This window comes from Mercenaria mercenaria, chromosome 15 (assembly GCF_021730395.1).
Source record: "Mercenaria mercenaria strain notata chromosome 15, MADL_Memer_1, whole genome shotgun sequence".
Classification (NCBI taxonomy): domain Eukaryota; kingdom Metazoa; phylum Mollusca; class Bivalvia; order Venerida; family Veneridae; genus Mercenaria; species Mercenaria mercenaria.
In genome coordinates this window covers 73,599,487-73,743,665 of record NC_069375.1, presented here as the reverse complement: position 1 = coordinate 73,743,665, position 144,179 = coordinate 73,599,487, and the positions used below count along the sequence as shown (strand labels likewise).

The 144,179-nt window shown below is 35.3% G+C and overlaps 3 protein-coding genes and 1 long non-coding RNA gene across 4 annotated transcripts; 1 reads left to right on the top strand and 3 right to left on the bottom strand.

Moving 5' to 3' along the window:
• Positions 1 to 1,840: 1,840 nt before the first annotated feature.
• Positions 1,841 to 3,120, bottom strand: LOC128548830 (uncharacterized). The gene is made up of 2 exons (XM_053524337.1): positions 2,761 to 3,120; positions 1,841 to 2,584 (listed from the first exon to the last, which is right to left on the bottom strand). Exons 1-2 carry the CDS (start codon positions 3,118 to 3,120, stop codon positions 2,177 to 2,179), a joined length of 768 nt encoding a protein of 255 aa, XP_053380312.1. The 3' UTR covers positions 1,841 to 2,176.
• A 7,542-nt stretch (positions 3,121 to 10,662) lies between these two features.
• Positions 10,663 to 50,829, top strand: LOC123558653 (uncharacterized). The gene is made up of 7 exons (XR_006687762.2): positions 10,663 to 11,450; positions 17,736 to 17,910; positions 18,809 to 18,965; positions 39,768 to 39,904; positions 43,572 to 43,785; positions 47,058 to 47,194; positions 50,644 to 50,829. It is a non-coding gene; the product is annotated as an uncharacterized LOC123558653 (long non-coding RNA).
• Positions 50,830 to 74,171: 23,342 nt separating this feature from the next.
• Positions 74,172 to 98,490, bottom strand: LOC123543588 (THO complex subunit 1-like). The gene is made up of 5 exons (XM_053525694.1): positions 98,357 to 98,490; positions 96,594 to 96,900; positions 95,504 to 95,764; positions 95,144 to 95,188; positions 74,172 to 74,298 (listed from the first exon to the last, which is right to left on the bottom strand). The coding sequence occupies exons 2-5, from the start codon at positions 96,706 to 96,708 to the stop codon at positions 74,189 to 74,191; spliced, it is 531 nt and encodes a 176-aa protein (XP_053381669.1). The 5' UTR covers positions 96,709 to 96,900; positions 98,357 to 98,490; the 3' UTR covers positions 74,172 to 74,188.
• A 1,933-nt stretch (positions 98,491 to 100,423) lies between these two features.
• Positions 100,424 to 136,129, bottom strand: LOC123542285 (uncharacterized). Its single transcript, XM_053524336.1, has 3 exons — positions 136,114 to 136,129; positions 109,024 to 111,137; positions 100,424 to 102,891 (listed from the first exon to the last, which is right to left on the bottom strand). Exons 1-2 carry the CDS (start codon positions 136,127 to 136,129, stop codon positions 109,552 to 109,554), a joined length of 1,602 nt encoding a protein of 533 aa, XP_053380311.1. The 3' UTR covers positions 100,424 to 102,891; positions 109,024 to 109,551.
• Between the last annotated feature and the right edge of the window lie 8,050 nt (positions 136,130 to 144,179).

Below are 144,179 nucleotides of genomic sequence, written 5' to 3'. Positions count from 1 at the left end.
GGCCGCTGTAGGGTTGCCGCACGATGATTGCTTAATATCCGTGCGATTTCACGGGTACCGCACGGGCAGCAAGCGGCAACCCAGCGGTAGCAGTGCGAGCACTGTGCGAAAGTCCCACAAGTCTACAATCTCCGTACGATATCTTTAGGGCACCGTGTCCACGAAATATCGTGTGTTGGCTGCACGGTCAGCGCAAGGCCTCCGAAAGATACCCGTGTGGGATTGTGCGGTGCCATCTGCGACACATTTACGAGCTACGGGCTTCCGAATTTTCTCATTTGTACAACTTTTCTCTAGACAAAATCGTAGAGGCTGCAGTTCCCGTGAATCCGTGCAAACATCGCACTGCAGCCTTCTGCACGGGAAGGAGGATACGGGCATTCTATATAGATGGGCTCCGCAGACGGATCGCGGGCCAAATATGAACTTGGCTTTACTTGCCAAATATTCCCAGCTGTGTATATATACATATTATCATTCTTTGTGTAGCCTATCATACAATATGATTCTTTAGAAAGATCAGAGCATTACGTATATCGAAAGTGACTTTTTATGCATATCTCATCTGTCAAATATTTCTTCTTAAAAATGTTGTGTCTTTCTTACAGAATGTTCAAAATGAGCCACATAACTACCAATCAGCAAGCTTAATCGCACGAATCTTGATGTAAAAATGTTCTGGGGGAGGCCCCACATACCCCAACAGCGGGAGGGTGAAACCCCCTTCCCACACCTACCCCAAATAGTCTTTCACCGCTAGTACTCGCACCCCTCTCCAAGAAATTCTGGTTACGCCTATGATCTACCCTATCAAGATACAAGAAACTTTATACATAACAATACAGCTTAAAGCGATTATATGTGAAAAGAGGGGGATTTTTGATTACTAAAATAATGAATTAGCGGACCAGTGCCTGTGGTATTATACTCAGCTGGAGCCGCCCATGACTGAAACAACTGAAAAGAAAACGAACGACTAAAGTGGTAAACACGAGTTATCACCCGTCAAGACTGACAATAGCATAAGAGAGGGCGCTACCGTCACGTGTGTAATCTCTGTGTTGTAAAATTGTTGTAGAAATGGCAGTAGTGGTACTGTCGAGGTACATAACTTTGAAATAATCGTAGCCGCTGGCTTGGAATTAATTGAATTATTCTGCATTTAGAAATCTACTTAGATTATGGATGGCTCTCCAGTGGGAAACAGGCTGATTCGGACCATGGCTGATTCGGACCAGGCTGATTCGGACCAAATATTTGGCTGATTCGGACCAAATAATCTGGCTGATTCGGACCACATACTTTGAAATAATAGTACATAATTGTGCATATATTTTGGCTGATTCGGACCACGTATTTTAAAAATAACAGTAGATAATAAGCATATTTGTTGGCCGATTCGGACCACATACTTTGAAATAAAGTAAATAATGTGCATATATTTTGGCTGATTCGGACCACGTAATAAGAGTAGATAATAAGCATATTTGTTGGCCGATTCGGACCACATACTTTGAAATAAAGAGTAAGAAGAGTACATAATGTACATATATTTTGGCTGATTTGGACCACGTAATAAGAGTAGATAATAAGCATATTTGTTGGCCGATTCGGACCACATACTTTGAAATAAAGTTCATAATGTGCATATATTTTGGCTGTGTATGTATTTTAACTGATTCGGACCACGTACTTTGAAATAAGAGTAGATAATGAGCATATTTGGATTTTTTTTATCTTGGATCACAACTCACTAGATTGTTAAGCGAAGAAAAGAAAAAGGTTTATTTCAATCAATCTTATTTTTATTTATTATTATTTACATAACAATCATAACGGATCACATTTTAAACGATTCACGGAACTGTATAATATCAACATATGTACCATGGAACAAAATTTTAAAGAAATTAAATTTACATAAAAACATTAATGAATACATCTAAACAACGAAATCGAAACTTTTAGATATATCAAGTTATACGTAATTATGAAATCATGAAACAGCAATCATATTTACAAAGACTAAGACAAGATTTTTATCATTTATGAATATCTAAACAACGAAATCGAGTTTAGAAATGTCAATTAAATGCAACCATGAGATGATTACCTGAAACGGAACAATCATATATTATTTACAAACACATAGAACAAGAATATTTACACGAAACGTTTATGAAATGTAAGACAGACCTTTATTTTCTATCAATGGACACATAACATGATATACAAATACAAATTCATGATATAATATATACAAACTAAGTGGTTTGAGAATTATTATATTATAAACATATATACATAAACACTGCCTTTTCCTGATTCTATTGTGCCATCCTTCCACGTCATTGTTTGTCCGTATGCTGCGCCCGTAGACCGATATGGATGGAAATGGCCACATTGTGTTGGTGATCCAAGTTTCTCTGACATAATTAAAGTACGCTGTGAGACGGACGGCGGAAGCGTCGACCTTTTCGCTCAGTTTCTGGAAGGCATCGGCGATGTCGTCGGCTGGTAGGAACGGCAGCGCGAAGACTTTTCGTAGGAGATTATAAACGCTGCCATTCTGCTCGTACTCGTGCTGTAAATACAGAAAAAAATGATTATTTAAGAACAAACAAAGAAAAACGTTATAACTTGAATTTATTTAACAGGTACTATGTAATGAACATATTATTATTATTTGAATTATTTCAGAGCTTAGTAAAGACGGTATGACGGTAGTTTATGTATAATTATAACTAATAGTATTTTTACCTTTTTGTAGTCCTTGGACTTCTTGCCAGACATGAGGGCGAAGCAGAGAGGCAGTTGTTTCATGTTACCGTCGGATTTGATGAACGCGTGGATGGAGACTAGCTGGTAGAACGGCTTTGTCACGATCTTGAATGTTCCGTCTATGTACCACGTCTTGGCATTGGAGAGAAGTTGAAGTTGCTGGTCGGTGGCAAAGACGATGTGTCGTCCCGCCCCCGATTTCACGTCGGCTCTTGGGAATGTCTTTGGGATCTCACGCTCGATGAAATCTGTATCCAAGTCAAATTTCGTGTCCTTGGGTGTCTTTGGGCGTGTCGATTCCCTCTTACGGTTTTCAAACTTGGCACAAATGTATACCATATCGAGACGACATGCAGGGCACATCTTATGGATGGCTTGCTTCAAGGTCAAGGTCACTCTTAACGGCAGTGTTGGCAAAAAGCCAGTCAATATGAGTATTGACCAGGCTGGCGGTCAGTACTGGTTAAAACCGGTCAATACTGGTCAATACTGGTCGATTCAATACTTTGGTGCTAGTTACATGGTCAATACTTGTTTATTCAACACTTTTACATAATGCACATTCACAGATTAGAACAGGCTGTAACTGTAATGTAAAAACAGTAAAGCAATTTGAATAGTATAAAATTTTATTCATTAAAAAGTATAGTGGTCAATAGTGGTCGATTCAGTTTTGGTCTTTGGCAATGTGTCCTGGTCAGGCTCAGTTCTGGACAATATACTTGGACTGGTCAGTGGTCAATACTAGTTTATTCAATGCTTTTATTTTCTTACAATATCCTTAATTTTGAATTAATTAGAATAAGTCAATTCAAATTTTGGTCCTACACAGTATCCCTGATCAACACATATAGTGGTCAATACCGGTCATTTGAATACTTTGATTGCATAACTAATTTATTTTAGATAAGTTACCATGTTCAAGCACCTCATCAATTCACATGATAGCTAATTAGTGACTAGAAAGGGTCATAGACAGGCCTGAAACATATATAATCTATTGTATATTGTGAGACATGGTGTTGATCATTAGGCAATATGACACTTGATATCAAAACACAAATAAACCACTTCCATGAAAGGGTCCGGTTGCTTACAGCAATTTTTCATTATCATTATATACCAGTAAACATAATTAAATGTAGATTTATCACTTGCAAATCAAAAACTTAACTGCTACAGTCTATGAAACACTTTCTACAAAATAATGAAGTTCAGTTCAATTAGCAGTTTAATTACCAGTGTCAACCAGTATTGACAAAACGACCACTTCTGACTAGATTGGTAGTATTAATTTGGTTGCTTTAAGTAAATATAATTATAATAGAATTATCATTAAAAACTTCTTGCACACGACCCTTTTTGGAAAATCTTTATTATATAATAAGATGTCTTATATTTTAGGACAAAGGTTAGACAACTCTAGTGAATATTTTAGCTGGCAAAGAGACCAAAACTACCAAAGAAAGGCTATATAAATATTGTGAGAGAGGAGAAGAAGTTACGCAAGTCAAGAAAGGTTTCAGTGTAAGTAAAAACATATGAAATCAGTCTTTTCTAAATAGAGTTCGAAAATAGATATTGACAGTAAATGCTTGAATCAATCTGCTGGAAGCTGTATTTCCATCAGTTCAATATTCATCCAGTTATTAATTACACAGAATATTGCAAAGCATGAGATACAAAAAAAAAATTACAAATATTTAAAAAGACAGTTATGAAGTCAAGAGTTTAAAATTTTGAAGTTGAAATGAATAGGAATTATGTCTCCCTAATGTAGTACAGGAGGCATATTGATATCATGCTCCCGCCCGTCTTGTCACAAAGGTTGTCCATGGAACTCTTACAACAACACTGGATGGATTTACACCAAACTTCACAAGAGTCATCATTGCCAAGGTTTGTTGTGCATGTCATTGGTATTTTCTGGATCGATGATTTTCAGAAGGGTCGTGGCCCTTTATAGGTCAATTTCCTTTTTAGCTCACCTGAGCAATGCTCAGGTGAGTTTTTGTGATCGCTCGATATCCAGCGTCTGTCTGTCTGTCTGGCAACATTTAGCTTGTGTATGCGATAGAGGCTGTATATTTCAACAGATCTTCATGGAATTTGGTAAGAATGATTGCCTTAATGAAATCTAGGCCAAGTTCAAAAATGGGTCATCTGGGTCAAAAACTAGGTCACTAGGTCAGATCAAAGAAAACCTTGTGTATGCAATAGAGGCTGTATTTTTCAGTTAGTCTTCATGAATTTTGGTCAGAATGATAACCTTGATGAAATCTAGCCTAGGTCGAGTTCGAAAATGGGACATGTAGGGTAAAAAACTAGGTCACTAGGTCAAATCAAGTAAAAACCTTATGTATGCGATAGAGGCTGTATTTTTCAATTGATCTTCATGAATTTTGGTCAGAATATTTACTTTGATGAAATCTAGGCCGAGTTCGAAAACTAGATCACTAGGTCAAATCAAAGAAAAACTTTGTTTATGCGATAGAGGCTGTATTTTTCAAATGATCCTCATGAAATTTTGTCAGAATGATAACCTTGATGAAATTAGGGCGAAAGGACGGGATATGATAAGATATGCGAAATGGCCCCCTAAATAATTAGAATATGAAAACTCTATAATTGAAATTTTAACTGTCTAAATCAAAAAAGAAGATCATAATCGTTAAAACTATGACTTTTAAAAACTTCAAAACTAAGTTATTTGTACGACTCAGACCTTTAAAATACTCGAGGTCCGTGACTTTTACCGTTTTTACATGCGATTTACACACTACATGCTCGAATTTCATTGCGAGCCGGAGCTGGTGTCAAGCTGAAGTTTTGCTGAGAAAATAAGGTGACTAAAATATACATTTTCAGAAAAAATCAGCTTGACACTTGGTCCGGCTCATATTGAATTTCCATTTTTTTCGCAATTTTTAGCCTCATTTTTCTTTGCAGGAAACAGGATAACGTGCTCATCTCTAAGCAACCGAGCATCAAACAGATATGCGGGAGTTTTGTTCTAATTATGAAACTGATAACCAAGAGTTGTTTTTATAAGAAAATTAAATGTTTAGAGACGAGTTTTATGCAAAAGTGAAACTGAAAGTAGATCTAGACATTTTAATGATAAGTTACATGTTTTAGATCTACTTGAACTGTATTTCGGGATTATAGTCAAGTTGATTTTGTTTAAGCGACATTTTAAAAGAAAGAATAAAGTGTAATTAAAAAGAAAATTGTTATTGTTTACATAAATGTTATAGAGACAAGAAAGATAACTCATGCACACCGCAACTAGTAGACACATGAAGATAATTCTTTTATGTAAAAATTATGACGTAGTTTGTATACAAGACTCAGTGACGCAGTCGGTACGCACGACGGTTTATGCCTAGATCTAGTGTCAGTGGTATGCGAGTTCGATTCCCAACAAATCCTGTAAAACTTTTTTTCTGTCAAAAACGACAGATATTACTATTCTTTGATGGTGAGTTGCAAACCATATTTAGATTTTATATTTTTAGCCGCGAGTTAAAATATTTTAAACTATTTAACCGCATTATTTCTATAATTAATTTAGTCAATTATTCTTTTACTGTATGTCTATGATAAAGTTATAAACATGTGTTTCTATACTTCTTCTTTTATGACGTATGAAAAATAGTAACTCAACAACTCAGAATTGTTTCATCAATTTCAAAATATTCCGTTTCATCGCCGTACGAAGTTTCATAAATAAATGTATGTTGAGTCAATTAATGTCACTGACATGTCATTTCCGGTGTGAAATATTTATTTTATGAAGAAAAGATGAAATCCCTATATAACCATTTTTAAAACACAATAGCTAAGCTATATTTGTGTTTAAGAATATGTAAAATATCGAAAGACGCGTCATCTTAAAATTGTTTTTAATAATTCATTGTAGGTTGATTGTGATTTGTTTTGTTTTGCGTTTTAACGGCGTTTTCCAACAGTACTTAACGGACAATTAACTTAACCAGACTTCCTGGATTCCGTACCAGTAAAAACCTGTTCTCCGCAAGTAGTTGTCAACTTCCCCACATGATTATGAGATGAAGGACGAATGATTATAGTCACAATACCCACTATCAAATCGTCACGGAGAAGAAAAGCCTCGCCCGGGGATCACACTCGCGATCCTGCGATCCACAAATCCACGGTGTCCTTATTGAGCTTGCGAAGCAATTGAAGTTCTTCAACTTATATTTAGATCACATTCCTGATGAATCCATTCATCGGAGCGGGCTCGGACTAGCTAGGCTCTCTGCACTCTTAATGAATTAGCTTTTGAAATGAAGGCACATATACAGGTGTTGTGTTTTTTCTCTTTCTTTTCTAGAATAACAGTAATGATTTTTATAAAAACGAGGAATGTATATACATGTAGTTAAGGTATCACACATGGATGTTTTTGTCATGCTAAAACGTGCGCACGTATTAGTTACGTCGTGCTCACGTAATATCTATTACTTGCGCGCGTAATAAGAATTACATTACGTGTTACGTGCGCACGTAAATGTATTAAACAATCTGCGCACGTATTATTATAAAAAATACCTCTGCGCACATATCACTCGGCATGATGGAAAGCTTACTATAGACTTATTAGCTTATACGTGGGCACGTGCGCAGATGTTTCTTAGACTAACACGTGCGTACGTGCAACTATGCCGGTTCTTTATCGCGGCAGCCGTTTCGTCTCGAATCTGTCTGTCTTTCTATTCGAGGAAAAGAAAAGCGGTAATCCAGAGGAAAGCCGGGTCATCTCCTTCTCACTGTGTAACCATAACCTATTGTTATTTTGTAAACAATTTATACCTACCGCTCTAACAATACCATTAGAATAAAATCAAATGTCTTCATGCGCGCATACAAATGTTACTACTTGGGTATCCCAGGTCGTCTTGTAAACTGATTTTAATATGAACGCAATATATAATATAAATGCAACAATTGTAATTGGAATATAACAAAATGGACTAAATCAAATAATTTTCTTTCATCTATAATCCAAAATTTTTTGCAGGAAATCGTAAGCATTTTACGTTACATATATAAGGGCATTTTGGCGGGAAACTGCACGTGCCTTTCATGTCACTCATTCATAATGATCTTACATACGCTAATGTATATTTTGTGCATGACATATCGATATTATAGTTTCGTTTCAAAGGAAACGTTTTTGACTTAATCCAAGAAATTAATTTGAATGAACTACATAGATATGCTTCCATAGTTGTAATACCGATCTAACTCGTTTCCGGCGACATTTCTACGGGTACGGGTTTAAATTATATGGTAAGGATTTAATAATATTTAACTCGTATATTATTTATTCAAGTAAAATGAACACTGTCATTTTTTCAACTTACTTGATGAAAATACTTCATTACATATTTAAATAAAAAATCACCGAAAATATGAAAAATGTAAACTTGTAAGACAAAGTCCTGCCTCCTGATTTATTCGACGAAGGTTTTGTTTTATACGAATGTCACACAAGAAGAACATTCCGTATACGAAACAAAAAAAAAACAACACTAAATATGTAAGGAGATATAGAAGCAAAAATGTTTCTAAAAGTTAATATTTCATCAAGTATGTGAAATAACTCGCTAAATTACTATAAATAAAAAAAATTGCAAAACAGTTTTTATGTTGATTTGGTAACGCATATGAAATGAAAGTTTTGGATTTTAGTTTTAGAAATTTTCTTGATACGAAATAAAACGAAACAGACATAATAAGTAGAGAATACGCCTATGTAGATGTATAAAATACAAAAAAACCTTATTTCTTAAATGAGTTTTCGGTCGTCCTTACATGAAAGAGTTATCTCCCTTGTTTTCCTTGTTTTTGCACGATCATTCTGTCTTAGAATACAAAATAAAAGTTCGTTTCAAGAAGTTGGATCACTGTGTATTGTGACGACATACAATTTATAGGATTCAGCGATATAAAATAGAATATATTGCAAAATAGTTTTCTATACCCCCATTCTAAATGATCAAATATTTTTTCAGCGTAAGTCTTAGATAGGTGTAATAATCAATTATTTTTGGTTCATTACCGACGTCTGGTCATTATATCTTAGTGGGTTTTGAAAAATATAGTTAATTACCAATGGAATGGTGTTGTTTTAAATGCATATTTGGTGGGGGCCATTTTTGGTCCTTATCATATCCCGTCCTTTGAAAAAAGTTTATTTGGGGTTTAAAAACTAGGCCACTAGGTCAAATCAAAGAAAAATTTTGTGTATGTGATAGAGGCTGTATTTTTCAATTTGTCTTCATGAAATTTGGTCAGAATGATTGCTTTGAAAAAATCTAGGTTGAGTTTGAAAATGGGTCATCTGAGGTCAAAAACTAGGTCACTAGGTCAAATTATAAAAAAATCTTACGTATGCGATAGAGACTGTATTTTTCAACTGATTTTCATGAAATTTGGTCAGAATGATTGCCCCGATGAAATCTATATCTAGTTTGAATATTGGTTATCTGGGGTCAAAAACTAGGTCACTAGTTCAAATCAGAGAAAAACCTTGTGTATGCGATAGAGGCTGTATTTTTCAATTTGTCTTCCTGAAATTTGGTCAGAATGATTGCCTTGGTAAAATCTAGGTCAAGTTTAAATATGGGTCATCTTGGGTCAAAAAGTAGGTCACTTGGTCAAATCAAAGAAAAACCTTGTGTATTTGATAGAGTTTATATTTTTCAATTGATCTTCATGAAATTTTGTCAGAATGATTGTCTTGATAAAATCTAGGTCAGGTTCGAATATGGGTCATCTTGGGTCAGAAACTAGGTCACTAGGTTATATCTAAGAAAATACTTGTGTAAACTCAAGAGACCACATTTTTAGTCCAATCTTAATGAAAATTGGCCAAAATATTTGTTTTCATGAAATCACTAGGTTAAACATGATTACACTATTATAGTTTGTTTCTCAGTTGAACGACCTATAGCCATCTTGGCCCTCTTGTATTATGATAGAACTTGTATATTTATCATCTTGTAAATATTTCTATACATCTATATCTTTACTAAAATATATTTTGCAAGGAATTTTCTATTATTTATAATTCATATTATTTCGCTTTTCGAGTGTAGTTCCGTAGCAGTGAAAAATAAAAATGATATTTTCACTGTTTCGACCAGTGAAAATATCAATTTTATTTCGCTGATAAATTTCAGTATTTCACTGAAGAGCATAAAATGAAATAGTTTAATGAGCATGTTGAAATGAAAATAAACAATGCCTTCTTGTGGTTTATTTTCTGATTTGCAACAAATCATCGTTCTAATTGGATATTTAATCACTCTGGCGTTCAGTTTCAGTTAGACAATAAACAAGAATAAGTCAAAAATCATCGCTACCAGGGGGCGTGGTCAACATGGCCACCAGGGGGCGTGGCCATTTTTCCTGATATGTATATAGAAATCTTCTTGCTTGAAACTGCTGGTCCAATTTTCAAATAATTTCTCTCAAATGTTCCTTGGGCGACCCTCTACAAAGATTGTGAGTATTCTGATTCATCAGAAAAACTATAACCGTCAGAGGGTGTGGTCACTTTTGCATGTACTGCATTGTGTAGTGGTACCTCAGCGATCAAATTTGGCACTGACTTGGACAATTTTTGTATAAGAAAAAACTTGAAAGATTTTTGTAGTAACTCTCATATAGTTTAATTAGCTATGATGCTTGTTACTCACTTTCCCTGCAATTCCTAGCTGTAAAATACTTGTTCCTGTTTTTCAATCATATATTGTATTTTAACATTTGTACACTATGTTGATAATGAAAATATGATCATATGTTGCAAACTGTTACACCATGGATTCCATAAAGTCATGAATGTTTGCCTTTCATATGTTCTATGTTAAATTTGTTACCACACGTTGGAATGTAAGTAAACCATTTCAGAGCACGATAAAATACACAGAATAACAACTGGAGATAATCTTGCGTCAGTTCGTGTAAGCACGTTATCTTATTTCAAAGCGTTTGCGGACTTGATCATTGTGGTCAAATCAACGCTAACTGAAGTAAAAACAGGAGGTACAGCCGGTGCATAATAAACTGAATCAAGTCCATTTTTCAAATAACAACTGTTGATTTCTCAGACTTCCAGTCATAAATTCAATCCTTCCCTGAGTAGAAAATAGTAATAACATTAAAAAAATACCATTATCATTATAAATAAAGGATCTGATAGAAAGTTATCCTATTTCAAAGCGTTTGCCGACTTGATAAATCATGATCAAATCAACAGATGCTTACTTCAACGAGATCTCATTCAGTTGCCACGTGATGTTGGCGAAATTTGCTCTATATAATTATGCCTTTCAAGTTGCAGACCTATTTATTTTTATAGCTCTTTGCCCATTTTGAGTGAAGTGAGTGATATAGGGTCATCGTGGCGCTTTAATTGATAGATGTCTCACTGTTTTATAAATTGTACAATGTTAAAGATACTCTCACACAAATAGAATTGTAATTCCAGTGGTATATTGTTCTCGATGATCTGACAGATCTCATTCATTTCTAGGAAGCCATGGTACAAATGGATGAATATGTAAACTTGCCAGCTCAGCGGCTAGCCCAACTGGTCAGAAAATATGTCCACCATTGTCGTATGTAGGAAATTGAAGGTAAGTGTAATCTTTTGTCAGTTATTTCGGTCGTGACATTACATTGCAAGTACAGTGAAGCCAGTCTTAGAGTCCACACTGGAAAAATGACATTTGGGGCTTTGATGGTAGGTGGTCTCTGAACATAGGTAGTGTGACAGTTTTTATGAGAGACCAAGTTTTTTAAAGTAAGTAGCAATGAATGTTTTAGGTCTGCATCCATATACATATACAGTTTGCCAGAGACTCAAACTAATAAAGGATAAGCATCACTGAGGATATAGCGTCGTACTTAAAATTGAATTCAGAAAGTTAGATGACCGGCTGCTTAATGTAGGTGGCAGTTGAGGCAGGCTAATTCTAATATTAAAACACTCTTATGCTAGAATGACATCACGTTAACGTCAATGTTTTTGTTGCGACCAAGAAAGAACACTTCTATATTTTATCCAGTGTTTGAGATTAAGGCCATATTAGAATCGACATAATTTATAGCCAAAGCGTGATTTAACACTATTTCAACACTCGGGTGGTAATACGTCATTCAAATAATTTCACTTGGGTTGCGCCCTCATGAAATTATTACGCCCAAGGTATAACCACCCATCGTAAATAGTGTTAAAGCACTCTTTTGCTATAAATTATTTCTTAATTCTACTGGTTAGGAAAATATTTAAGTATTTAAAAATTGTTCAGTTTTTCAATTGATTAATATATTTATACCATATATTTCTGTAATTTACACCCACCTACCACTAAACGCTCCTCCTATATTAAAAAAAAATCAAGTCATAAGTAAATACTATCATGATAGTGTTATAATTGTTAAAATTCATTCAACAGAATTTCAATTCCTAGTTTTTAATTACATAAATAATGTGAAAAAAAATTTTGACCTTGATAAAGGTTCCCCCACCACTTTTGCAACACTGAATGCCTCCCCCCCCAAGGACCTTAATAAGGGAATATATGGTACTTAATAGTATATATATATATATATATATGGTACTTTCATCAAATGTTTGATAGTTTTAAACCCCTGCCGTGGCGGAGGGATTATAGGAATGGTCTGCGTCCGTCCTTCCGTCCGTAACACTTTCGTGTCCGCTCCATATCTCCTAAACCCCTTGAAGGATTTTCATCAAACTTGGGTCAAATGATCACCTCATCAAAATGATTTGCAGAACCCATGAGTCAGCCTTGTCGGTTCAAGGTCAAGGTCACAACTCAAGGTCAAAGGTTTGAGCCTGCCATTTTGTGTCCACTCTATATCTCCTAAACCCCTTGAAGGAATTTTATAAAGCTTGGGTCAAATGATCACCTCACCAAGACGATGTGCAGAACCCATAAGTCAGCCATGCCAGCTCAAGGTCAAGGTCACAACTTAGGGTCAAAAGTTTGAGCCTTCCATTTTGTGTCCGCTCTATATCTCCTAAACCCGTTGAAGGATTTTCATCAAACTTGGGTCAAACGATCACCTCATCAAGGCGATGTGCAGAACTTATGAGTCAGCCATGTCAGCTCAAGGTCAAGGTCACAACTGAAGGTCAAATGTTTGAGCCTTCCATTTCGTGTCCGCTCTATATCTCCTTAACCCCTTGAAGGAATTTTATAAAACTTGGGTCAAATGATTACCTCATCAGAACGATGTGCAAAAATTATGAGTGAACCATGCCAGCTCAAGGTCAAGGTCACAACTAAGGGTTGAAGGTTTGAGCCTTCCATTTGGTGTCCACTCTGTATCTCCTAAACCCCTTGAAGGATTTTCATCAAACTTGGGTCAAATGATCACCTCATCAAGAACTCATGAGTCAGCCATGTCAACTCAAGGTCAAGGTCACAACTGAAGGTCAAAGGTTTCAGCTCTGTATCTCCTAAACCCCTTGAAGGATTTTGATGAAACTTGGGTCAAATGATCACCTCATCAAGACGTTGTGCAGAATGCATGAGTCAGCCATGTCAGTTCAAGGTCAAGGTCACAGCTAAAATCAAAGGTTTACCCTTTCACTATCCATAGCAGTGGCGGGGGATTTAGCTGTCTTTCAGACTGCCTTGTTTATATTAAAACAGGTCAAAATGCTGTGTTCAGAAAAGCCAAAGTTTGAAGGAAAATGTGTTCGAATAGATGGAAGCTTTACAAAACCAGGAAAATATTGTCCCCTTAAACCGTTGGCGATGGCCTACGTCCATCTGAGAAGACCTTAAATACTTAACAAGTAAAAGGATAAAAATCAACAGATTTATGGCTTGAAACAAATACACAAAATTATATAGATAGACAGTATAAGGAACGACGGTCTTGTGGTTAGAATGTTATTAATAACCATTAAGTAAAGATGTGCTGGGTTACAATCTTATTGGAACCGAGACCACATATCACATAGCGCCAGAGATGGATTTTCCAGATTAATATCTTTATGCCATATATTCTGTAATTTACACCCACCTACCACTAAACGCTCCTCCGGATTCATATTATAAACTTACAGCTTTCCTCACAATAAATAAAAATAAATAAGTTTAAGATTTAAGGAAATGATTTTAAAGTAAGAAAATGTGCAGATATATGAGTCATGGCCCATAAACTGTTACAAGAAATAGGTATGTCAGCAAAATTTGTTTTCTTAGTTTTTTTTAGCTCACCTGTCACAAAGTGACAAGGTGAGCTTTTGTGATCGCGCGGTGTCCGTCGTCCGTCCGTGCGTCCGTCCGTGCGTGCGTCCGTAAACTTTTGCTTGTGACCACTCTAGAGGTCACATTTTTCATGGGATCTTTATGAAAGTTGGTCAGAATGTTCATCTTGATGATATCTAGGTCAAGTTCGAAACTGGGTCACGTGCCTTCAAAAACTAGGTCAGTAGGTCTAAAAATAGAAAAACCTTGTGACCTCTCTAGAGGCCATATATTTCAAAAGATTTTCATGAAAATTGGTCAGAATGTTCACCTTGATGATATCTAGGTCAAGTTCGAAACTGGGTCATGTGCCGTCAAAAACTAGGTCAGTAGGTCTAAAAATAGAGAAACCTTGTGACCTCTCTAGAGGCCATATATTTCACAAGATCTTCATGAAAATTGGTCAGAACGTTCATCTTGATGATATCTAGGTCAAGTTCGAAACTGGGTCACGTGCCGTCAAAAACTAGGTCAGTAGGTCAAATAATAGAAAAACCTTGTGACCTCTTTAAAGGCCGTATTTTTCATGGGATCTGTATGAAAGTTGGTCTGAATGTTCATCTTGATGATATCTAGGTCAAGTTTTAAACTGGGTCACGTGCAGTCAAAAACTAGGTCAGTAGATCTAAAAATAGAAAAACCTTGTGACCTCTCTAGAGGCCATATATTTCATGAGATCTTCATGAAAATTGGTCAGAATGTTCACCTTGATGATATCTAGGTCAAGTTCGAAAGTGGGTCACGTGCCATCAAAAACTAGGTCAGTAGGTCAAATAATAGAAAAACCTTGTGACCTCTCTAGAGGCAATATTTTTCATGGGATCTGTATGAAAGTTGGTCTGAATGTTCATCTTGATGATAGCTAGGTCAAGTTCGAAACAGGGTCATGTGCGGTCAAAAACTAGGTCAGTAGGTCTAAAAATAGAAAAACCTTGTGACCTCTCTAGAGGCCATACTTGTGAATGGATCTCCATAAAAATTGGTCAGAATGTTCACCTTGATGATATCTAGGTCAAATTTGAAACTGGGTCACGTGCCTTAAAAAACTAGGTCAGTAGATCAAATAATAAAAAAACCTTGTGACCTCTCTAGAGGCCATATTTTTCATGGGATCTGTATGAAAGTTGGTCTGAATGTTCATCTTGATGTTATCTAGGTCAAGTTCGAAACAGGGTCATGTGCGGTCAAAAACTAGGTCAGTAGGTCTAAAAATAGAAAAACCTTGTGACCTCTCTAGAGGCCATACTTGTGAATGGATCTCCATAAAAATTGGTGAGAATGTTCACCTTGATAATATCTAGGTCAAGTTTGAAACTGGGTCACGTGCCTTAAAAAACTAGGCCAGTAGGTATAAAAATAGAAAAACCTTGTGACCTCTCTAGAGGCCATATTTTTCATGAGATCTTCATGAAAATTAGTGAGAATGTTCACATTGATGATATCTAGGTAAAATTCAAAACAGGGTCACCTACCTTCGAAAACTAGGTCAATAGGTCAAATAATAGAAAAACCTTGTGACCTCTCTAGAGACCATATTTTTCAATGGATCTTCTTGAAAATTGGTCAGAATTTTTATCTTGATAATATCTAGGTCAAGTTCAAAACTGGGTCATATGAGCTCAAAAACTAGGTCACTATTTCAAATAATAGAAAAAACGACATCATACTCAAAACTGGGTCATGTGGGAAGAGGTGAGCGATTCAGGACCATCTTGGTCCTCTTGTTTTAATAGGGAAGGTGTAAAATAAAATAAAACTTTGATTACTCAAAATCATAAGTAAGGAACCATATGTAAAATTGCCAAGGACCACATAAATTGCTTGAGTGCCACCGGACACTCGAGATACTGTAAAATCTGGTAAATAAGCGTATACGCTTATAATAATTTTAGTGACACTTTTATGTGCCTATTTTTGATATGCGCTTATACTTAAGCCAAAACTATGAGCTTATATTTGATATGCGCTTATAGTAAAGCCGTGTGCGCGTATTTTTGATACTAGTATTAGGAATATTGACAGTGCTTACCTTGGTTGAGAAAACAAAAGTAAAACATGGCCATGGACGTGCGCAGTGAACTATTTCCTTTTATTGCATACGCTTACAGTATTTATACATAATGGAAGCATAATGAACTGCATAATTTGCAAATAATGTTCAATCTCTCGGACCATTCAGTAATTGTTTAACACTTAGATTGTAGCATTTTATCCATATCCTTTTCATAGATTTAGAAAAGAATAACAATCTGTTATGACAATGCAAACAACTTTTCTGGTATTCAAACTTTTACTTCCATTTACTGAAAACATTTTCTATTAAAACAGCATGATTATCGTAAACAATTATCGTTTTATCAGACAATAGATGTTAAAATCTTTTAACACCCATCGGCTATTCAACAGGTAAGAACAATTGTCGCCTGTATATATGATAAACAATTATCACGATATAATACCGTTTATTACGTCATTTTGCTGCATCTGTTTTTTGTTTACCAGTAATCGGATATGCGCCTACTTTCGAGACAAAATTATGGTAAGGGCATGACATGTGCTTATTATCCCATACAGAATAACAGTAAGGCCGTATGCGCTTACTTTTGATATGCGCTTATATTCGAATATGCGCTTATTTACCAGACTCTACAGTAAACCTTGTGCTTGAGATAAACAAGGTGCTTGAGATAAACCAGGTGCTTGAGATCAACTGGATGTTTGAGATAAACCAGATGCTTGAGATAAACCAGATGCTTGAGATAAACCTGGTGTTCAAGATAAAGTGGGTGATCAAGATAAAACGGGTACTCGGGATAAATCAGGTGCTGAAGGTAAACAGGTACTAAAGATAAATGCCCAAAGAAAATGGGTGCTTGAGATAAACTTGGTGCTCCAGGTAAACTGGATGCTTGAGATAAAATGGGTGCTTGAGATAAATAGCATGCTCCAGATAAACAATGTGCTTGAGATAAACTGGATGCTCAGATAAACTGGATGCTCTAGATAAACTGGGTACTCAAGATAAAGTGGGTGCTCCAGGTAAACTGGATGCTTGAGATAAAATGGGTGCTTGAGATAAATGGCATGCACCAGATAAACAGGGTGCTTGAGATAAACCGAATGCTCAAGATAAACTGGATGCTCAGAAAAACCGGATGCTCCAGATAAACTGGGTACTCAAGATAAAGTGGGTGCTCCTGATAAACTAGGTGCACGAGAAAAACTGAGTGCTCCAGATATTGATGCTCATGTTTCACAATATGCTTTGAATTGTTTGATTGTTTTAGAACAGATAGATAAAATGTTTACAAAATCTAGGGATCAAGAGTGTCAAAAGGAATGTTATGTAGCATTTCAGTCTTTATTTTAATAAGTGTTGGAGGTGTCAAAGTCATTTCAGTAAGTGGCAGAGATGTCAGAATCAACAATAGTACAATTTTCTCTACTTTGTGCTGTTGTGGCCCATCACTATGTACATATGTTGGCTATTCATGTGCTTTTCTTCAAATGTATATCTACCAATATAAGTGGCAGAGGCGTCACAATCAAGACTAGTACAATTTTCTCTACTTTGTATCTACCAGTCTTGTTTTCCTAGACAAGTTTCAAAATAAATGTTTATTTCTTTCACAGAGAGCCAAAAGATGGACAGATAGGATGGATGAGATGGGTAAAGAGAGGTACAGACTGGCGTTGATGGAGACATTAGACAGTATTGAACAAGAGTCGGGGCTTTTACTCATCAAACCTATGTACTCGTACAGAGGAAAGTGTGTATATATAGGCAGGAGGTGGAGTGAATTGATAGGTATAGGTGAAATAATATTACGGATGAAATGAGCTAGCATGGCAAGAGTAGGCGTGGGGGGAAGGGATTTCGTGCAGCATTCAGCTGGCCAAAAAAAGGGAGATAAGGAAGGGAGGTTGTGTTTATTTTGATAAAAGAATGAATGAGAGAAGTACTGACTGACTGGGTGAAGATATGCGTAAACTTGCCTTAGAGCAAGAGTTTGAGTATTAGGGAGTCAAGAAGGTAGTGGTAGGGACGGGACAGGGGCTAAGAACATGAGTTACGTTGCCCAAGATTGAGACTCTGAGTTTTAAGAGAGGGAGTAGGGAGGGGCTGGCGGGGTTGAGACCATAAGCTAGGTGGCTATCAAATGACATTTTATGAGGGAGAATGTTAATAGAGGGAGGATGACATCATGGTGGGAAGTGGGGTTTGAGTTAATGAGTTAGTTATCCATAAAGAGAGATTGTATGAAGGGTGTGTTATTGTTAGGGAGGATCACTTAGTAGTAGGGTAGATATCTTGATTTGAGAAAAAATGGGTAAGCTGGCTAACTACAAAGATCCTGATCATTTAGGGGGGAGAAGTCAAGTGTTAGTAGAGGGGAGTGTTAAGGGGGTGATGATTCAGTTCATGAGCTAGATGGCTATAAACACAAATCGTGAGAGTTGAGAAAGTTAAGGGTTTGAAGTAGATAGGCTTTAACTGGAGTCGGAACTTCATTAAAGAACAGATATTTAGTTTTGTAGATTGAAATCTCACTAATAAGTTATTATGTTTGCTAGATACTATAAACGCTAGATTTTATAGATGTACATTAATGAGCACAAGTAGTGCTAAAAACATTGTGCTAAAAATTCTTTTATTTTTCTTAAAAAAATTTATTCGTGCATGTCATGTTTATTTTTTCTCTCAGAGAGTCAAAGGAACAACCGTACTCTGAGAAAGTAACGAGACCATTCCGGCCACACAGAACACTCACGCCCTTACGGGATAATAACAGTGCTCATGCCCCAGCCCCAACACCTGCATCCAGTGTCCGGCCTTGAAACTTTACTAGGAGAGACAAACAGGTATGATTTTTAGCTCACCTGTCACAAAGTGACAAGGTGAGCTTTTGTGATCGCACAGCGTCTGTCGTCCGTCCGTGCGTAAACTTTTGCTTGTGACCACTCTAGAGGTCACATTTTTCATGGGATCTTTATGAAAATTGGTCAGAATGTTCCCCTTGATGATGTCTAGGTCAAGTTCGAAACTGGGTCACGTGCGGTCAAAAACTAGGTCAGTAGGTCTAAAAATAGAAAAACCTTGTGACCTCTATAGAGGCCATATATTTCACAAGATCTTCATGAAAATTGGTCAGAATGTTCACCTTGATAATATGTAGGTCAAGTTCGAAACTGGGTCACGTGGCTTTAAAAACTAGGTCAGTAGGCCAAATAATAGAAAAACCTTGTGACCTCTCTAAAGGCCATATTTTTCATGGGATCTGTATGAAAGTTGGTCTGAATGTTCATCTTGATGATATCTAGGTCAAGTTCGAAACTGGGTCACGTGCGCTCAAAAACTAGGTCAGTAGGTCTAAAAATAGAAAAACCTTGTGACCTCTCTAGAGGCCATACTTATGAATGGATCTTCATAAAAATTGGTCAGAATGTTCACCTTGAAGATATCTAGGTCAGGTTCGAAACTGGGTCATGTGCAATCAAAAACTAGGTCAGTAGGTCTAAAAATAGAAAAACCTTATGACCTCTCTAGAGACCATATATTTCATGAGATCTTCATGAAAATTGGTCAGAATGTTCACCTTGATGATATCTAGGTCAAGTTTGAAAGTGGGTCACGTGCCATCAAAAACTAGGTCAGTAAGTTAAATTATAGAAAAACCTTGTGACCTCTCTAGAGGCCATGTTTTTCATGGGATCTGTATGAAAGTTGGTCTGAATGTTCATCTTGATGATATCTAGGTCAAGTTCGAAACAGGGTCATGTGCGGTCAAAAACTAGGTCAGTAGGTCTAAAAATAGAAAAACCTTGTGACCTCTCTAGTGGCCATTCTTGTGAATGGATCTCCATAAAAATTGGTCAGAATGTTCATCTTGATGATATCTAGGTCAAGTTCGAAAGTGGGTCACGTGCCATCAAAAAATAGGTCAGTAAGTCAAATAATGAAAAAACGTTGTGACCTCTCTAGAGGCCATATTTTTCATGGGATCTGTATGAAAGTTGGTCTGAATGTTTATCTTGATGATATATAGGTCAGATTTGAAACTGGGTCAACTGTGATCAAAAACTAGGTCGGTAGGTCTTAAAATAGAAAAACCTTGTGACCTCTCTAGAGGCCATACCCTTGAATGGATCTTCATGAAAATTGGTCAGAATGTTCACCTTGATGATATCTAGGTCAAATTTGAAACTGGGTCACGTGCCTTAAAAAACTAGGTCAGTAGGTCAAATAATAAAAAAACCTTGTGACCTCTCTAGAGGCCATACTTTTCATGGGATCTGTATGAAAATTGGTCAGAATGTTCACCTTTATGATATCTAGGTCAATTTGAAACTGGGTCACGTGCCTTAAAAAACTAGGTCAGTAGGTCAAATAATAAAAAAACCTTGTGACCTCTCTAGAGGCCATATTTATGTCTCCCCCAGGAGACATATTGTTTTTGCCCTGTCCATCCGTCCGTCCGTACGTCACACTTCATTTCCGAGCAATAACTGGAGAACCATTTGACCTAGAACCTTCAAACTTCATAGGGTTGTAGGGCTGCTGGAGTAGACGACCCCTATTGTTTTTGGGGTCACTCCGTCAAAGGTCAAGGTCACAGGGGCCTGAACATTGAAAACCATTTCCGATCAATAACTAGAGAACCACTTGACCCAGAATGTTGAAACTTCATAGGATGATTTGTCATGAAGAGTAGATGACCCCTATTGATTTTGGGGTCACTCCGTCAAAGGTCAAGGTCACAGGGGCCTGAACATTGAAAACCATTTCCGATCAATAACTAGAGAACCACTTGACCCAGAATGTTGAATCTTCATAGGATGATTGGTCATGAAGAGTAGATGACCCCTATTGATTTTGGGGTCACTCCGTCAAAGGTCAAGGTCACAGGGACCTGAACATTGAAAACCATTTCCGATCAATAACTAGAGAACCACTTGACCCAGAATGTTGAAACTTCATAGGATGATTGGTCATGAAGAGTAGATGACCCCTATTGATTTTGGGGTCACTCCGTCAAAGGTCAAGGTCACAGGGACCTGAACATTGAAAACCATTTCCGATCAATAACTAGAGAACCACTTGACCCAGAATGTTGAAACTTCATAGGATGATTGGTCATAAAGAGTAATTGACCCCTATTGATTTTGGGGTCACTCCATCAAAGGTGAAGGTCACAGGGGCCTGAACATGGAAAACCATTTCCGATCAATAACTAGAGAACCACTTGACCCAGAATGTTGAAACTTCATAGGATGATTGTACATGCAAAGTAGATGACCCCTATCGATTTTGGGGTCACTCCATTAAAGGTCAAGGTCACAGGGGCCTGAACATTGAAAACCATTTCCGGTCAATAACTTGAGAACCACTTGACCCAGAATGTTGAAACTTAATAGGATGATTGGTCATGCAGAGTAGATGACCCCTAACGATTATGGGGTCACTCTGTGAAAGGTCAAGGTCACAGGGGCCCGAACATTGAAAACCATTTCCGGTCAGTAACTTGAGAACCACTTGACCCAGAATGATGAAACTTCATAGGATGATTGGTCATGCAGAGTAGATGACCCCTAACGATTTTAGGGTCACTCTGTTAAAGGTCAAGGCCACAGGGGCCTGAACATGGAAAACCATTTCCAATCAATAACTTGAGAAGCTCTCGACCCAGAATGTTGAAACTTCATAGGATGATTGTTCATGCAGAGTAAATGACCCCTATTGTTTTTGGGGCCACTCCGTTAAAGGTCAAGGTCACAGGGGCCTGAACATTGATAACCAGTTCTGATCAATAACTTGAGAACCACTTGACCCAGAATGTTGAAACTTCATAGGATGATTGAACATGCAGAGTAGATGACCCCTATTGATTTTGGGGTCAGTCTGTTAAAGGTCAAGGTCACAGTGGCCTGTTCATGTAAAATCATTTTTTTGGAAATAACTTGAGAACCACTTGACCTACAATGTTGAAACTTAATAGGATAATTGGACATGCAGAGTAGATGACCCCTATTTATTTTGAGGTCACTTGATCAAAGGTCAAGGTCACAGGAGCCTGAACAGTGACTGGAGAACCACTAGGCCAAGAGATGACTGGACATGCCAAGTAGATGATCCCTATTGCAGCCAACCAGCAGTGTCTCTTTGATTTTTGTTCCTGACCCCTATTGACTTCTTGCCTATAGGACTTTGTATTGGGGGAGACATGCGCTTTTTTACAAAAGCATTTTCTAGTTTTCATGGGATCTGTATGAAAGATGGTCTGAATGTTTATCTTGATGATATATAGGTCAGATTTGAAACTGGGTCAACTGTGATCAAAAACTAGGTCGGTAGGTCTTAAAATAGAAAAACCTTGTGACCTCTCTAGAGGCCATACCCTTGAATGGATCTTCATGAAAATTGGTCAGAATGTTCACCTTGATGATATCTAGGTCAAATTTGAAACTGGGTCACGTGCCTTAAAAAACTAGGTCAGTAGGTTAAATAATAAAAAAAACCTTGTGACCTCTCTAGAGGCCATACTTTTCATGGGATCTGTATGAAAGTTGGTCTGAATGTTCATCTTAATGATATGTAGGTCAGGTTTGAAACTGGGTCAACTGCGGTTAAAAAACTAGGTCATTAGGTCTAAAATTAGAAAAATCTTTTGACCTCTCTATAGGCCATATTTTTCAATGGATCTTCATGAAAATTGATCTGAATGTTTACCTTGATGATATCTAGGTCAGTTTCGAAACTTGGTCATGTGCGGTCAAAAACTAGGCCAGTAGGTATAAAAATAGAAAAACCTTGTGACCTCTCTAGAGGCCATATTTTTCATGAGATCTTCATGAAAATTAGTGAGAATGTTCACCTTGATGATATCTAGGTTAAGTTCAAAACAGGGTCACATACCTTTGAAAACTAGGTCAATAGGTCAAATAATAGAAAAACCTTGTGACCTCTCTAGAGACCATATTTTTCAATAGATCTTCATGAAAATTGGTCAGAAATTTTATCTTGATAATATCTAGGTCAAGTTGAAAACTGGGTCACATGAGCTCAAAAACTGGGTCACTATGTCAAATAATAGAAAAAAACAACGTTATACTCAAAACTGGGTCATGTGGGAACAGGTGAGCGATTCAGGACCATCATGGTCCTCTTGTTTGTAGAACTGTCTCCCCTGACAAATATTTATAAGAGTAGTGCCTCTTTATGTTAGGTTGGTATGCTAATATAAATGCCCCAACCACAAGGCAAACCATTTTAGCTCACCTGTCACGTAGTGACAGGGTGAGCTTTTGTGATCACCCTTAGTAACGAGACCACTCCGGCCACACAAAACACTCTCGCCCTTACGGGATAATAACAGTGCTCATGCCCCAGCCCCAACACCTGCATCCAATGTCCGGCTTTGAAACTTTACTAGGAGAGACAAACAGTTATGATTTTTAGCTCACATGTCACAAAGTGACAGTGTGAGCTTTTGTGATCGTGCAGCGTCCGTCGTGCGTCCGTCCGTGCGTAAACTTTTGCTTGTGACCTCTCTAGAGGTCACATTTTTCATGGGATCTTTATGAAAGTTGGTCAGAATGTTCATCTTGATGATATCTAGGTCAAGTTCGAAACTTGGTCACGTGCGGTCAAAAACTAGGTCAGTAGGTCTAAAAATAGAAAAACCTTGTGACCTCTCTAGAGGCCACATTTTTCACAAGATCTTCATGAAAATTGGTCAGAATGTTCATCTTAATGATATCTAGGTCAAGTTCGAAACTGGGTCACGTGCCTTCAAAAACTAGGTCAGTAGATCAAATAATAGAAAAACTTTGTGACCTCTCTAGAGGCCATATTTTTCATGGGATCTGTATGAAAGTTGGTCTGAATGTTTATCTTGATGATATCTAGTTCATTCGAAACTGGGTCAGCTGCGGTTAAAAACTAGGTCATTTGGTCTAAAAATAGAAAAACCTTGTGACCTCTCTAGAGGTCATACTTTTGAATGGATCTTCATGAAAATTGGTCAGAATGTTCACCTTGATGATATCTAGGTCAAGTTTGAAACTGGGTCACGTGCCATCAATAACTAGGTCAGTAGGTCAGATAATAAAAAAACCTTGTGACCTCTCTAGAAGCCATATTTTTCATGGGAACTGTAAGAAGATTGGTCTGAATGTTCACCTTGATGATATCTAGGCCAAGTTCGAAACTGGGTCAACTGTGGTTAAAAACTAGGTCAGTAGGTCTAAAAATAGAAAAACCTTGTGACCTCTCTAGAGGCCATATTTTTCCCAAGATCTTCATGAAAATTGGTCAGAATGTTCACCTTGATGATATCTAGGTCAAGTTTGAAACTGGGTCATGTGCCATCAAAAACAAGGTCAGTAGGTCAAATAATAGAAAAACCTTGTGACCTCTCTAGAGGCCATATTTTTCATGGGATCTGTATAAAAGTTGGTCTGAATGTTCATCTTGATGATATCTAGATCAGTTTCGAATCTGGGTGAGCTGCGGTCAAAAACTAGGTCATTAGGTCTAAAAATAGAAAAAGTTTGTGACCTCTCTAGAGGCCATACTTTTGAATGGATCTTCATGAAAATTGGTCAGGATGTTCATCTTGATGATATTTAGGTCAAGTTTGAAACTGGGTCAAGTGCCATCAATAACTAGGTCAGTAGGTGAAATAATGAAAAAACCTTGTGACCTCTCTAGAGGCCATATTTTTCATGGGATCGGTATGAAAGTTGGTCTGAATGTTCATCTTGATGATATCTAGGTCAGGTTCAAAACTGGGTCACATGAGCTCAAAAACTAGGTCACTATGTCAAATAATAGAAAAAAAACGACGTCATACTCAGTTCAAAACTGGGTCATGTTGGGCCAGGTGAGCGATTCAGGACCATCATGGTCCTCTTGTTTGTAGAACTGTCTCCCCTGACAAATATTTATAAGAGTAGTGCCTCTTTATGTTAGGTTGGTATGCTGGTATAAATGCCCCAACCACAAGGCTAACCATTTTAGCTCACCTGTCACGTAGTGACAGGGTGAGCTTTTGTGATCACCCGTCATCCATCCACAATTTCTTGTCTGCACAATAGTGGTTTCATTTATGATTTTATTTTAACCAAACTTGCACACAACTTGTATCACCATAAGATCTTGGTTCCTTTCTTGAACTGGCCAGAGCCTATTATCGGTTCCAGAGTTATGGCCCCTGAAAGGGCCAAAATTAGCTATTTTGACCTTGTCTGCACAATAGCAGCTTTATTTATGATTTGATTTTTACCAAACTTGCACACAACTTGTATCACGATAAGATCTTGGTTCCTTTCTTGAACTTGCCAGATTCCATTATAGGTTGCAGAGTTATGGCCCCTGAAAGGGCCGAAATTAGCTATTTTCGCCTTGTCTGCACAATAGCAGCTTCATTTATGATTTAAAAGTTAATCAAACTTGCACAAAACTTGTGTCACCATAAGATCTCGGTTCCTTTCTTGAACCGGCCAGATCCCATAATGGATTTCAGAGTTATGGCCCCTGAAAGGGCCAAAATTAGCTTTTTTGACCTTGTCTGCGCAATAGCAGCTTCATTTATGATTTGATTTTGACCAAACTTGCACACAACTTGTATCACCACAAGATCTTGGTTCCTTTCTTGAACTTGCCAGATTCCATTATAGGTTCCAGAGTTATGGCCCCTGATAGGGCCAGAATTAGCTATTTTGACCTTGTCTGCACAATAGCAGCTTCATCTATGATTTGAATTTAATCAAACTTGCACAAAAACTTGTGTCACCATAAGATCTTGGTTCCTTTCTTGAACTGGCCAGATCCCATAATGGGTTCCAGAGTTATGGCCCCTTTATATTACTATAAATAGCTTATTTAGTAACTTTTTTTATTATTGGCCGTAGGGAAAAATCGAGACCACTTTCCTGTGGTACAACATGGATGGTACCTCCAATTTATAGGTGTATTTTGACATATCTGTACCTTTAGGAAAATTTCAACTATATTTTCTCATGATTCTTTTGATTGATATTGATTATGATTTTTAGCTCACCTGTCACATAGTGACAAGGTGAGCTTTTGTGATCACCCTTCGTCCGGCGTCCGTCGTCCGTCGTCAGTCCGTCCGTGCGTCAACAATTTCGTGTCTGCACGATAGTGGTTTCATTTATGATTTTATTTTAACCAAACTTGCACACAACTTGTATCACCATGAGATCTTGGTTCCTTTCTTGAACTGGCCAGATCCCATTATGGGTTCCAGAGTTATGGCCCCTGAAAGGGCCAAAATTAGCTATTTTGACCTTGTCTGCACAATAGCAGCTTCATTTATGATTTGAATTTAATCAAACTTACACAAAACTTGTGTCACCATAAGATCTTGGTTCCATTCTTGAACCAGCAAGATCACATTATGGGTTCCAGAGTTATGGCCCCTGAAAGGGCCAAAATTAGCTATTTTGACCTTGTCTGCACAATAGCAGCTTCATTTATGATTTGATTTTAACCAAACTTGCACACAGCTTGTATCACTATAAGATCTTGATTCCTTTCTTGAACTGGCAAGATTCCTTCATGGGTTCCAGAGTTATGGCCCCTGAAAGGGCCAGAATTAGCTATTTTGACCTTGTCTGCACAATAGCAGCTTCATTTATGATTTGAATTTAATCAAACTTGCACAAAACTTGTGTCACCATAAGATCTCGGTTCCTTTCTTGAACCGGCCAGATCCCATAATGGGTTTCAGAGTTATGGCCCCTGAAAGGGCCAAAATTAGCTATTTTGACCTTGTCTGCACAACAGCAGCTTCATTTATGATTTGATTTTAACCAAACTTGCACACAACTTGTATCACCACAAGATCTTGCTTACTTTCTTAAACTGGCCAGATTCCATCATGGGTTCCGGAGTTATGGCCCCTGAAAGGTCTAAAATTGGTTGTTTTGGCTTTTGCAGCCATATAGAGACTTCATTTATGGTTTTATTTTGATACAAACGTCCAAAATGTCTTCAACAACAATAAATCTTGGATTCCATGACAAATCAGATCCAATCGTAGGTTCCAGAGTTATTTTATATCTGATTACCTCCCCTGATTGTAATCAAAATGGATTTATATCAGTAAGTACTTATAGGACGTATTTGAAATTTCATTATTGTTATTAGTTGGAGTGAGACAATCAGAGTAGATAACTATGGACTGATTTTATGTCAAATTACCTCCCTTTATTTCAAATTAAAATGGGTATATCTCTATAATTAATGAAGATACTGATCTGAAATTTCATTTATGTCAACAGATTTATTTGGCAGATCTTTGTTTTGTTCACTTACAATATATATTTTTTTTAATTACTTCCCTTTTTCGTTACTATAAATAGCTTATTTTTAGTAACTTTTTTATTATTGGCCGTAGGGAAAAACCGAGACCACTTTTCAGTGGTACAACATGGATGGTACCTCCAATTTTTAGGTGTATTTTGACACATCTATACCTTGTAAGAATTTTTTCTTTCTTTTTGTTTAAATTCTTCCCTTTGTTGTTCCTGTCCTTTGGATTTAGATATTTTTTCTGAGGACCTTCTTGTCCTCAAGTGCAATGATAACAGGTGAGCGATATAGGGCCATCATGGCCCTCTTGTTTGACCTTCTTGTCCTTAAGTGCAATGATGACAGGTGAGCGATATAGGGCCATTATGGCCCTCTTGTTTAATAAAGTCACTGCTTATTTCGATCAGTATACCATTTATACCCCAATAAAATCACTGTTTAAGTAACGAGGTAAGAAGAATATGTGTAATTATCTCCCCTTACAAATAAAAAGAGTAGTGTCCCTTTATGTTAGGTCGGTATGCTGGTATAAATGCCCCAACAACAAGTCTAACAAGGATGAGTAACCAGGTAAGAAGAACCTCTAGAGGTATCTCCCCTAGCAAAAATTATATATAAAGGACCATGAAATTTTGATAAATTATCTCGTATAAATGAGCTATTAAAAGGAACTGAATTTTAACATCTAACAAGGATGAGTAACTGGGTAAGAAGAACATGTATAATTATCTCCTCTAGCAACCATTTTGTAAAAAGAACCATGAAATTTTGAGAAAAAATCATATCCTTATGACTGACGGCACATTTTTATGCAATCTCACTAGGAATTGGGTTAAGGCTTCCCGGAAGAAAAGAAAATGAAAGTAAACAGGCTAAACGTAAAAATGAAAGCCCCATTTGCATTGATCTGTTGTCAGGGGTCACGTCTAAATGCATGCTTGTGGACACCTCTTTTTAGCTCACCTGTCACATAGTGACAAGGTGAGCTTTTGTGATCACCCTTCGTCCGTCGTTCGTCGGTGCGTGCGTCCGTCTGTGCGTGCGTCCGTCCGTCAACAATTTCTTGTCTGCACGATAGTGGTTTCATTCATGATTTTATTTTAACCAAACTTGCACACAACTTGTATCACCATAAGATCTCGGTTCCTTTCTTGAACTGGTCAGATCCCATTATGGGTTCCAGAGTTATGGCCCCTGAAAGGGCCAAAATCAGCGATTTTGACCTTGTCTGCACAATAGCAGCTTTATTTATGATTTGATTTTTACCAAACTGGCACACAATTTGTATCACCATAAGATCTTGGTTCCTTTCTTGAACTGGCCAGATTCCATTATGGGTTCCAGAGTTATGGCCCCTGAAAGGGCCAGAATTAGCTATTTTGACCTTGTCTGCACAATAGCAGCTTCATTTATGATTTTATTTTAATCAAACTTGCACACAACTTGTATCACTATAAGACCTTGGTACCTTTCTTGAACTGGCTAGATTCCGTTATAGGTTCCAGAGTTATGGCCCCTGAAAGGGCCAGAATTAGCTATTTTGACCTTGTCTGCACAATAGCAGCTTCATTTATGATTTGAATTTAATCAAACTTGCACAAAACTTGTGTTGCCATAAGATCTCAGTTCCTTTGTTGAACCGGCCAGATCCCATAATGGGTTCCAGAGTTATGGCCCCTGAAAGGGCCAAAATTAGCTATTTTGACCTTGTCTGCACAATAGCAACTTCATTTATGATTTGATTTTAACCAAACTTGCACACAACTTGTATCACCACAAGATCTTGGTTCCTTTCTTGAATTGGCCAGATTCCATCATGGGTTCCAGAGTTATGGCCCCTTAAAGGTCCAAAATTGGCTATTTTGGCTTTTGCAGCCATATAGAGACTTCATTTATGGTTTTATTTGATACAAACTTCCAAAATATCTTCAACAACAATAAATCTTGGATTCCATGGCAACTCAGATCCAATTGTAGGTTCCAGAGTTATTTTATATCTGATTACCTCCCCTGATTGTAGTCAAAATGGATTTATATCAGTAAGTACTTATAGGACTTATTTGAAATTTCATTATTGTCATTAGTTGGACTGAGCCAATCAGGGTAGATAACTATGGACTGATTTATGTCAAATTACCTCCCTTTATTTCAAATTAATATGGGTATATCTCCGTAACTAATGAAGATGCTGATCTGAAATTTCATTTATGTCAACAGATTTATTTGGCAGATCCTTCTTTTGTACATTTTCTTTTTAATTACTTCCCTTTTCCGTTACTATAAATAGCTTATTTTTAGTAACTTTTTTATTATTGGCCGTAGGGAAAAACCGAGACCACTTTTCTGTGGTACAACATGGATGATACCTCCAATTTTTAGGTGTATTTTGACATATCTGTACCTTGTAAGAATTTTTTTTCTTTTTGGTTAAATTTCTTTCCTTTGTTGTTCCTATCCTTTGGACTTAGATATTTTTTCTGAGGACCTTCTTGTCCTCAAGTGCAATGATAACAGGTGAGCGATATAGGGCCATCATGGCCCTCTTGTTGTGTGTATGCTAATGGGGAGTCAGTTTTCAGCATTTTCTAACAATTTAAAAATACCTTTTTGAAGTCTAAAAGTGTTAGTGATATGCCTCAGGGGTAAGATATTTCCCTGTTTGAGAGCTGTAAACCTAGACATTTCAGAAATATTATCAAGCTGAATTTCATGTAATAAATGTTGATTCTACGGAACCATGAAAGGGCCATCAAACGCTGGTATGTTTATTATGTTCTGGCTGCAGAAGGATGTAAAGTGCAGTTGAAAGTAACAGAATTTTTATTCCAATTTTTAGCTCGATTATTCGAAGAATAGGGGAGCTATCCTACTCGCCCCGGCGTCGGCGTGAGCGTGGGCTTCACACAAATGTTAAAGTTTGCGTACCACCCCAAATATTTTCAAAGTCCATTGAGATATTGCTTTCATATTTTGCATACTTGTTTACCATCATGACCCCAGTCTGTAAAAAGGAGGAGGCAACTCTATCAAGCATTTTGACTGAATTATGGCCCCTTTTCGACTTAGAATAAATGTTAAAGTTTGCGTACCACCCCAAATATTTTCAAAGTCCATTGAGATATTGCTTTCATATTTTGCATACTTGTTTACCATCATGACCCCAGTCTGTGAAAAGGAAGAGGCAACTCTATCAAGCATTTTGACTGAATTATGGCCCCTTTTCGACTTAGAATAAATGTTAAAGTTTGCGTACCACCCCAAATATTTTCAAAGCCCATTGAGATATTGCTTTCATATTTTGCATACTTGTTTACCATCATGACCCCAGTCTGTGAAAAGGAGGAGGCAACTCTATCAAGCATTTTGACTGAATTATGGCCCCTTTTCGACTTAGAATAAATGTTAAAGTTTGCGTACCATCCCAAATATTTTCAAAGTCCATTGAGATATTGCTTTCATATTTTGCATACTTGTTTACCATCATGACCCCAGTCTGTGAAAAGGAGGAGGCAACTCTATCAAGCATTTTGACTGAATTATGGCCCCTTTCGACTTAGAATAAATGTTAAAGTTTGCATACCACCCCAAATATTTTCAAAGTCCATTGAGATATTGCTTTCATATTTTGCATACTTGTTTATCATCATGACCCCAGTCTGTGAAAAGGAGGAGGCAACTCTGTCAAGCATTTTGACTGAATTATGGCCCCTTTCGACTTAGAATAAATGTTAAAGTTTGCGTACCACCCCAAATATTTTCAAAGTCCATTGAGATATTGCTTTCATATTTTGCATACTTGTTTATCATCATGACCCCAGTCTGTGAAAAGGAGGAGGCAACTCTATCAAGCATTTTGACTGAATTATGGCCCCTTTTCTACTTAGAATATGCTTATTGTAATGTTAAAGTTTTACTCATTGCTTATATTAAACTATCAAGCATTGAGAATAGTCGAGTTCGCTGTCCACTGACAGCTCTTGTTGTCTCCATTTTAGTCAGAAAATAGAGGATATATATTTAGCTTACACCAGTTATGGAAACCTTGTAGTCGCATAGGTACTTAAGTGAATTGAATTCATAAAAATGGACTTATCATATCAGCAATGTGGCAAAAACTATAAGAAACATTGAAAAATAGAAAGAGTCATGAAAAAAGGTCAGAAGTGGATAACACTGATTCATTTTTATACGCCCATCTGTGAAAGAGTGGAACATATTATGTGAACATCTGTGGCGGGCTGGTGGTCAGCGTCCAAAAGTATGTTTGCTCTCTACGTCAAACAGTTTTCATCTGATCCTCAGCAAACATTGTGACAATGTTTGTGGGCAGAATATCTCGGCAAAGTTTGATAACCAGCCAATTCACCCCAGGCACTCTTTGATTATGGCACTTGACTTGGGCCAAGTCCATTGATAGGCCTAATTTGTGACAGTCTGGCACTCTTGTTTTTGTGTGTATTGATAAATTAATGTAGAGAGAATGCTAAGCTTTTTTTAAACAGTGCTTAACCAGCTGTTAAGTAATGTACTTGAATTTATTATTTATATTCATTCAGCAAGTAAGATCAACTTGGGATAAATGTTAGCATGTAAAATAGTTTGCAATCAATTCATCTTTAACAAATTATAAATTTTTGATAATTTGTGAACATAAATAAAAAAGGTTATAATCATATTCATACATACCATATTGATTAAATACATCTTTTATTAAGGTAGCTGTATACCACTGATATAAAAAATTGAAAAAATGTTTCCGCCAATTAGTGTATCTGTTTTAACTTTTGTAAATAACTAGCTGCTTTTGATAGATCCATTTAGCCTGACACTCTGGACACAAACTGCAAAGAAATTTTTATTTAAAAAATTTGTTCAAGAGAAATTTGATTGACTAATGGTAAGATGATTTGTCACATGTTTTAGGTCGCTGGAGTGTAATAAAGCCATTAAAAAAATTAAAATACACTAGTGTCATAAAGCTTTGACGCCGACGTCGTTAATAGTATAGCCGACATTGGTCAAGTTGACTTTATTATACAGTAAAAGAAAGTAGAATTTCTGATGTTTCGACAGGAAAAGCTAACATGTGATAAAAAGAATATTACATTTGTGACCTTCCATATTGAATTTATTTAACTCGTTGAATAAATTTGATAAAATGTTCGGCAGAGCCTCGCATTTTATTATTTTATTCAACTTGTTTTATAAATTCAATATGAAAAGACATTTGTGTAATATCCTCTAGAAAATGATATCATACAGTTATTTAACTCAAACGTAAACCTTACCTTAATTTGCAGATATTGGCATTGTGATGCATTTTGACTGTAATATTTTGAAAAATTTATGACTTTGATATTTTAGTTATGAGAATAGTAATTTTTTTTTTTTTTTTTTGGTTACAATGGCTTATATTGGATACTTTGACTGTAACAGGGTCTGTTTTTTTTTTCTTAAATTAAAAAAAAACTTACTTAAAACACCATATAATTGATGAACTTCAAGTCAAAACACTAGGACAGGTTTCAAAGATTTTATTTATGATCTACCGGTTATAGAAAAACATTAATATTTATAAAATCTATAAGCTGAATTTCATCACATTAATTTGAACTGATATAAGCTTTCAGTATGCTGAACACAGCTGATTCTGCCTTTGCGACAAGTGTAGATCATGATCAGCCTGTACATCTATGCAGTCTGATCATGATCTGCACTCTTCACCTTTCAGTCAGTAACTTTTGGTATGCACCCCTTTTAACAGTTAATGGTATTGTTCAGATTGAAAGATGGACAAGTTTATTATAGAAATTTAGCTGGGTAAGGGTTTGATTTGTGTAGAGAATTTTAGTAACCGTTCTCTGACTTCTAACATATATTATAATTAAGTATTGAGACCAGTCTAAAATCCCAAGCATCTGATTCTGACATAAAAGTTTTGAAACCAGTCTAACATCTCCAGCATCTTGGACTGACATTATAAAACCAGTTTTAAGGCCAGTCTAACACCTTTAGCATCTGGGTCTGACATGATGTTAAGAAACCAGTATTACTCCTCCAGCATCTAGGTCTGACATACAATTAAGTTTTGAAACCAGTCTAAGATCTCCGGCATTTTGGTCTGACCTAAAACTAAACTTTGAAACCAGTTGGAAAAGTTACAGTCCGTAACTATTGAAATATTGGTATGAAATTATGGTTTACTAAAAAAAATTAATTACAGGGATCCCAAAAGTTACCTCGACCAAATCTAAAATATTGTTTTATTTTCAGACTGTTCAAGAAATAATAATTATGTTCCTATGTTTTATCAGTTATTTTCTTCTGAACAGTAGCCTATATTTCATTAATGATAGATATAGTAACAGTATATTACTTAATTTAAACATTATCGGCAGCAATTTCTATGCAAGCATACAGCAGACAGCCTGTATACCTGTCTTCCAAGAAAATGCTTGGTTGTTAAATTTTACTCTATGGTTGTAAATAATAAATTCTACCTCTGTCTTGAACACTATTATCTCTTACATTTTCACTTGTGGCTACGCCACTCATGACAATATTAGTCGCCTACCAGTGGAGCACTAGAGGGGACTATAGGAATGTCCTCCATCCTTCTACTGCAAGAACTAAAAAAAGTGTTCAAGCTAGAGACATAAAACTTGGTAACTATGCATTGAGGGAAATATGTAGATTATGCATGTACACGACTTCTGTTTGATGGTCAAAGGTCAAGGTCACTATTGAAGGTCAAGTAGAAATTGTTTCTGCTCCATTACTTTTTTATGCATTCATGGATTATCTTAGTGCTACACACAAACGTACCCCATGATGAGACAATGTATCAGCCTATGATCTATGCTTAATAGTTCAAGGTCGTTTTTCAAGGTCAAGTAAAATTTGTTTCTGCTCTTAGTTTTAATTGCATTGAAGGATTTTTTTTAAAGAGCTAAACAGAAAGTTTCCCTATGATTAGACAATGTGACACGCACATGACCCATGGTTGGTCGGTCAAAGGTCAAGGTCATTATTGAAGGTAAAGTAAAATTGTTTTTTCACCAGTAGCGGACTTCTGTATTGCCACTGCTATACTCGTCTGGTGTTCACCTTTGAAAGATAGTATAATGTTTAGCTGGACTATTCGAAAAATAAGTAGAGCTATTCTACTCACCACGGCGTCAGAGTCGGTGTCAGCGTCACACCTTGGTTAAGTTTTTCGTACCAGTCCACTTTTTGACAAAGTCTTTTGAGATAAAGCTTCGAAACTTGTTTACCATCACCATGGCCAGTTATAGGCAAGAGCACATAACTCTATCAAGGATTTTGGCTGACTTATGGCCCCTTTTGACTTAGAAATCTTGGTTAAGTTTTCGCACCAGTTCATATTTTGGCATAGTCTTTTGAGATAAAGCTTTGAAACTTTCAACACTTGTTTACTATCACCATGACCAGTTATTGGCAAATGTGCATAACTCCATCAAGGATTTTAGCTGAATTATGGCCCGTTTCTACTTAGAAATCTTGGTTAAATTTTTCGTACCAGTTCGTATTTTGTATAAAGTGTTTGACATATGGCTTTGAAACTTTTATCACTTATTCAGTATAATAGTCAATATCTGTAGGAAAGAGTACATAACTCTATCATCTATTTTGGCTGAATTACAGCCCTTTTTGGACTCGGAAATTTGTTCTGTTTTCATACAAGTTTATGTTTTGTCAAAACTATTTGACATATAGCTTTTAAACTTTGAACATTTGTTTATCATTATGATTTCCATCTTTAGGCAAGAGTACATAATTCTGACAACTATTTTGGCTGAATTATGGCCCTTTTTGGACTTTGAAATTAGTTCACACATTGCCATTTAGTGCAAGACTTATCTAAATCCACAAATACTGAAACAGTGTCTAATCTATTTTTATGCCCCCGAAGGGAGGCATATTAGTTTTCAACTGTCCGTCCGTTAGTTCGTTCGTTCGTTCGTTCGTTAGTCACAACGTTAACTTTTTGCATGAAGGCACTTTACTCACGAACCACTGCACCCAGGATCTTCAAACTTCACATGCTGATAGTACTTATTGAGTACACCACCCCTACTGACTTTGGGGTCACCAGGTCAAAGGTCAAGGTCACAGGGGCCAACGTTAACTTTCTGCATGAAGGCACTTTACTCACGAACCACTGCACCCAGGACCTTCATACTTCACATGCTGATAGTACTTATTAAGTACACCACCCCTACTGACTTTGGGGTCACCAGGTCAAAGTCACAGGGGCCAGCGTTAAATTTTTGCATGAAGGCACTTTACTCGCGAACCACTGCACCCAGGACCTTCAAACTTCACATGCTGATAGTACTTATTGAGTACACCACCCCAACTGACTTTGGGGTCACCAGGTCAAAGGTCAAGGTCACATGGGCCAACGTTCAGTTTTTGCATGAAGGCACTTTACTCGCGAACCACTGCACCAAGGACCTTCAAACTTTACATGCTGATAGTACTTTATGAGTACACCAACCCTACTGACATTGGGGTCACCAGGTCAAAGGTCAAGGTCACAGGGGTCAACGTTAACTTTTTGCCTGAAGGCATTTTACTCGCGAACCACTTCACCCAGGACCTTCAAACTTCACATGCTGATAGTACTTATTGAGTACACCACCCCTACTGACTTTGGGGTCACCAGGTCTAAGGTCAAGGTGCTGTGGGGGCATTTGTCACCATTAGTGACAGCTCTTGTTTTCTTTTGTCTGAATATCTATGTTAATATTTTGACCCCGTTATTCAATCAATTCTTCGAATAGTCGAGCGCGCTGTCATCAGACAGCTCTTGTCTGTTCTGTAACCTGTCACTTAATAATAATTGATATGGTCAAAATGATAAATCAATTATTAAAGTTTTAAATTGAAAATGAATTATCAATAAATCTATGATCAATAACCTTTGGGAATAAATACATATTGTTAAGATAGCTGTCAATAATAAAATAATTGTTAATTGAATTCCCTCATTCACTGTATTCAAGTTACTAAGTGTAGTGTGTATTACACCTCTTATTCAATAAAATGCTTATAATGTATTGTACATTATTGATATAAGCTTGAAAGGAATTATGTCTTCTTCAGTCCAATTTCTATACTGGTTTTCATCCTAGAAAAAGATTAAAAGGTTTCTAATTGGAAATCTATAATCTGAATACAAGTGTTAGGTTTAAACCTTTGTGTTAAAGCTATGGTTGTTTTTAAGTGTATATCAGATTGTTGAAATAATATGGTAGAAGACAGATAGATTATAAATGGAGACCATTTAATATTTATGTGAAAGCTAAATACTGATATAATTGAAATTAGATTGCACCATTTTTGAATACATTTAATTCAAAAACGGTTCAGTATTTAGGTGCCTATGCTTAATCCATAAAAAGCTTTTGAAGAAAAATATTGGTTAAAAGTAAAATTTTTAATGGATAGTATTTATAAAAGGAAACATTATTATTTTAAAAACTGTTCTAGGATTTTTTTTTCAACAGATAGAACTCAGAAAAATGACTCGAAAATAAAATAATGATCATTTTATTAAGAAGAAAAGAAAGTTTGATCTTAAAAATGCTGCAAAGAGTTGATTAATTTTGATCATTTTAAGGATGGATTTTTAATTCAGTGTAATTTAATTAGTAAAAAAAGTGCTTCAGCCTTGCATATTTATTAGTGTTATCAAAATTACTGTTGGGTTGTATTAAAAAAAAACAGCAACAACATTTATTTTGGTATATTAGTATCTTAATATTATTTAAAACAGTACAATATTTAACTTAAGTTTGTTTAAAGATGTGAATTTTAGTGAATTATAGATAAATTGTATGGATTTAAGTTAGATAAGATGTAAAAAAAACTGAGAAAAGGAGAAAATTTCAATGGATTTATAATATAATAACAGAGAAATACAAAAATATTAGCAAACTAAGAAAAAAGATGTTGACTAAGTGTTTTGGTTTAATTGATTTTATTAAAAGTCAACATAATTAATAAAATCTGGAAAGTAGATCCCTCGGAAGCACCGAGAAGTAACACACGCAGTTTTAATCAAATTTCTTGCTACTATATTGACGGTAGTGTGAGAAAAACAATTCAAAATGATTGTAATGGGTTTGGACACTGTTTTGGCATTTGAGCCAGAACTTGCTGAGAGGTCAAAATCTACGCAAAGTTATAAAACTCGGATAAAGTCTGGACTAAGTGACAAACAAAGACCTCAGTCAAGACTAAGTGAAAAATTAAGGTCTGAATCAAGGATAAGTGACAATGAATTGACTGCTTCTAGGATTTCTCAAAATACCTGGACTGGTTTAAATAATGATGATGATAATTTGACTAAGATGAATATATTGCGGTTGTATTGCCAGTGTAACTGGTGTACTTTCACCATCTGCTCTGAGTAAATTTATATCCAATGTTCTGTCAGAAAGACAGAAAATCCATACCATTGTGAGGTCAGATGCTATTTTAAAAAAAATTATCTTGTCATTTATATCCAGTGTGATGCCATTCTGTAAACAGAAGCTGATAAAACACTGACACTAGTGCCAGTTTATAGCCAGAAATGGAAATTATAATGTCATTAACATGCCATATTTTTACCAGTGTGGCCATCCAATAGTCAGTCTGTTTCCAGCTTCTGGCCAAGTGTGTTGCCATTGTCATGCTAGAAACCAGTTTTGTAAGGGAGGGGTTAAACACTGCAAAGCCTAGTTTACATTCTTAGAATGTGTGTACATTCTTGGAATGTTACAGTTTAGTGATTTTCCCTTGTGCTATGGCCCTTTATTTGTGGCATTTTGAAATTGCTGATGGTAAATGTTGGATACATACATTTTTCATGCGAAACAATCTCTTGTTTCAGGTTTCTTTGAGAATTATTAGCTTAACATGTACACAAAGTACTTTGTAAAGCTAATTGTGATCTCTAACCGTCTGCTCACCCACACTTTTCTTCAAACAACATCTCTAAAACCATAGATGATAATCAATTTGTTACCATATTTTGTGTTCGGATCGTAACTTTATCACCATTCAAAGAATTGATTTTAAATTTGGATAGCTAGGTGGCGATGAGACAATGTGCAGAGTGCATGAACTAGGCCTACAGGTCAAATGGTCAAGACCACAAACGGAGCTTGACTGTCAAATTTCTATGTCATATTGCATGTGGGAGCATAACTTAATAACCATTTATGATAGCGCAAAAACTGGGGCGGTAAGTCATATGTCATGGTCACAAAGTGCGCTCAGAGGTCAAATCTGTCCATTGTATTTCATGTCCTGAGCACAGCCATATAACCATTAAAGGATTTGATTTCAGACTTGGCATGTAGGTAGGTGGTGATGAAGCGATGTGCAGAGCGCATGAAATGGGATGGTAGGTCAAAGGTAAAGGTCACAAAGTGAGCTGTCCTTGAAAACGATACAACATATTGACTTTGGAAGGTCAAATGTTAAGGTCAGAAATTTATCTCAGAGGTCAGGCATGTCTTTCACATTTCATGTCTGGAGCACAAACACCAAACCTTACCAAGCATTCCACACTCAAAAATAACTCTTTTCAAAATATGCTCTTGTTAAACGTTTCATCCCTTGCAGTGATATTCATCGTCAGTTGACAACTTCCATGATCGATAATTTTGAAGAGGCATTTTACTACGAAAATATCATATATAATTTAGCCATAACATTGATATGATTCAGTATTGTTTTAAAATGTAAAAAGTTCAGCTACATTGTACCACACCTGGAGGCCTTTAAAACACTATGTAACTTGGTTCTTGCATAATAGAGAAGAAATTCATGAGAATCTCTGTTATAGATTTTGCGATTCAAGCTGGTATCTAGCAACAACAAGATACCTTTATATTCAAATCTTATTTATTTATTTATTTATTTTGTTGGGTTTAACGTCGCACCGACACAATTTTAGGTCATATGGCGACTTTCCAGCTTTAATGGTGGAGGAAGACCCCAGGTGCCCCTCCGTGCACTATTTCATCACGAGCGGGCACCTGGGTAGAACCACCGACCTTCCGTAAGCCAGCTGGATGGCTTCCTCACGTGAAGAATTCTACGCCCCAAATGAGGTTTCGAACCCACATCGATGAGGGGCAAATGGTTTGAAGTCAACGACTCTAACCACTCGGCCACGGAGGCCCCCATATTCAAATCTTAGTACCAGTTATTACTTTGAAGACTATTAAGGTTTGAAAACTGTATTAGAGATTTACTGTTGGTTTTTAGGATACTTTGTTACTTTAGTGTAATTATTTTGATTCCAGGAAAACACAACAGTCAGGTAGTGACAATAAAGATGAATCAGAGTGAAACATATAATAGGATGGTAGCTGGGAGGTTTGCCCTTGTAAATAGCAACAGCAGTGACAGTGGTACAGACTGTCCACACAGGGATATGTAGGTAAGGTAATGTATCAGAGTGGCATACATAACAGCGTGGCCGATGGGCAGTTTTATTTAGTTAAAGACAGCATTACCAAGTTTCATATTTAAGTAGAAGTCTAGGGGTATACTGGTTTCAGGTTGTGTGTCTGTCTGTCTGTCTGTGCCCGCGAAATGATGGTTAAGTGACTGCATAACAGTACTTTCTCTTTGATGTCATTCATTCCGTTCTGTTTATGTGACCTTTTTCTTTTTATGTGACTGTTAGAACAATAGAGAGAACAATGGGGGTGTCACATAAATACCGTTTCGTTAGAACGTCCGTCCGTCTGTCCGTAGACACAATTTTGTGCGCACCATCTCTCCTCATCCCCTTGACACAATTTAATGAAACTTCACACAAGTGATCAGAAACTACAGTAGTTGTGTATGGGGCATGTTAGGTTCTTTCTGAAAAAAAAATTGCAGAGTTATGGGACTTTGTTTTTTGTTACTATACTATATACATAGACACAATCTTGTGCACACCATCTCTTCTGATCTTCTTGACACAATTTAATGAAACTTCACACAAGTGATCAGTAACAATAGTAGTTGTGCATGAGGCATGTTTGGTTCTTTCAGAATTTTTTTTTCAGAGTTACGGGACTTTGTTTTTTTACTATACTATATACATAGACACAATCTTGTGTGCACCATCTCCTCATCCCCTTGACACAGTTTAATGAAACTTCACACAAGTGATCAGTAACAATAGTAGTTGTGCATGGGGCATGTTAGGTTCTTTCAGAACAAAAAATGCAGAGTTACGGGACTTTGTTTTTTGTTACTATACTATATACATAGACACAATTTTGTGCGCACCATCTCTCCTGATCCCCTTGATACAATTTAATGAAACTTCACACAAGTGATCAGTAACAACAGTAGTTGTGCATGGGGCATATTTAGTTCTTTCAGAATTTTTTTTTGCAGAGTTATGGGACTTTGTTATTTTGTTACTATACTATATACATAGACATAATTTTGTGCGCACCATCTCTCCTGATCCCCTTGACACAATTTAATGAAACTTCACACAAGTGATCAGTAACAACAGTAGTTGTGCATGGGGCATGTTAGGTTCTTTCAACAACAAAAATTGCAGAGTTTTGGGACTTTGTTTCTTGTTAACATACTATGTACATACAGTCTGCATATGCAATCTTGTGCATGCCTAATCTTTCAAACCCTTGCACACAATTTAATGAAACTTGACACAAGTGATCAGTACCAACCCTAGTTGTGCATGGTGCATGTTACGTTCTTTTAGATAAATATTCTGCATAGTTATGGGACTTTGTTTTTTGTTACTATACTGTATACATACAGTCTATATACATAAAGTCCACATAATTATGCAATCTTGTGTGCGTCAAATTGCAATGTACTGTGTCAGTGCATGCGGGGGGTACATTCATCACCTTTTGTGATAGCTCTAGTTAGTCTTCAAAATTATCTAACTTCAAAGAATGAAAAGGTTCTAATGGACATTTCAACAAAAAGTAAATAACCATACGCAACACGTGAAAAAAATCTAAGCTAAACTTTAAATATTTACAAGAGGCAAAGGTTGTATCTACATACTTTTTAAAACTTAAGAGCGTAATTTCTATTACTCTTGAGTCTTAAAAATATTGGAAGTCTACTGAGCGGTAAAGGGTGTATATGAATGAACATTTGTGGTAAAAGGACGTATTAATAAATTAGGTCCTTGTTACATGTATTAGTCTCCTATTGGTTCACTGGAGAGGACAATAAGAATGCCCTACATAACTGTCATCCACAGTTTCTTTAAAGAAGATTACTAATTAACAATACTAGTTTCAACCAAATTTCACAGAGGGTGGTTCCCTTTCAGATTCCATCAGATCTTGGTCATCCATTTTGAATTATGTTGACATTGCAACCGACATGAAAAAAGTTAAAAAAATTTCTCCCTAGAAACTACCGGTCTGATTTTGAATTTATTTTACAGAAATGGCTGAGCCTCTACCAATTTTTTTCAAATCATTATGTTTCATTAAAAACAGCTGCCATGGTTTGATAGTAGCTTATAGCAATTGAACTGTTCTACATCTGTCTGTCTGTCCGTCAAAATAAATAACCTTGATCCTCATATGACCTTCACCTTCAAACATAAAATAATAACATTTTTGGTCCTACAGCCTACAGAAATGACTCAGTTTAGTTCAAACTCACACTTGGTAAACCTTCTGAAAATGACCTATATGTACATGTCCTTGCCCTGCATCCATCTTTACAAATCAGATTGCCTACAGCCCACATTAATGACCCAATTATTTCAAACTTGCACTCAACAAGCCAAGGGACTGCTAAGATGTGGTCTCTTAATGGAATGGTCTCTAAATAAAATGCAGTCAGATGAAAAGGAAAGTGATTGTTTGACTGTTAATATAAATGTATTTATTATGAACATACATGTGTGGTTACAAAATCTGTTCTAACATCGTGAACACTTTTTCAAGTACACAAACCGTGAAAATTTTGGCCAGATTGTTTCTCAATTAAACTGGTACAAAGCTTAATTGCATTCTGTCTCGTGAAAAACATATTCGTTAATTACTCAGATGAAGAAATGCCATGTAGAATTTTGGTACCCGGGCGCTTAATAGATATAAAAAAACTTCTTTGTAGAATATTTTACCAGTCTGGACTACATTAAAGTGGTTGCTGGTCGTTTAATAGAAAAGACATTTAATAGAATGAATATATACACTGAAAATGTTCAGGATGGATTTTGACTGGTCGTTTAATACAAAAATCGCTTAATAGAAGTGGTCGCAAGTACGATGTCGACTGTATATATATAAGTGACTTTAGCCTCAAATGATCTACACCATCAGACTTAAAACTTTAATAAACAACTTTTTTGGTCCTACAGCCCAAATAAATGACTCAATTTAGTTCATACCCGACAAGCTTTGTGGCACAACCTACAAAATTACTTATATATAAATGACCACCGTATGAATTTCACCTTCAAACGTAAACCCCGTCGCCCCCCCCCCCCCCCCCCCCCAAAAAAAATACTTTGGATATACAAACTGAGGCACGAATGTGCCTTTTGAAGACACAGCTCCTTGTTTTCAAATATGGCTTTATAGTAAAGTTTGAAAATTTTCTCTGAAACTGCTGTCTTGATTGCAAAATAGCTTTCGGTAATGTTCTTTGGGCGACCCTGTATCAAATTCCTTCAAATAATTCTTTTACATTGAAATACATGGCCGCCAAAAAAAATAACAGGCTGGCACATTATTTTCATTAACTCTGGTTAGGAATGAGATATTGCTATGAAATTGGAATGTAGTTAGCTTATGTGAAATGAAAGATTAGGATTGCATTTGAGGCCACTGGGGCCAATTTTGCTAAGTTAAAGTAGAAAAACATTTTCTGGCCAAGAACTGACAAAATTTGTTGTTTAGCAAGCTTATAAGGTGTCACTCCCTTATTCAAATATTTCCAGGTCGATGTATCCTAAGAAGTAGTTCTTCGAAATTTTGAAGTTCAAAATTTGAAGCCATCCTTACTTTTTACTTGTTAAATTTCAAATGTATTTATTAACACTGTGTGCTTTTTGTGCCATTTCGGATGTCTTTAACAGTTGTTTCATCTGTGTTTTCCAGGACTACATTTCTTTGAGGACGGATTAAAATCTATACCAGACTAGCAGCCTCGACAGATGTGTATTGGAAATTTGAACAGGGACTGAATACTTTGATCTGTGTGTGAATTAGTTGATTTCGAATATCTCAGCAACCAAAGGATTTACAGTAATGAAGATTTACATTCTAGTAGCTGATAACAATAAAAGTCAGTCCATAAAAAGATTTTATCAAGGTTTGTGAAATTATACTTTTTTTAGGTCACCTGTCATGAAGTGACAAGGTGAGCTATTGTGACCGCTTGATGTCCGTCATGCGTCGTCCGTTGTGCGTCATCTGTCAACAATTTCTAAAAAATGGTATGAAAGTTCTTTTTTCACAACTAATTATGGTTTTTTACCTGCTGACTGTTTCGGACAGTTCTCTGTCCATCACGAGCACCGGAAGTCAGTGCTCGTGATGAAGGACAGTGAACTGTCCGAAACAGTCAGCAGGTAAAAAACCATAATTAGTTGTGAAAAAAAGAACTTTCATACCATGGATTTACCAACTAAATGAACTCATTCAAGAATTTCTAAAAAAACTTCTTCTTGAAAACCACTGGGCAGAATTACACCAAACATCACAGGAATGATCCTTGGGTGACCCCCTTTCAAAATTTTTCAAAGAATTGAATTCCATGCAGAACTCTGGTTGCCATGGCAACCGAAAGGAAAAACTTAAAAATCTTCTTGTCAAAAACCACAGGACCTAGGGCTTTGATATCTGGTGTGTAGCTTCATCTAGTAGTCCTCTACCATAATTGATCAAATTATTCCCCTAGGGTCAAATATGGCCCCGCCCCGGGGGTCACATGGTTTATATAGACTTTTATACGGAAAACTTTGAAAATCTTCTTGTACAAAACCACATGGCGTAGGTGTTTGATATTTGGTATGTAGCATCATCTAATGGTACTCTACCAAGATTGTTCAAATTAATCCCCTAGGGTCAAATATGTCCCCGGCCTAGGGGTCCCAAGTTTTACATAGACTTATATAGGAAAAAAGTTTTAAAAACCTTCTTGTCTGAAACCACAACACTTAGACCTCCGATATTTGGTTTGTAGCATTGTCTTATGGTCCTCAACCAAAATTGTTCAAATTGTACCCTTTGGGAGAAAAGAGGCCCTGTCCAAAGTTTTACATAGACTTATATAGGAAAAAAGTTTTAAAAATCTTCTTGTCTGGAACCATACGACCTAGGCTTTTGATATTTGGTATGATGCATTGTCTAGTAGTCCTCAACCAAAATTGTTTAAATTGTACCCCTTGGGTGAAAAGAGGCCCTGCCCTGGGGGTCCCAAGTTTTATATAGACTTATATAGGAAAAAGCTTTTAAAAATCTTTTTGTCTGAAACCATACGATCAAGGCTTTTGATATTTGGTATGATGCATTGTCTAGTAGTCCTCTACCAAAATTGTTCAAATTATGCTTCTGGGGTTAAAAGTCTTAAGAGGCCCCGCCCTGGGGTCACTTAATCATTATGTAAGTTATATAGGAAAAGTACTTAAAAAATCATCTGATTTTTAAATAGTGATTCGAAGACATTTTAAACGTTTTGTTCAGCCTAAATTATGTTAGCATCTAGACATGACACGTCAGTAGTATCATTGAGTGTGTATCATAGTTCATCGATTTTTCTGTTCCTTAATTAAAAGTAAATCACAAGCTAGATGAGACGTACATATTATTAAACCATTATTAAACAAGTGCTTTAAATTATTATATGATAAACAGAAAATAAGTAACATATCAATCCAAAATAACAATATGAATTCAAAAAAAAAAAAAAAAAAAAAAAAAAATATGAATTCAGGATGACTTAATTTCATCCTAAATACTTACTTTATCTACAAAAGCTAAGAAATTCTTATATTCATTCACTATTATATAAGCACTATACCTCTAAATAATGTTTTTTAAAGTTCAAAGTAATTATTATTATTATTATTTAATTCTCACTATTTATGTTTTGCAGCTTTGCAACATTGAAAAAGTGTTTAACGATGCTTATTGTATATTTCATTTAGAATAATGTGATAGTCACGTTATTCGTAATATTCTTGCTTTGACAAAATTTTTATGCTAGATTTAGGTTATAGAACATGTTGGGTATATTGTATGACATTAATAAGTTGAACAATGGATATACAGAATGTTTTATTAGCTATACTAAACTTAACTATAAAACAAGTAAATACTGCGTTACATGACAGCCACATTATCTTAAATGAACTGTAGTTGATTACATAAAATTATCATGACTGTGAACATGCATCTATTGCAAACACAGAAAATTTGAGTATTCTTTTTGGTACATATCCAAACACACTTTATACGGTACTGAATTACATAATTATGCCTGCAATTATACATAGTTCTTCGTTCCAGCCTTATATACCTAATCTTCATCTGAGCTAAGGACCTCATTGCGGGACACTGTGGCCAGCGTATAAGTATTAGTACACATTAATTCGTCAGTTTTATATTTCCTAAGTATAAACGTTTATTATCGAATTTTAATTCAATTCACCTTAATGCATTAATAGTATGCATAGAATAAACAATACATAGAAAATATGAATCATTATATGCACATAATTTAATGATGATTGATAATAGTAATGACTAAAACAACACCATTAATTTCAAGGCATTTTTTAACAAATACACTTTTTGATCAGTTTTTAGCGAAGAAACAATCATTTGCTGTCTTAAAAATGATAACATATGAGTTATAATTAATACTAAGATGGTGTTACTTCAGAGCAGCTTGCCACTAAACAATTGGTAAAAATTTGGTTATTTAGTAGTCCGCCATCTAGGATATCTCCATAGAAACTAAAATTTGCACATTACTAATATATCTTTTTGTAAACAGCATACCTAAGTCTACATTTTATTATAAATTTTCTCCCATGTAGCAAGGTAACTTTCGCATAAAAAATGAAAATACCTTGATAACAGTTGAATATTTTCCCAAAAATTAAGTTTGACCTTGAATTTGACTTTGACCTTGGTACTATAACTTATATGTTTATATATCAAAATAAAGGACATATAGTGACAATGTGCAGAAAACAGGATTGGTAATTCTATCTTTGAATCTGTGATAGATGTCAGTGAAAGATATAATTAAACCATTGTCTAAAAATTGACGGCCATCTTGGACGCCATCTTGGATTTCTGGAGACTCCGACCATTTTGACCAAAATGAATGTCGGATTAATATTCTACAGTCCCTGACGGATATTTTGGTTTATAAAAGTCACTGTTTACTGACAAAGACATAGAGGTAGGGTCAAACTAACTGGTCTTCGTTTCCTACACTAATAGTACTGCCTTGTTGAAGGCCTCATATTTCTTTGTGGAAGTGTTGCTTGTCACACTCAAAATGGCATACTCATTTAGTGTCATCTTAAGAATGGCTGACACCAGCTCACAGTCATTTTTGTTCATTTCCAGGTGATGAATTCCATGTGTTGGTAGAAACTTAGAATAAAACCACCAATCACTGCCTAGACCAGAACAAACTATTAAGTCATGTAGGCAGAATCTGCAGTTCTCAGCGTAACAAGATAGAGTAGCTGCTGTTATTGCTGGTAAGTGATTTACTTTTTTTGTCAACCCATTTCTATCTGTACAATGCTTTCATGCCACCAAAGGTGGGCATATTAAAATCGCACTGTCCGTCCGTGCGTCTGGTAAATTCTTGTTCGGGCTGTAACTCTTCCATCCATAAAGGAATTTTGAAATAACTTGGCACAAATGTTCACCATAATGAGACGACATGTCATGCGCAAGACCGAGACCCCTAGCTCCAAGTTCAAGGTCACACTTAGAGGTCAAAGGTTAACATGGTCTGTTTCGTGTCCGGTCCATAACTCTGCCATCTATGGAGGGATTTTGAAACAACTTGGCATAAATGTTTACCATAATGAGGCGACCTGTCTTGCGCAAGATCCAGACCCCTAGCTCTAAGGTCAAGGTCACACTTGCAATTCAAAGGTTAATCATTTGTTAATAGGGTATGTTTAATGTCCGGTCCATAACTCTGTCATTCGTTAAGGGATTTTTAGCTCCAGTATCCGAAGAATAGGGGGGCTATACTACTCGCCCCGGCGTCGGCGTGACCCTTCTTGGTTAAAGTTTTTCGGCAACCTTTGTTTTTCTGTCATATCTTTGTAACTATTGCTTATATCTTACTGTAACTTCACATAAAGATTGTCCAGTATACAAACAATGTATGTGTAGGGGCTGAGCCCATTATACCCAAGGTCAAGGTCACCAAGGTGTTGTACTTAGGTTATTTTTAAGGTTAAAGTTTTTCGGGAACCTTTGTTTTTCTGTCATATCTTTGTTACTATTGCTTATATCTTACTGTAACTTCACATAAACATTGTCCAGTATACAAACAATGTATGTGTAGGGGCTGAGCCCATTATACCCAAGGTCAAGGTCACCAAGGTGTTGTACTTAGGTTATTTTTAAGGTTAAAGTTTTTCGGCAACCTTTGTTTTTCTGTCATATCTTTGTTAATATTGCTTATCTCTTACTGTAACTTCACATAAACATTGTCCAGTATACGAACAAAGTATATGTAGGGGTTGAGCCCATAATACCGAGGGTCAAGGTCACCAAGGTGTTGTACTTAGGTTATTTTTAAGGTTAAAGTTTTTCGGGAACCTTTGTTTTTCTGTCATATCTTTGTTGATATTGCTTATACCTTACTGTAACTTCACATAAACATTGTCTAGTATGCAAACAAAGTATATGTAGGGGCTGAGCCCATTATACCTAAGGTCAAGGTCACTAAGGTGTTGCACTTAGGTTATTTTTAAGGTTAAAGTTTTTCGTCAACCTTTGTTTTTCTGTCATATCTTTGTTACTATTGCTTATATCTTACTGTTACTTCACCTAAACATTGTCCAGTATGCGAACAAAATATGTACAGGGACTGGGCCCATCTTATCGAAGGTCAAGGTCACCAAGGTCTTATACTTAGGTTATTTTTAAGGTTAAAGTTTTTCGGCAACCTTTGTTTTTCTGTCATAACTGTGTTACTTTTGCTTATACCTTACTGTAAGTTCTCATAAACATTGTCTAGCATACAAACATAGTATATGCAGGGGCTGGGCCCATTATACCCAAGGTCAAAGTCACCAAGGAGGTATACTTGGAATTTTTTCATGTTAATTTTTTTTTCGAAAGCTTTATTAATAGACATATCTCTGGTACTTTAAAAGATAATGACTTGAAATTAAAAACATTTGTTTATAACCATCATCTGCATGTGTGGTTACATACCCCATAACTCTAATTGTATTTTTGACAGAATTATGCCCCTTTTGTACTTTTTTTTTTTTTGCAATCTTTGCTTTCTGGATATAACTTTAATGCAATATAAGATAACGAATTGAAACTTAAAATGTTTCTTTATCTCCATCATCTGCATTTGTGGTAACAATCCCCATAACTCTGATTTGTATTTTTGACCAAATTATGCCCCTTTTACACTTAATTTTTTTAACAAACTTCATTTTCTGGACATAACTTTGGTACTATATAAGATAATGACTTGAAACTCAAAATATATCTTTACCATCATTATCTGCATTTGTTCTAACAATCCTAATAACTCTAATTTGTGCATTTCATGGAATTTTGCCACTTGGTGTATCTTCCTTTTATAGTAGAGATCTCTTATTCAGACATACATTCATTTTACTGTCAAATCCCCAAATAGTGGAGCGCGCTGTCTTACGGACAGCTCTTGTTATATTACTTGGCATAGATGTTCCTCAAATGGGACGACGTGTCATGAGCAAGACCCAGACCCCCAGCTCTAAGGTTAAGGTCACACTTAGAGGTCAAAAGTTAACATGGTCTGTTTCTTGTCCGGTCCATAACTCTGCCATTGATGAAGGGATTTTGAAATTACTTGACTTAAATGTTCCCTATAATGAGCTGAGGTGTCATGAGCAAGACCCAGACCCCTAGCTCCAAGGTCAAGGTCACACTTAGAAGTCAAAGGTGTTTCCTGTCTGGCCCATAACTCTGCCATTTATCAAGGGATTTGAAAATAGTTTGACAAAAATGTTAACCATATTAAATTGTTGTGTCACACTTATGACCAAGGCCTCTTAGGTCAAGATCACAAAATAATACGTGATTTTTGCGCATACAACTATGGCATTCTTGGGCCTGCTTCGGGGGCATTTGTCACCAATAGTGGCAGCGTTTGTTCTGTGATAGCACTACATGTAGCCTTGATTTCTTTACTTAGAGTTTAAAAGGCTCCAGTTTGAAGTCTGGACTTTCCTAACCTTCCTGCATCCAAGATGATGTGTATCTGACTGGCGGTTTACACTTAGGCGTAGCCTAGCTTATCATAAAAATCATTCATTCCATTCTATACTGGTTCAGTAACACTGTTTGGCATTTTAACAAAATCATGCCCCTTTTTCAACTTTTATATTCGTTCAGTTGACAAGACTGTTGAATAGTTGAACCTTACTGTCCTCGGATAGCTCTTGTTTTACTAAAAAATATGTCCTATTTGATTTAGTAATTTCTTATTTGATAGACCATTTTACTAAAACAATAAGGCGTATTGTTACATACAAGATCCTACAAGACTAGCTGGTGACATCAAACTTTAGTGTTTCTAGCATGCCTATTTTCACTTGGAAAACCAGTTTCTGAGCCATTTTGTCCGCAAAGTAGGTCTCGTGTTTAAAGTGTTACTGGGGTACAGAATTTGGTTCGCAGTGAGAATGTTTTGTTTAACATTTCTCACAATACCGTAATTTACAAGAATATGTGTGAAAATTTTGGCTTAAAATAAAATTTGGTAAGATTTGGTGTTGCCCTTTATTGATGTATTCACCGGTCATCGTATCCTAGGAAGTAGTTCTGTGAAATATTGAAGTTTCCCAATTTGAAGCCATCTCTACTTTGACTTGCTAAATTTCAAATGTATTTATTGACACGGTGTACATTTTGTGTCATTTCTGATGTCTTTAACAGGTGTTTTGTCTGTGTTTTCCAGTACTACATTTCTGTGCCGAAGGATTAAAAACTACTCCAGACTGGCAGCCTCGACAGATGTGTATTGGAAATTTGAAAAGTGACTTTGATGTGTTGCAAACAAGTTCATTGTTGATGATAGGAGCGTTAGTGCTGTAATTTTGTTGTTAACCAAAAATTTACCTGAAAGAAGTTATTAAAGGTTTTATAATGTAAACAGACCCCTACATCATTTTACCATCGATATTTTCCACTCATGTTTGCACGCAATTCAGGTGATAATTGTTGATATAATTGTAAATGAGAGGCCCCAACAAAAACCTTTCTTCAAGTTTTGTAAGCAGTTTAATTTGTAAATTAATGTTGATATCTGAAGTTAACCGCTCACTTTGTTTACAACAATAAATAAAACCTTATAGTTTGTTTAAGGTTGTTGACCTGTAATGAAAATCATCAACTAAAGTAATTCCCATATGCTTTTTCAGCATTTATTTGTTTTTCAAGGAAAGCAATGCTCCTGATAGTTCCATCCAGAGAATGCTGAATTGCTTAAAATACATTACATAGAGTCATTACCTATCAGCTACCTTAAAATGTTGTAATTACAACCATTACCTTAAAACATTGTAATTATATTTGATGACAATGAATTTTTATGTTACATTATTTGGAGCAAAGACCTCCTGAACAGTAAGAGATATTCTTCAAAATAACTAAAGCATACAAAATACTTTCAAAATGATTCAATGAAGTGATAAATATACACAATTTAGCTACTTTGATACACAAACGTTATACTAATTTACATGTAACTTTTTTGTTATTTCTCATTTTTATGCCCCCGCTTTGGGGGGGGGGGGGGGGTGGCATATATATTTGCTCTTGTCCGTCCGTTTTTCCGAGAATGTTGTGTCGCCCCTAGCTCCAAAAGTATTTGACGTAGAGTCACAAAACTTTACAGGAATGTTGGTCAGCATGTCTAGTTGTGCACCTGGGGTTTTGCGTCCGGATTCATTCAGTCATGTAGAAGTTATGGCCCCTGACTTTGTAAAAATTGGTCATTTTAGTGTTGTGTCGCGCCTAGCTCCAAAAGTATATGACATAGAGTCACAAAACTTTACAGGAATGTTGGTCAGCATGTGTAGTTGTGCACCTGGGGTTTCGCGTCCGGATTCATTCAGTCATGTAGGAGTTATGGCCCCTGACTTAGTAAAAAATTGGTCATTTTAATGTTGTGTCGCACATAGCTCCAAAAGTATTTGACCTAGAGTCACCAAAGTTTACAGGAATGTTGGTCAGCATGTGCAGTTGTGCACCTTGGGTTTCGCGTCCAGATTCATTCAGTCTTGTAGGACTTATAGCCCCTGACTTAGTTAAAAATTGGTCATTTTAATGTTGTGTCGTGCGTAGCTCCAAAAGTATTTGACCTAGTCACCAAAGTTTACAGGAATGTTGGTCAGCATGTGCAGTTGTGCACCTGGGGTTTCGCATCCGGATTCATTCAGTCGTGTAGGAGTTATGGCCCCTGACCTGGGAAAAAATTGTCATTTTAATGTCATGTAGTGGGGGCATCTGTGTCCCATGGACACATTTCTAGTTGGATATATAACTTTTACATTTTAATATATTAATTTTGTGTAAACCAATGTATCACAATTGAGAACAATATGTAACTTTGGCTTGAAGATCAAAACTTAATAACGTTTCTTAATGCCGTAAATTTTCTTCAAAGGAATTTATGCATTATTTTTATTCTTACAGTATTATTTTTTTCTATCAGGGCCTCACTACAACTTACAAAATAAAACTGTCAATGTAAGCCATGAGAAAAGTGTGCATATTGTATATTGAATACAAAGGGATTCAAACAAATGTAGGTCACATTTTGTCTGCCTGATCAGTGGTTGGAAACAGGACCTATCTGATTTCTCTTCCACTGTTTTATGTTGGCTTCAATTCATTGGCCAATTCAGAGTTGCTCCCTTTAGATTTTCTTTGGCAGGTACCATCTCTAGATAGTGTGCTTTTTTACTCACCTGTCACAAAGTGACAAGGTGAGCTTTTGTGATCGCGCAGCGTCCGTCGTCCGTCCGTGCGTAAACTTTTGCTTGTGACCACTTTAGAGCTCACATTTTTCATGGGGTCTTAATGAAAATTGGTCAGAATGTTCATCTTGATGATATCTAGGTCAAGTTCGAAACTGGGTCACGTGCAATTAAAAACAAGGTCAGTAGGTCTAAAAATAGAAAAACCTTGTGACCTCTCTAGAGGCCATATTTTTCACAAGATCTTCATGAAAATTGGTCAGAACGTTTATCTTGATGATATCTAGGTCAGGTTCGAAACTGGGTCACGTGCCATCAAAAACTAGGTCAGTAGATCAAATAATAGAAAAACATTGTGACCTCTCTAAAGGCCATATTTTTCATGTGATCTGTATGAAAGTTGGTCTGAGTGTTCATCTTGATGATATCTAGTATAAGTTTGAAACTGGGTCAACTGCGGTCAAAAACTAGGTCAGTAGGTCTAAAATTAGAAACATCTTTTGACCTCTCTGGAGGCCATATTTTTCAATGGATCTTCATGAAAATTGATCTGAATGTTCATCTTGATGATATCTAGGTCAGGTTCAAAACTGGGTCACGTGCGTTCAAAATCTAGGTCTGTAGGTCAAATAATAAAAAAATCATTGTGACCTCTCTAGAGGCCATATTTTTCATGGGATATGTATGAAAGTTGGTCTGAATGTTCATCTTGATGATATCTAGGTCAGGTTTGAAACTGGGTCAACTGCGGTCAAAAACTAGGCAAGTAGGTCTAAAATTAGAAAAAACCTTGTGACCTCTCTAGAGGCCATATTTTTCATGAGATCTATATGAAAAATTAAGGAGAATGTTCACCTTGATGATATCTAGGTCAAGTTCAAAACAGGGTCACGTACCTTCGAAAACTAGGTCAATAGGTCAAATAATAGAAAAACCTTGTGACCTCTCTAGAGGCCATATTTTTCAATGGATCTTCATGAAAACTGGTCAGAATTTTTATCTTGATGATATCTAGGTCAAGTTCAAAACTGGGTCACATGAGCTCAAAAACTAGGTCACTATGTCAAATAATAGAAAAAAACGGCGTCATACTCAAAACTGGGTCATGTGGGAACAGGTGAGCGATTCAGGACCATCATGGTCCTCTTGTTTAACTAAGAAGGTATGAACAGAAATGATGTAATAGAAGTTCCTTAGTGGTGCTCATATTTGTGTGTACCCAGAAAAATATTTAATATTTCTCTCATTTTAAAATGACCCCACAATGTTCGTTGAGAATTTCTCTTGTCCCCAGAAATTCTAGGACTTGTACTCTCCTTTGAAATGAGAAAACAATGAATGGGGACAATACGAGAGAAAGTGTACCAGAGTCCCCACAATGTTTTTTTTTTTTGCATTTATCGCTTTATGTCCCATTTTATTGGAGAGAGTTAAAGTTCAGTTGCTAAATATAGAACTATTGAATTGGAAAACCACCTTTTCCCTTCTTTCAATCAACTATTTTTCTTCTGTCAGTCAACTATTTTAGTTGCTTTGAATTGTCCACGCAATGGCGGATTAAAACGCAACCGTAACTGTGGGACGAAATACCAGAAGAGAGAGAGAGAGTTATTTATGCAGAGTAGATCGTCCGCCTGAAAGATAGCTCTTCAAATGACGATAAAGTATTGCAGCTAGTCTAACACAGATAATTTATTAGTGAGAAAGTATCTTCATATAACAGTTAAGCACATTTTTTTCCAGGAAGACACGCAACCAATATTCTAAGAGTGAAAATGAAAAACTGTTGTTTGTTTGTTGTTGTTTTTGTTTTTTTTTTTTCATTTGGACCGGGGGTCATTTTTGTGTGTCAAACAACTACTTTTATTAACCAAAGTGTCGGCTTTCCTGTACCCGTATTTATATCTTTACAACATAGAAAATAATTTTCAGTAAGAATTTAACTGAAACCTAGAACATTCTCTAATTCTTTGTTTTATTATAAATCAAACTCCAACGCAGTTGAGTCTGATTATTAATTTCTAAAATGTCATTTTTCACGGCAAGTGGAAAATAACTAGAACCCCTGCATTCTGTCACATGCAGGACTTTTCTGTTCTGTGCAAGTAACAACGAATCAGAAGAACAAACTACTGCATAGAAAAAACTCGCATGGAGGTCAAACTTACTACTCTTCCGCTCTATGTCCTGAGTTTTTACACGCCCGAAGGGACTTATTACGTTATGACGCTGGTGTCCGTCCATCCCTCCGGACATTCCTACATATGGGTATTTATGTGGCTACTCTTTTGTTCTCTCTATTGTTCTTTTACTCTTGAACCCTTCGAAGGATTTCAAGGAAACTTGACACAAATGTTCATCACACTGATAAGACCTGCAGAAATATCTTTACTTAATAATCTATATAAACAACATCGTATGAGTGTTTACACATTTGTTACGGTTAAGATAGAGATTTCCTCGATTAATAATTTCAAGCAAATAAATGCTATAAAAGTGTGCAAAAAGTGGAAAACCAGGCATAACAGATGAGTTATAATTTGATAAAATAGTTCTAATTTGAAAAAAAATCAGTTTCTTAAGGCCACTACGATCTTTCAAATGGCATACTTCTAGATCACGTGTGAATAAACAAATAGTATAAATTTAACGAGGTTATGTGATGTTTATCAATACTTTATACGATAACCCGTCAAAGATGAAAGGTTCTCTTTTCTACTTGATGTAAATTTTTGTTCATTATTTATTTCATTTCATGTCTGAAAAGAGTTAACGCTATCTTGTGCAGATCTTCATAATATGAAGTTTTTATTTAGTATAATTTTGCCGCTTTTTAACTGAGTTATTAGATTGGGGTAGATGTCGGTTGGGCGGGCGGGCGGCGGTGGCGGCGGCGGCGTCAAACTGGTGTTTCCGGTCAATAACTTTTGTTTCGGTAAAGATATTTGAATAAAACTTGGTATGTATGTAGCTTATATCAAGACAAAGGCTGGGATTGATTTTGGGGTTTCTGGGGTCAAGGTCAAGGTCACTGTTACTAAAAATAGAAAAAGGGTTTCCGGTCAATAACTTTTGTTTCGGTAAAGATATTTGAATAAAACTTGGTATGTAGCTTATATCAAGACAAAGGCTGGGATTGATTTTGGGGTTTCTGGGGTCAAGGTCAAGGTCACTGTTACTAAAAATAGAAAAAGGGTTTCCGGTCAATAACTTTTGTTTCGGTAAAGATATTTGAATAAAACTTGGTATGTATGTAGCTTATATCAAGACAAAGGCTGGGATTGATTTTGGGGTTTCTGGGGTCAAGGTCAAGGTCACTGTTACTAAAAATAGAAAAAGGGTTTCCAGTCAATAACTTTTGTTTCGGTAAAGATATTTGAATAAAACTTGGTATGTATGTAGCTTATATCAAGACAAAGGCTGGATTGATTTTGGGGTTTCTGGGTCAAGGTCAAGGTCACTGTTACTTTAAATAGAAAAAGGGTTTCCGGTCAATAACTTTTGTTTCGGTAAAGATATTTGAATAAAACTTGGTATGTATGTAGCTTATATCAAGACAAAGGCTGGGATTGATTTTGGGGTTTCTGGGGTCAAGGTCAAGGTCACTGTTACTTAAAATAGAAAAAGGGTTTCCGGTCAATAACTTAACTTAGGAATGAGCTATCATGATGAAACTTGGTGTATAGAAAACTTATATAAAGTTGTAGCTTGGGATTGATTTTGGGGTTTCTGGGATCAAGGTCAAGGTCATTGTTACTAAAAATAGGGTTAGGGTTAGGTTAGGGTTAGGGTTAGCATATCTTCTACATGCATGGAGGGATTTTGATGAAAGTTGGCACAATTGTTCACCATCATGAGACGGAGTGTCATGCACAAGAACCAGGTCCCTAGGTCTAAGGTCAAGGTCACACTTAGAGGTCAAAGGATACAAGAATGAAAACTTTGTCCGGAGCATATCTTCTTCATGCATAGAGGGATTTTGATGTAACTTGGCACAATTATACACCATCATGAGACGAAGTGTCTTGCGCAGTTCCCTTCTTTAGAATTACTTCCCTTTGTTGTTACTATAAATAGCTTATATTGTAACTTTTTCATTACTAGACGTAGGGAAAAATCGAGACCACTTTTCCGTAGTACAACATGCATGTTACATCCAATTTTGAGGTGTATTTTGACCAATCTCTACCTGGTAAGGATTTCTGTGTGGACTTACAATTTTTCTTTTTGTATTTTTTTTTTTTTTTTTTTTTTTTTTTTTTTAAGATTAACTTCCCTTAGTTGTTACTATAAATAACTTATATTGTAACTTTTTTATAATTGACCGTAGGGAAAAACCAAGACCACTTTTCTGTGGTACAACATAGTTGTTACTTTCTAATTTTAGGTGTATTTTAAGGTATCTCTACCTGGTAAGGAGTTTTTTTGTGGACTTAGAAAAACAAAAGAATTACAATAATAAACAACCACAAAATTAAAATTACATCTGCAAATACAGGTGCTAGAGTAAAGAAATTTGCTGTGACGGGCGTATATTGTGACATTCTGGCACTCTTGTTTATTCTTATGAAAAGTGTTGAAAACCTGGTTTCGTGGCATTGCTGCGTTTCTTGTTTCCAAATGCAAATAGGTAAAAGTACATAGCTAGAGGATATTTTTTCAAAGCTAGCCCCTCGCCCAGTGTTGATTAAGTCAATAAAGATATATATTTCACGTACTTCACTGAATATCATGACATCATGATATTTCGCTTTTAATGGTCAGAGACAACTAATTCAAAAAGCACAAGGAACACACTGGGAATTAGGTGTTTACCTGAGAATAAGGTAACTTCTGTGCGGTCTGATTGGTCAGTTATGTAATCAAACCCAAAGAGTGATTTTTTACAAAACTGTTATTTTTATAACATGTACTGTATTTTATATATCTTGACAAAATTTGCTTGTTTTCATGAATTTCTCTCGCTATGCCAAAGATGTAAACAAGGGTTCATCTCATCCACAATAAACTATCACTATTCATATGCTATTCGTCCAATATTTTGATAGAACTAAGATAGTTCTTGAAAACTATGTACTTAGTTATACATGCTTCGATTCATGGAAAGCTGACACGCCATAATGTTATAATCTTATGTACGTCTATGGGAAAACAGTTGATGGTCTCTAACCTAATGACGATATCTAGACTTCCTTCGACGTTCTTTGTAGCGGAATTGAAAAGTTTACAGGGTCACATGATATTTGAGGGTTTATCAAAGTAGTAAATCACATTTTATGCTCGCATGACAAAACAAGCAATATTGCTATATAAACGGACCAAGCTCTTTCCTCTTAACACCGACTATACGGTAATATGTTAACATCAAAATGATCCTGTGTCTATTAAGTATGCAAATAATAGTATGAATTGAGGAACCGCCTAAAATAGGAATTTACCGTTAATACGAAATAAAACAAAGCTTCTAAGCGAACACTCGATGAAATCTTGTTTGCTTTAAACACATTGAAAACAAACAGTTTATATCGTGCCTTTTGCAGCGAATATCTTCTGGTTCAGTCAATAACTCAAGCGACCTCAAAATACAGCTATGCAGAATGTTTCTACAAATTTCAAACATGTCAAACTTTGCAGAATTTAGGGAAAGGCGGTGTCATGGTGACGTCATTTCCTATTCGCCGCGTTCTCGTATTGACGTTATGATTACTGAAATGACAATATGTTCCGTTGTCTAAATAAGTATAGATGCCACTTTTTACTTAATTTTGTCATTTTGGTTTGCAGCGATCAGGGCCGCACACTTTTAAACTATACATTATGACCTTTGCAAGATATAAAATTTATGTAAATATCGAATATTTTTCTCAGGTACATTTTCATTCATGTAAATACTTCCAACTTTAAGTGATTGTATCATGTTTTGGTGATTCCTGGGTTTCAAACCAGTGTTATGACTCTTTAAGACTTTGACTCTGATCAATTTAAACGTATCAATAGTTTTCCTGCGAAAAGCTTTCATCCTTTACTTTTATAATAATTGGGTCTTTGGTGTGCCCGCAACACACATTTGCTCACATTTGATATTCTGACAGGCGAAAAATGCTTAATCAAGCCATAAAAATGGTTATCAGTATTTAATGTTACCGCGTTATCCATGGACTAGCTGAATTTAGGAAAGATGTGACTTCTTACAAATGTAATTACAGATCAATAGACCTGGCACATGCATCTCCCGATCGTGGGATAGAACGTCGATCATTATTTTAACCCGATCGGATAATAAAATAACAACTGAACAAATTTCAGAATAATGTCACCATATTTTGAAATATTTTAATCTCACAAAGTTGTCGAGATAGAATGAGCATTTACATTTCCAAATAAAAATCATCAGAACTTTTGTACTTTTCTGTTGTTCTTATGTAACCCCTGTTACCCCGATCAGGGTATATGATATATCCCGATGTATTTGGCCTGTTAAAATCATTTTATCACAAATGTTATGTCTGGAAAAACAATTTAATGGTGTCACGTGATGGGAACACGCTTCAAGACATTTTCGTGATACTGATGTCATATTTTCCTATTAAAATGTAAATGATAAATCTTTTTAAATACAAGCGTAAGACTTGAAATGGAGCAGACCTTAAGCTTGTGCCTCAAATGAGATCATAGCAGTATATGGCAACAGTCAGCCATTTTCACTGTTCACTTTGTTACTGCATTAAATTAAAATTATAATAGATGACAGGGAAACAATAAAAAAGAAATATTTAAAAATCAACACTTAATGTAATGAATATTAATGTTCACTGTATGCATGATACAAAAATATGCGTGATACATCCATCACTATATATATGCACGATACAAAAATATGCGTGATACATCCATCACTATGCACGATACAAAAATATGTTTGATACACGCATCACTATATGCACGGTACAAAAATATGCGTGATACACCCATCACTATATGCATAATACAAAGATATGTGTATGCATGATACAAAGATGAAACACTGTTCTTTCACTTTTGACGGTAGCTTTAGATACTACAGAGCACCCGTTTTATATGCTGGATTTGGACGGGGGTATCTAAAGCCGCATCTATGAAAAAAAGCGACATTAAGAGTTTTGGAAGCCAGGACTATTTTGACGGTTAATAATTTTACTGTTTGCTCCTGTTGCTTATCTTGTACATAGAAATGTGAAAACAGTATTTTTAATAAAACCCCAATTTATAAGATCTGTATCAGAATTCATTTATTATGATAGGTATTTTGTAGTTTTTAATGACAACAGCACAATATCTTTAACAATTATTGTTGCAGGAGCGATACATGCATAACAATATAACAATTTTACATGTTTGTGCTTGGGTGTTTTACTCTTTGTTTCGCAAACCAAACCACAAAACAATATTCGTTACACTTATATTTCACTACAGAAAGCGGCTGACCTATTTACTACAAATAACTACTTTTCGACATCAAGAGTACATATCCACAGACACTTGGGGGGCAGCACCCCTCCCCTTCCCAGTCCGCCCCTGACAACCCTCAGTCAATATATTTTCGTTTTTGTTTAAAACAAACTGAGCACAAGACTCGATCATACAACAACTTCTGTTACCATTTCAACTTGTTTAAAAAAATCCCATATTCTATTGTAGCGTTCACGGCCTAGCTCAGTATATGAAATATAGTATAAATTTTCCTATGGGCTTCCTTGCCGACTGATTGAAACAAATGATTTTTAAAATGATTGGTAATGTGTAAAATAATTAATGTGAATCATTCTATCTCAATTTAACTGATGACGAGCACTCAAAATTCGTGGATTGAATTTTGTAGTATGGCGATTCACAACAAACAATGCCTGAGGTGAATACCATACACTAAAATTTTACCTAAAAACCACCAGATGTCGAGTTCCTATCGTCATGGAACTTAAACAAAACGCAATGTTTTGAGTAAGAACTCAGACTATGATAGGAGGTCAAGAACCTAATAGTATTTGGTAATTTATTATATTATTTATTTTTCAGCGATGTTATTCAGTCGGTAGCTTGGCAGATTCTTTAATATATTTACTTTGACGTTGTTGACTCCTCGATAGCCAGGCATGTTCTGATCTCTTCTTGGCGCTGTCCTGGTATTTATAAGCTTTTACCCAACTGTATTTAATGAGTGCTCAATGATTATGACAAAATCAAGCTCCTTAGTACAATGATTATGGAAGTCCTTAATTTGTGTATTTTCCGTAATTAGAGCCTAATTAACGTATCAGTAGATAGAACTTTCTTTTCTAGAAATTCATGAAAGATTGGTGCTTATTTCATTTAGTCTATCATCTAAAATATTGAATTATGACGGACCGTCAGTGGTTCGAATATGATTGGGTCTAATTGTTCTAGGTACGAATTACAAGGTATGAGGTAACTAAATCATATCAAACATCCTGATAGAGGCATCTCGCCACACTATCAATGCTCAGAAAAGTTTTTCGTTGTATGATCGAGACATGTGCTCGGTTTGTTTTATAAAACGAAAATATATTGACTGAGGGTGGGCGGACTGGGAGGGGGAGTGGTGCTGACCTCCAAGCGTCTGTGTACATATCTATAATATATTTCTTCAACAATTATTATAGCTCATGTACATCTTCGACAATGTTCGTAATAAATGAGATATTTTCATTTCGCGCCTTTTTACAAAATTAATCATAACTCATTTCGCTTCTCTATATAAGTAACGCATTCTAACAAGCCATGATCATAATTCTTTTGACGATTAAATATACAGAAATGATAGATTCCACATTTCTTCAAAATTTACAAAAACAAGATGATCTCTGCTATTGTATTTTTTCTTTCAAATATACATAAATATTTGAAAGCTGGGTCAAAAGATACCTTTTTATGCAGATTCAGCCTTAACGATGCGTAAATAAAGATAAATGATAAGAACTACTCACAAGAGTGTGGTTAACTCAGTCCATGTCCAAAATCTGGTTTATCATTAAATCTACAAACATCACACTATGTACTTTTATATTAAATGAATGCTGCACACTTTATACTATCCCCTATTATGTGAAACTTTGACATACTTGGTGTCTATACAGTTATGTATTATTTTCCGAGAGCACGCGACAGAAAAAAGAAACAATCAGCGATCTATACGAACAGTTCAATTGCTGTAAACTCACAAAAATTGGATCTGGTACTGTCAATCAAATCTGTCTTATTTACATATCATTAACGCATGGCTTCGAAGTGCAAATCATCTTGTGACGTTGTTACTTGGGAAGTTTTGCCATTATTATTTAATTTATAACAATTTATTTATTTCAGATTTTTAGTATATTTCATAACTAGTTGTCCCCTGATTATTTTATGCCATGTATCATCGATGTCAATGTTAGAATGAATTATTTATATATAATATTGTTCATATATTTGTATCAGTGTACAAACTGAGTGTTTTCAATAAGACTTCTTAATCTAAAATTTATTCAAAGTAGCAAACAAAGAAAATGAATCAGATTAAAGTCGTAATTTCAAAAATGTTAGAAATTTGTGATAAATTGCCATTCGTATCCAGGCAAATATCTATAATGGAAGGGAGTGTTTTAACAATGGAGAATTCTATACGAATTTTACTGGTTCCACAAAATATCTATCCGAGAGCCAGATATTTCGTCCGCATCTTTAACCCGTGATAAAATTTGTTTCTTGCATGCCATATTCTTCTTTTCTTTCTTAGTACTATTTTATTAAAGTAGTTTTTTAAAGCAATTTTCGTTCGTTTCCATATTCTTCGAATAATTATACTTCGCAAATTTTTTGTTTGCTAGATGTAGTTTATACGAACAACCAGTCAAAAAAAATCCGAAAATTTATAAATAAAATGTCATTACGGATCCACAACCTAAACTAAATTTGCCAGCACCTTTACATTCTTCACCTTTAAAAAGAGACCCTACTCTGGATATTGGATACAGCAAGTTTGTATTCTGCACTGGATTTCAGGAACAATTAAATACAATGCAGATAATCACGTGACCTGGAGAGTTTCTTCAAAGAACACATTCCTTTGTTCAATCTAAAACTGTTCTGTTCTTCCTAAATCCATTTATGTATAGAAAAAATCAGTACGCAAACGTAATATGCCTTTCCTTGTGCTTTCTTTTGTCATCCCTCTCGTTTTGTTTTTTGTACCCTGAAAGGATTCCTTGAAAGACCTCACATATATTTCAGCTGTTTTGCAGGAAAGTGATGTAACATACTTAAAATTGTTTAAGCATACTTCCCTCCGTAGAATCAAAACATATCCGCATGTTTTACCTTGGCGGATGATATTTGCATAAAAAGGAACTGATGTAGAGAAGTTTCGAATGCATACAATGAACGTTTTATCGCACATTTTGATCATGTCCTTCACAAGCTACACGCTTTCGTGATATTACAACGTATCTATTAAATATATATATAAACATTGGGGAGTTGCAGTGATTTAAAATGGTAGACATCTGATACTTACTTTTCATTGTTACACATACACCTTAGTTTAACATACCTTCATGCAAAATAAAGGCAAATATCAAACGGTCTGATAAATTTTGCTCATTTGCTTTATCAGGTCAGTGACTTGATAAAGCTTGGCGGACTACTTTATGGATTTTTTCTTAAAACGATTTTGTTTTTGAGAATAACTGCAAAAAGACATATTTATGCAAATATTTTATTAGCGCGCTTTTATAAGTACGTGAGACCATGGTACAAATGTATAGTATATGCATACTACATAAAAGTTTTTATAACGGAAATGCTTGGAGAAACGGAAAGTGACTCATGTTAGCGTTTTTTTTTCCGGATTTCAGCTTTCTGCACTTCAATCTAGGAATATAGTGCATCTGGAATGGAGTGTTATTGAATACAGTCATCGAGCAAACGGGTTGCCTTTTTGTTTTGTCAAATAGCGTTATGGTGTGTGTATAAGTCACGTCTATCGTTTGCTTCGTGAGGATAGGTCATCCGGCATGCAACTGAACTTCGGACAAAATTTCACTTGGCATCAAATAAAAATTATTCATTAATGTTCAGCAGAACAGAGAGGCCGGAAACAAAGCAAAACAAGGTTAGCCTTTGTTTTTCAGCTCTTGTGTAGAACTGATATTTATTATTTAAAAGACCTACTTGTGTAATGGTTCGGCGTATTGATTTTTACATTTCTATGTAAGGCAGATTCAGATCTAGTTGGTTGTAAATTTTGAATTTAATTATAGAATGATTTTAGATCAGAAGGTAGGCAGGCAAAGCCTAGACTTTTATATTTTCTCCGACTCATTTAATAAACTTTAATTTATAATCCAGTAACCTAATATTCTCTACAAGTCAGATTAATTTAAATTCTTTTTTATTTAATGCTTTTCAGTGAAATACTTAAATATGTCAGTCTGTAGCTGTAGAGAATGTGTGACGTTGTAAATGGGTCCACGTCATCAACATTTGATGACACCTGGGTTAACAGTCTGTTGTTCGGCATAGTTTCAATCTTAAGCTTCTACTGCTCCAAACTGCCGTTTTTTAAGTGGCGATATAGAGACATCATTCACATATCATACAAATATTATTATGAGCTATTGTTTGAAGTGGTATTCTTACAGGTGTGGGATTTAATTGTTTTAAAAAGAAAGTGGGGATATGGGGACAGCAGCCTTCATATCATTTACATGTATACTTAAATAACTTACAATTACAGATAAGAATCGTCAAGACTAGAACTGGACATATTAGCTTTAGGTATAATTATGTTGAAGAGATACTCTAATGAAATTACCTGCTTCTGTCTTAGTTTAAGTAAGCTTTAATATTTGTTCATATCTAAAACGTTCAATTTCTTCATCGGAAGGCTCAAAGTGGGGGTAACATACCGCTTTACCAGGCCGACAAAGTCAGGACAGGGGTCTTCACTGTCGTTTAGGAACTGTTTCCTAATGCAATACTGACTAAAATATGAGCCATATAAAGTTTTAACAGTACCATTCACAGGGAGTGAAAGTTTTAGTGCCCCCAATGTGCTCTCAGTTGTGTTTGCATGTGCTCCTGTGTTAATTGAGTGATTCACCGTTAAGTGGTTAAAACACTTCTGACACAAACTACTATATGCCTTCAAACAGTCACGTATGATGGTGATTCCTAGCAAAATGTTTTCCTTAATGATTTTAACAAATACACTGAAAAAAGGATTCCTTTGATTTCCTTTCTTTTCCACTACAGACCCAGACTCTATCCAGACGCCTGGCCTTGTGATACTTTCTCTTCCCAATTTTACTCTCATCATTTTCCAGAAATCTTCCTGACCCACCAATTTAAATAGCTTTTGTAATGTTATGTTTTACACCTCTCTGCTAAAATGGAACCAGTCAGCTATACTTTGTGAGGCTATACTCAGTTCATGTATTACAAAGGCCTCACTGTAAACCCGGAAATATGTGAGCAAAACTATCTTTTCTAAAGTCAAAGTTGAATTACTAAACCATGGACAATGGCGCGAATTGAAGCCATTTTACAACGCTCCTTGTTCTACTACACGTCCAATACCTACCATCTGTGCTGAAACACTTATCAACTCTAACGCCGAAATGACACTTATTGCACAAGATAAAATGTAATGGTAGATTTCTCGGAAGCACAGAACACCCCAAACACAGCCATAGAGACATGTATTGCAAAGTAGGCCCACATTAAAAAAAAAAGCTGCAATGGGAAAATTTTGTAGACAGGTTGCTTCAAAACTCCAACAATAAGTACATTATAAGTACATGCAAAATACAGAAAAATGGCGTCGGGGTGGTAAGGGGTAGATAAAAGGGTCGGATGTAGGAGGAAGGTGGAACGATCATATGACGTCATTTCCGGTGAATGTCAAAATTGGCGGCCATTGGTATGAAAATCAAGGTTATGTTATTCATAATGGCTAAGTATCCTACTGATTTTTATTGATTTCAGTAATAAAAATAATGTAAAAGATGACGAAAAATGCGTTTTTGTATTCTTACTACTAGTATTTAAACCGGAAAGTAGCGCTTCTATATAGAAGTGGCGACGAAGGCCGCCACCAGGGTACAATTCAAGTACTTGTAACTTATCACGCACGCAAGCACGCTTCTGTTGATTCTTTTCAGAGGTCCGCTAAACTAGATGCGTTCTGGCCAGATGTATACATAACAAATTGAAGATAAACAAAACTACTTGGATATTATAACTTGCAGAATAACATCTGAATATTGATGTATTACAAATGACATTGGGTTATGAAGTGGATAAACTATGAAGAATAACAAAACAGAAGGTCGCGAAAACGTATGACAAACATATGGAAGATTATTGGCACTTTACATGGTGTTGAGTTGTTGTTAATATGTATGTTGAACTAGAACAACAATCAACTAAATGTGCCGCTGCCAGTAAAAGCTACAAAGAGAAAGTGACATTGCTAGTGAAGAAAGAAGGACTACATACATATTTATGCAAGCCAAATGGTTTGACCAGAAAAAAGGAATACGGACAATATATGACATGCTACACTACAGGTAACACAATTTTTGGTATTGAAGCATTTTATCAATGCTGTAATAGGACGTGAATGAAGAAATGGTGTATTATGGGACATGATGTCCTTGTTAAAAAGGATTTAACGCTTCGTAAGTAAACGACAGTTTTTTAAGTACCTTAAGCAACTGGAAATTCATTTCGTTAGCTAACTAATTCATATGAAATAAGGCAAAGCCTCATAGCGAGCTCAAAGAAATCAGATTCAGCTAAAGATATATATGTCACATCATTTATATGTAACAAAGAAACTATTCACTACTCAAAAGGATTCTCGAGAAACTATTTACTTAAAAAGAACAAGCCTATACATTTAGTGTCAGAATTAGTTACCTCTTGCTTTTTTTCGGGGGCGAATTGTGGATAAACTGCTTCAATTCATATCTTAATTATTTCTATTTTAGGTCAAAATTATGTGGTCTGAATTGATCTAAATAATGCAGCAAAGGGGACCCAGAATTAAAAAGAAATCCTTCAGTTTTGTTTTTTGTGAACCTCGTGATAGATACAGTTACCAGATTTTGTCATTGCCAGGTCAAAAAGTTAGTGCCAAGACAGTAAGTTAAGGTATTCATGGATCTCTTGTCCTTTTTTAGATCTCCTGAACTTTGTTTATGGTGAGATATTATTTTCTTTGTTTGTTTTGGGTTTAACTCCGTTTTTCAACAGTATTTCAGTCATGTAACGGCGGGCAGTTAACCTAACCAGTGTTCCTGGATTCTGTACCAGCACAAACCTGTTCTCCGCAAGTAGGTGAGATATCAGTATAGGAAAATATGGTCCAACTTTCTGCGTCAGCAGTTGTACTAAAATATCTGAAACTATAGCCAGAATTACCAGCTCAGACGTACACCAAACTTGAATCAGTAGCATCTGTGCATCGACCTCTATCAGATTTTTTAATCTGTTTCAGCTTGACCCTTTTAAAGGCCACTTGAGCTGAAAACAAAACCTTTGACTGTCTTTTTCTTATAAATTGTTTGATGGATCTTCATCGATCAGACTTGGTCTGTGGCATCATTTTATATGGTCCTCTCTTAATTGCATGCAAATGAACATCATGTCGTTAAAACTTCTTTCAGTTTTAGGGGTCACCATGGTTAAAATTAGAAGTCTTTAGACAGATTCTTCTCATGAATTACTTCATATTGTCACCAAATTCACTTTTTTTATCTTTTGAGTATACATTCTTGAACTGTCACAGCAAAAAGTAGAAAACCCTTTAAATAAGTTAAAGTGAACTGCCTTGAGAATATTTACTAAACTTGGTCAAAAGCAAGGTCAGATCGTCAAGTTCTTCCTCAGGCGAGCGGCTTCGGCCCATTTGAGCCTCTTGAATCCGTGTAAAATCAAATTTTAGTTTGTTTCGTAAAGTTCCTGAGCTAAAATTACCTGAAGCATTAAAAGAAGATTATGCAAATTACATGCAGCAATGTTTAAAATGCCGGATATATTGTCGCTGTTTTGTAATGTTTTGTGAAAATGTTTTAGTTGTTCATTTGATAGGCAGTACTTCTTTTCATCATCTGCAAAATTACAAGTCGGAAATTTACTAATTGATCAAGGCTTTTCTAATGTTTTGCTTTGCAAACCCCGAAAAAAATTTTTTTGATGTATAAATATTTTTTTCTGTACATTTGTATTTTAAAGAAAAGTGACCAAAATTATTGAACAAGATTTTTTTAAAAACTAACACAGGTATTGTGTGTCACCATATGTGTAAATGCTGGATTTGACTAATCCAAAATTTGGTAAATGGGTTTTGTTTCAATGTTGGTTTACAAATGCAAAAAATGCCAGTAATTTTGTTTGTGCGTCTCCTGAAAAGTGACCAAAAACCTTGCACTGTTCAGTTGTTACATGTTAAGCATAGTTTGCTTTCAGTATTCAGTCACAGATTATTCTACCCCTAAAATGAGTCTTTGGTTGTAAATTTGGGATTCAATATAAAGTATTGTTCTACTGTTCTCGAGTGTTTGTAGACAGACTGAAACAACTTCAGTTCATTTGGTATGCAATTCCTCCTTTTTCATAAGCAGACGTGCAATAGAACCCCCTGACGGTAGTTTTGCTTATCCATTTATGATTACTTCTATATAAAAGTATACTGTGCTTATTTATCTATTGTCTTATATGCAAATATATTGATGTCATATGCATTTTTACATAAGTTTATATCATCATATCATGCTGAGTATTTATATTTCTTGCTAGCGTTCAAACGAATTAGAAATTTGTGAGTATTCGAATATTCAAAAAAAAAAAGATACAAAAATCTAATAATATTTTAAAATTTTCTATTGTTGCCTAAAATTATTGAACTAGCTTTAGCGTACCTACTTTTAAAGACTATTTAATTCATACCGTAAACCTACTTTGATTAATCTTTCAGGACTTGTTATTAGTTTATTAGACAAAAGTGGAAAATTTTCATCATTTTCATCTGATAAGCCATGTTTTGCTGTTTAAACTGAATTTTTCGTTTTGATACAGAATTGTGCAGGGTAAGACATTTTTTTTTTAAATTCTGAGTTACATGCGGTTATAAGTTTTTATTGTCATTCTGCCTTTACTCTTAAGTTATTTAAATTGTGGAAAAATTGGTAGGTATTACTTCTGTCCCATGTTTTTGTTCTTTGATTTTTTTAATGTAGAGAACAAAACTGATATTAGTCTCACAGGACTCGGCCATAATTTTTTAGTTTTGGGGCTAAATTTCTGTCCGATTAAACTCTGACTGAAAAATCAAAAAAGAGAAAAAGAAAAGAAAAAATGTTGTAAATAACACTGTGAGAAACAACTTTAAACTACCTCAAGCTCTAATAACCACATACTGTTCATTTTTGTCAACGAGTTGCAATAGAAAAATCATAAGGTAACAAGGTATAACTAAAGGGAAGGGGAGACCGGGGCATAGTGATACACGGGGTATAGCGTTACCTTCTGAGTAGTAAGGTCATAACACACGGCGTCATCAGTTCCGTACACGTGAAAACATTCTTTGCCGCCATACATAAATGTTTATCTTTTTGCCCATATTTAACAACATATAATAGTTAAAAGTTGAGCCCTTTTGATATTAGATTCTACTCTTATTCTTTCCAGAATAGTTCGAAACTGTCAAAGGAAAACCTCCCAAAATCAAGTACCAGCCAACGTTATTCAACAGGCTATTTCCGGTGCTGTAAAGTGTGGCAGACGAGAGCGGCGGCAGCTGAAATTAAAACTAATCCAATGATTCTTTGTAGATACATTAAAAGGCTCAAGAATCCGGTTTCTCAATTGACAGCATAAAAGATTTTTCAAAAGGGCACTTCATTAAAATAGAAGAAGTGGAAAATCCACAGGTCGCTCAACACGACAACAACAAAAATGTTTCAGGCTAGGTTAGATGTAGCCTGTTCATGGACGGTTGTGGAAATGCTAGATGTAGTCCACGCCCTCTAGCCCCAGAGCAGAACTCAACATTTACAAGTACAAAAATCAATTTAGAAACATCACAGATGTGTTCATACGGCAGTGCATTTGGAACTTTCAATGATACTGTAGCGTGTAATTTCATGAAAATCGGTTTGCACTAAACAAGAAAAGAATGGACAAAATTAAACAAACTGGACTTTAAAAATGGGATCTGAGATTATGGAGCCCGCATATCACAGGAATTACAAAGCAGGCATCATATGCAAGGGGCGATTATACGATACCCAAAGCTATAAAAGCGGAAGTATAGGAACCGCATAAGCCAAAATGTTCAAGCTGATAAACTAAAACAGTAACCATAACACGACATAACAGTCGTGCTTAACGATCTGGAAATATAACAACCCTGATTAAATGTCCGTGGAGATTTTTACCGCCGCAACACGGCTCAAACACTGCTGTGATTATAAAATAGATGTGGAAACTCCACAGATCGCTCAACACGACTAAAACACATTTTTGGGGGGAACCAGGAGTCAGTGTTAAAGGCATGTCTAAAAACTGGTGCCAAAATATTTTTTGTTTAAGCCCAAGTGAGGTTCGTGTCCTGGCATACGAATACACGAGTGAGTGCATTTGATATTAAAATATCTAAGTTATGGAGCAGAGATAAATGTGGTGGACCTGACTGGTTCTCAGGTTTTATAAATATAAATACCGATTTGACTGTACGAACGGCCGAGGCTACTAGCTTGTCAAGAGCCACAAGCTTCAACAGAGAAAATATCAATCTCTTCTTGAGCAAGCTGTCAGCTGTTACGGAGTGAGAAAACATTCCAAGCCAGCGACATTTGGAACCTCGATGAAACTGGTGTCACAACAGTTCAAAAACCCCGAAATATAGTGACAATAAAGTGCATGAAGCAGATCGGTTCATTTACATCCGCTGAACGTGGTCAGCTTGTAACAATGGGTGCCACTGTTAGTGCGACAGGTAACACTGTTCTACCAATGCTCATCTTTCCCAAAGTGAAGTTTTTTGACCATTTTACCCGTGATGGACCTGTGGGCAGTATAGGTGCTGATTACCCATCTTGTTGGATTACTAATGACAACTTCTTGACATTTATGAAACATTTTGTTAAACTTACCAAGGCATACAAGAACAGCAAGGTATTATTGCTGTTAGACAATTATAATTCCCATATACACATCGATGTCATTAATTATGCGCGAGACAACGGAGTCATCATACTATCTATCCTTCGGCACTGTTCTCATAAGCTAATGTCACTTGAACGTCCAGTGTTTGGACCATTCAAACGTCAAATGGCAACAGCACAATCTTCTTGTCGATATACGACATATCAGTCATCATTAAAGATTGCTGACCAAGAGCAACTACACCCGGCAACATCATACATAGATTCAGTGTTTCCGGTATTTATCTCTTCAACAGCAATCGTTTACAAGCGACAAATTCTTGCCAGTTGTGTAACAGACTGACCTGATCCATATGAAAGTTTGGACAATACAAACAATGAAACGTTTACAAACGGACAAGGTTGTTACAGACAGGGGCATGGACAACTGGGGTACACCCAGCGGTAATAAATGGTTTGATCCAAACAATTGTGCATTTGAATGTATTGACGTATACGCACAAAACATGAACAGAAAATTATAACGCGTTCTTAGCGCACCGAATTAAACGTTGAATCTTAGAGAACGCAAAGAACGAAACAAAAGATCTAAGAAACATGAATCACCTGCTGAGACCTCCGACGAGGATGAGTACTATTGTTTGATCTGTTTGGAACAGCTGAGCACTTGGAAATGGGTGCAGTGTGTAGGGAATAGACACACGAGGAATGCACGTTAGTATTCCGAGGACAAGTGTTTGCTTGCCGAAACTGTGACTCGGATGCAGACGATGACTTATTCTATTTGTGAGCACCGTTGCAGATGGAAAATCAGCTCGAATTGAGTTGTGCACGATTATATGTGTTGATGTTTACTTGCTTCTTTTCAATGCACTGTTATAAAAATAAGATCTTTACTCTTAGAAAGTAGGAAGTGTTGCATTTTCCGTTGGTTTTCTTTTCATTTCACTGTTGCTAATGGCTTCATTGCTTTCAAATGATTCCTTTTTTCAAGAAAATAAACGTTGAAACAGCGGATGTCAGGTGTCATGTGGTGGCCGTTAAATACCGCCATGTACTTCACAGTGTTGCTTTCTTTTCCCGGTCTCGCTAGATCATTTCTCAAAACATTTATTTTTTTTTGCAATTAAATACCACTTTTGAAAGCCAGTACTTTTGGGCATGGAAAGTGTTGAATTTTTCAGTACTACCCAAGAACACACCCGGTCAAACCTGGCCTGCAATTTTCAATGTTTTCTTTTGACCTCAGTGCTTTCGAAGGATCCCGTTTGTCCAGAGTTTATACTTTGTAGCACTCTGCCCCTAGGTATGTAAGACTTTGCCCAAAAATGCGGGGCAGTGTGACATTTACATACCAATTTTAACGGACCATAGCTTCGAGTAATGCAATAAACAAAATAATTAAGCACACGATGTTTATTGGCTACTTGAAATCTACTGTCAGAGACAGCGTAAGTCTTTTGAGAAATCGGAAAAGTTTAACAATTGTTAACACTATGTCCGGCCTCCCTATGTAGACCCCTCTAGCCAAGACCGTCTTATCAAAGTCCCAACAGCGATTATATCTCATACAAAATTACATGCAAAACATTTTAATACCACGTGATCATGAAATTTGCCTGGCCTTTTAAAAAAATATTAGTTTTGCTGATCTCGTTATGTCTCTGAATTGATATTTTAGTAATACGTTAATTCTCTTCTGGTACTTTGGCATGGAGTAATTTGTACCGAATGTTTTACGTTTTGCGGAGGAACAAAAACAAACATTTTTATCAGATTTTTCGTGTGACAACTTATAAAGTTTTCCTTTTTTTCTTATCATAGAGCCAGATTGCGAGTCTTTCTTTGTTGAAATGACGACTGGCGTCCAGTGATAATTCCTTATCAAGCTGCAGTAGCTGCATGCTGTACAGTTACTACAGAACTCAAAATGCGCAGTTAGAATTACGCTCAAGTTCCTATGAGGAGGAATATATTGAAAAGAAATATTTGCAATATCAAGCAAAAATAAGCACAAACTGTATAAATCGTGTATGCAAAAAGGCACTAACAGTTGGTACGAGTTTATGTTACTATGTCACACAGGTCAGAATTTTAACCTTTACGCATACCTTTAATGAATTATGTTTGGCCTTCGGACGGTTAAATTGTTTATACGATAACATGATATTTACCTAATTTCATGTACATTTGAAAAACTCAGATGGAACATTAAGAAATTATATCAGAACTTCAAGATGCTGATGATGACGTGCCATCAATGAGTTCTTTGAAAAGCAATGCATCTCGACAGTCTTATTACTCAGTATTTAGCAGGAGTTCATACCTGCAGCTTAAGCACATCCTCCATTATCTGTTAATTTAAAACCTGTTACAGCTCTGCACCCTTCCGTACAGACATTCAACAATCCGAACCCGGAATATTTATTCGACGATAACTTGACATACCACGAATGGCTGATGACCTTCCATAAACTGATCAAAGTGCGGCTTATTTCTGGAAAATTCAACTATCTTTAGAAATATATCCCATTTAGAGAAGTGGTTAGGGATTATTTCCTGGTTACTTCTAGTGATTGATAAAATGAGGCTTAAAGGTTGCTGGGTGAAAGATATGGAGATCCCAAAAGGCAATCCTAGCAACCAGTGGATTTCATGCTTCATCAAATGCTTCTTTTTCAACAATTAATGGTATTTGCCTCAAGTATATGTATCCCACTTAGATAATTTCGACAAATAAGCTGGTGTGTACACTACTTACACGCTGTTTGACACTATAATAATTTTATCCTCAGTCAAGAACTTGGCATTGCATTTCAGAAACGTGAATAAATGTTTTCTATCTAATATGCCAGCTGAAAATCCAGCTACTGGACCAAGGAACAACTTGAGCGCAAGTCCGACAGAGAACTGAGTTTAAATGTTCTATATGCGTATTCCATGAGTGTCAAGTCTCCAAAAAGATTACACATTATGTCGCAGCAGATTGCTAAGAAAAGGTCGTATTTGGAACCTATTGCGCGCAAGGTAATGCCTATTAGCACAGTAGGTCTTTATCAGATAAATTGTTCAAGGGTCCTACTTCTACGTTAGATAATTTTACCAGTGTAAAAGCAAGATAACAGATTCGGGTAGAGGAATTACATGCTTGTAGTGTTTATGGATGATTAGTCATATCCTTTAGACTGACTTCTCTTCAAAGAGTGTTCAAGTATAAATGTTGCAGGGTAAATTTAGTAAAGCGGTTTAATAATAGATAAAACACTGGACAATATTGTCTAATCAAGCAATTTTTATGTCCTCATATAAATCTACACTATACAATATAAACTTGTATAAGATAAGAAAAATAATACAGATAACATTGTAACTTACGTTTTTTCCGTTCTTCATAATCTTGCTCTGCCTGTGACCTGTGGTCAATATCTATAACGAAGTAAACAGCAAAATTTACAAATGGTGATCACATTCTTGGACAGTTTATGTTTTAGCTTTTTCAGTATTATCGGGCTATTCCAGATAATATCTGAACTACCCCTATGGAAGGCACTTCTTTTTGTCTTAGGGGGTATTTTCTGACAGCTGTCCAGTGGGGGTGGGGGGGGAGGTGGGGGGGGGGTCTGTCCAGGGGGGTGTTCTGGAAACGGTTTGTCCAAGGGGATCTTTTCGGGCAAAAATGCTTTCCATAGGCTTGTCCAGTAGGGTCTGTCCAAGGGGGGTTCTGGAAACGGTTTGTCCAAAGGGGTCTTTTCAGGCAAAAATGCCTTCCATAGTGTTGTCCAGGGGGTCTGTCCAAGGGGGGTTCTCGAAATAATTTGTCCAAGGGGGTCTTTTATGGGCAAAAATGCCTTCCATAGGCTTGTCCAGTGGGGGTTGGGGTCTGTCTAAGGGAGTTCTGGAAACGGTTTGTCCAAGGGGGTCTTTTATGGGCAAAAATGCCTTCCACAGTCTTGTTAAGGGGGGTCTGTCCAAGGGGGGTTCTCGAAAGAGTTTGTCCAAGGGGGTCTTTTATGGGCAAAAATGCCTTCCATAGGCTTGTCGGGGGGGGGGGGGGGGTTCTGTCCAAGCGGGGTTCTGGAAACGGTTTGTCCGAGGCGGTCTTTATTGGGACAAAATGCCTTCCATTGGGGTTCTGGAAACGGTTTGTCCAAATGGGTCCTTTGGGCAAAAATGCTTCCATATACAGCCATTGTCCAGGGGTTCTTGAAACGGATGGTTCTTAAGAAGCTGGTCCATGGAGGTCTTTCCAGACAAAATGCCATCTAATTCCTTCTCTAGGAGTGGGGCATCTGGAAACAGCTTGACCAACGGGGTCTTTTCAATCAGAAATGCCTTCTGTAGCCTTGCCTTAGTAGTTTGTCCAAGGGGTCTGGAAACAGGTTGTCCGAGGTGGTCTTTTCAGGTCAAATACCTCCTATAATCTTCAGCTTCTCAGAGGGGTCCTTTTCAGCACAAGATGCCAAAAACATTTTGCCTGGGCAGGGGATGGGGTCAATCAGAGGGTGGGTCATGTTTAAGACTGTTAAGCCGTTTGTCCAAGGGGGTCTTTTTGTGCAAAAATGCCTTCTATATAATTGTGTCTGGGGGGGGGGGTGTCTTCTAAGGGTGTTGATAAGCAGTTTTTGCAAGCTAGGGTGTCTTTTCAGGCAAAAATGCCTTCCATAATCATGTCCGTGTGTCTCTCAGAGGGGAATCTATAAGCAGTTTGTCCAGGGGTCTTTTCAGTGGAAAATGCCATGCATAGTCTTAACTGCAGGGTTTGGTAAATAATTCAGTCATTTCCACTAAACTGATGTTTTCATTCAGTTGTTTGGAACAGGTAAAACAAGATAAAAACTATTTATATTTAAGTAAAGCTATATACCATACATGCACAAGTAAGATATTTAAAATTATTTGGTGATCAAACCTGAAATAGTCTCTATATATATGTCTGAGTAAATGATTTTTGTGTATGAATAAGCGTAACTTGATACTACTTAACTGGTATTCATATTTTGTCTTATTTAAAACTGCTATTATCGTTCATTCTTGTATCCTTTGACCTCTCAGTGTGACCTTGACCTTAGATCTAGAGACCTGTTTCTTACCCATTATACTCCGTATCATGGTGGTGAACAATTGTGCCATGTTACATCAAAATCCCTCCATGCATGAAGACGATATGCTCCGGACAAAGTCTGTGGACGCCGCCCACCCGCCTGCCCGCCCATTCACACGTCAGGGGCTTCCCATTATACGTCCCGTTTTTCAAACGGGCGTATAAAAAGGATCTGCAAAATGAAAACAAGATCACCGCAATGCAGAACAATATACACAAGAAATGGAGACATATGACCTTTGACTTTGAAGTGTAACCTTGAGCTTGAAGTAAGCTACCCAAAACAAACGCTCTGCACGTCGTCTTGATGTGTTGACCATTTGTGCCAAGTTTCTTTGAAATCTTTCAGGCAGTTCAATAGTTACAGATTGGACAGGAAACAAAGTCATATGACTTTTAACCCTTAAGTGTGACATTGACCTTGAAGGGAGCCATCCAGAACATGCGCTCTCGATGTGATGAACATTTGTGTCAGGTTTCTTCAAAATCCTTCAAGGGTTTCAAGAGTTAAAGAACGGACACAAAATTGCTAACAGACAGACGGACTCTGGGGGTATACTATAATTAGCGAGTAAGATATGGAACAAAAAATGGCAAAGATGTTCCCATTTTTGAATAAAGCACCAACTTTTGCATGAAATCACTTTAAGGTATCCCGAATCCTACAAGACGAGGAGACACGCTATATCTGCCCTGGAACCTCCTTTTAAATCAATTTAAAAAGGGAGATAAAAATGTCTTGAAAAAAAAATCATTTTTTCCTTTAAATTGAAATTTATTTATAAAGTAAAGTTTTATGATCTAAACATGTATAACATATCGCCAGTATAGACAAACAATCATTTGGTATTGACAAATATACGAAGTTTACTACAAAATACTATTATTTATCAAGATACATACTAAAAAGGGAGGTAATCAGATTTTACTGTAATGTTTAATTTCAAAACTATATGTGAAAAGATGTTTCTTATGAAGAAAGCATGAAAGTCTGTATTTAAATATTATAAAGTATACTGGATCAGAAATGGATTACATATACGATTTGTTGGCTTGAACAGACCAAAACATGAGGCCCCAAAGTGGAACTACCTTTTATTTATTTCAAATAAATATATCTAGAACAATTTCAAAAATGCTAATTCATTACCTTAATCAATTATAGCCCTTGACACAAAATTTATTCAATTACATTTATTTATACACATTCAATATACATGACTCAGGAAAAATAATATGAGGCCTTTAAAGGGGAAATTGTTAAAACTCCCACTTTAAGGGCAAATTAATTTATTTCAATCGTTAAAATATCATTTTACTGAACTAAACATAAGTAAAGAAACAGAATTCATGGATCTTATGTATAAAATATCAAAAAAGTAAAAAATATTCACATGTTTAGGTCCATGAGATAACCTATATATCTGTATTAATCAGGACAATAGATTTATATCAAAAAGAGAGGCCCTTCAATGGATCATTTTTGCATGTCACATAACAATATATGACATAATCACGTTTTCAAATCAAAAGGCTCATCCAAAGACCCATAAAATAAAAGAAACTGATATTTACATCCTTTCAGTAGATATCTAAGAATTGTAATAGGTTTCCCAGTACTTCTCTAATACATTTGTTTGAAAAATTTATATTTCGTATACATGAATGTGTTATTGCACTGGCATTTAATTGGTTCTATGAAGTGTACATAGTAATTAAAGTCAAGTGTCATTACTGGGCAATCCTGGTTCAACAGAATTAAGCAATGCAAGGGTCACAATTAAGGTATACAGACACTAAATAGAAAATCCTTCTTTGCTCTGTAGATCTTTATTCCTTCTGTTTTAACATATTTTGCTGAAATCACATAACAGATCTATCCATGACATATAGGAAGCATTTTCGCAATAATATGATAGCATGACAGATTTATTATGGAAATGTAGGTCATACAATTTGGGGTATCATTTTAGTTGATACTGTAGTTGATTTGTTTGACTGAAGTACATGACCCCAAATTTTCTTTTGATGTTTTTATTCAGCACTGACAATATTCTTTAAGAAAATGTAAAAATGTAAGCTACTGACATTTAAAACGGGTCCTGCTCTGTGCTGTAGCCATTTGAAATCTCAATTTTATCTAGAATAAAGAAGGCCAGCTATTTAGTATGTTCATACCTTAATGTCTCTCCCCAAACATGGCTTCATTTATAAATATTAGAAATGTGAACATCAGGTAGTTTAGATTTTTTCATGCTGTTTATTTCTTTTTGGAACTAGAAATTTATCTGGCACCATTTACTGACTTACAGCTTGATACTTTTATTTATAACATGACCATGTATTTTTCCAAAAGTTTGAAGTCACAACATGTGGTGCACTAACTGGCATGCGACATGGTACACATTTGTTTGTCGCAGATGCATGAAAACAAAACCACAAAGGGATAATGTTACGAGCAACCAATACTGATACACACGTTTTTTTTTTCTATAGTAAAACAGTTTGTAGTTGTTAGCTGTAGCTTCATTTGGCCGTTCCGAACAGTTCTGGTACATGCTGACTGATACCGTAGTAAGTCGTCTTTTTGGCATTAAAACAAGGACAAAAATCCAACAGGAAAAGACACATCAAAGAATGTAGACTTTGACTTAAAGCTAACATTCTTTATTATGCATTATCTGGTTGTGATTCCGTCTCAATACATTTGCAAGGCACAGGATATCTTTACTTATGGTTACGCCGTGTTAAAAGATTCAAGAAGCGCACATGACAACTGGAAGGATAGGTTGTTCTATCATGCAAAGTAATATCAAAATTAAGCCAGAAAATATATTTTCTTAATCAATTAGACCTATTAAAAGCAACCCAACAGAAATGTTCACGTATGTAGCAAATAACATTATATCAAGCAGGTAACTGACCGTTGTAGACAGCCATTTATAGCATACATTGACATTGATAATCCTGTCAAATAGAAATGGTCAAGAGAACAGGTACTTGGCTATAATTACGTAATACACTTCATAATTAGCTGCTGTAAGTTGGAGGAAACACATAAATGTAACTACAAGAATACATACAAAGGCAGATATAAATGTATCAAGCCAATCCTGTGTACTTAGACATTTTGAAGACATGTGTGCTAGAGAGTGAAATACTGGCAAATCTATAACAGTTTTAGTTAAATATTGAAAGTGTTGTTACGCCTAGAATTAAAAGTTGTTTGTTTAGGGTAACCTGATCGTAACTTTTCTTTCAGCTTTTGCTTGGGCATTTACCCTAAACAAGCTATTATTCTAGGACTTTTAATTGCACTACGGAGGGGTATTCCTAACACTGTATTGGACAAAGAGCATATGTCAGCTATGATTATAACTAGGATGGCCTGCAATAGTCATTTTACCAGTACTGTAGGTTTCGTTTTGGGGAGGCTGCGATTTTGGTACGTGGCATTCCCTGTTTGATATTTGTCTTTGTTTTTTTTTTGTCTGAATGAGTTCTATTGGCTATACCGAGATGCAGAGTATACTCAACTCTGACCCACAAGTACAATGTTCTGATTGATCATTTCTTTATCAGATACATGATATCATTATATAGGCCGATTTGGAACCTATTAAAAACAAAAAATACACTATTTCGTTATTTGTCAAAGGCTTAATATGCAAGATAACTGTAGCTCAGTATATTTTAAGGAGACATTGTTTATAAACTTATCGATTTATCTTTACCTTCAAAAAATTACATCTAACCCTATTTGGCATGATTTTCTTTATTTCTGTATCATATTTTCTTCTTAAACAAATTTCTATATGTAACTATTTGCCTTCTTGGGGTGTCTGCAGTAAATCACAGCACTTTTGTTTATAGTTATAAGCTCTGTGGAGGGGTTAAGTGAGAGAGACCGTCTAGTAGTAAAGGTGTTAACAGATAAATAGGAAGTCGTTGGTTCAAACCGTACAAAGGTTAATCTATCATACAATACTAGTGCTCTTTTTAAGAATGTGGAATTTAGAATGATTCTAAAACTTGAACTCTTAATCAAATTCAAATAAATTAGTATCATTGGATATAGTATAAATTAGTAATAATAAATACAACAATACATTTAGTTCACAATCCATTTTTTTTTGTTGTAAAGATAGCATTAGGATGATCGTATGCTTTAGCTTGAAGTCATTGTCTTGAAAAACATACATTATGTTCTGTATAATACGTTTTACATGAATTTAAATTATATATTGAATTACAAGAAAAATACAAAATTACCCCTTCTTTACCTGCTCTTTTGAATGCTCAGTAATATTCATAGGGAAATCGAACTGTCGGTACCCCATGTACAGTGTAAGTATTGTAAAACAGTTATATCAATTACAGTTTGTACGTATATGTGAACTTGTTTTATAAAATACTCTTAATGTTTTATAAAATACTCTTAATGAACCTCAAAATGTAAAGAATGTTTAAATAATATTTTGATATAATTAAATACTAAAGTTAGTTTTGTTTAGCTGAGTGATACATTATTCACACTTAAAAATAAAGTCATCCTGTAAATGAAATTTTTAAACATTTCCCCCCTTTTAGGGCCTCATCAATTTGTCAGTGTCCTATATATTAAATGTGTATAAAATGTAACTAAATAAATATTATGTCTATAATATTTATATATTTAGGTTATAAATTAACCTTTTGAACATTGCTTTCAAAAATATATGATTAAAATAAATAAAATATAGGTCCCTTTTTGGGCCTCATTTTAAGCTAATTGAGGTTAGCGAACTGCGTGTCTCCTCTTTTTTTTTGGATTTAGCATACTTCAAAAAAGTTACATAAGAAGTTTGGTGCTTTCTTCACAAAAGGAAACATCTTATTCCTATAACCTACTCACTATAATACATCCATTCCTGTCCAACAACATTGAATACAGTATAACAATTACATCAGGTACATAACACTATAAAACATGACAGATTATATGATATTTTAGTGACAGCTGTTGGAGAAAGTCTTTGTTTGCTGTTACCCAACCCTAATTTTTTAAGTTGGGTAGGTAGGTAGGCAGTTCCATTTTTTTGGTGGGGGGATTAGATGGGAGGATTTTTATACTTTTACCAGTAGATATATGATTGTTTCTTACAGAATATTTCTTCTGTAAAAATAAGACAAATCTGTATACGGTATGTGTTGTATAAAAGGATGAAATTAAATAATACTATTTAAACTTTCTTACTTACTATTCTGCTTACTTGAAATATAATTGCAGCACGTGTCATATCATAATTTAAAAGACAATTGACCTGCATTGTCCAATAAAAACTTTTGGGGTATGTAGGGAGACAGCAAACAAACATATTTTTAATTTTGGCCTTGGGTGATATAGGCAAAAAAATCACATATCTTTTTGTGACCTTGACCTAGGAGGTTATGGTAATAAGCATGACACATCTTCTCAGTATGGTTAACATTTGTGTCAAATTATTTTCAAATCCCTTGATAAATGGCAGAGTTATGGACCAGACAAGAAACACCTTTGACTTCTTAGTGTGACCTTGACCTTTGAGCTAGGGGTCTTGGTCTTGTAAATGACAACTCATCTAATTATAGGGAACATTTATGCAAAGTTAATATACCCTGTTAATCTTTGACTTCTAAGTGTGACCTTGGAGCTAGAGGTATGGGTCTTGCACGTGACACGACGTCTCATTATTGCAAACATTTATGCCAACTTGTTACAAAATCCCTTCATGGATGGCAGAGGTATGGACCGAACTCAAAACAGACCATGTTAACATTTGACCTCTAAGTGTGACCTTGACCTTGGAGTTAGGGGTCTGGGCCTTGCGCGTGGTAACTCGTCTCATTATGGTGAACATTTATGCCAAGTTATTTCAAAACACCTGTATGAATGGAAGAGTTACAGTCCGGATAAGAATTAACCTGACGCATGGACGCACAGACGGACATTGCGATTTTAAAATGCCCGCCTTCGAGGGCATAAAAAGTATTTGTATTCAAGTAATGTTAGGAACAGTAACACTGACAAGTTGGACACCATATACACTTAATTTGTGCAAAATTTCATGGTGAATGTGGGAAATTCAATTGGATGGTATAGCTTGAAAAAAAATATAAACAAGAATGCCAGAATGTCACAATATAGGCCCGTCACAGCAAATTTCTTAACACTAGCACCTGTATTTGCAAATGGAATTTTAACTTTATGGTTGTTTGGTAATTATTGTAATTCTTTTATGTTTCTAAGTCCACAAAAAAAAAAACTCCTTACCAGGCTGAGGTAGAGATTGTAACCTTAAAATACGCCTAAAATTTGAAAGTAACATCTATGTTTTAGCACAGAAATGTGGTCTTGGTTTTTCCCTACGTTCAGTTATAAAAAAAATACAATATAAGTTATTTATAGTAACAACTAAGGGAAGTGAATCTTTTAAAAAAATCCCCCCAAAAAATTGTAAGTCTAAAGAAATATCCTTACCATGTAGAGATACACCTCAACATTGGATGTAACATGCATGCTGTACTACAGAAAAGTGGTCTTGCTTTTTCCCTACGAGTAGTAATGAAAAAGTTACAATAAAAGCTATTTATAGTAACAACAAAGGGAAGTGATTCTAATGAAGGGACCTGCGCTTGACACTTCGTCTCATGATAGTGTACAATTGTGCCAAGTTACATCAAAAATCCTCCATGCATGAAGAAGAAATGCTCTGGACAAAGTCATTGTATCTGTCTCATGGTGGTGAACATTTCTGCAAAGTTATATCATAATCCCTCCATGCATGAAGAAGAAATGCTCCGGGTAATGTTTTCATTCTTGTTTCATTGACCTCTAAGTGTAACCTTGACCTTAGACCTAGAGACCTGGTTCTTACTCATGACACTCTGTCTCATGGTGGTGAACTATTGTGCCAAGTTACATCAAAATCCCTCCATGCATGAAGAAGAAATGCTCAGGGTAAAGTTTTCATTCTTGTATCCTTTGACCTCTAAATGTGACCTTGACCTTAGACCTAGAGACCTGGTTCTTTCCAATGACATTTTGTCTCATGGTGGTGAACAATTGTGCCAAGTTACTTCAAAATCCCTCCATGCATGAAGAAGATATGCTCCGGACAATGTCATTCTTGAATTTGACCTTTGACCTCTTAACGTGACCCTGACCTTAGACCTAGGGACCTGGTTCTTGTGCATGACACTCTGTCTCATGATGGATCGTGAAGAATTATGCCAAGTTTCATCAAAATCACTCCATGCATGAAGAAGATATGCTCCGGACAAAGTCTATGGACCCTGCCCGCCCGGCCTCCCAACTGCCGCTAGGGGCGTTCCCAAAATATGTCCAGTTTTTCAAACAGGTGTATAAAATTATTTGTTTTCAAGTTGCGAGACATACATTAACATGGACAAATAGGACACCATTAGGACACCATAAACATGGACAAATAAGACACCAAGTACACCTTATTTGTGCAAATTTCATGATGATCAAACATCACATAGTAAGGATACAGCACTTTGAGTAAACAATTCTTGTATAAATGAGCCTTGCCAAATTCAGACAGCTAAAGCCCTACTTTTGTTTTCTTAATAAGATATCTCAATTATTTTGTCTGCAGTTCATCAAGCTATAATTCACTTGCAACAAGAATGGACTTGTCCATAATCAATGTTTATTTCTGAAGAGATATCATATTTGACTTTTGATAAATTGTCTAAACTTAAAATCAATTAAAATCATGCAATTGTGAATAGGTGAGCAGAGATAAAAATATTTCTGCTCAAAGAATGTTGAATACAGTATAACAATTACACCTGTCAATTATAAACCATTACAAAATTTCATCTTATGTTAAAATGTATAATTATTATAGCAGAGAGGCATCTGATTGAGAGTGGATTTTTTTGTGCAAATATGGAAATTGCACTTGTTTGGCATAGGTGAAAAAAAAGATAAAAAATATTTATATTCAAGTTGTGCTATTATGTAAAATGGACAAATAGTACACCATGTACACTTTAGTTCAATGACAAAATTTCATAGTGATCAAACATTACGTAATAAAGATACAACTCTTTCAGTAAATTATTATTGTACAAAGGAACCTAACTTGATACAATTGGTCAAATTTAGTCAGCTACAGCCCTAGCAATAGTTCCTTATTACAGATATCTCGGTCTTTTTTCTGTAGTTCATCAAGCTGTTCATATGCAACATGTTTGTGTAAATCTCAGAAGGGACCTGTCAGTAATGATTTATGGTATTCCCACTGGCGCCAGATCAAAAAGAAAATGCCTCTGTACCTACCCCTAGGTATTCTATAAGAACCATGGTCATGAAGAGGACAATTTACTAACCCGTTTCAATCGCGCATTCCATACTTAAAACACGCAGTTCGGTAAATGTGTACTATGGATATCAAACATGTGGTGATTTATCTTCCATTCTGTCCCGGTCACATTTCTTCAATACATCTTATCTTAGAAAAACAACGCGTAGTTATAGTTATTTCAACGTTACACAAAAAACTTGCTTGACCTTCCCTGGTGAAGTTCCGTTCTAGATTACAGAACCATTCTGATTGGCTGTTGTGAAAATGTATGTCAATCGTCATTTTACTACACGTGTTCGCTAAAATGTGAAAATGCAGCATAAATGTGCAAAATGAATAAAATAAACAAAACAGATGCAGACCAATGTACGATTTCAAATTAAAGATCATATCAAAGATAAATTTCATTCATCATTTCCAGTTTTAGTGTAAAATTGTATTTCTTTTTAATTCTGTTTTTGTTTGTTTACATTTCGCCAAACATGTGCACACTGCCGTGACCTCTAGACCGGATGTTCATTAGGGAAGGTCAAGCAAGTTTTTTCTGTAACGTTGACAAAAGCATAAAATATGTTGATAATCTCAGCAATATGGAATATTGAGGCAAGGTGACTGGTGCACGATGGAAGATAAATTATCGCTTGTTTAATATACTAGGTATCCATTCATCGAATTGCGCGTTTAAGATGAGAAATTTACGTTTGAAACGGGTTATTATATTTTCCCGTTCATGACCATGGTTCTTATAGAATACCTAGGGGTAGGGTATAACATGTACAGAGGCATTTTCTTTTTGATCTGGCGCCAGTTGGTATTCCCTTTGACTTATGATAAATTGTTACAACTCAAAATCTGCAAGTGTGAATAGGTCAACAGAGGAAAAAATTTTCTGCTCCATAAAGTTCAATACAGAATAATGGTTAAGTCAAGTACAAAAAATCACTTTATTATACATTGAATTTATCTGCAAACTTTCATCATGATAGAATATATGATATCAGAGTGGCAGCAGTGTCCAATTATGCGGAATTGAAAATTCTATTGGGTGGTATAGGTTAAAAATGATAAAAAAATATTTGTTTTCAAGTTGTCTGACATACATTAACATGAACAAGTAAAACACCAAGCACACTTTATTTGTGCAAAATTTCATGATGATCAAACATCACATAGTAAGGAGACAGCTGTTTGAGTAAATGATTCATATAATATTAACTTGATACAGTTTTTCAAATTCAGACTAAACTAAAGCCCTACCGGTACTCTAGTTTTCTTAGTACAGATATCTCAGATATTTTCTGCAGTTCATTAAGCTGTCCATTTACAACATGTTTGTATAAATTCAGAAGAATGAACTCAGTCTTTAATAATTTATGAATAGATATTCCCTTTCCCTTTGACTTATGATAACAAAATCCCCTTAAAATCTGCAAACTGGTATAAAATATATTTCTGCTCCAACTTTTAAGTTAAATACAGTCTAATGATTACATTATTTGTATCTACAAAAAACTTTCATGATACAATTATTAGAATATAATTTTTATGATAGCAGATTGTCATCTCTTGGAGGAAGTGGATTTTGTGTGCAAATATGGGAAATTCAATTGAGTTGTATATATAGGTAAAGAAAAAAGATAAAACATATTTGTATTCAAGATACGTTATATACAGTTACATGGAAAAGTAGGATAACAAGTACACTTTAGTTTCAAATATCATATAGTAAAGAAACAGCTGTTTGAGTAAATGATTGATATATTATAAATGTGACACAAATGGTGATACAAGTTGTGTGCAAGTCTGGTTAAAGTCAAAGCATAAATGAAGCTGCTATTGTGCAGACAATGGTCAAAATAGGTAATTCTGGCCCTTTCAGGGGCCATAACTCTGGCTCCCATTATGGGATCTGGCCAGTTCAAGAAAGGAACCAAGATCTTATAGTGACACAAGTTTTGTGCAAGTTTGGTTAAATTCAAATCATAAATGAAGCTGTTATTGTGCAGACAAGGTCAAAATAGCTAATTCTTGCCCTTTCAGGAGCCATAACTCTGAAATACATTATGATATCTGGCCGGTTCAAGAAAGGAACCAAGATCAAATGGTGAAACAAGTTTTGTGCAAGTTTGATTAAAGTCAAATCGTAAAGGAAGGTGCTATTGTAAAGACAAAGTCAAAATAGCTAATTCTGGTCCTTTCAGGGACCATCACTGTGGAACCCATGATAGAATCTGGCCAGTTCAAGAAAGGAACCAAGATCTTATGATGATACAAGTTATGTGCAAGTTTGGTAAAAATCAAATCATAAATAAAGCTGCTATTATGCAGACAAGGTCAAAATAGCTAATTTTGGGCCTTTCAGGGGCCATAACTCTGGAACCCATAATGGGATCTGGCCAGTTCAAGAAAGTAACCAAGATCTTATGGGGATACAAGTTATATGCAAGTTAAGTAAAAATCACATCATAAATAAAGCTGCTATTGTGCAGACAATGTCAAAATAGCTAATTTTGGGCCTTTCAGGGGCCATAACTCTGGAACCCATAACGGGATCAGGCCAGTTCAAGAAAGAAATCAAGATCTTATGGTGATACAGGTTGTGTGCAAGTTTGGGTAAAATAAAATCATAAACGAAACCACTATCTTGCAGAAAAGGATAAAAGATATAATGTATTCATGTTAAATGAATAGGTTCAATATGATATAATTATCGCATAGTGCGGCAGTTTTCCTTTGATCTTTGCAGTATGTTAAACATGGTAACACACATTTTACTACAAAATATGTGCTGATATTTTACAAAACTGTTACGATATATATCAACACAGAAATCTCTATAGAGTTTCATTAGAAAAAAGTGTTGCGATATATATCAGCACAGTAAAACTGTTCCGATATATATCGGAACACTTTTTCTCTATTGAGGTCCTATCAAGGAGTATAATTTTTTTCCTTTCAAAGAAAAGATGATTTTAGCTCCAATTTACAGTCCACAGTGAAAGAATTATCACAAACACATACATTTGTAAAGTAAAAGAATAAATAAACTAGAATATTTCAAAAACTCTATAGTTATCGCCAAATTCAGAAATACATGAAATACATGAAAATCTGAGATTTCTCAATTTGATTTATTTTACAAACAAAACAACAAGTTTTACAGTATGTTTGGCCAATGAAATGCAAAGATTTAAAACCAATGCAGAAATCTGTTGGATACTTTTATCTGGGGAACACATTTTCTAAAACAGAAGTTTTAGTGTTTCAGTCAGCGAGGCGCAGAAAGGGAATCAAAAGAGTAAAAATAATAATAAACAAATTTAAATGAAAATAATATATAAAATTTAATGATAAAACTATGCGATAAAACAGTTATAATAGGTAAGGCTCGTGTGTTACGAGGATATATCAGAGCTAGGGGTACATCTCGGTATTTTTCTCTGCACATATCTGTCTCGGCCTGCCGGCCTCGACGATATGTGCAAAGAAAAATACCCTCGATGTACCCCTAGCTCTGATATATCCTGGTAACACACTCTCACACATACTATAACTATTACTTATTGGGTTCGCCCTACAACTTGTTTTTAGTAAGTACAGAATATCATTAAAATCAATGTTCTGCTGCATGAGTTTTACAAGATATTCATTAACAACATATAAATGAACAAAATTTTTCGAACAATATATATATATATGTGAAAGGTTGATCATTTTGTTAGTTACTCTGTTACTCTGACGGAATGACTATCTTGTTATTAGTTTTTGGCTTCCATACATTTGTCATTTTTAACAACGTAGCTTTCTTTTCAATATACTGTCCAAGGATATCCAAAATGCTTCTCCCCCTAAAACAACCATGAACTTATGATGCCATTTATCCACAGTAGCATTAGGGTAGTAATTTACAGCTGCAATATACAAGGTACCATAAAACCTGTATGCTACAATATTCAAAGTAACAATAAAACCCCTGAAATGGAAGCTAAACTGATCAGAATTTCCAACAGTTACCATGGTTACTGTGTCAGTTGTAACTTATTAATTATTTCTTAATGGACTAGTTTATAAAAAAAGTAAGTGACTTTTTACACTGAAATCATTTGAGGTGATTTATTAAGGTTTGCATGCACACAAGATTGTATATTTTCTAACATCTTTCAAATAAATAAGGTGTGCATGCACACAAGATTGCTTATTTTCTAACACCTTTCAAATAAATATGACTTACTGACAAAAATTAAAATGTTGTAAAAAAACCAATCAGATACTAGCATTCTGACATGTATGCATCTATCTTTGATGGCTGATGAAAATTTGTTCAAGTTTTAAAGTTACAATATCTTAACGTTGCAAAATTAAGAAGTCATAACTGTTTATTAGTTTTGCATGAATGAATGAATGAATGAATTGAATGAATACGCATATGCAGATAAACGATTTAGTATATATGATGTTTTAGAATTGTAAAGAGTATGGTGTTCTAGAATTTAATGCAGTTTTAAGATATCTTATATTAACAGGTGAAATTTACTGTAAAGTATTGGAATTACATAAAGATAATGATAACTATCTTTTGATATGTACCTACAGCATGAAATACTTTCAGTTAGATGCCTTCAGATATCGTACGACTTATTTTTACTATAATTGCACCAAATCAGCAGGACCAATATCTTGACACACGTTAAGGTAGTTCTGCACGTTTAGATCGAACTTTTTTCTACAATGTAGAATTTGATTAAACTCTGATTTTTTCGAAACTTCAGAATATACATAGAAAATTCAGCAAATAAAAATGATAGGGTCGTGTGCTTGATTTTTAGCTAGATCATTTTGAAAAAGTTGGACATCATGCAATATTTCACAATGGGGTCTATAGGAAAATCATAATTTTCATAACTTTTTTGCGAATAGAATTTTTTCCACAATGTAGATTTTGATGAAACTTCTCACAGTTGTAAATAAATACATGGTCTATGATTTAGTGAAATAAAATGTGTATGTCCGTGTGCTTATTTTTGAGATATTTGACCATGATTAAAGGCAAAGAAAATCTCCTACATAAGTGACACCCCCCCCCCCCCCCCCCCCCCAAATACCAGACTTTTTAATCCCTAATATACAAGATCCTGTCTGGTCCAGTCTGATAAGGGTCCATAAAACCCCTGTAGACTTGACATGTAGCCTAATTATTGTCAGAGAATCATAAATTTTATTGCCTACTGGTAAATTGGTTATTTCCTGTGTTTTGCATTTTATTAATTGAAATGCTGTTGTTTTTTTAGTCTTTTTTTCAGAATGTACACACAAATATTTTAATTGATAAGATACTAATTTTGATTGCTCAGTGATGTTGAGTAATGTCCTGGCCAATTAAATTATAACTCTTATAGCAAAGCAATTCTCACTATAAAATAATCATTCAAAACTTAATAAGAGAAATTACAAGTTTGTTTGTCAATGATTATGATCTTCTTACCAAAAGTAACAAAATAAAAAAAAAAAAAAAAGATAATTGCTGGATTTTATTAGAAATTAAAGAAGCGTTCAGTTGCATTTTTAATAGATAAAGAAGGTATATAGACTGAAGGATGTTATAATTATATTAAAAATGCTTAATTCCTCTTGTGTTGTCTAAATAATGTTAACTTTCTTTTATGTATAATAAAATCCAGCAATAAAGATATATCATTGTTCAAAATACACAATAATTTATTACTTCTAAAAGCTATGTGGCTGAATGCATTTTTTTTTTATATTTTTGATAATAAAAAACAGCAATAATAGATGTAATTGTTAAAAAACTTACTTTATTAAAAATATGATAAAAACACTGTTGTATCTTATCACTTTGTTTATTTAGCCCTAATTCAATCAAGCTTTCTAAACTCGTTACAAAGGTGAGAACTGATTTGCTATAAAGGTGAGAAATATCACCTGCAATTTATTTACTGCACAGCAGCTATACAGTAGCTTATTATAATAAACAGAAGCAAGTCTACCAATGGTCCCGACTTGTGTATTGGCCCTTATCGCCAATACACAGACCTTATCATCTCCATAGGCCACATACCAGGCATACCAGAATCAGTGTCTTTAAAGTGAACCGGACATTCCGCGCCAATTTTAAGACATTATTTTGAAATATTTAACGTGTCATATCTCTTCATATCATATTTTGACTTTAGAAATAAAGTAACATTGCCATTTAAATAAATTAATTCACAGGTTGTCATTAATTCATAAAATGATTTTCGTTTCCGTACGCCGATTCTAGGCTTTATTCTACGTTTTCCGGCTAAATGACGTTACGCCATCACTTCCGGTATATCAAACGTGCAGAACTACCTTAAATAATGAAATATCTCTTCAATTATGAATAAAATTTATATATTAACTTAAACGGTAGGATTCTCCAGCACCCAAAGGAAATGACTTCAGCACTTGCGATGGATCATTTTTTAAATTGTATTTTATGACAAAATGTCCGCCTGGTAACGGGTTCATGTGATACTTTTAGAGGAACAATTTGAAAAACTGAACATTTTATACGTGTACACAGAACGCAAATCAATAGATACAAAATGTATATTTGTATACAATTAGACAAGAGCTGTCCGTAAATAATGGTCAACTATTCGAATTATTGTCCGAGAAGCAGGGAAATATTTTCTTGTTAAAATATCTATAGAGTTTCAATCCAGTATCTGCATTAGTTTTGGAGATAGTAACTTGCATGCAAAAGTTTAACAAGAAGTTGTAAGTTCAAAAGGGGGACATAATTTGACCAAAATGCGAGTCAGAGTTATGAGCAATCAATTAGTTTTATAACTCTGAAGGCACATGTAAAGTTTCAATTTAATATCTGCATTTGTTCCGCAGGTAGTAACTTGCACGCAAAACTTCAACCAGATTTTTCAAAGTCCAAAAATGGGCAAATATTTGCCCAAAATACATGTCAGAGTTATGGGACTCAACCCAGTCAGGTTGGTAATTGATATAGAAAAAGAAAAATAAGTTTCAAATCTAGATGCCTTTAAGTAGTAGCTGTACGTACTTGCACGCAAATTCTTAACAAGAATTTTCTAAGTCCAAAAAGGGGCATAATTTGGCCACAATGCAGGTCGAAGTTATAGAACTTGATACTTTCAACAAGTTTTATAACCCCGAAGACACATGTGAAGTTTCAATTCAATATCTACATTAGATTTGGAGATAGTAACTTGCATGGAAAACTTTAACCAGGAATTTCTTAGTCCAAAAGGGGACATTATTTACTTAAATACATATTAGAGTTTTGGGACTTGACCCGGTGGGATTGGTAATTGATCATGAAAAGGAAAAAAACAGAACCAATGTGTGACGCCAATGCTGACTCCAGGGCGAGTAGAATAGCTGGACTATTTTTCAAATAGTCGAGCTAAAAATAAAAGTGAAGATGTTAAGCAAAGACACATATGTTTAACAAAGTGACAATAACTGGGCTTTGCTTATTTCTAATATATGCTTAAGTTAATATGCAAAGTAGACTTTTCAGCTTTGTCTAGCATAAACAGTTTTTTCCCTGTCGTTTCCAAGGAGTGTTTTAATTGAAAAGTATGCGAGTGTTAAATCAAAGCCTTGAGATGTCTGGTGGTTGCGGGTTTTGCTAGAATTATTTTCATTTAAAATGCAAATCTATAAATATACATGTATAAGAAACAAATACTAATGTGCCTCATATCTAAGATAAACTCTGCCTTACCGTACATGAACAGCTGGAAGTCAGAGATGTAACCATGGGCTGGAATACCTAATCATTCACAGATCTTATATAATCTAAATGGCCAGTGTGAATGGATAGAGGATGAGTAAGAACTACTTGATCATTGATAATTCATCCGCATTGTTCTTGAATGGAACTACTTTGTGTAGCACATGAACATCCTTCCTTTGGATGTGATTTGGAATCAAATAAAGATACTACATGATTGTCAGAAATACACTTAACTTTGGTAGCGGGATAAACCCGCAACCAAAAACAGATCCCCACAATTACATGCTTGACATATGTGCTTTCTGTGACTAAAGGTACATGCAGCACGGTCGTATTACGAATAATTCAAAAGAAAATAAATTAGTTGTTACAATCAATAATAATTCATTATGGAAGCACAACACGAACGTATAAACAAGTACTATTGATACTGACTGCTTGACCGAAAAAAGTATAATTTCATCATTAGATGCCTGTCTTTAATTAATGGCTGGATTTTAGTGGAACTTTTCAGTACTTTAAATATCATTCTTGGAACGTTTTGTCATAACACAATTTCGATGCTGTGTTTTCTAACTAGTGTTTAGTCATTTTTGACACCAGCCTTGTCTATGGATTGTAGTTAATCATTCAAGATATCTATATTAGCATAAAACGTTTTCATGTATAATTGTAAAGGCTCTAAAAAGAACAAAATTTGACTTTAACAGTGGGGAAAATAAAGATTAACGTAATATAGTCGGACAAAACAGTAGTCTCAATAACCAGACAATTTCACATGCTAGCGAACAAAGACTTTTTGAGTAATATTATTTTACTATAACTGTATATTACACTCTGGGGAATCACATGATCAAAATTATCTCTAAATATAGATTTAAAAATAAATTTATGACAAATATGTTATAATACTGAAGCAACTTTTACTTTAAATCTAAAATATAGCCTATCATATGGCAACATAGCAGTGTCCTCAAACTACACAGGTTGCAATCACAATCATCTTCTGATTATCTGGAACACTTCAAGACACTGAGACTTCTTATTATCGTTAGTTTTTGTAATAACTGGATAGCTATCATTATTGTCAACTACGTAGTAATTTAACAATGTTTAAATTGCATATCTTTCATCTTTACTTAAATGTTTACAACAGGAATTAGCTTTATCTTCTTTGATATTGCTTTCACTATCGCTATATCGAAGCCTACATTCCAACCTAGACGGCATATCAGCAATATTCGTGATCAAATTCATTTGAACTTTCCTATTAACGATCAATAAATAGTACTACCCCTAAAAGAATTTTTTCAGACGGTGTAAGGGAGGTAAAACTTTTTCTTATCTTCTTTTTCACTCACTCGTCATATCTACATGTACATTTGTATATAAGAGCCATCTCAAAATCTAACCAAGTAGGGATTTATCTTTTTGCATACCCCTAAGTCGGCTAAAATACGATTTCATTGAAGGGCGTGTAATAATATTGCTAAACAAAAATGTTCTGTTCTATTGATTCCTTCGGAATATGTAGCTGAAATGATACTGTTGATTTGTGAGACATGAAAACGGAGATTTCAATATGATACATATACAAATATTGAACAAGTACGAATTCAAAATATGATTCTTATGTGTATATCAAGCTGCATCGATACTAATTATTGGGTTAGTGGACTTATTGAGGCATACCCACGTTTCTATCACTTGAATCAATTAATTGCTCATATACATCACATAATTATGGTATGTACAATCCCCTTCTCTTTTCCTTACAAAGTCTACCTACTAAATTTGACAGAGACCGATAAAATCCCTCTTGATCCTTTTTGTTTTCATTTTTCCAGATGGCCACTCCACTTCAGAAAATAACTGAGATAAATAAATGTGCAAAAATTAAATGTATCGATGAGTTGTTAAGCTCGAGTATAAATATAATGTGTTTACAGGTTGAGTATTGCAGGTACAAAGGTAAAAAAAAACGAGATACTTAGCTTGGAGGCGCAAGGTTAAAGCTACAATATTTTAATGTTGTGATAACTATACGTGCAAGAGTCTAATGTGGTGATATTTGGAGGTGAAATGGTTTATAGTTATTGTTTATTGAGGTGCAAGAGACAGACTAACGTTGTGATATTTGGAGGTGAAATGGTTTATAGTTAACGTTTATTGAGGTACAAGAGACTAACGTTGTAATATTTGGAGGTAAAATGGTTTATAGTTAACGTTTATTGAGGTACAAGAGACTAAAGTTGTATTATTTGGAGGTGAAATGGTTTATAGTTAACGTTTATTGAGGTACAAGAGACTAACGTTGTATTATTTGGAGGTGAAATGGTTTATAGTTAACGCTTATTCAGGTGCAGGAGTCTAACGTTGTGATATTTGAAGGAGGAAGAGTTTAAATTTGTACATGAGTTTAAGGTTGTGATGATAGTCCTAGATTGAGGTACAACAGTTTAATTTGTGATAGCTGGCGGAATAAAGTTTAAAGTTGTAATAACTGGAGGTGCAAGAGATTACAGTAATGATGACAGGAGACGCGGAATTTGTTTTGTCTAAACATTAGTGGTGTTTGCACAATTACTTTAACGTAGTTTGACAATGTTTTTTTTTTTTGTTTCATGTTTGGAAATCAAATAAAGTCAGAAGACAACCAGTTACAAAATGTTTGCTTATAGGTATCCATGTTCTAATGCTTATATATACAAGGTAAAGTGAAACATTTACCCACATTTTAAAGACGGGAATACTAGTATGATATTGTTAGAATCACATTAAGTGCTAAGTGTTCGATTATGGTAGAAAATAGATGCATTTTAAAATGGATGTAAATTTTCTACATACATTTTACACTTTTTACTTGAAAACATTATAATCATGAAATTGAATTGATTTTATTTAGTAATACTCAATAAACTGTCTTTTAACGCTAATAAACTATTACTATTAGGTTTACTATTGTCAACTTGATTGTAATGCTTGCTATCCAATAAGTAATATACATTTAACTTTAGTTTTACTATTTTAAGCCCTTGAAAGATAACATATACTTACTTTCTTTTTTTGGCTTGAATTTTTCAGCATCAGGGAAAGATTGTTCTGAAATTTATAATTATATTTATTGCATTGACTTTAACGTCAATGCAAGGAAATTAACTAAAATGCAGATGGATATTTTCTTTGTTTTTTTTTATATATAAAATCCGAAATACGATCAAAATAGGTTGCAATTTTGATCGATAAAATGGACATGGAACTGTTTTAATGTATATTTTAGTAATATTTATAAAAGAAAAAAAACATGTTAGCATGCGAACATACAGATATGTGAATATTTGTAGTAGTAAAACGTAAATAAATAACGTACTGCTTAGAACATTATCATGAAAACAATAGTGTCAGTGAAAGCCATACCAAGCGTTTTCCAGTCAATATTTGTGGACGGCTGATTTCTGAAGGCTGTGAAAAGATTTCCTATAGTGCCATTTGTCCCTTGCTCCTCTCTCCAGTTGTATAACATTTGATATATACGTTCTGACGAAGTGTTATTGTCCATCACTATATGTTCAATCGTCGGTTTAGAAAGTCCAAGGTGAGGTCCAAGTAACTCCCAACTAAATCCTATTGTCCGTGCAATCCTATCTAGATCAATATCTGAAGGAACGGTATCTAAATCTGGAAGAAATACATATATTTTCTGAATATACAGACAGATTTTCTTAATAGAATAGAGAAAAGTGGAAACTTCACAGGTCGCTCAACACGACAAAAACGAAAATGTTGCAGGCTCGGTTTGATTGAGCCTGTTCATGGACGGTAGTGGAAATGCATGCTATCGTCCTCGTTCTCTAGCCCCGGGTTGAGCAGAACTCAACATTTACACATGCTAAAAGTACAAAAAACAATTTAGAGACATCCGCAGATGTATTCAAACGGCGGTAAACATGGAACCTTCAATGATACACGTGTTGAGGCGTGTAATTCCATGAAGAGCGGCGTTTAGTCCCAAGATAAAGTAAAGGGTTTGCCCCAAACGAGAAAACAATGGGCAAAACTAAACAAACTGGAATTTAGGAAGGGGATCTGAGGTTATGGAGCCAGCGTATCACAGGAACTGTCAACTTAAGAGACACAATTAAAAAGCAGGCACCATATCCAAGGGGTGATTAAAGAATACCCAAGGATATGAAAGCGGGAGTATTGGAACCACCCAGACCGAAATGGTCATGTTGAGAAACTAAACAGTACCAATAACACGACATAAAAGCCGTGCTGAAGGATCTGAGAAGATCGAAATATAACAGCCCTGATTGAATGTACGGGGAGACATTTTATGGCCGCCACACGGCAAAAACAACGCTGCAAGAAGACAACTTTGAGCATACACGTTGAAGTATTATATTTTGCACTGTATAGGTTGATTATGAAAGACATTGCTTAGTTTTGTAATTAAGAACTTCTAAATAAATTTGTTTTTCATACTGTTTAAAGTAGTAATGCTCACCCTCAGGTTCATGTCGGTGCTTCATTTGTGTTGAGTGATCCTCTGTAACTGATTCCTTTGTATCCACTTCTGTTTTATCAATCGCAGACTGTAATGCTTTTTCTAGCTCAAACATTGACAATTTTTCTTGTCTTTCAAAAGCATTTACAGACTTGTTTGTGATTTTGATCAGTTCTAACTTCTGTTTTACAGCTTCTTTCTTTCGTTCATCCTTTTCAGTCCTAAATTCACCATGAACTGCCTCGACAAACTCATTCAGCACTTTCCGGATATCGTCTACACCAATGGCCAAAGTATCATTTTGAAGCTGAAATAAACTCTCCTCTTTAACTGACTAAAAAGTGAAATTGTCATAGGCAGGATATTTCAGGTTACAATATTTAACACAAAGGCTACGTGTTAAACTATACCAGACTGGAATTCTAAAGCATTTTGATGTATTACATATATATATAAGCTAATCAGCCATTGCTTATTTTGCCAATATCTTAATTATAGCTACACATACTTCCCTGAAATTTATAGTATACTTAGAATAAAATATACTATCGATAAAAGTTACGATGGAAGTAAATAACAACAAACAAGAACTATCTTCGTTGTCGTACCCCTTTAAAAACATCTTTTGATCATTCATTAATGTTTGAATGTTATTAATTAAAAATCAAAGTTCACATTTTGAATTCTTATTCTTATAAATATAATTAACTTTATACTGTATCGTATGCGTAATTCCATGTATGCTTAGTATTCAGTCAAACATTTAAACATGGCCAATCAATCGTTTAATCAACATTTTATAACATTTTTCCGTTTTCGTTTATCTGCTGAAGAGTTACTTAAGGAACAAAATTCCCGTTACATTAAGTTAGATCCCTAATAGAAATGTATGCTTGTTCTTGATATGGCCGCCTCGGTAGTCTAGTGGCAGAGCGCCCGACTTGAGTGCAGGAGGTCATGGGTTTGATTCCTAACCGCCTCATACCAAAGACGTGAAACGTACTTGTAGCTTTATCACTTGGCACTCAGCATTTAAAAGAAAGTGGTAGGACAGGTCAGCCTGGTTAGTGTATCATGTACGTGGTTATGGCTTGATATTCCATAATAAAATTAGGCGTTGTTCTCACTGCTACAAGTAGATACCGTTGTTTATATGATTGAAAGATTGATCGAAACACACAAACACACACACTCACGCGCGCACGCACGCACGCACATACGCACACACACACATATCAGTAACGGAAGTTTGTAATAAATCCTATTTAATGTTAAAGATTTTAGAAAATGACCATCTATTTTGATTTCAATGTAATTTGCAACTTTTCATTAATTTTGCCTTACATAGTTTTTGGACATTTCAACCCTATGAATCTTGCTTGCGTTTGGTACAATATGATCTTGTTAATAAAGTATTTTTATATTAACATTGTGTCTTATGTAAAGTATCTTTATCAAAGATGCATACATAATGCTATCTTTGTTGAGCAAAGACAGATGAAACATTAAGCTTTGAAAATACCCCCAACAGGCACAACTATTGAAACACAAATTATAACTCCAAAGGAGCAGTTCACATACGTCTGTGGCGGAGGGACGTAATACAATATGAAGGACCGACAAACAGGCATGAAAAAAGATAATTACATCCCAATATACCGTGAAAAAAAACAGGTTCTTAAGTATGGTTTGTTCTTATAAAATTATTAATGAAACTAAAATCATATATATTCTTTCTATCGGAAAATCTAAAATAAAGGCACCTGTAATAATTTCTCTTTGGCTTTTTGTGAAGGTTTATAAGAAGCCAAATATCCAGGATCTGACAGTAGATTCTGTAAGGTGCTAAAGTACTGTTGTAGATCTACATCTTCAATCCCTGAATATGAAGAATGTCGAATAGTGCAAAATCAAGGGCACATAACTCTAGTCCTACTTGTCTGATGTTGTTCAAAATTGTCCAAAATGTTATAGCAGTATTTAAACTTTGAAAACATGTTTTAAATTGGTGAAGAAAAAATGGCTAGAGTGTAATTAAGGTAAAAAGTAGTATTTTCTTTTGAAAATCAACGGCACATAACTAAAGTTCTACCAGCCTGATTTTGCTCTTAATGGAACACATCCAAGATCTTGAGCTTATACACATTCTATTAGGATAAATGAAGAAATGAGGATGTTAGAGTGAAAACGATGTGAAATGTAGGAAGCTTTTTAATCAGGGGCACATAACTCTGGACATACTGATCCGAATTAGCCCAACAACAGAGTTTCTTTAATGTGAATAATCTGCAGGTTTTTTTTACATTCTTAGATTTTTTGCAAATGAACAGAAGCTAACATTGAATGTAAAATTTCATCCAAATTCCAATTCCTCTGCTCAAACAAAGAAGTATAAAAAATTATTTTTATAGCTCTTTGGCTCAAACCATACTGTAATAACTGAATAAAGTTACTATAAATCTATATATAATTTTTTGTTTACATTGCAGAATTTCTAAAATGAACTTTTCCAATCTTTCATTTTGGACAGTACCGGTAACTGTTAAAAGCTAAGGGTGCTTACAAAAAAGATACTGATATATGGCAAACAGTGCAGATCATGATCAGACTGCATAGACAATTTACACTCGTCGCAAAGGTAGAATCAATCGAATTCAACAGGATTAAGATTAAAATGTTTTAAAATGCAACTTAAGCACCTAAAAACATTGATCAGATCTTATCTGTTATACAGTTTTATAGAATCGACCAAAAATTTCCTAAAAAATGCTCGTCGAAAATATCTCCTGGATTTTCATCAAATATCCTGGATTTTCAACTGAAATCTCCTGGAAAATTGTCCACGGAACTTGACATGTATGATACACGGGTGGAGTGGAGAGAGAGGAGGGGGTGGGTGGGGGGTATGTGTGGTAGTGTTTGAGGTACGTGTGATATTGCTAGATGTGGTTTGGAAATGATTTGACCTGGTGACGTAGTTTTTGACCTGAATAATAATATCTGTCATATGTTTACAAATCAGATAGAAATATCCGCTCCGAGGGAACCTGCGCACTGTGTGTCCGAGGGACGGATATTTCCATCCGATTTGTAAACACATGATTGATACTTGTTCTTGCAAATCGTATACATATAAGCGTTTTATTGGCAAGATCTGTTACATAACGTATTTGACAAAAACTAAAACAATTGAAAAATAGAAATGCACTCTTTCTGAAATGGAACTTATGAACACAAAGCGCGGGAAATTAACATCAGTAAGTAGAATTGACGTCATGACGTTTCAGTGACGCGCAATAACCATGTTAAATTCAACTTTAATTTTATCGTTTGTAGCGTAACATTATGTTTTTACCGTAAAAAGAAAAACGTATTTTGAATCAAGAAATATACTATATTAGGAACGGAGAGAAACTGTCAAGGTACCTGATATTTTTCGTATGTTACATATTCAATGTATGAATCGCTATAGTTGTTATAAACAGCACGCGAGTCATCTGGCATTGGGGTGCCAGATGGGTTTTGCCGACATTAATAAAAGCACCGGAAACGCCAGTCCGCTCTGCAAGAAATAGTAGTTTCAAATGTGAACTAAATTTTGTAATTGCCAACATTCTGGCAACGTTTTATAATTTTTTTTCCTATTATTGTTGACATTATTTTTAAGATTCATAAGACAAAAGTAAATTCTTTATTGGTATTTCCTTAAGGATATAACATTCAGACCAAATTTCATCAAAATTGTAGTTGTTGACACCAGACGACGACAGACACAGAACGATCACAATAGGTCAATTTGAGTACTTTGTGCTCTCAGACAAGCAAATAACGTGTCACATAATTATATATCTCTTGAAACAAGGTTTAGATTAAAACAACATTAAGCTAGCATGTCTTCTCTTCAAAAGTAATCAATAAACATAACTGACATAAATCAAAAATGTTCTTACACAATACGAATTACCTAAGGCGAACGGACCATATATCTATCTGTTACTCTAGTCTTATACAAAAGATCACTATTCATATATCTGAAAACTGTAGTAAATGCTTAGTTGACAACAAATTATCACTGCATCTTGGCAAAACTGAATGTATCTTGTTTGGTTCTAAAAGAAAACTAGCAAAGGTTGACAAATTCAATGTATTTTGTAATGGTCATACCATAGAATCACAAAAATCTGTTAAATATCTTGGAAGTGTATTAGACAATGATCTTTCTGCTCCATCCACAATTATTAACAACATTGTTAAAAAAGTCAATTCTAAACTGAAAGTTTTGTATAGGCAAAGTAAGTGTTTAAACATGAATATGAGAAAGAATTTATGTAATTCTTTAATACAATGTCATTTTGACTATGCCTCTTCATCTTGGTATAGTGGTATTTCAAAACAGTTGAAAAACAGATTACAAACGACTCAAAATAAAGTTATCAGGTTTACCTGTGGTTATGATTATAAGAGGTCTTTGAAAGTGTCAGATTTTTGTAATATCATTGGATGGCTTGATATTGAAAACAGAGTCAAACAACTAAGACTCAATCATGTTTATAAAATTTATAAAATTCTTAATAATAGTTTTCCCAGCAGCATATTTACACAATAACTTTTCTCTTGTCTCTAAGAAACATTCTTACAATTGTAGACATAGTGTTAACAGCTTTCATGTACCTCAGGTTGAAAGTTCTACATCGACTACTTTTTATTTTCAAGCTATAAATGACTGGAATAGCCTTCCAAATAACATAAAAAATTAAAAAACAAGTATACTTTTAAAAAAGCAGTCAAAAAGGAACTCATTGAATGTATGAAAAGTGCTGAAAAGTCAGATTTTATTTTTTATTAGTTGCATGGTATCATTTTATCAATATGTGTGCAATATTTCCCGATTTATTCTGTGATATGTATGTCATAATTGAATATAACTGTGATACTTATAATAATCAGTGAATTCTTTGATAGACAAATACATGTAATTCTTGATTTAGATAATCATTTATGCTAGTAAGAGTTGTCTTTCTTAGAACAAAGTTTAATTTAAAACAGCCAATATTTTGCACCTTGATAATTTTTCGCAAGGACCCCATTGGAAATAAGTAGAAATACTTTATGGGTTATCCTGTGATATATCTCACAAAATTTATTTTATTTATTATATAAAAGAGCTAGTCCATTTTTCTTTAATATCAATCTGAGATATAAAACATAGCTATTTCTGTGATATAATTGAATGTATGTTTGTAATAATGTTGGTTTTTATAATGTGATATTTGTAATATTTGTATTCATGACATATATATTCACGAATAAATCTATCTATCTATCTACCATACAGTAGTGTATCAAATATGTATACACAAGCAACATCAATTAATATGTAGAAATAAGTGAAACTCAAACTTTAAGAAGAGATATAAAATCAGCCATTGCATTCATTATGTGACTCCAATAATTTAGCAATACAGGTAGTTTTTACAAAGATTTTTTTTCATCTGTTGTTCAGTCAAAGAGATTTTTCACAATCATCTAAACCAAAAAGATTCCAATTTTATTTATTTATTATATAAATCAAGAAAAGTCCTTTCCATTACTTGGTTACAGACACTACAATGTTATCGAAAAAAATATATTCTTTCTATTGTATGAATGCCGTCCGCTATAAACAACTTATTTTTCTACAGAGGCTTCAAGTTATATCAAATAAATAGGGATTTTCTCTTTTTAAGATTTCATCATGAAAATAATCACATTTGTAGTATGAGGCTACGAAGCATGCGAAAAATGATGATTTTGGTAACAACATAAAAACGTACCTAACAACATTCCTGGCATTTAATTAAAATAATTATCTCAATTTAACACTTTAACATGGTTACAATAAAACTTCAAAATGGAAAAATGTTGTCTTATGACAGTTTGCCAGAATATTTGAAATCCTTCTATACATACACAACTTTACTGAGTAACTTCTCTTAGTAGAAAAATGAGTTAAAATCGATATATTTACACAAGTAAAAGACAGACATTTCTTTTTTACCAATTAATTTAAGTAAAACAGTATGATTTGTCTCTGGAAATGAGTTTTTCTCACAGACTTTTTGGTATGATATGATTATAGTCCTGTAAATTTCTTCTGTCCAACTGCCAGAAATAAGCGGTCATGCGGTTTGTTTCGCTGTGTGTATAAAGGCTAGCACAGGCACCGGAAGTACAGGTGAATATTTTATGGTAGTGAATGTGTAGGCTACATCTATGCTCTTGAAGTATTGTCGCCGATCTTTACTAAAGGAAACTGAACCTGAAAAAGACATTAAAGATATCTGACTGACAATAACATGTATTTACAATCATTTCAACATTTGCCTTACAATCTTTGATTGTGTCTGACGGAAGAGGGGGAGGACTCTATGATAAGCAGTTTATAAATCCTACCAGGACTGAACTGTTTTGATATTTGTCTTCTGGCCTGTTTCGTCGGGCCCTTAAGGGTGTTTCTCTTGTTGCTCTGTCTTCTAAAAAGGCATTGAGTACATACGTTTTTGGTTCTTAAGGTTTGCTTTTTATATATTTATACACGAGCATTTTTGTGTTTTACATGCCATACCTTTTTGTTTCCATTACGTGTGTAAGAGATTCACCTGGAGGGGATTACTTTTATTTACACTGTCCCGTGTCTTTAGAACATGGTGGGGGTAAGAGTGAGGTTGGGTGCGCACCATAAACCGGTTTAAACTCCCCAGTGGTGTTTTTGCCACTGACCGTTCCAAGGAGGTGCCCCACAGTGTTCCTTTGTTTGTTCATTTTGTCCTATTGTGTGTGTGTGTGTGTGTGTGTGTGTGTGTGCGTGCGTGTGTGTGTGTGTATGTATGCGTGTGTGTGTGTGTGTGTGTCTGCGTGCTTTGGGTTTTGCTTTGAGGAAGCTGCGTTTTTGGTGCGTGGCATTCCCTGTTTGATAGTTGTCTTTGTTTTTTAGTGGTATATGTAACCACAAAAATATGAAAGTTGTAAGTATTTCAATTTTTTTTTGTATTTTGAAAATCCGTAAATGAATGAAAAAGTTATATCAAAAATTAAAAACTCCGATCCCATACACAAACAATGCAAAAACATTTGTTTTGCCCACCACTAAATAAACAGTTGTTAATGTGTGACGCCACTGCGATCTCTCCTATAAACAATTACTCTACAAAGAGACCAAAGGTCGAACAATATTTTCGGAGACACTCAAATGAACCACGGGGACCAGCTACAAGAAATGGTAACAAGGTACAGTTACCTGCCCTTCCTTACCCAACTAAAGGAAGTGTATCCGAGAGAAAAGAGGTCCTTCGTTTCATGATGGATTTGATTGTAAATAAATATTCTGAGCTTCTGAAAGTAGCCAAATTTTATAGATCTGATGTAAATGAAGAGAAAGGGGTAAACAATTTCTGGAAAATCATGGTTTCTTGTGCAAATGACTGTCTGCGGATTTGTACAAAAAGTAGGCTGGACTGCTTCACTTTGTAAAAACGCAATACACTATTCATTCTGACAGATGTGAGGAGAAATGTAGCAGGTCAACAGGTCACTTCAAAGTGATTTTTGTGTTTCTCTCGGATAGATTTCTAAAGAGAAGGTATTTGCATTTGTCTTCAGAATATTGTGTCAAAGCCTTGCATTGATATATTTGTATGTAATCCTATGGGAAATTAATTGTACTTTGGGGCCAAATGTATCCATGGAAACGACCAGCACCGGATGTCGGCCTAGACGAGAATTACCGAGAACTGCCAGATGAGCACTAAGTTGATACAATAATGACTATGTACAAACTGATAGACTGGTAAACTGGGGTAGAAAAAGCAACCAAGTATGATGCATTAGTCATTAATTAATTAAATGTGCAAAAGATAGACAGTCTCGGAGACGTTTAGATAATGATAATAGATGTTTGTACATTAACTGAAACACTATAAAGAGATATTAGATTATACTGAATTAAATCAGTAATTTTCTTAAGAATGCGAAAACCAATTTCGTGGGTACAGTTTAATGGAAAGAGTAGTGTTTAAAATTCTAAATTTATTTTGATTTTAAAGAACTGATCTTCAATAAAATGGAGCTCTAAAATACCTATAACACCGTAACGCGAGATAATAGGGTCATAGATCACTAATTTAAGAAAAAGATTAATTGTTCAAAATTGGATCATATTTATTGCGTTTAGATGATTTTGCTGTTGAGATAACGCGTGTTGTCGTTCGCAGAAGTCCAAGGTACCCGGTAGGGAGAGGAAACTAACGATTCCTGGCGTATTATAAAGATGTTATAACACGAAATACGCTAACGTTAACGCTATATTCTAGAATTAAACACATAAATCTGTTAAATAAATGTACTGTCCCTTAACTTCATCAAATTCCGATGAAATGCACTGGAATATCTGCGTTGTTGTTTTCATGTTCACGTCATTTCCTTTTGAATGATGGTTTAGGGCCATGGTACGTTTACGCTTTGCCACGGAACGCGCGTATATAGTAGGGTTATTATAACAGTAGCGCGATCTGGGATGCTGTATTCGGCTAATTTTTTTTTGCCAGATCAGATCTCAAGAGGCGCGAAAGCGCCGAGTGTAATCCGACCTTGCAAAATCCACGAGAGACGAACTCCCAGATCTAGCTACTAATATAATGATAGCCTAGCGGTACAGCGTCCGCTTCTAGTGCGGGAGATCGTGGGTTCGATCATCGGCCGCGTCATACCAAAGACGTAAAAAAAAGGTACTAGTAGTTCCCTCGCTTGGCGCTCAGCACTAAGAGGGTAGTGCTAGGACTGGTCAGCCCGGTGTCAGTATAATGTGACTGGGTGGGGTATCATGTCACGTGTCTACGGCGCGATATTCAAGTGAAGCAGCACTACAAAGTTGGGAATTGTGCTCACTGCTACAAGTAGACACCATCGCTTATATGACTGAAAAATTGTTGAAAAAGACATTAAACCCGAACACAATGACCCTTGTATTATATACCTCGACCGTTTTGTTTGTTGTTTTATTATCGAACGAAATCTTCAATATTTATCAATATTAAAATGGAACTAAGAGAAGCTTTTATGAGCGCTATTCATAGAACTGTCTCAGGTCAATGACTCATGTATATTAATGAAGGTAGTCCAGCAGCAATGCATACAATACGGAAAGGTACAATACGGAATTCAAGGTGCAATACGGAACTTTTTCTGCCTGTTCACTTGTGAAATACAAGCCGAATGTTTTACAGAATGTATGTAGGTTAATATAATAAAAAAGTTGTTTTAACAGCACGTGAGTGCGGGAATCTTTCTGTTAACACATGATTTCTCTCCCATAAATTGACAGGAACTGCAGTTTAATGCTTGTATATACATAGGACAGTATTTGTTACATGTGGTGGATATTTAAAAAAGTTTCACAAAATGGTTTTCTCTCGCTATGCCAGTGAGATGTAAACGGGGGTTCATATATATGAAAGTGAAAAATAATGTATAATGTTCCAAGTTTGTTTGTTTCAACTGAATGAATACAGAAGATCAAAAGAGACATAATTTCGGAAAATAGCAAAGCAGGGTTATGGAACCTGTGCATTGCATATCAGCTTGTGACAGTGTACAAGTGTGTGATGTTTCAATCAATCCCCATAAGTGGTTATGAGATTCCAGCTTACATTCAAAATTTTAACCAAAAATTTAGAAAACGGGCATTTTTTTGTAAAAATGCAAAAAAAAAGAGTTATTGGACCTGTGCATGGCATGTCAGTTTATGACAGTAAAGGAGTGTGTGAAGTTTCAAAGGAATCCCGTTAGTGCATACTGAGATAAAAGCTAATATACTGAGATAACAGCTGACATAAAAAAAATTAACTGAAAATTAAAAATGGGGCATGATTTTGTAAAAATGCAAACCTTTATTTAGTTATGGAACCTGCATGTCAGATCATGACGGTAAACAAGTATGTGAAGTTTCAAAGCAATCCCATCAGTGCATACTGAGATACAAACTTTCATACAAAAATTTAACCAAAAATTTATGTTGAAAAAGGGGCATTTTTTAAAAAAATGCAAAATAAAAATGGGAAACATTTAATAAATAATAGAATTATGGAACCTGTGAACAAGCATGTGAAGTTTCAAAGCATTTCCAGAAGTGCGTACTTTACAAAACTTGAACCAAAAATTTCTCAGTTGAAAAAGAGGCATTCCTTTTTTTAAAACTAGAAATGTGTCCATGGGATACAGATGCCCCCTAACCCTAACCCAAAGGACACAATTTTGTTCCTAGGTCAGGGGCCATAACTCCTATAATAATGAATGAATCTGGAGGCAAAACCACAGGTGAACATTTGCACATGCTGACCAACATTCCTGTAGACTTTTGTGATTCTAGGTCAAATACTTTTGGAGCTACGTGCCACAAAACATTGAAATGACCAATTTTTAACTAAGTCAGGGACCATAACTCCTATATGACTGAATGAATCCGGACGCGAAACCTCAGGTGCACAAATGCACATGCTGACCTACATTCCTGTAAACTTTGGTGACTCTAGGCGCGACACAACATTAAAATGACCAATTTTTAACTAAATGAGGGGCCATAACTCCTACACGACTGAATGAATCCGGACGCGAAGCCTCATGCACAACTGCACATACTGACCAACATTCCTGTAAACTTTGGTGACTCTAGGTCAAATACTTTTCGAGCTACACGCGACAAATTAAAATTGCCAATTTTTAGCTAAGTCAGGGGCCATAACTACTACACGACTGGATAATTCCGGACGCGAAACCCCAGGTGCACAACTGCACATGCTGACCAACATTCCTGTAAACTTTGGTGACTTTAGGTCAAATACTTTTGGAGCTACACGCGACACAACATTAAAATGACCAATTTTAGCTAAGTCAGGGGCCATAACTCCTACATGACTGAATAAATCCGGACGCGAAACCCCAGGTGCACAACTACAGATGCTGACCAACATTCCTGTAAAGTTTTTTGACTCTACGTCAAATACTTTTGGAGCTAGGCGCGACTCAACACTAAAATGACCATTTTTTTCAAAGTCAGGGACCATAACTCCTACAGGACTGAATGAATCCGGACGCGAAACCCCAGGTGTACAACTACACATGCTGACCAACATTCCTGTAATGTTTTGTGACTCTACGTAAAATACTTTTGGAGCTAGGCGCGACACAACATTCTCGGAAGGACGGACGGACGGAGGACGGAGGACGGACGGACAAGGGCAAATATATATGCCCCCATCCCCCAAAAGTGGGGGCTTAAAAATGCAAAATATAGTAACTGTTATTGAACCTGTGCACCGCATGTCAGATCATGACAGTAAACAGGTGTATGTTTAAAGTTTCATTCATTCCATTCACATCCGTGCGTACTGAGATACAAACTTCAAAAACAAAACTGTTACCAAAAATTCCTAAGTTGAAAAAGGGGCACAATTTTTTCTAGGGCAAAGTAGAGTTATGGAACCTGTGCATTGCATGTCAGTTCATGACAGTAAGCAAGTGTGTGAAGTTTCAAATCATTTCCATTAGTGGGTACTGAGTCCAGCTTACATGCACATCTTCATAAAATAGTTCTAAGTCGAAAAAGGGGCATAATTCTGTAATAATGCAATAAAGAGTTATAGATCTTGTGAACTGCATTTCAGTTTAAGACAGTAAAGAAGTGTATTATGTTCGAAAACACTCCCATTAGTGGGTACTGAAATAACAACTTACAAACAAAACTTTAACAAAAAAAGTTCTAAGTCGAAAAAGGGAAATAATTCTGTAAAAATGCAATATAGAGTTACGGAACCTGTGAACTGCATGTCAGTTCATGACAGTAAACAGGTATGTCAAGTTTCAAAGTATTTCCATCAGTGAGTTCTGACATACAAACTAACATACAAAACTTTAACCAAAAATTTCTAAGTCAAAAAAGGGGAATAATTTTGTAAAAATGCAAACCAGAGTTATGGAACCTGTGCATTGCATGTCAGATCATGACAGTGTACAGGCGTGTGAAGTTTCAAACTATTCACATCAGTGGGTACTGAGATTCCAGTATACTACATAACTAACATTTTGTACATGATTACATACAAAATGTGTGACAGACAGACGGACGGACGAACAGACGGACGGAGAAACGAACAAACAAGGTAGCTACTACATGCTCTCATCACCCACCCCCTACATCCGGGGAGCATACATTGCACAGGAATTGAGAGTAACTGTGGTCAATTTGAAGACTGAGCTTAATTTAAAACTGATTAATAAATTTCAAGAAAACATTTTTTTCATAAAGATGGCCCCTTTTAACATGACGGGGCTCAATTCTATAAAACTGTTAAAATAAACTGTTAGAATATAATAAATAAAAGCAAAGAAAATAACTTACTTGTTTATAAATCCGTGTACAAGAACATCCATTTTTTTGTCATAGAATTTCATCCAATGTTTTTTATATTAACACGCGCGACTGTCACTATTTCTAATTATGTACACGTGTATAGCGAAAATGGCCTTCGCTATACAGGAGTTGACACTCCTATTAGAGGCAGAAAAGGTTCCTAACCCTAACGGGCAGATATAACTACAATACAGGTCACTTACTACCCAGATGGCCCTGGATTTCGGTGGATAAGCAAGAATACACAAGTTGATACAATGGAGTCTGGTCGTGACGCGATGCTGCTCGTCGGTGATTGGTCCTCCTGGCCATGTGATAGGAATCCTCCTCTCCGATTGGCTGGTTCTCCTGTGACCTCTTACTGTGACCTAACTAACCCTAACTACGTTCCCACTACACGTGTATATACATGTTACACATATGTGATATGTCAGTGTGTTGTGTAATAATTTATAGTAGTTTGAATGAATAATGTTTATATACATTGACACTATCAGTCTGAGTTTATTTAGTAACTTAACTTTCAACTTTTGTTTCAAACACAAACACCAACCAAACATCCCTCGTAACTCGGAAATTCTGAGATGAGCGTATATATTGTTTAACGTCTTCAAACTCTGTTTCCGGTTCTATCTTACACTTGAGTATTGTTACTGTGACTTTGTGTAAAAGTTTCTCCACTACCTTAACGAGATCACGCAATGTTGAAACAGACATGTTTACCAACACCAACTCAACATGTTTGATATTTCCCATTTCAGAAGGCAGCGACATTTCACCTAGATTGATATGCACCAACTCCAAATGTTCCACTTGACTATTAACTTTCAATTGTGACACTTCAGGTATCCCCTCCAATTCTAACTTCCTTAGATCTGAATGCTGACAAAAATCCAGACTGAAACTACACGACTTGCGGTGCTCGGTACATGGTAAGTACAACAATCTAATCTCCGTCATTGTTTTTCTATTTATAATATAATTCAGAAAGTCATTCAGCACATCGTGACTCATCGCGAAATTGAAGATATAAATTGCTTGTAATAAAGAATTATTCTGTAATGTTTCCAAAATTTCACGGCTCCAAGAATCACCACCACGCGATCTAACAGTGAGACATTTCGTTGACTTGTTTAACAGTACAGGAAGTAGCGCGTTTTCAAGGACACCCGAGTAGCATATTTTATTGATGTTGAACGGATCAACTAGATCACAACAATCAATAATTTCACGTAAACTACGACCACCACGGGCTGTGTCGATATTTATTGACGCCATGTTGTTTTTATTGTCTACTGAGAGCTGCGTTAAATGCTTAAAGTATTTTTCTTCTTCACAATCTTCGCCAAAGAAAAAATCTTGGCAGCAAATTTTGAGTTCCTTATCGCTCGTGTTTTCTTTCATACAAGAAATGTACATGTCTTGTATGTCTTTCAGAGGTTGGTTCACGAATCTATTGTAATCAGTCGTAGTTCTGTATTCACTCGTTCTCTTATCTTCACTGATTACTGACATGAAATTGCGAGATATTGAAGAAATTATTTCTGCATTCATTCCGCTGATGAAAACAAGCACTGTCGACATGTCAAGAATATTTTGTAAACTTTTGCATTCCTTCAGAAAGATTTTTTTGACATCACTTTCATTTTGACAGCTAATGTACAATGCACAAAAAAATTCTTGCTCTGTTTTGTGCGAGAATGAAAATTTAGAAATTTGTTTTGTTAGTGTCGTTTCTGTACTTTGTGTTAATAGTCCCGAGGCAAGACTTAATTTCAAATACTCTGGGGTTAGATGTTTCTCTTTCATTGACTGGCTTAACACAAGGGTGCTTTCCTTGTTTTCACTGAATAACGTTTCAAATGCTAATTTTCCTAAAGCCTCCAGAAGTATGTAATGTTTCTTAGAATGTTCATGTTCACTGAAGCATTGTGGGATATCACTCATGGATTGTTCGCGCGACTGTTGCATGTCCGGATGTTTTTCAAACGTTCGTTTAAGAAGCAGTTCAACAATTTGACAGCATAACCCATTTTTACATGTTCCTTGCTCTATTTCTTCACTCTTTTTCCTGTAGAGAGCTATGAAATCTTCCTCCAGTTCTGAAATAAAACAAAAAAAACATCGTTTCATTTTCTAGAAGAGCACATAAACAGCCAATGCACATATTTTTCTTTACAGTTTTTGTTATGCTTGACAAAATAAAGTCGTCGCTTATTTTTGTCTAACACATTTACGTTTACATAAGTAAACGGAGAAAATTAGGTTTTGCAGGGTATTTTTGACCAACACTAAGATAAGCTTGTTAAAGCCTCAAGTGTCTGTGCCACAGGCCGCTTACTTCTTGCCACCAGATCACTTGGACGCCAACCTAAGCGCCAATTTCAGCAAGATATAGCTGTATGTTTAGTTGTTTGCATAAGTGTGCATCAATGATATTTTAATGGAAATGAGATAGCCTGAATCTCGGCGTGTACTCATAGTACTAAGCAGTTAATGGGCAGGTAATCCAGACTGAAAACGATATTTTATCAATTCAAAATAAAGGACCGGATTGCTTAAGACATATATGATGTGATCCTTAAAATAATATGTACACATCCGGGTATGTTTTTCTACAATGAAGAATTTGATTAAATTCTTTTCTCAAAACTGAAAATACAAAAAATGTATGTATCCTAAGAAATTTCGGCAAATAGAATAGATGCATTAGAGTGCTTAGTTTATTGCTAGACTGATTTGAACAACTTGGAACTCCCGCCAGTTTTCTTAGAAACAGTTTTCGCAAATAGAAAATCTTCTACAATGTAGAGTTTAATGAAACTTTTAAAACTGTTAATCAATAGATCTATATTTGTTTTATACTGTCAAATAAAATGAATATTTCCATTTGCTTATTTTTAAGGGGCCGCACAGTTCAAGCAGATTGGATAGAATTGATGAATGTGTAATCAGTTTATATTATTTCTACAGTAGAAAGAAAATTTATAATTGTACACTGGATGAAATTTACACATAGGCTGGTTTTCTCTTTTTCATCCGATAAATGACGTCAAGCCATGTAATAAATCTATGTTGCACTTCAGAATGGTAGCAACGCATTTTGGTAATCACTACCAAAATTCGGCCGAGTTTTGGTAGTCACTACCAAAATGCGATTTGGTAGTTAATTAAAACCCTGTAAACATGAAGTCATTGGGCCAACGACGGAAACCCGTCAAAGGATAATCGTTGTTGGGCCACTGTTGGCCCAACAATGATTAATAAGTATTGTAAATACAGCTGTTGGGCCAACGTTGAACCAACTTTAAATTTCAGTCACAGATATCTCTGCATTGGCCCGATATTGATTTTCAGGGAAAGGCTTATACAAAGAAAACATTGTTGGCCCAACGTTGGGCCAACGTTGGTCCATTAGAAGTAATAATATAATAATTGTATATTTTACAGGCCACTGTTTTATCACAAGCCCTCACAGGTATACACAGGTTGTAGCTGTAACATGCAATATTTAATTAATTATTAAACAATTTTCTGCACCAATTCGTAATCAGTTAAATTTGAGCTAATTAAACTAAAAACTTATCTGCAGCCGTAATGATATTTTGAACTATTTCAAATCTACTACCTTGAAAAAATTGTGAAAAAAAGTATTGAAAAAAAAACCCTTACTAACTCTATAACAAATATCTAATTGTATACAATCATAAAATGTTTACAATAAATTTGTTGAATATTCCAGAACATGAACTCTCGTTAACCCGAGTTATGTAAGAAATCCCAGAAAATGTGGTTAATTTTACTCTCTAGGCCAGATTTCTAGCTTTATAGACATGTGAAGTAAAGGAAACTATTATACATGTGATAGGTCTAGATTTAACAAAAACCCGGTCTTCCAGTTATAAACTGTAAGTAGAAGATTTTTTGTTTGTTTTATTTTAAATATTTTTTGATAAAGTTATGGAATCTTATACAGAATTTCTTTTTATATCCTGTATGCATGTTATATCCATATGACTTGAACATATGTTAAATACTTATATCTAAAGCTGGCGGATGGCACTTGTGTTGAGTATTAAATTCTGTAAATAAAATAACTCATTTTCTTGTTAATTCTAACATATTTTTCCCGGTTAAATACAGACAAAAAATTAATTTCATACATTAATTATTGTTATCAATTTGACGTAGATGGTTTAATCAACATTATGATTTTTGTTTTTTACAGGGTGCTGTTCAAGGAGGTAATAATGGAGTGCCTAGCACTGTGGTGCACAGGAAAAAAAATATATAAAAAGCTGCAACTTCAGTGAGAAAAGAAAACAAACAAACAGAACTTGGATATATAATGAGTTAATATACAGTCGGTAATTCACTTTAGTAGGATTTAATTAGTGACTGAAATAAGAAAAAATATTTAGATTTATAAAAGACTGGAATCAATATTTTACATGTTGTAGTGATGAAATATTCTGTTATATGTCTTCAGGAAAATTGCAAACAAACTTTAAATAAATGTTAAATTTCTTTTTGTTAAGTGTTAACAAAATCACAACTATTTGAAAATAAAACATGTATTAAACAATGCTAGTTTTAGTCTTTTTTCAATTTCGTAATCGTTGTGATAGCGTTGGCATCCATCTTTGGCCAACAAAGAAACAGAGTTGGCCCAACGTTGGACCAACCGTGATAGACGAAAAAATGCTGTTGGCCCAATGGAGGGCCAACGATGAGTGTAGGATATCAGTTGTTGGCCCAATGGAGGGCCAACGATGAGTGTAAGATACCAGTCGTTGGGCCAACGGTGTACCAACCGTTGGGCCAACGTTGCGCCAATTAGCAAAATGGCGTTGGGCCAACGTCGGAAATCTTCGTTGGGCCAACGAAGAGTCTGCCGTTGGCCCAACGTTGGCCCAACGCATGTCTGCTATCTGGGAATGAAGTATAAATGCGTTGGATATGTACACATCCAACGCAAAACAGTATCAATAATAATCTCATGACTTCCAAGAGAATATTTTGTGACGAATGGAAAGTATTATTTCAAAGAGAGTCGTAATGGGACTGAGTCGGTCATCCGACTTAGACCTTTAGACCTTGAAAATATAACCGCCCTATATTTTGTCAAGCAGCACCATTAGAACACACCGGTGAGAGAGGTCAAAGCAACTCTGACATACATCGAGAGATATTGAATGAACTTGGCACACAAATGTTCACCACAATTTTTTGATGAGTCGTTCGCATGACCCTGGGACAGGTTTCACAAACGTCCATGGATAAGTAAGTATAAACATTCAGGAGATTCATGAGAAAAGATCACATAAGACTGGTTGTATAATACCTCAAGGTAGACATGTAACCTTTATCTTCCAAAAATCTTTAGAATATTCAATGTTATTTAATAGAGATATAATGCAAATCAGCATACTGACCAAGTTTGGTGGATATTGGATAAGAACTACTCAAGTTAAACAGCGGACGCAGTCAATACTTGTAGCTTTGAGCAACTAAAGGAGCGTAACTCCAGAAGTACTGGGACGATCCGGCTGATTATTGAACTTGCCTGAGATGTTAACATTTTTACCAAGTTTGGTGAGCATTGGAAAAAACTGCTCAAGTTAGGGAGTGAATAATATTTGGAGACGCCCGCCCGCCCTCCGCGGGTGTTCTCAGAATACGTCGTAAACAAATGAAGAAAAAGAAGCCAATTTATGCGATAAATATTAAGAAAAAATCATTCGCATTTATATGTACACTGTAAAAAAATACCGTAAACTTTAATGGGTTTTACGGTTAAACAGTAACGGGTACCGACCGTAGTATATGATTACGGTATAAGACCGTTGGAACGGCGTGTATTCTGGGATAGCGCGGTCGCCATTATTGATTCGACTTTCAAAACAGTTTGAAAAGTGCACGTATGAATGGAAGAAACTATTTTAAGACACACATACTAGTTCATCTGTCTGGAATTTGATTGTCTAAAACAATTCCGTTCAATGTTTACATCGAAAAATGCAGTATTTGAATGAGTAATGCAGATAAAAGTGGACTCGGGTTCGTTCCAACTATATTCGTAACCATGTTGGAAAGTCGGCTAGATGTGGCTACTGTGAACGAAAACAACTGTAGTACATGCTCATGAGGACATTTTTAATGTTGCAGAGTATGTGTGTTAATAAGTTGGAGGCAGCTTTGAAGAATTGTACTCTAAATAAACAAAACAAAAAAAAAAAAACAAACAGCAACAACATCAACAAACAGACAACAAAATAAATTTTGAAAATTGGTGAACTTTTAATGTAATGATAAATTAAAGCAATATTCAGTTTGACCGTTACAATATAAAAGAAAATGTCGGATCAGTTCGACTAATGTACACACAGAGTTAGTTCTGGCTGCCATAACTTAACTGACGCTGTTTTTATTTTCTGATGGTCGCGTCCATTAAGTTATGGCGAAACCCCATTTGGTTATCTAACCAGTATCAAACCGCAACATCTCACACAGTCTCTCGTGAGAATCTGATGACGTCATGCAACAGTTCAGAGCACGTGGTTATTTTTGAAAATCAGTATCAGAATTTTACCTACATGAATTTAATTTAATCATAAACATAATCATTCATTTCTTTGAATGTTTAAATCCGCAGGAAAGGTCAATAAATAAAGATTCTATATCGCCTATTGGTTTTCAAAATGAAGAGTACCCTGATCATGTGACAACTGCAATGGAGGACAAGATACTGTAGACAGGGGTACCAATTTGAAACTTGAGTGTATAACTTGTGTTCAAATTATGTTGCATTTATTATTTTACGCCAGATCAAAGGGGAAATGGATTAGAAATATTTTAAAGTAAAAGGCGAGTCCATTGCATTTCATTTGATGAAATTATAGCGTGACAGACTTCTGGCACGATTCCTGGTTAGGTTTCATTACGGGATTCGTTTCAGCGCAGAGATCCGTAACAGCATATAAACATCTCTGAGCTGAATATTTTTAGCTAACAAAGAGTAAATGTTTGGATTCATAGACTGGTTGTTAAGCTTCAGGTTGAAGTTCAACCATGACTGATCTTAAAAAGCATTGTTGTCAGTATCAGTACATATGCTCTAAGAGTAGAGGATATAAAAGGGAATGAGGAGCAGTCCAATTTACCTCACAGAATGATAGTGGTTCTGTCGATGAGGGCGTCATTGCTAATGTCTTCAGCATTGGTGATATCAGTATGTCATGAGTTGAAACCTACCATGAATGGTCAGACACAAGTGTAATATTGTGTGTTGTGACATTTGTCGCTGGGCAGATCAATAGTTTTCAAGTTTTTTAAGTTGAAAAACCGCAGAAGTGTATAGAGATATGTTCATATCAGGTGATCTGACTCCATTGAAAATGAAGTTTCAATGAGCCCTCAATGTGTTACAAGGGGATGTGTATACAATGGTGTATACCAGGGATGGTATCATTCAATGCACATATAAGATGAAAACGTCGTTTTCTTCTCTTGAAGATAGTTTTGAGTTAAATGTTGAAGTTGACTTGTTCATTGAAAGATCTATCATTTTTAAGAAGACACCAACTTTTAGGGCTGTCATTGATTGGGTCTTAGGCGTATCGACGATACCGATATATCAGAAGACAAATATCGACGATACATCGATATGTTGATTATTAAGTTAGATTAACGACATATTTGTTCATATGATACTATATACCTTCCTGTAAATGCTATTTTAAGTTTTATTGCCTACTTTCCATATTTCTGTTTGATTGTGTTGTATTTGTATTTATGAAATAAAAGAAATACATAAAAATTAATAACATCTTTCATTTTTATTTTGCTTTCACTCCTTTTTTGCATTTATCCAAATTTACAACTTTGTGAACTTTAGTTGGTTTTTAGGAGTGTTTATTTGGATATTTTTTTCTCTCTGTAAAATATCGATTTTTGAAAATGGGAATCGATAATCGATCGACAAAAAAATATCGTTGATACATCGATATCGTTTCTATCGATGACAGCCCTACCAACTTTTGACCAAGTGTGTGCTCGCCAACATGGCCAAGAAAACATTTGATTTGTTTGAATTGTTGCAACACTTCTTTTCGTTCTGAAATTGAAACTAGTTCTATTTATTCTGGTTGTGAAAAATGTAAGATTAATTTGTACAAATGTAGTCAAAGAAAGACTTATTTATTGTCTTAAGAACTCTTGTTATACTTATTCTATACAAACCATTTAAATCAGTAATATATACATGTAGTTCCTTTGCAAGATAAGGTCATTTCTGAGAAAAAGTGATATTAATAATTTTTAATACATGTCTGAAGCCCAGTGTGGGGTAACCCCATTAAATATGATTGGCTATTTTAATGTTTGTTGGAAAATGACAAAACTGCATAATCTAGATTTTGCTAATTTTGTTAAAAGTTAGGATGATCTTGTTCCAGTTCTATTTAACACATTTTCAATTTACTACCAAGCTTCATTTTTTAATCTGTATATACATGTAATTTAATAAGTTATAAGTAAGCCATGATACAGGTGTAAATGTCAGGTTGAATTTTTTAAGCTGTATTTTCTAAGTTCATTTCATTTGGAACAATATGTAACAGGTTATCATCTAAAATTTATTCCCTTTGTGAATTGTGTCACTAATACTTTTGAATGGAATACCTTCCTTTATTGAGTGTTGTAAAAGAAAAATACCTTTAGAAGCTTTCATTTGATATATGAAATTCAGTGAATTATTAATTCAATATACAATAATTCACTGTTCTGATGTCACAGTCATTACGTCATGGCGTCAAATGGCATAGCGACACACTAGAAAAGAAACCATCTGAACTCCAAACAATGATTTATTCAACGACAAATCACTAAATGAGATATATTTTTTCTTAATTATATATTCTTTTTAAATTCTATTTTCTAAATTAATGGTGTTAACAAAGGATGTTTAGATATAACTCACTAGAAACTCACTAGAATTTTGATATACTTTTAACCCTTATCATGCTGGACTCAATTAATTCAGCGACCAGTGTAGATCATGACCAGCCTGCACATGTGTGCAGTCTGATCATGATCTACAGTGTTTGTCATCAGTCCGTTAATGGTAGTGTCGGAACTGAAAGATGGACAGGTTCATTATAGAAATTTAGCAGGGTAAGGTTTAAAAGAGTTTAGAAAAATAATATATGTTTAACAGTTTTATTGCTAGAGCATATCAAATTGCCTAGAAAAGTCTGAGAAACAGGCAAGATTTAATGATGTAAGTATTTTGGGTGGGAACACAAATATTTCTTTTTTAATAAATTATATCGAGCAGAACGCTTCAGACTTTTTCTCTTGCATGACATGTTATCTCTGCGCATGAATTGTTGTCTCGTTCAAATGACATGATATCTCGTGCACTCGACACCTTATCTCGCTCACCCGACATGTTATTCTGTGCACTAAAATCCTATTTAGTGCAATAGACTGATTTCGTGAACTCAACATCGTATTTCGCACATGCGACATCTTATCTACATGGCTTAACATCTTATTTTGCACTCGCGACATCTTATCTACAAGGCTTAAAATTTATGCCAAGCGCATGGCACATATAGTATAATAAATGAAAAGATCACTGATTTGACAACTTCTGGTCTTTTTTAAAACAAAATAGATTAACTTTGTCACAAATTGACATACGGGCCTTATTTTATCTGTATTGTAAATGCAGGTATTGCATCATCTTTTTGTAAATTTTTGAGTTATTGAGGTAAATGTCAGATTTCACGCATAAAATACCTCTCATGCTTTTCTGTATTTCATAACTTAAATTTCCATGTAAATTTCATTAAATTCTGTTCAGTAATAAGAAAGTTGATATTTTATAAACTTCAGTAATTTATGTTTTTATCCCCAAAACCACTACAATGGGCCTCAAATTGTCAATTTAAATTCGCGCCAAAGTAGTTAGATTCCCCGGCTATATCGTGAATCCCGTGAAAATGACAATAGTCATAGCACACGGATTATCCGTGAATCCCATGAAATTTAGTATTTGGCGGGACATTACCCTTTAAATAGACTGGACTAGTTATGCCTTGCGCACACCACCTTCCGACTTTATAGACGAATCTATGTCTGAATTATTTTCTTGCTAGAAATTTATGCTCGATCGAGCTTCTTCCGCCAGACGATTTTACCTGATGACGTCATAACCCGGAAGTAACAATGCCGAGGTTCACTTGTCTTCACTCGCCTGGATGTGATATTCCCAGCGCAGAGCCTTCGTCCCATGGTTGTGCCGTAAACCGCAAAGACGATGATTTTTGTTATCCTCTGAAGTCAGCTCAGGGATGCAATCACCTACCACCATAGGGAGCCAATACGGAATCAACGTATTCACGGTTTAAAGGGACTAGAAGATATGTTGTCATATATTGTTTGTGCGACTTAAAGTTCACAATTACATTAAAGACCTGTGTCACGTCAGATTAGAATGGACTATAAAAACTTTTTAATCAAGAGATACTGAACTTTCTTTTTTTTTTCTTCTTATAATCAGTTTTTTTTTCTTCATATCATCTATTCATTGTAAATAATCATCTTATGTAAATAAATTTGTAAATATTGTAAAGGGTGTTGATTTGTTTCTGATGGTTACTGTCACCGGTACGGCCTTTCTGTCACAATGGTGTCAGAAGTGGGATTGGTCGACCAGACACAGTAGCTATTCGAACATTATAACACCCATTTAACTGCAGCAATAATTTGTAAAGATTCCTCTTGTTTTGTTTTATTGTTACACATATAATGGTTTTATTCATTTTTCAGAGTGACGTCTTACCTCAGACAAGACAAGACAGATCCATTGCTTCAGCTAACCAGCTTTAGTGGTCACAGACTGATAGACAGTTGCTTACGACACTTGGATTCTGGGGTGAGTTCGTTCCTTTTATTTTTCTTTTGGGTTTATTTTGTGTCACTCTATGATTAAGCCACCATATATTTGTGCTGAGAGTGACTGCCCTTGACAAGGAGAGTTATCCTACTCAGTCTTACTTGTGCGTCGCCCTACTTCTCCCAGTGATCCTATTTTGTATTAGTGTACTGTATACATACCTGATACAGTATTTTTTTTTTAATTTGTGTGTTTTAGCAAGCTTGTTTACTTGCATATACTTTTACCTACTTTTAAGTTTTAGTGCTACACAGTTGTGTTATACCTATACTTTATCTTAGGATAAAGCACTTTGGTTTATTTTTGTTTTATTTGTTACACTAAAGTGTTAACACTAGTTACAGTTGATTGATATTTGATAAGGCTAAGGTATTGTTACAGCCTACTGTCACTGTACTTTGTTGATTGTTGCCTATGCAACCTTGATTGACACATAGTACTGTTGCGCAACTTAGCGTATTATTATTTTAGTGAGGACGTTTTGTGTAGTATATACGTAGTGTATAGTACTTTGTTTTGGCTTCAGTGGTAACTGTATAGCCTTAGTGTAAACTAGTGTAGTCTAGTATTCCCTCACGATTGTTTATTTAGTGTCTCAGGTTGTTATAGTAGCTGTTGTACTGTAGTGTTATATAGTGTTAACGTAGTGTAGTCATGACTAGTGTAGTAGAGTTAACGAAGGTAGGAAAGGAGTTAGGTTATGAAGGAGAGGAGTTACGTAACTTTGTTAAGGAAGAGCAGGCTAGGGAACGTGATGAAAGACATAGTAGATTAGAAGCAGAGAAAGATAGATTAGAGTTAGAAGCTAGGTTGCAGAAAGAAAAGATAGAATATGAAAAACAAAGTAGTTTAGAAGCAGAGAGAGAGAGAAAGAAGGAAAGGTTAGAAGCAGATAGGGAAAGATTAGAGTTAGAGGCTAGGTTGCAGAAAGAAAAGATAGAATATGAACGACGTAGTAGTTTAGAAGCTGAAAAGGAAAAGTTAGAGTTAGAACGTAAGTTAGAATTAGATAAGTTAGAAATGGAAAAGGAGAAGTTAATGTTAGCTAGGAAGTTAGAAACAGAGAAGGAGGAAGCAGAAAGTAAGAAATTAGAAACAGAGCATAAGTTTAATACAGACTTAGAAAAGATGAGTAAGAAAAAGGTAAAGGTTAAGATGTCTCCCTTTAATGAGAAAATTGATTCCATGGATGCGTACTTGAATGTGTACGAAACGTACGCTGTTGCGCAGGATTGGGATAAAGAGATATGGTCACTTAACTTACCGTTCCTTCTTAAGGGTACGGCAAGAGAGGTTTTTGATAGACTTCCGTTGGAAGATAGGAAGGATTATGATAAACTGAAAACCGCTTTGCTACGTCAGTTCGAACTCACTGACGATGGCTATAAGAAGAAGTTTAGAACTGAAAGGCCTCGGGATAATGAGACCTTTGTGATGTTTCTAGCCAGAATAAGTAGATATTTAGATGGTTGGCTTAGATTGAGTAAGGTAGAGAAAACGTACGAAGGATTGTTAGATTTTATTCTTAGGGACCAATTTTTAGATATATGTAATAGAGAACTATACCAGAATTTGAGTAGTAAGAAGTTAGTTAAAGCTAAGGATGTAGCAGAAGATGCAGATTTGTTTACAAAGACTCGTGGAGGTCCCAAGTATGTCGTGAATCGAACCAATAAGGACCGGAGCTATAAACCATATGAAACACCTCAGAGACAGTATCCTAGTAGTCGTAATGTAGGCACTAGTAATAGAGGTAGTAGCAATGTTGCTAATAGAGGTAGAGGTTATCAACCCTTTGGTGTACTGAAGTGTACTAATTGTGGTCGTATAGGACATAGCTCATATTACTGTAGGAGTGGAAAGTACGGTAATAGTGCTAATGCAGCAGCAGAGGTAGAGGTAGAGCAGCAGCAGGAAAGTAGTAAAGGGGAGAATAGAAATAGTAAGGAAAATAGAAATAGAGGTAGAGGCCGTGACCGATCTAGGAGTAGAGGTAGAGGAAGAAATAGAGATAGAGATAGGAGTAAGTCAAGTAGGTCAGAGAGTGGAAATAGTATTATAGAACTAAGTGATGTAGAGGAGTTAGGACTGCTTAGTGTAAGTACATGTCCTACAAAACCCGGTACTTGTAATGGTAGGGATGTAATCGCTATGCGAGATACAGGTTGTACATGTGTGATAGTGAAACGGAACTTAGTAGAAGCAGGTCAGTTTTTAGAGAAAACCCGTAGATGTAAGTACATAGATGGGAGTGAACATAGGCTAGATGTAGCTAGAATAGATATTGATTGTCCGTATTTCAAGGGTACAGTAGAGGCGTTGGTTGTAGATAATCCTACCAATGATGTTATAATTGGTAACGCAGAGGGAGCTGTAGAACCTCAGTTTAGTAGTTTAGCGTCAGCAGTAGAGACTAGGGCGCAAGCCAAAGTTAAGAAGCAAGTAAAGCTTAAAGTTCCGTCTCAGATTTTAGATATATCTAGAGAGGAGTTCTTAGAAAAGCAACAGAAAGATAGCACTTTAGATTTGTGTAGAAAGAAGGCTGAGGAAGGTACGATTAAGCAGTGTAGAGGTAAAGGTTCAGTTAGGTTTGAGATTAGGAATAGATTGTTATATAGAGAGTATACCGCCCAGAATTAGACAAAAGTAGACAGTTGATTGTACCTAATGTCTTAGAGAAACTGTGATGAAAGTTGCACATGATTCATTACTGTCAGGCCATTTAGGTATAAGGAAAACTAGTGATAGGGTATTAGGCGAATTTTATGGCCAGGAGTAATGGCAGAGGTTAGGAGGTACTGTCAGTCATGTAGTATTTGTCAACGTACTATAGCTAAGGGTAGAGTAAGTAAGTTCCGTTAGGAAAAATGCCTTTGATTGATACTCCGTTTAAGAGAGTTGCCGTCGATATCGTTGGTCCGATCGAACTATGACTGATAGGAAAAAGGTACATTTTGACTATGGTAGATTATGCTACTAGATATCCGGAAGCCATAGCACTACCTAGTATTGAAACTGAGAGAGTAGCAGAGGCAATTAGTAGATATGTATAGTAGATTAGGAGTGCCAGAGGAAATGCTTACGATTGTGGATCGCAGTTTACGTCAGAACTTATGGCAGAAGTAAGCAGGTTATTGTCATTAAGGCAGTTAACTACAACACCGTATCACCCTATGTGTAACGGTTTAGTAGAGAAGTTTAACGGTAGTTTGAAGCAAATGTTGAAGCGTATGTGTAGTGAGAGACCTAGAGATTGGGATAGGTATTTGAATGCTATGTTGTTTGCTTACCGTGAAGTTCCGCAAGAAAGTTTGGGATTTTCTCCCTTTGAGTTACTTTATGGTAGAACAATCCGTGGACCGATAACTGTGCTAAGAGAGTTATGGGCTGGTAAGACGGAGAATGATGAGGTTAAAAACCACTTACCAGTATGTTATGGATTGCAAGAAAAGTTGGAGGATACGTGTAAGATAGCTCAGCAACAGTTAGCAAAAAGTAGTGCTAGATACAAAAAGTATTACAATAGGAAGGCTAGAGATAGGAGGTTTAAGGAGGTAGTAAGGTACTTGTATTGTTACCTACGAAACATAATAAGTTGTTGTTACATTGGAAGGGTCCTTACGTAGTAGTAGAGGTAGTAAATAGACTAGATTACAGGATAGATGTAGACGGAAAGTTGAAAACGTTTCATGCAAACATGCTGAAACAGTACTGTGAAAGGAAGGATGATAGTAAGTCTATACCAGATAAGGGTTATTTTAAGTAAGGTTGGAGAAGCTATTTAGAGGAGGATCAGAGAGATTATGACAGATTAGATCCGAATGAAAGTAGTGATGAGTTTTCGAGTAGAGTAGAAAAGGATATAGTTTTGTGTCCTATAAAGCAGGGTACAGAAACGTACAAAGATGTAGAGGTAAATCCGAAGTTACAGTAGCATGTAAACAGGAAGTAGTAGATTTGTTAGAAAATTTCTCAGATGTACTGACAGATATTCCTGGAAATACTAACTTAGTTGAACATGATATTCAGTTGTCAACTACAGATCCGATAAGAGTAAAGGGTTATCCTATTCCTTTTCATTCGCAGCCAGTAGTGAAGGAGGAAGTAGATAAAATGTTAGAGTTGGGAGTAATCGAACCATCAAATGCTCCATTTTCCTCCCCTATTGTCCTCATAAGGAAAAAAGATAACAGTATTAGGTTCTGTATAGATTTTCGTCAGGTCAACAAACTGACGGTTTTCGATGCTGAACCTATGCCAAACATGGAGGAGATGTTTTCAAAGCTATCTAAGTATAGATATTTTTCTAAACTAGACTTGAGCAAAGGTTACTGGCAGGTTCCTTTGTCTGAAAAGGCTAAACCCATGACTGCTTTTGAAACCCCAAAAGGTTTGTTCCAGTTCCGTAAGATGCCCTTTGGATTAGTTAACGCACCTGCAACGTTTTGTAGACTAATGCGGAAGGTTTTGAAGGACCTAGGGCACTCAGATAGCTTCATTGATGATATCCTGGTGTATACAATCACATGGCCAGAACATGTAGTAGCACTTTCTGAGTTGTTAACCAGACTAAGAGAGGCTAAGTTAACAGCAAAACCGACTAAGTGTTTTATAGGTTTTCAGAAGCTAGAATGTTTAGGGCACATGATAGGAGATGTTCAGACCCTTGAACCAGTTCCAAATAAGGTACAGGCTATACAGGATGCCGAGAGACCGAAAACCAAGAAGGCAATACGTTCATTCTTAGGTGTAGTCGGATTTTACAGAAAGTTTATCCCCAATTTTGCCGCCATTGCAGTTCCACTCACAGATTTGACGAAAAAAGGTCAGCAAAATCTTGTAGAGTGGGGTGAAAGTCAAGAAAAGGCTTTCCAGACTTTGAAGGCTAGCTTAATGGGTCCGCCTATTTTGAAGTTGCCAGATTTAGAGCAGACTTTTATATTGAGAGTAGATGCTTCAGATGTAGGTTTAGGCTCAGTATTGCTTCAGGAAAGTGATGGAGAGAAATTACCTGTAGCGTATGCGAGTAGAAAATTGCTACCTAGGGAGCAAAAGTACTCAGTGATAGAGAAGGAGTGTTTAGCGATAGTATGGGCAGTAGCTAAGTTTCACCGGTATTTGTTCGGTAAAGACTTTGTATTAGAGACAGATCATCAGCCGCTCACTTATTTGAATAAAGCGAAACTTAGCAACTCCAGGCTGATGAGATGGGCATTAGCATTACAGCCATATACGATCAGTATTAGAGCAATTCCTGGTAGAGAAAATGTAGGCGCAGATTATTTGAGTAGAGTGTAGACAGGTGGCTATATTATATGGTGTACAGATAGTGACAGTGTGTTGTTGTTTTTTTTTTGTTGTTGTTGTGTTTGCTATTTTCAGTATGTCATTTTGTTTCATCTAAGAAAATTATAAATTTTCTTTTTAAGTGGGGACGTGTGTCACAAATTGACATACGGGCCTTATTTTATCTGTATTGTAAATGCAGGTATTGCATCATCTTTTTGTAAATTTTTGAGTTATTGAGGTAAATGTCAGATTTCACGCATAAAATACCTCTCATGCTTTTCTGTATTTCATAACTTAAATTTCCATGTAAATTTCATTAAATTCTGTTCAGTAATAAGAAAGTTGATATTTTATAAACTTCAGTAATTTATGTTTTTATCCCAAAAACCACTACAATGGGCCTCAAATTGTCAATTTAAATTCGCGCCAAAGTAGTTAGATTCCCCGGCTATATCGTGAATCCCGTGAAAATGACAATAGTCATAGCACACGGATTATCCGTGAATCCCATGAAATTTAGTATTTGGCGGGACATTACCCTTTAAATAGACTGGACTAGTTATGCCTTGCGCACACCACCTTCCGACTTTATAGACGAATCTATGTCTGAATTATTTTCTTGCTAGAAATTTATGCTCGATCGAGCTTCTTCCGCCAGACGATTTTACCTGGTGACGTCATAACCCGGAAGTACAATGCCCGAGGTTCACTTGTCTTCACTCGCCTGGATGTGATATTCCCAGCGCAGAGCCTTCGTCCCATGGTTGTGCCGTAAACCGCAAAGACGATGATTTTTGTTATCCTCTGAAGTCAGCTCAGGGATGCAATCACCTACCACCATAGGGAGCCAATACGGAATCAACGTATTCACGGTTTAAAGGGACTAGAAGTTATGTTGTCATATATTGTTTGTGCTACTTAAAGTTCACAATTACATTAAAGACCTGTGTCACGTCAGATTAGAATGGACTATAAGAACTTTTGTATCTAGAGATACTGAACTTTCTTTTTTTTTTTTTCTTATAATCAGTTTTTTTTTCTTCATATCATCTATTCATTGTAAATAATCATCTTATGTAAATAAATTTGTAAATATTGTAAAGGGTGTTGATTTGTTCTGATGGTTACTGTCACCGGTACGGCCTTTCCTGTCACAAACTTAAATATACTATAAATGATGATTACCATGAATTTAGCATTATTGTTATAAATATTAAGGAAATATATATCGAATAAGTATTATCATATGCTTGTCTCAGTTAAAACACGCTTACGCTAAAATGACGTCACGTTAAGGTGCAATGATGTCAAAGTTTTGGTTGCTACAAAGAAAGAGCGCTACAATATTTCATCTACTGTTTTAGATTAACGACATATTAGAATCGAAATAATTTATAGCAAAAGAGTGTTTAAACACTATTGATCACTCGGGCGGTAACCCGACGTATAAATCGTGCATCGTGCATAAATAGTGTTAAAACACTCCTTTGCTATAAATTATTTTTAAATTTTAGGTACATTTTTGTATTTTAGATTAATGTGCACTTTTAAGATTTTTGACTTATGAAAATACAACATAGATAACCATCGACAGCTTTTGATTAATTCCTTTTTTGTAAACGAAGCAATAATGTTGCGTTTTATTCCTGTATAACGTAAAGTTTCAAACAAAACTAAAACACTGAGTATAGCAGAAAAAGAAATCAATTATTTTGTAGTACTACAGCCTATTTATTCATATAAAATCACATTGAAAACTTCCCTTTATCATTTAAAGAGCAGTCCATAACATCAACAAAATAAGAATATCTTTTCTATAATTTTAAAATCTGGTATAATACCCCTACCTAAAAGCATTCTACACTTTTATACCCTTACTTTTGCGCATTAGGGTTATGTGCAAAATGTGATCAGATAACACCTAATTTCACAAATTGCAGAGATTACATTAAAATATGAATGGATATTCTTGTGTGTCGAGATTTGAGGCGACATTAATAGAATACTAGCAATTCTGTCAATTGGTCAGTTCATTATTTTAGAAATAGTCAGTTATTATCCGATGTAGGTATATTTTTGCGCATGTAATGCATTTTGAGAAATCCTTTTAAATAAGTAGGCGATGGGACTAGACAAGAGAGAAATGCGGAGACATACACTCCGGGATGGTTATGGAAAATAAGCTAGATGAAAGTTAAACCTTTCGGGCTTGAAACATATGTAATAAGGTTAGTTAATATATGCCCTCGCAATAAAACACTTTCTTAATTATATATTATCCTAAACAGATTGACAGAAGTATAACGAAAGTTACCTTAGTTATGTTAGTCTATTCCCATTGATTAAGATTCCAAACGTTCCAATCCATTGTTGAATTGTATGATAAAAAAGACCAGGTATTTACGTATTCACAACACTAAAAATATTTCACTTTGTATGAAGATGTTTAATTTTAACACCAGTGTTTAAACCGTAGAAGTTTATGAGCCCGAATTTCTTATGTTTTTACAAGATATATGCAAACATTTATTAATTTATAAATTGTTAAAACATTTTTAAACTTTGTAATCACTCCCAGGCCAGGTTTAAAGTCAAATAGAGCGTTACCGCGTATATATTAGCGTTCAGATTTATGTTAAAAACTAAGGACTTAAGTACTTGGATTTTTTTTTCTGTAGGCTTTACGTATGTTAGGGAACATCTGGCGGGCATTACTTTTATTTACACTGTCTTGTGACTTTGGAACATAGTGGGGCTAAGAGGGAGGTTAGATGCACCATAAACCAGTTTAAACTCCCCAGTGGTGGTTTTGCCACCGACCGTTCCAAGGCGGTGCCCAACTGTGTTCCTGTATTTGTTTGTTTTGTCCTTTTGTGTTCATTTTTGTGTGTGGTATGCGAGAGTTGTTCGTGTGTGTCTTTGGGAAAGCTGCGTTTTTGAACGTGGCTTTCCCTGTTGGATATTCTTCCTTGTTTTTTGTTGCTCAATTAACCATAGTATTACTTTAAAAGGCATTAAAAATCATATTTTTTAAAGATAAATCAACACTTAATCACGTTGATATTTTGAATATTTCCGGATTTTTTAATGACATGTAGACAGAATATTATTGAATACTAGTGTATTACTTTAAACAATGAATTAAAAAGGTCATGGTTAGTGTAGCAATTGACCGCCTCGAACTCACAACCCCGTTATAGGCAGCTGGACTTTTTGTCCTCATAGCTATTTGCATATCTGGCATAATATCAGCTCAGAAGTGCATATTTTCGTAGTTTCAACGCTATTTGTGTACGTACATCGATAATTAAATTACGTAAATATTCGAAATATTCATGAGTGCCGGTGTAATGAAGTATTTCGACCCCCATAGAATAATGACCCCCCGGTCATTATTCTATAGAAAAAGTGACCCCCCGGTCATAGTATTATGACCTCCAGATCATAGTACTATGACTTCCCGACGTGAAGTAAACTGAACCTCACGAAGAATATTGACTCCCATAAAAAAACGACCCCCGGTCATTTGGTCAAATTTAGTGATAACTCATGTATCTAAGGCCTAATTGCTGCATTTTATGCCCCCACTCGGGGGAGGGGGGCATATAGATTTGCTCTTGTCCGTCCGTCCGTCCTTCCGTTTGACCATTAGCCCCAGATACCATCACTTGACACAGAAATCAGAGCATTCCGCAACGGGAAAAGGGATTCTATTTCTAGACGCTGTATCTTGGTGTATACATTTTTTTTTCAGGAAAATAACAAATCACAATACGTTCACAAAACACACCAGTGTCAATAATTCCTGCAAACTTCGGTATGAAGTAATTCTTCAGAAGAAAACTGCACAAGAAACTGCTAGCATAGAACTTAGTATTACATGTAATAGAAGTTGCAATACTTAGCAGTGGCAGTAAAGTACGGTAGCGGCAACAATAGAAAGTAGTAGTAGTAGTAGTAGTAGTGGCAGTGGTAGTGGCAGTTGCAGTAGCAGCAGCAGCAGCAGCAGCAGCAGCAGGCAGGCAGCGTCAGCAGCAGCAGCAGCAGCAGAGGAATAAGTGACAGCAACAACAGCAGCAGGAGAAGAAGATGTAGATGTACAAGACGTATTAGTGGAAGCAGGTATAGTAGTATCAGTAGTAGCAGTTGTAGTAGTAGTAGTAGAAGTAGTAGTAGTAGTAGTAGAAGAAGAAGAAGTACATGTAGTAACAGCAATAGAAGTAGCGGCACCAGTAGTAGTAGTACAATCAAAATGGTAACTATTGGCAATGGAGGGTATTAGAGTTGTAGATCTAGTAAATTTGTCCGTTAGGTTTAGTGGGGATCACTTTTTAATAGATATTATCGTCGAAAGTCTTTTTAGGAGCCGGTGTTTTACACGGAAAGAGTAACTTTTTTAAATAGAATAATGTCCGGGAATCAATATTGTATGAGAGTTCGAATGTAGTAATTTCGGCAGTGAGTATTTTACATGGAAGGAGTCACTTTTTCTATAGAATAATTACCGGGGTCGTTATTCTATGTGATTCGAAGGGAGTCATCTTTAGGGAGTCAGTATTTTACTTGGAGGGGTCAGTTTTTCTATAGAATAATGACCGGGGGTCGTTATTCTATAGAGTTTTCAAAGGGAGTCAGTTTTTTATAAGGGGAGTCAATATTTTACAGGAAAGGAGTCACATTTTCTATAGAATAATGACCGGGGGGTCGTTATTCTATGGGGGTCGAAATACTTCATTACAGGGTCAAGATTTAAGTAATCATTAGACAATGTATCAAGTTTCATTCGATTTTGTCAACATGTGGTAGTCTAATGATGAAATAACGGGTTAGAAAAGTTTAAAACTTTAAAAAAGGTTTTAACTTCTCCAAGTATTTTTCAATGTTAGAGATACGTTTTATATGGACTTCTATGTGTTACTAAAGGAAGATTTCCAAGTTTGAACGAGTACATTTGCACTGACGGCAATATCAATTTTGTACAGATATTTGAACAAAGTCGACAGACCTTGAACGACAATATCACCTTTCAAGGTAGACTGTTTATTTTATGACCTACGGATCAAACAAAGTACCTCCATATATTGTTATCAAACTAACTATTCTATTTTACGAAATGGGTGTTTCAATGACATGGTACCGAAAAATTAAACTCTGGAGAGAACGTAGTCTTTTCAAGTATGTAGAAGTTTGACATTTAAATATATGTTTCATTTGATATGTACATGCGTTGTAACTCCTCCTTTGAGAAATATGTTTTCATTAAACTCATTTCTGCAAATAGAAGTTTAAAAATATCAGGCGAAAGAAATCTTTGAAAGTCGAAATCAAAATGCAGGGCTATATGTTTATTCCAAAACAATATTTACGTTTACCATGTATTTGTATTAAACAACTTAATTTACATTGTAATTTCATATAAACAAGTTCAGTGCATAATACTATGGAGGACCTAAAGTGATCTGGTGTTATACACATAAAATGGCGTCATTCGAAAGAAATAACTACAATTTAATTAAAGCTACCCGCTCACGGTTTGGGCAAATTTTCAGCATGTTAATTTCCACCAAGCTTGCCATGAAATGTATTAATTGGAGAGGCAGACAGACAGGGAGACAGATATCGACCAGGAAGTGCCGCTATATTTCCGTTTAAGTAGCAGCAAATAGAGAGAAAGACCTTGACCCAGAAACCGTGACGACGCAAGTGCTACATTCACTTGTACTTTTCAAACCAATAACCAAACCTGTATACTTGCTTACAAAACATTTATTAACATTCTAAATAATTAAATTTGATTATCTATTTAATATTCTCTAACTGACACGGCTCTAATATGAAGCTTGGGAAACAAACTAAAACGCTTGATCCTGACTTAACACATAAGAAGCAATTATTTGAGTTTGGCTGCTAGCAATGGTAGTGACGACTACTAGCAACCCAAATGTCTTTTTGACAAACTTCACCGCGTGACATTATTGACAAAGCCTTACACTGTTTGCACAAAAATAAAAAGGTCCTCATTCTTGGCACGTTCAAGACTGTCCCAAAGTATCTATAAAGTCTCTCTCTAAACTGACAAAAAGCAGCGTTTAACCATCTGTTTTCAAACCTACCGTAGCAATTTATACACATATAAATGCATTTTAACAGAGCTAGATAGTAACGCATTTCTGTTTTGTCTTTGATGTGACAAGGTGTAACACTTTCCTTGGCATAAACACGATTTCGGCTAGATTTCTTGCCGCTTAAGACCTTTAAAACAGTAACTGATTATTAACAGACAGGTAGCTACCGTAACATTCTGATTTTTCATTTTTCAAATGTTTCTTGAAATTGCAAGTGAAACTGGGTGGGTATTATTTTCTAACCTGTTGTTTGCTGAAGAGGCAATGCGGTGAATGTGTGATAATTACACAGTATATGGTTTACTATTAATTTAAAAGGAAGATAAATAGTCAACGAGGTCATTTCCTTCCAAGTACAGAGCCTATTTAAAAGGAATAGGCATCATTATGGCACAAAAAATAATATAGTTGGGTGAAAATACACGTTAGATAATGGTACAAATACGGGAAGAAATACTAGAAGGTGTACTGGTCAGGAACCCAGGCAATCCTTGCGTGTATCAGTGCTATACACTGGGCACGTTAAAGAACCAGGCTGTCTATTCGAAACGAGCTAGGCTAAGTTAGCCGGACAAGCCTCTATCTGATTTCTGATCTCTCTGTCGTGGGGGCTTTGTCTCACTCTGTCCCTCTGGTCAGATCGCTCTGTGTCTGTACTAGTAGAGGATGAATTATGCGCCCTGTGTGGCTGCATTTGAAATATGTAAAGCGCCTTTGAACGTGAAATTGATCATGAAAAGGGCGCTATATAAATCTGGTATAAAAAAAAAAAAAAAAAAAAAAAAAAATGAAAATTTTCTGCATTATTTCAAAGCTATTTTAGAAGCTTACTACCTTCTACACAATATTTTGGTCATGTATAGAAACGTTTTGCACAAATCTTATGTCTATAAGTTTTGATTAGTCAATTTCATATTTTGCTTAAAATATGTGAGTTAGTACCTTGCAAACTACACTTTACAGTCGGCACTACTGTTAATGTTATTAGGGCTATTGATTCAGGAAATTTATTGTTATTAGTAGGCGAATTACAGTTAAACTTGGGTGTGTCTTTTTTTTACTAGAGCGGCAAGTGGTTGTAACGGCACTGGTACGGATGTGCCGTTTTCAGTAGCTTTCATTTTGTGTGTTATATCTGAATACTAATACGTATTTTTGAATGCAGTATGAACAGAATAAATGAATACCACTTTAACAGTAGGAGATATATATATGCAAACAAAACATGAATTTATTTGATGTCTACTGTAACGTTTTCAGGACTTGCAATATCTTGAAAGAAAGTTAAATTATACATCATTATAAAAACTTCATAAAAATACATTCCGATTTTTTCTTCTTTTTTTTGTACTTTTTTGCTCGAAATAGATCAATGACAACTGAACTATAAATACATGGAAATATTTATTTATTTATTCTGTTGGGTTTAACGTCGCACCGACACAATTAGGTCATATGGCGACTTTCCAGCTTTGATGGTGGAGGAAGCCCCCAGGTGCCCCTCCGTGCATTATTTCATCACGAGGCCATGTAGAACCGACTTCCGTAAGCCACTGGCTCCTACTCAGATACGCTCGTGAGGCTCGAACCCACATCGATGACGGGCAAGTGATTTGAAGTCAGCGACCTTAAAGACACTGATTCTGGTATGCCTGGTATGTGGCCTATGGGAATGATAAGGTCTGCGTATTGGTGGTAATGGCCAATACACAAGCCTGGACCATTGATAGACTTGTTTCTGTAAATCATAATAAGCTACTGTATAGCTACTGTGCAGTACATAAATTACAGGTGATATTTCTCACCTTCATAGCAAATCAGTTCTCACCTTTATAACCAGTTTAGAAAGCTTGATTGAATTAGGGCTGAATAAACAAAGTGATAAGATACAACAGTGTTTTTATCATATTTTTAATAATCAAATTTTTTAACAATTACATTTCATCATTGCTGTTTTTTTTTTTTTTTTTTTTTTTTGTTTTTTTTTAATCAAAAATATAAAAAAAATGCATTCAGGCACATAGCTTTTAGAAATAATAAAGTATGTGTATTTTGAACAATGATATCTCTTTATTGCTGGATTTTATTATACATAAAAGAAACATTATTTAGACAACACAAGGGGAATTATGCATTTTTAATATATAAAACCCTTCTATCCATATTCCATTTTATCTATTAAAAATGCAACTGAACGCTTCTTTAATTTCTAATAAAATCCAGCAATTATCTTTTTTTTCCTTTTTTTTTTCGTTGCTTTTGATAAAAAGATCAAAATCATTGGATAAACAAACTTTTAATTTCTTTTATTAAGTTTTAAATAATTAATTAAAGGTTAAGGAGTGAGAATTGCTTTGCTATAAGAGTTATAATTTAACTGGCCAGGACATTAATCAACATCAATTAAAAAAAACATTTGTGTATATTCTAAAAAAAAAGCATTTCAATCAATGAAATGCAAAACACAGGAAATAACCAATTTATCTGTAGGCAATAAAATTTATGATTCTCTGACAATAATTAGGCTACATGTCAAGTCTACAGGGGTTTTATGGACCTTTATCAGACTGGACCAGATAGGATCTTGTATATTGGGGATTAAAAAATCTGGTATTTGGGGGTGGGGGGGGGGGGGGTCACTTATATAGGAGATTTTCTTTGCCTTTAACCACTCGGCCATGGAGGCTCCAATATGGAAATATAGCAAACATGGTGTGTGCAATAATATGAAATATACTCAATGCTTTTCAAAACAAATACGGATGACATCAGAGTTCAATAACACGTCTCTTACCTCTCCTATTGAGCGGTTGTAAGTCGTTTTATTTAAAAGTACGTGACTTACCGGGTTAATAAACGACTGAAAGAAAATGCTGATTTACCGAAATAAATTTCCTGATAATTTGAAAAATACTGCAATGCCACTCCACAAAAAAATAATTTCAAACACTAATCCTAATGACATTTGAAACCAAGTACATTTATTTCTGAAATCTTTATTGATAATCTTCTGAAATTTGATGCATGTAATTTAGGTACCCATGATGCCACATGATTTACCTTTTCTAAGCATTATCTTGACACGTTTAAATATCTGTATAATGGGTATTATAGCAGAAAACTGCAGAGCAATTTTACAAGATAACCATAAGGTTTCTTTATCTGTTTTTCTTCAAAGCAATGTCGATCACTAATTTAAATATTTGGCAATCTGATTTAAATCACCTCCCAAGTGCCACGTTTACCTTATTATGGTCACGTATTTCTGTCAGATTGAAATATTTGCTTTATATAAGAAAGATATGTGCTAAACATGAAATTAAATTATTTTGGGTAACCCCCACATTTTTCCATTAGAATTCTACCACGTCAAAGTTTTAAAAAATAATGTTTAGTCAGTAAGTGTATAACAGGTCATTTAACGTGTAACTTGACAAACTTATGTACAAAGTTTATGAATAAATTGTTCTGTTTGTTTTATTTGATAGAGGATAAGTCAAACAGTTATTTTATTTTATCAGCCGGCAAGGGGACGGGGGTTAATTTAAAACAGGGACAGATATCTTTGGAGACCCAGTGGCCCTTTGGGGCGAAAAGAATCCAAAACGGCTACCTACAATGGTTCAAAATAATGGACATAATGGTTATGCCGATATATAACCTTGTTTTACACAAGAAGTTGAGGGAGTAAATGTATTTATGTAACTCGTTCTAAAACTGTATCGTATTTCTTGTATGTTTTGAGTTAGCCGCCATTTATCAACAGTATTCAGTCATGCAACGGCGGGCAGTTAACCTTACCATTGTTCCTGGATTCTGTACCAGTACAGACTTGTTTTCCGAAAGTAACTGCCAACTTCTTGAAATGAATTAATTACAGAGGTGGAGGAAGGATAATTTCAGACCAATATTTTTATCACATCGTCACGGAGAACATACGCCTCGCAAGGGGATCGAACTCGCGATCCTGCAATCCGAAAAGAAACGCTCCTCCTATTGAGGTAAGCGGGTGGGTCAACAGCATTGTATAATTGATTTTTCGCAGACATTGCCTATATAATTGTTACAAAAATGTTAATGTGAACATATTTAATTTTGTCTGTTGCGGTGCTACGTGTAAGATACACAAATTATTTCTGAATATTGATTATATCGGACAGAACGCTTCAGATCATTTATCGTGCTTTGGCATGTTATCTCGTGCGCATCTTAATCCAAGCTCACAGCAAATACAGTGTACAATGAATATATCACTGATTGAACACTTTCCTGCATTCGTTTGAAACATATAAATAACTGAAATATCCTGTAACCTTTAAGAACGGTCATTACCGTGAATATAGCATTTTTGTTCTAAATATTATTATTAGAAAAAATATCGAAAAAGTATTTTAGGTATTTAAGATTATTTAGAACATTTAAAATTTGTACCTTATAGAGATACAGAATAATAGTCCAGCTTTTGTTTTCCCGTATAATGTAAAGTTTTTATGTTAGTTAACAAAAACTAAAACACCGTCTACAGCAGAAAATGAAATCAATTACATTGCAGTACTACAGTCTATTTATTCATAAAAAAATCACATTGAAAATTGCTCATTATCATTTAAACATCAGTCCATAACCTCAACAAAATCAGAACATATTTTTATAACTTTAAAATCTGGTATGATACCCCACCCTATAGATAACCTTTTATACCCTTACTCTCGTGCATTTGGGTTACGTGCAAAATGTGTTTAGACAAGATCTAATTTCACAAACTGCAAAGATTACATTAAAATATGAATGGATATTCTTGTGTGTCTAGATTTCTGGCAACATTAATAGAATATTAACAATACTGTCAATTGACCAGAATCAGTCAGTTTTTATCCGATCTAGTTTTGATATACTTCTAAATAAGTAGGCAATGGGACTAGTCGAGAGAGGTACACACCCTATAAACGAATGTATCCCCCACACTTCCTATTACGACCGATCAAAACTACAATCTGACAGCTAAAATTTGGAGAAACCTGTTTCTTTATATAACATCATGCTAGTAGGAGGGGTTGGGTTTTTGGTTAAGAATTCTTTGTTAAATGATTTTGATGTAAATTTAGTAAATGCTGAACATGATGGGATTTTATGGATATGTTTACAAAACAAGGTTGATGGGAATTGTATGTTCTGTTGTGTATGTTACTTGCCTCCAAAGGGGTCAACCAGACAGGTAGATGCGTCTGAATTTTATGATAGTATTTTAAGTGGTATTTACGAATATCAAAATACAGGTACAATATTTGTCTGTGGTGACCTCAACAGTCGTGTTGGAAATGAAACAGATTATATTGAAGGTATTGATCATATTGTTCACAGAGATATTGTTGATTTTGAACGCAATGAATATTGTGGTGCTTTAATTGACTTTTTAATAAACAGTAATTTTTGTATTTTAAATGGCAGAAATTTTGTAAAGAATGATTTCATATGTATACGGCCCCAAGGCTGCTCAGTGGGGGATTATTGTCTTGTTGGTCATGACAGTTTTCATCTGTTTACAGATTTTAATGTTATAAGAATGTTAGATTTAGTGAACCATATAAATCTTCAGGGCCAGATGAGAATTCCCGATCATTCTATCTTAACAGGGAAAATTACTGTAAATAATTCAGTACCCAAGCAGTCAGCAAGTGGGTCAGACAAAAACTGTTATACCAAATTTGATTTAAATGCAATACCTGGAAACTTCTTACAAAATCCTGTTGTGGTATCTGAAATTCAAACTATGGTAGATAATCTCGAGCAGGGCTTTCGCACTCAAGAACAAATTGATACAACGTACAGTAACTTGTGTGCTACTTTAAAGGGAGAAATGACTGAACATATTCCATCTAAGCGTACTACTGTAAGTAATAGTAAAATGTATAGTAAGAAAAAACGAGTGGGAAAGCCCTGGTGGAGTGAAACTCTCACAACTTTGTGGAACAAGCTTTGTGCTACAGAGAAAAATTGGTTATCCTGTAACAGTTCAGTACAAAAGAAATTTTTGAAGTCTGTTTTTGTTTCCAGTCGGAAATTGTTTGATAAAGAAGTACAAAAAGCAAAACGTCGATATTGGTACAAACTTCAAAATGAAATGTTGGAACATGTTGAAAATGATCAGAATAAATTTTGGAAAACTATAGGGAAAATTGGGGTTGCTAGTTATAAAAGCCTTCAATACCAATGGAAGTAGAAGATGAAAATGGTTCTATTTTGACAGACGTCAATTCTGTTTTACATGTATGGAAAACAAGGTTTCAAAATTTGTATAATAATGATACTGGTACTCAGGTAAATGGCTCTGTTAATAGTGATTGTCAACCTAATATACATGTACAGGTATCAAATGTGAATGTTCCATTAGAACCTGAATTCAATGATAATTTTACAATTTTTGAAATCAGAAAGGCTATAATTAAGGCCATGTCTCAAAAGGCATGTGGGTTTGATAATATACCATACGAAGTCTATAAAAATGATACTTTAATTTCTGCTTTACATGTACTTTTTAATGTGTGTTTTAATACGGGTAAAATCCCAGCTGACTGGGGTAAGGGTATTATAAACCCAATACCGAAATCCTCAACAAATGATCCTAGAAATCCATTATGTTATAGGGGAATAACTTTAGCCCAAACTGTATAAAACCTTTACTGCTCAGTGCTGAACCAAAGACTTTGTCAGTGGATGGAACGTAACAATAAGTTGGTAGATGAGCAAAACGGGTTCCGGAAAAACCGCAGTACAATAGATCATTTGGCTTCATTGACTACAGTCATAGAAACTAGACTTAAGAAGAAGCTGCCCACATTCGCAGCTTTCATAGACTTCCACAAAGCGTACGATTCCGTCCACAGAGAGATTCTTTGGAAACGACTGAGCAACATGGGTGTAAATGGCAAAATGTATAGTGCTATTATGTCATTGTATGGAACAGTAAAATCTTGTGTTAAAGTTAATGGTTATTGTACTGACTGGTTTGACGTCAAAATTGGTTTACGTCAGGGCTGTAGTCTGTCTCCAATTTTGTTTAACTGCTTTATCAACGATCTAGCTGTACAACTGAAAGCCCTAGATCTGGGAATAAGTTTAGACAATGGAACAAATCTATCAATTCTGCTCTATGCAGATGATATTGTTTTACTAGCTCAAAATGAAAATGATCTTCAGAGTATGCTTAATTTGTTGTCAAACTGGTGTTCCTCAAATAGTATGAAGATAAATTTTAGTAAAAGTAATATAGTTCATTTTAGAAATCCATCTTGTCCTAGGTCTGGTTTCGATTTTAAATGTGGTGATCAATCTGTAGGCCTTGTTGATAAATATCAGTACCTGGGACTAGTATTAAATGAACACCTTAATTATGATTTGACAGCAAAGTATGTTGCACAATCAGCAGGTAGAGCTCTAGCTGTGTTAATAGCTAAATATCATAGTACTGGAGGGATGCCATTCCATGTCTTCACAAAACTGTATGATTCTGTTGTGTGGCCGGTCATAAGTTATGGTGCGGCTATATGGGGCACAAAGCAGTTCTCCTGTATTGAGGCTATTCAGAATAGGGCAATGCGTCTGTATTTGGGAACTGGTCGGTATACACCAACAGCAGCAGTTTCTGGCGACATGGGATGGGAACCAGTTTGTGTTAGACAAATGAAATGTGTTGCAAATTTATGGGTTCGATACTCACATATGCAAGAAAATAGAGTGAATTATAAATGTTTTAAGTACGGTTATTTGAACAGTAGTAGATATTGTAGAAACTGGCATTATAGAGTGACATCTCTTATGAATGAGTATGATTGTAATGAGTTTGTAAACATGGATGTTCCTTTGCCTAAGTCTAATTGTATTAATAAACTTAAAGATGCATGTTTAAGCAAATATATTGATAATTGAGTAAATACTATTAATGCCGAACAAGGAACTAGTGGCCTTGGAGGGAATAAGCTTAGGACTTATAGATATTTTAAAAATGTCTTTGAAACTGAGAATTATGTATCTGCAATTTTGCCGTACAAACACAGGTCAGCACTTGCTAAATTCCGATGTGGTGTGGCTCCTTTACGTTTGGAAACAGGCCGGTATGAAAGGTTGCCTGTTAATGACAGAGTCTGTCCATTATGTCTCTCCGGTATAGAAGATGAAAAACATACCATTTTGTATTGTCCAGCGTATGAAACAGTTACAGATGAATTGTTCAGAAAAGCTATTTTGTACGAGAACAGTTTCTGTAACTTATCAGATGTTGACAAGTTAAGTCTTATTCTATCTGATCCAAGAATGATACATGTAACAGCAAAATCCTGCTTTCAAATATTAAATAGCAGATATGGGTTGATATACACTCAGTAATGATCATCAATTTTATTAGAAATCTGTGTTAATATTTTTCCATTGTAAAGATTCTATTTTATCTTTTAGCATGTGTACATTTTTAAAATAATTATACATGTAGTAGCTATACAGTTAAGATTTCACAGTCTTTAGTAACTTATGGGAGCAGCCATGCTTTTTAGCTCAACTTTTCGAAGAAAAAGTAGAGCTAGCGCACTCGTCCCGTTGTCGGCGTCGCTGTCGCCGTTTTTTTATAAAGTCAAATATCTCTGTAACTATAAAGGCTATTGACTTGAAACTTAAAATAGTTATTTACTATCAGGGTCAACACCAGGGAAAACAATCCCCATAACTCTGATTTGAACTTTGATGGAGATATGCCCCTTTTTGACTTAGAATGTTTGGTAAAAGTTTTTGATAAAGTCAAATATCTCTGTTGCTGTCAAAGCTATTGACCAGGGACTTAAAATATTTATTTACTATCTTAGTCTACACCAGGAGAAACAATCCCCATAACTGATTTGAATTTTGATGGAGTCATGCCCCTTTTTGACTTAGAATTTTGGGTTAAAATTTTTTGATAAAGTTAAATGTCTCTGGAACTATAAAAGTTATTAACTTGAAACTTAAACTAGTTATTTACTATCAGAGTCTACACCAGGAGAAACAATATCTGTAGCTCTGATATGAATTTGACAGTTATGCCCCTTTTTAACTTAGAATTTTGGGTTAAATTTTTGATAAAGTCAAATATCTTTGTTATTATCTGGCGTCGGCGCGAGCTTTCTTTGTTAAAGTTTGTCAAAGGGGCTGGGCTCATTATACCCAAGGTCAAGGTCACTGAGTTGTTATACATAGAATTATTTCCATGTTACTGTCAAATAGCCGAAGAGTGGAGCACACTGCCTTAAGGACAGCTTGTGTTAAGAACGGTTGTATTTATGCATGGTACTGTATGTAAAATATTGAAAGACTGTAGTAGACAATTATGTTTTAAAAAGAGGTTGGTATTAATCAGTTTATAACAGATCTGATCTGTTATAATATTTGTTCTTTTAAACCATTTTTTATTAGAAACACTTAGTGGTGTTTTGGCCGTTCAGTTTTTAATGTAATTGTCCAGTTTTATGGCAGTTTTAGGCCATTAAAAGCCCAGATTAATGCCAGCTTCTCGGTTTTTACACATCATAATGTGTGTGTTTTGTTTTTTTTTGTTTGTTTTTTTTTTTTAATCTTTCTTAATACAATAATAGTAATATGATAGAATTTTGTGACATGTATAGTATTTAATTTAGTCTCTTATAATTCTATAGTAGAATGGTCTTGCATATGATTTTATGTTTTTATTATAATGTAATTGTATGAAATGTATGTATGCAAGAATGAGACGTAAATAAAGATATATATATAGTATGATTACAGGTAAGGTTATAGCAAGAGCTCGATTGATCACTTATTTTGTCCAAAATAAATTGCAAACTGTTGGCGTCAAAAGTACTTGTTTTCTTGCTTGATGAATCATCTACATATAAATCCCATTGTTCGTGGATAAGAAACAATGCTTGTTTGGTAAGATTAAATAAAATCACTGCTAAAACCCCAAGTTAGTTTATAATCGTCAATGAAAGAGGTGTGATGTCCTGACTGAATGCATGTTTGCCTGCAGTACTGTACAAATGTTTGCGACTTTCGTAAAAAAAGAGACTGTATCTTTGTTAGCAACTGACTTGTTTCTAAAACATCGGCTTTTCCCTTGCTCTTGTAATATTTCTTCATAACTATAACCCAAAAAGTTTGTAGGAAGGAGAGTGACCAAGCAGTCTGTATGCCCGGTCTGTTTGTACGTGTTCTGCATTTGGTTCTGCAGTTACTTAAATATGAGGAATATTGAATGAAATAACATTTTTGATAAGTTGTATCAGTAATCAAATGCTAATACTTGTTTATGTTGTATTGACAAGTACTCTGCCTGACAGATATCTTGCCATTTTTTTTGTTGTGTTGTGACATCGCATTTTAGTACAAAGACAGTGTCATTCAGATAATGTAAGACAATTGACTTAGTACTGATAAGACAATATCACCTTTCAGATTATTAAGTATTCAAATATAGAAAGATCTAAGAATTTTAATGTTTTAACTTTTAGCAGATATACATGTAATTAGTTTGGTCAGGTTCGTGCCATTGTTCGTCCGAACAGGTGTTGTATTCAAGCGGCCTTAACATAAAATTTAGCCTGGTGACCCATATATTTTAGCCATTTTTATGCTCACAATACAATTATTCATACACAAGAAAAACAGGAAAAATTCTATGAAACAGAATCTTCACTATACGTATTTTTTATTGGAAAAGGTTCACAAAAGTGAATAGGAAACAAGATTTTTTTTCATTTGTACCCAATATTGTAAGGATATAGTATTACAAATATGTCTATGATATCAAATAAGTAAATAATAAAATATGTAAAAAGAATAAACTTTATTGTGTTGTCTTGATGTATATTTTGGTTGGTATTTATGAAAAAGCAGTAATTATGAAAATTTTTAAAAAAAATCGCTGGCAGTGTCAGTAACAGTGGGTGTGTTCAAAACCATTTTTCACAAAAACAAGCCTGCTGACCCATTGTTTTTATTTGTTTATTGTTTTCAGCACAAATGTTCCTATCATATATGTGAATTAAAAATAATCTATGAAAGGAAAAAAAAACTATAGAAATTCTCTTTAAAGTCAGTGTCACACTTATAAGGTCAAAGGTAAAAAGGTCCAGTTAACGTATCCGTGCCAATGAATTGTTTATGCATTAAGGAATTCTTAAATACATTGTCACAAATATTCACTATCATGAGTTGATGTTTAGCGCATACGAAACAAGGGCCCGTCGTATAAAACGTAGTCAGCATTTTATAAACATTACTTGTATGTTGCATCTGTTAAGCCCTCTACAGACGGTAGGTTTTTGTTGTACAACACCAATTAAATTCAAGATGTACAGCCAAATATTATTGTGTGTATGATGCTAAATAATTTCGTAAATCTAAACTCTTGACTTACAGATTAGGACATGTTCTATTTCGTAAGTGTTGCCTTACGTACCACCCACGTTGACAAGCAACAAATTGGGCTTTAAGCCCTCTACAGACGGTAGGTTTTTGTTGTACAACACCAATTAAATTCAAGATGTACAGCCAAATATTATCGTGTGTATGATGCTATTCCTTGATTTCGTAAATCTTAAGTCTTGACTTACAGATTAGGACATGTTCTATTTCGTAAGTGTTGCCTTGCGTACCACCCACGTTGACAAGCAACAAATTGGTAAATAATTAGTTGATAAGAGGCAAGTGAATGAAATTCCAGAAACAATTGCCCAAAAAATAAACACAAATCTGAATATAAAATGGCTTCTAATGCATAATGGAAAAAGGATGACACTGAAAAGTTAAATAATTGAGCCGCGCCATGAGAAAACCAACATAGTGCGTTTCCGACCAGCATCCGCGCAGTCTGGTCCATGATGTTCGCTAACGGTTTCTCTAATTGCAATAGACTTTAAAAGCAAACATCATTGATCCTGACCAGACTGCACGGATGCACAGGCTGGTCTGCATCCATGCTGGTCGCAAAGCCACTAAGTTGGTTTTCTCATGGCGTGGCTTATTTGTATCATGCGTAATCAAATTCATGGGACATAAAAAGGTGAATATCATTTTTTATTATTAATGGTTACATTATTTTCAGTACCTGGTGCACTATGTTTACTAGGTAAATCTCTGTGATTTATATTGAAATGGGATACTGTCTGTATGTGAAAAATGTACAATTTCAAAATTGTACATCTTTGAGATAATTAGTGTTGTACAACAAAAACCTACTGTCTGTAGAGGGCTTTAAATCACCACATGCACATATTTATGTTCAACTTATCGAAAAACTACACACATCGTGAAATGCAAATAATTATTGTGAAGACGATTTCTCACCTTCGGCCTGTAAAGTGTTTGTTTTGATCGGTCACTAGAGCGGGGAGGGGGGCACAGTCCTTTATATGGTGTTTTTTAACTGTGATTTGGTTTGGAAATTAACTAGATGACAGTTATAGTCATCGGGTTTGAAACTTATGTAATAGGGTTAATTAATATACTCCCTCGCAATAAACTTTTCTTAGTTATTATCCAAAACAGATTGACAGAAGTGTGACGAAAGTTACCTTAGCTATGTTAGTCTGTTCCAGCTGATTAAAATTCCAAGCGTTCCAATCCGTTGTCGAGTTGTAATAAAAGTCTTCAAGTATTCACGTATTTACACCATTAAAAAAACTTTCACTTTGTATGAAGATGTTTAATTTTAACACCACTTTTTAAACGTAGAAGTTTATAAGTACGAATTTCTTACGCTTTTA

What these genes read in the sequence shown, in the direction of transcription:
- LOC128548830 (XM_053524337.1), bottom strand. Translation starts at nt 3,120, where the DNA reads ATGGTATACATTTGTGCCAAGTTTGAAAACCGTAAGAGGGAATCGACA. An exon ending in AGTCCAAGGACTACAAAAAG is followed by an intron (nt 2,585 to 2,760) that starts GTAAAAATACTA and finishes CTGTATTTACAG; the next exon opens with CACGAGTACGAGCAGAATGG.
- LOC123543588 (XM_053525694.1), bottom strand. Translation starts at nt 96,708, where the DNA reads ATGTTTGAGCTAGAAAAAGCATTACAGTCTGCGATTGATAAAACAGAA. An exon ending in TATTGACTGGAAAACGCTTG is followed by an intron (nt 95,189 to 95,503) that starts GTATGGCTTTCA and finishes TATAAATTTCAG; the next exon opens with AACAATCTTTCCCTGATGCT. An exon ending in ATTCAAGCCAAAAAAAGAAA is followed by an intron (nt 74,299 to 95,143) that starts GTAAGTATATGT and finishes ACTTCGTTATAG; the next exon opens with ATATTGACCACAGGTCACAG.